At 42.7% G+C, this 115,054-nt stretch overlaps 18 protein-coding genes and 1 long non-coding RNA gene across 22 annotated transcripts; 10 read left to right on the top strand and 9 right to left on the bottom strand.

Annotated features, from left to right (window-relative positions):
- Window positions 1–6,581: 6,581 nt before the first annotated feature.
- Window positions 6,582–7,614, bottom strand: LOC125769730 (uncharacterized). The gene is made up of 2 exons (XR_007419096.1): window positions 6,958–7,614; window positions 6,582–6,898 (listed from the first exon to the last, which is right to left on the bottom strand). It is a non-coding gene; the product is annotated as an uncharacterized LOC125769730 (long non-coding RNA).
- A 17,271-nt stretch (window positions 7,615–24,885) lies between these two features.
- Window positions 24,886–31,943, top strand: LOC125769695 (histone H3). The gene is made up of 8 exons (XM_049438504.1): window positions 24,886–25,576; window positions 25,648–25,804; window positions 25,963–26,120; window positions 29,277–29,904; window positions 30,063–30,148; window positions 31,167–31,252; window positions 31,323–31,384; window positions 31,463–31,943. The coding sequence occupies exon 8, from the start codon at window positions 31,533–31,535 to the stop codon at window positions 31,941–31,943; it is 411 nt and encodes a 136-aa protein (XP_049294461.1). The 5' UTR covers window positions 24,886–25,576; window positions 25,648–25,804; window positions 25,963–26,120; window positions 29,277–29,904; window positions 30,063–30,148; window positions 31,167–31,252; window positions 31,323–31,384; window positions 31,463–31,532.
- Window positions 31,944–32,494: 551 nt separating this feature from the next.
- On the bottom strand, window positions 32,495–32,990 carry LOC125769703 (histone H2B). The gene has a single exon (XM_049438511.1). It carries the CDS (start codon window positions 32,979–32,981, stop codon window positions 32,607–32,609), a length of 375 nt encoding a protein of 124 aa, XP_049294468.1. The 5' UTR covers window positions 32,982–32,990; the 3' UTR covers window positions 32,495–32,606.
- A 7,272-nt stretch (window positions 32,991–40,262) lies between these two features.
- On the top strand, window positions 40,263–46,933 carry LOC125769481 (uncharacterized). The gene is made up of 4 exons (XM_049438214.1): window positions 40,263–40,668; window positions 41,820–41,863; window positions 41,922–42,336; window positions 46,420–46,933. The coding sequence occupies exons 1-4, from the start codon at window positions 40,264–40,266 to the stop codon at window positions 46,894–46,896; spliced, it is 1,341 nt and encodes a 446-aa protein (XP_049294171.1). The 5' UTR covers window position 40,263; the 3' UTR covers window positions 46,897–46,933.
- Window positions 40,644–41,715, bottom strand: LOC125769705 (histone H2B). Its single transcript, XM_049438512.1, has one exon. The coding sequence runs from the start codon at window positions 41,713–41,715 to the stop codon at window positions 41,341–41,343; it is 375 nt and encodes a 124-aa protein (XP_049294469.1). The 3' UTR covers window positions 40,644–41,340.
- Window positions 41,960–42,467, top strand: LOC125769700 (histone H2A). The gene has a single exon (XM_049438508.1). It carries the CDS (start codon window positions 41,968–41,970, stop codon window positions 42,340–42,342), a length of 375 nt encoding a protein of 124 aa, XP_049294465.1. The 5' UTR covers window positions 41,960–41,967; the 3' UTR covers window positions 42,343–42,467.
- LOC125769710 (histone H4) lies at window positions 42,800–46,436 on the bottom strand. Its single transcript, XM_049438520.1, has one exon. The coding sequence runs from the start codon at window positions 46,216–46,218 to the stop codon at window positions 45,907–45,909; it is 312 nt and encodes a 103-aa protein (XP_049294477.1). The 5' UTR covers window positions 46,219–46,436; the 3' UTR covers window positions 42,800–45,906.
- Window positions 42,800–79,679, bottom strand: LOC125769708 (histone H4). Of its 4 annotated transcripts, none has more exons than XM_049438518.1 (2): window positions 74,596–79,679; window positions 42,800–43,179 (listed from the first exon to the last, which is right to left on the bottom strand). In XM_049438518.1, exon 1 carries the CDS (start codon window positions 79,590–79,592, stop codon window positions 79,281–79,283), a length of 312 nt encoding a protein of 103 aa, XP_049294475.1. In that variant the 5' UTR covers window positions 79,593–79,679; the 3' UTR covers window positions 42,800–43,179; window positions 74,596–79,280. The 4 variants fall into 4 exon arrangements, with proteins under 4 accessions (XP_049294475.1, XP_049294474.1, XP_049294472.1 ...); XM_049438517.1 differs by having other exon boundaries at window positions 42,800–45,564; window positions 78,939–79,679; XM_049438515.1 differs by lacking the exon at window positions 42,800–43,179 and adding an exon at window positions 62,060–62,439.
- On the bottom strand, window positions 46,933–48,144 carry LOC125769707 (histone H2B-like). Its single transcript, XM_049438514.1, has one exon. The coding sequence runs from the start codon at window positions 47,935–47,937 to the stop codon at window positions 47,563–47,565; it is 375 nt and encodes a 124-aa protein (XP_049294471.1). The 5' UTR covers window positions 47,938–48,144; the 3' UTR covers window positions 46,933–47,562.
- LOC125769637 (uncharacterized) lies at window positions 48,161–53,654 on the top strand. The gene is made up of 2 exons (XM_049438440.1): window positions 48,161–49,328; window positions 52,874–53,654. The coding sequence occupies exons 1-2, from the start codon at window positions 48,589–48,591 to the stop codon at window positions 52,926–52,928; spliced, it is 795 nt and encodes a 264-aa protein (XP_049294397.1). The 5' UTR covers window positions 48,161–48,588; the 3' UTR covers window positions 52,929–53,654.
- On the top strand, window positions 53,822–61,936 carry LOC125769715 (histone H2A-like). Its single transcript, XM_049438524.1, has 2 exons — window positions 53,822–54,073; window positions 61,422–61,936. Exons 1-2 carry the CDS (start codon window positions 53,865–53,867, stop codon window positions 61,600–61,602), a joined length of 390 nt encoding a protein of 129 aa, XP_049294481.1. The 5' UTR covers window positions 53,822–53,864; the 3' UTR covers window positions 61,603–61,936.
- Window positions 62,060–65,950, bottom strand: LOC125769709 (histone H4). Its single transcript, XM_049438519.1, has one exon. It carries the CDS (start codon window positions 65,730–65,732, stop codon window positions 65,421–65,423), a length of 312 nt encoding a protein of 103 aa, XP_049294476.1. The 5' UTR covers window positions 65,733–65,950; the 3' UTR covers window positions 62,060–65,420.
- On the top strand, window positions 65,931–80,270 carry LOC125769480 (uncharacterized). Its single transcript, XM_049438212.1, has 3 exons — window positions 65,931–66,402; window positions 73,358–73,734; window positions 79,794–80,270. Exons 1-3 carry the CDS (start codon window positions 66,000–66,002, stop codon window positions 80,268–80,270), a joined length of 1,257 nt encoding a protein of 418 aa, XP_049294169.1. The 5' UTR covers window positions 65,931–65,999.
- Window positions 66,422–67,452, bottom strand: LOC125769706 (histone H2B). Its single transcript, XM_049438513.1, has one exon. The coding sequence runs from the start codon at window positions 67,450–67,452 to the stop codon at window positions 67,078–67,080; it is 375 nt and encodes a 124-aa protein (XP_049294470.1). The 3' UTR covers window positions 66,422–67,077.
- On the top strand, window positions 68,631–73,188 carry LOC125769697 (uncharacterized). The gene is made up of 2 exons (XM_049438505.1): window positions 68,631–68,823; window positions 72,368–73,188. The coding sequence occupies exons 1-2, from the start codon at window positions 68,755–68,757 to the stop codon at window positions 72,704–72,706; spliced, it is 408 nt and encodes a 135-aa protein (XP_049294462.1). The 5' UTR covers window positions 68,631–68,754; the 3' UTR covers window positions 72,707–73,188.
- On the top strand, window positions 73,292–93,394 carry LOC125769699 (histone H2A). The gene is made up of 2 exons (XM_049438507.1): window positions 73,292–73,871; window positions 93,310–93,394. The coding sequence occupies exon 1, from the start codon at window positions 73,366–73,368 to the stop codon at window positions 73,738–73,740; it is 375 nt and encodes a 124-aa protein (XP_049294464.1). The 5' UTR covers window positions 73,292–73,365; the 3' UTR covers window positions 73,741–73,871; window positions 93,310–93,394.
- Window positions 80,820–81,366, bottom strand: LOC125769701 (histone H2B). Its single transcript, XM_049438509.1, has one exon. It carries the CDS (start codon window positions 81,309–81,311, stop codon window positions 80,937–80,939), a length of 375 nt encoding a protein of 124 aa, XP_049294466.1. The 5' UTR covers window positions 81,312–81,366; the 3' UTR covers window positions 80,820–80,936.
- LOC125769636 (uncharacterized) lies at window positions 87,383–88,922 on the top strand. Its single transcript, XM_049438439.1, has one exon. It carries the CDS (start codon window positions 87,594–87,596, stop codon window positions 88,899–88,901), a length of 1,308 nt encoding a protein of 435 aa, XP_049294396.1. The 5' UTR covers window positions 87,383–87,593; the 3' UTR covers window positions 88,902–88,922.
- LOC125769702 (histone H2A) lies at window positions 92,754–93,291 on the top strand. The gene has a single exon (XM_049438510.1). It carries the CDS (start codon window positions 92,804–92,806, stop codon window positions 93,176–93,178), a length of 375 nt encoding a protein of 124 aa, XP_049294467.1. The 5' UTR covers window positions 92,754–92,803; the 3' UTR covers window positions 93,179–93,291.
- Window positions 93,395–115,054: the final 21,660 nt, after the last annotated feature.

Raw genomic sequence — 115,054 nt, 5'->3', positions numbered from 1 at the left:
ATAGGAAATCGCGTGCAATTGATATAAAATGTCAGATTGGCGAGGCGGATTGAATGCTGGGTATATACTTGTCGGTTCAAGAGTTGAAAAATGTAAACAAACATTTTAAAAATATTTTTTACAGGGAAACACACATGATAAGCTGCGGAGAGCCCACTTTTGGAAATCGCGCAAGCGAATATGAAAGTGCGGAAGGTTGATACGGAAACACCCAATATTTTAGCAAATCGCCCAATATAGATACGAAATCGCGTGCAATTGATATAAAATGTCAGATTGGCGAGGCGGTTTGAATGCTGGGTATATATTGGTCGGTTCAAGAGTTGAAAAATGTAAACAAACATTTAAAAAAATATTTTTTAATTATATTACGTAGTTTGTGGTACGGTGGCGGTGGCCGGCGTACCTTTCCGAGATCGTCCTTTAAGCGTGCGCATGCTGACATTAAATCCAACTTCGCGCGCCACGCCATAAAATTGTGTGGCGTACATTTTCCGATCCTCGATGGTCGTCGGTGCGTTACGCCGCTCTTGGTGCTGTTTGGTATTTTTTGACAATACCGTAAACTGTCGTTAGTTTTATATTCAGCATTTGGCTAATGGCAGCATGAGTTGCTGCATTTTCATACGCCGTTACCACGCGCTCTCTATCTTCGTTGCTCGTAGTCTTTCGACGTCGAAGTGCTTGCACTGCCCCGTTTGCACTTTGAGCTAGTTCAGAGCTTTGGCTAGAGCTCATGTTTGCTTATATAAAATTAAAAATTGCCGATTTTAGTTACAGTTAGTTTGCCTCAGTCCCTTGCTCGATTGTAACTTACTTTACTTTTACACGGTACGTTCTTGAAGCAAAAATTCATCGGCAAAGAAATTACTCCTTTCGTACTCAGGCGCCTGCAAGACATGAAAAGGCACGGAAATTTTAAACTTTTACACTATTTTAAATGAACTATTGAACTATTTTAAACGTATACATACCTTCAGGGGCATGATTGTATACACCAAAAACTAACGTACGTTATGCTATTTTGTAAATATCCACAAAGCACACAAAATTTGCCAAAGATTAATCCGTAAAACTGTAGACGCTTCGCTTGTAGACCAATATGAAATATTTTCTATATCCCAACGAATTTTAGCCCTCTCAACAGAACAGTTTTGAACACGGGTGTATATAGGCACTGGTTGAAATCTTCAATTTGAATTTTAGCATGTTTTTGAAATACAGTTTACAGTTATAGTTCGCAATTTCAGTTTGAGTGAGATAATATTATAATAATATTATTAAACAATAATTTTGATTCGATTTTCGAAAGCACAAACTACTTAATTTAACTAAAAATTATTTTAAAAATATTTGTTTACATTTTTCAACTCTCGAACCGACAAGTATATACGCAGCATTCAATCCGCCTCGCCAATCTGACATTTTATATCAATTGCACGCGATTTCGTATCTATATTGGGCGATTTGCTAACATATTGGGTGTTTCCGTATCAACCTTCCGCACTTTCATATTCGCTTGCGCGATTTCCAAAAGTGGGCTCTCCGCAGCTTATCATGTGTGTTTCCCTGTAATTATATTACGTAGTTTGTGGTACGGTGGCGGTGGCCGGCGTACCTTTCCGAGATCGTTCTTTAAGCGTGCGCATGCTGACATTAAATCCAACTTCGCGAGCCACGCCATAAAATTGTGTGGCGTACATTTTCCGATCCTCGATGGTCGTCGGTGCGTTACGCCGCTCCGGTATTAGCTTCACCATCTTCAAGGGGTAGTTGAAGCCTTTTATTTCCCTTGCTAGGGTGGTAGTGGAAACTCGCACACCGTGTTCCTGCAACAATTTTTGTGCGAGTAATTTTAGCGTCACCGTACAATCGTCATTGATCCAGCATTGAATATCGCTTATGGCTTGCTGCGATAATATTTTGTGCCCATTGCCACCACGTTTCTTGGCTTCGACCTGAAATGCTGTTTGGTATTTTTTGACAATACCGTAAACTGTCGTTAGTTTTATATTCAGCATTTGGCTAATGGCAGCATGAGTTGCTCCATTTTCATACGTTGTTACCACGCGCTCTATCTTCGTTGCTCGTAGTCTTTCGACGTCGAAGTGCTTGCACTGCCCCGTTCGCACTTTGAGCTAGTTCAGAGCTTTGGCTAGAGCTCATGTTTGCTTATATAAAATTAAAAATTGCCGATTTTAGTTACAGTTAGTTTGCCTCAGTCCTTTGCTCGATTGTAACTTACTTTATTCTTACACGGTACGGTCTTGAAGCAAAAATTCATCGGCAAAGAAATTACTCCTTTTGTACTCAAGCGCCTGCAAGACATGAAAAGGCACGGAAATTTTAAACTTTGACACTATTTTAAATGAACTATTGAACTATTTTAAACGTATACATACCTTCAGGGGCATGATTGTATACACCAAAAACTAACGTACGTTATGCTATTTTGTAAATATCCACAAAGCACACAAAATTTGCCAAAGATTAATCCGTAAAACTGTAGACGCTTCGCTTGTAGACCAATATGAAATATTTTCTATATCCCAACGAATTTTAGCCTTCTCAACAGAACAGTTTTGTACACGGGTGTATATAGGCACTGGTTTAAATCTCCAATTTGAATTTTAGCATGTTTTTGAAATACAGTTTACAGTTATAGTTCGCAATTTCAGTTTGAGCGAGATAATATTATAATTATATTATTAAACAATAATTTTGATACGATTTTCGAATGCACCAATTACGTAATATAATTAAAAAATATTTTTAAAATGTTTGTTTACATTTTTCAACTCTTGAACCGACAAGTATATAACCAGCATTCAATCCGCCTCGCCAATCTGACATTTTATATCAATTGCACGCGATTTCCTATCTATATTGGGCGATTTGCTAACATGTTGGGTGTTTCCGTATCAACCTTCCCTACTTTCATATCCGCTTGCCCGATTTCCAAAAGTGGGCTCTCCGCAGCTTATCATGTGTGTTTCCCTGTAATGTAGTTTTCCACAACACTATCCAAAGGAGAATAGCCTTGAGTATCTGATTTCACTGATTTTACAGGCGTTTTCTTTAATTTCCTTTCAGTTGATTTCGCATTGGTCGTAGCACCATCACCCTCCAGGAATTTTGCGTCCCGGCTGATTGTGATTTTATTCGTTTCTGTATCCACGAAACGATATCCTTTGTGCTCATCAGAATATCCAATAAAAATCAACTTTCTCGCCTTACTGTCAAACTTTCCTCTGTTGACACTTGGAATGTGTACGTATGCTGGACAACCATACACCTTAAGATATCCTAATTCTGGCTTCCTTCCAAACCACTTCTCGCACGGGGTCGTACTTATAGAACGCGTAGGTAATCTGTTCTGTAAGTATGCTGCTGTCATAACCGCTTCACCCCAGTACCATTTGTCAAGCTCTGCGCCAAGGAGCATCGAGGTTGCCATTTCCTCTAGAGAGCGATTCTTCCTCTCTGCCACACCGTTCTGTTGCGGTGAATGAGCTGTTGTGTATTGTGCCTTTATGCCTTGCTTTGCGTAGAAAATACGTAAATTGTCGTTGACGTACTCGCCTCCACCATCGGATCGTATTATTCTCGGCTTCCGAGCAAAGAGATTTTCCACAAAACGCACATACTCTTTGATTTTCTCTGCAGCGTCAGACTTCCTCTCTTTTCCCTCCTGGCGTTGTTGTCCGCATCGGACCACATAGATCTGTGTGTATTAAATCCAACACCTTTGCCGATTTTATTTCCGATGCCTTTGGAAATGGATTTCTCGCTGATTTACCCTTGATGCAAATTTCACAGGATTCCTGAACACCGCAGTCCACGATTTTCATTCCGGTAGCCAGTTTCTCGTTCAATATTTTCGGGATGACGCATAAATCGCGATGACCAAATCGACGATGCCACGTGTGCTTGCAATTTGTATTGTGTGTCTTTTTCTCGGCCATTTTGGACACTTCAACTAACCTCAACCCATACAAGCAATCACTGCGTTCACATCTAAGCATTAGCTTATTGTTCGTATCATTGACCTCACACCCATTCGATTTGAAAGCCACTGTGTATCCACTGGCAACCATTTTGTCCACTGAAATGAGCCCTGTTGCCAACGTCGGAACATATAAGACGTCTTTTAACGTAATGTTCATGACGCCGCCATTTGCACCAACACAACGCACCATTCCATAACCAATACCGCTTGCTTCGGTAATGTTCCCATCGGCCAAAGCGACGCTAGGACCCTTTTGTTGAACAAGCTTTTCGAAGAATTTCTTATCACTGGTCATGTGGCAACTCGCACCACTATCGATCAGCCACCCATTTGTCTGATATGAACCAGACAAGAAACACATACTGTTACACTCCGCGCGGGAGCCATTTTGTTTTTGTTCCTTGAAACGACAGTTTCTTTTCAAATGACCCGGCTTACCGCACTTGTAACACACTGTTTTGTGGCTTTGTTTCACGTATCCCTTCATGGCCTTCAGTTCGCTGGTGTTCCCTGATCGATCTTTCCTTCGCTCACTTTCGTCGAGCAACTTCGACTTAACGACTTCCACCGTTAATTCGGAATCCGGGCGACTCTCCAATGCAGTCACCAGCCCACCATATGATTCCGGCAGGCTCCGGTGAATCATTGCGACTCGTAGCTCTGGCTGAAGCACCAGACCCGCTATTGTGAGTTTGTCAAATAAACTCTCGAGATCCATCAAATGTTTATCCATATCGCCACCCTCGATCAGCTTCATGTCACAGATTTTACTTAGAACCGACACTCGCGACGTTGCAGTCGTCTTCTCGTGAAACGAACGCAATTTGTCCCAAAACTCTTTTGCCAAAGCTATGTCTTTTACCAAATTCACTTGGTTATCCTCGATGCAAAGCCCCATCGTGGCACGCGCCTTGCAGTCATCCTTGACCCATTTCTCCGGTGGTGACTCCGGTTTTGGATCAGCGATCACATACCATGTTTCTTCACGAATGAGAAGCATTTCCATTCGAAACTTCCAGGTGCTGTAGTTCGAATTGTTCAATTTTGCAAACGAGAGTTTGCCGGGTTCCGCCATTTTGTTTCACACACTATGCCGTACAACACACAAAAACCGACGCGCACGTTCCTGTAGCAAAACTAGCCTTTCTTCACTGTACAATCGAACTTTCCCAGGATAATTATATCCGTGCTGGGCCCATAACCTGCTGGAGTGGGGAATACGCAGTATAAGCGTTGCTGGGATTTCGGATTATGTACACTACACTGAAGAGAATCACATGTGCTCTGTATGCTTGTACGTCTATTGGCGGACTTAAATTGTAATTAGTTAGTTTACAAGGTTGGGCAATGGTTGCCTCCCTGCACCGCAAATGTCACACCTATCTCGTCGAACTATGGGCTATTGAGGGGTAATAATTGCCTATCTTCAACATATTTAACATGAGGTGCCGTGCTAAGTGTTTGTTAACATGTAAACATTTAACATGCATGCATGCAGCATGCATGCCTCCAAATGGCCGCAGACAATACTCTTTCATGGCAAACGCTTGATCCCCTAGAAAGTAGAATGGCACTTCGATCTTGTAGGGAACTTGTAGAATTTCCGGATCGGGAATATTTAACTCCTTGCGATCCAGTTTTGGGTATATAGGACTGTTTGCTAAAACACCGCCATCCGATATTCTCCCCTGGCAACCGACGTCAGCGAAAAGAAAGTTGTAATTTGAGTCCGCTATTGCTAACAACACAATACTAAAATTGTGTTTGTAATTGTAAAACTGGCTTCCGGAATTCGCTGGTGCTTTTAAAGGGACATGTTTACCGTCGATGACACCATTGACATGCGGGAAATTCCATTGTTCTTCGAATCCCTTTAAAATCTTCAACCATTCTGATTTATTGGAAGGCAGCTGAAAAGATATAACATCAAAATCATAAATGTTATGTTAAAATCTGTTGTAAAACACCATCGTTATCATTTAATGTAATATGTTATTATTTCTATCATTGCAGGCGAATCTGGAAGGCGAATCACCGGCTCCATCTACATCGGCCATGCTGCCGGGACGAACTCTCCAGCCGAAGCGGAAGCGGACGCAAACGAGTCGTTCCGAGCAGATTGCGGAGTGCTTGGGAGCCCTGAAACGTTTAACGAACACTACTCCTCGTCCAATGACAAAGGCCAGAGCTCTGGGCAACTTTGTAGAGGCGCGAGTCGCTGCCTACGAACAAAGTAACCCAGCGTTCTGTGACCGGCTCATTGAAGCTGTTACAGCTACGTTGAACGAGGAAGTAGCGATATTCAACGCCCCTGGCTCCTGCGACCATGACCACGTGTGATCCGGACCACGTATGTGAAGACCACTCCCCATCTTATGACCTATCCTCCTTGTTCACAGTGTGAACAGAAAATCATGACAAAAACCTATTGTCACAGCTTATCGGCTCTTATCAGAGCCACCAGATATATACAAAAAGATATTTTTGAGACCTTTGAAAACACTACACAATGTAAGAGGTCCTTGAATGATCTTTTTTTCTTTTTAGACGACGACGACAACAACGCATTTGTTAAGGCTGAGGTGTAATTTAGCAGGATCAAATGTGTTAGTCTCCCACTATGAAGTTACAACTGAGATACTTATTTTGCATTGGAACATCAAACACGGAATAATCAGTTCAGCATGCTGAGGGATCATTCGGATTAATACTGCTATGTGAAAAACGCGTGCTGTTCCCACATTACACTAATTATGACTTAGTTAATAAGAACGTAATTACATTATTGATAATATGGAAAATATACAATACCTTCACATATTCCTTTACCTCGTGTATTATATGTTCACAAATTTCCTGCACGGTCCGGGATACAGATGGACTTGAGACCTGAAGTTAATCATTAGTTAATAAAAGAGTATATAAGTTAATTGCTTAAAATAACTTACCCTAAACATAAAGGATAGCGATTCATATGAGTCCCCAGAGGCCAAAAAGCGAAGCGCGATGGCAAGCCGTTACTTAGCAGTTATTGCTTTACGCATTGTTGTATCTACTCTGCATATTTTTGGACCGATTAAAGACAAACATGAAGGAACTCCTCCCGATTGAGTCGCAGAAAATCGTTCATCCGGTTGTTGGCACCTTCTCCATCGATTGCCTTTAACAATCGGTTCCACACATCTTCCCTTTCCAAAAAGAAATCCGTAACCCAGATCCGGCAGTTTTCTGATCGCGATTCTTCCTCCTCCTCCTGCTCTTCTATCAGTAGTAGAGCTGTACTCTGTTGGTTTGGTTGGTGTTGGCCTGTGTTGGTTTTTAGCTACATAAGAATGTTTCATTCCCGATTTAATTGTGCTGAATTTACTAAACTTTATTTTACTAATAATTTATAACACAAATATTGATAATTTAAAATTAAAAAATAAACAAATTGAACATTCCCAGCGGTCAAGCTTTCATGCGTTTCACCTCGTTTCATCCCCTTTCAACCCTCGTTGGCCTATCTTTTGCGTGTCAACACAAGCTATCTCTGTTTTATCGTTCGTCAAACATGTTCTTGTCTCGCTCTTTTCACACATTGCCGAAATTCGACGTGCTCCGCGTTGTGTATGTACACCAAGGCTATTTAAAAAGACCAGGTGGTGGAATGTAGAGCATTTTGACATTCAAGAAGACGTAAAACAAGAAAACATCGTTTGACAAGGGTGGGGGCGTTTGACAGCATACCAAATACCTAAGCAAAGATACACCGACTGTTTAAATTGCAAAGCTATTTTCATTTTAGGTAAAAATGTTGAAGGGATAAGGTGGCTGGAGGGTACGTTCGATATGGTTGATCTTGTTAAAGTTATTCTTGAAAGCTCCAAACATGTATACCTATAAATGCCATATACAGCATAAAAAAGAAAACGCATATCACATCTTCAGGTATAGCGTAACACCCCATCTGGAAAAGAAGCTTTCTACTGCACCCCCTGTGCATGCATCAATTAAAGTAAAATAAGTTTACATCTAATCCGAAACGTAGCAAGGACTGATTATCCGACTACATGGTAAAAATAAGTGTAATAAGTTAGAAATGGCTGGCTGGCCTTAGAGGACGTTAAGGCAAAAAGAGAGATAGAGAGAAGTTAAAATCCATGTTTAAATATTTGCATGCTTCAAACAAATTTTACATCGATAAAATAATAACAATTTCGTACCAATGATTTGAGTAATATGTATATTTTACCATCATTATTTTGTTATGCATTATGACACATTGACTATACACATAAAACCAGTGTTGTAAACCTAAGACCCCCACCCGCTTATGTCAAAATATCTGAAGAAGAATTTTGGCAAAACTCGCTAATATTCGACCTGGTCTCCTAAAGGGACCTTGATGTACACGCCGAGCTTATGGAATATCTTTGTGTCAAAACCATTTTGACAGCACCGTCATTCTTTGGCCGTCATATTTTGTTATACTTTCGAAGTGCAAGGTTTGGTTAGTTTATTGCATAGTGTAGTATCGTGCCAGGTCGTTCTGCTCCCGTCGATAGTCGAACATCGAATCCCCGTTGCCTTCCCTAAGCGGTCTGCTCCTGCGCCTCTTCATGTGTGTGTGCGGCAACCCAATTAACAATTCCATACAGGGAAACACACATGATAAGCTGCGGAGAGCCCACTTTTGGAAATCGGGCAAGCGAATATGAAAGTAGGGAAGGTTGATACGGAAACACCCAATATGTTAGCAAATCGCCCAATATAGATACGAAATCGCGTGCAATTGATATACAGGGAAACACACATGATAAGCTGCGGAGAGCCCACTTTTGGAAATCGGGCAAGCGGATATGAAAGTAGGGAAGGTTGATACGGAAACACCCAATATGTTAGCAAATCGCCCAATATAGATAGGAAATCGCGTGCAATTGATATAAAATGTCAGATTGGCGAGGCGGATTGAATGCTGGGTATATACTTGTCGGTTCGAGAGTTGAAAAATGTAAACAAATATTTTTAAAATAATTTTTAATTATATTACGTAGTTTGTGGTACGGTGGCGGTGGCCGGCGTACCTTTCCAAGATCGTCCTTTAAGCGTGCGCATGCTGACATTAAATCCAACTTCGCGCGCCACGCCATAAAATTGTGTGGCGTACATTTTCCGATCCTCGATGGTCGTCGGTGCGTTACGCCGCTCCGGTATTAGCTTCACCATCTTCAAGGGGTAGTTGAAGCCTTTTATTTCCCTCGCTAGGGTGGTAGTGGAAACTCGCACACCGTGTTCCTGCAACAATTTTTGTGCGAGTGATTTTAGCGTCAGCGTACAATCGTCATTCATCCAGCATTGAATATCGCTTATGGCTTGCTGCGATAATATTTTCTGCCCGTTGCCACCACGTTTCTTGGCTTTGATCTGAAATGCTGTTTGGTATTTTTTGACAATACCGTAAACTGTCGTTAGTTTTATATTCAGCATTTGGCTATTGGCAGCATGAGTTGCTCCATTTTCATACGTTGTTACCACGCGCTCTATCTTCGTTGCTCGTAGTCTTTCGACGTCGAAGTGCTTGCACTGCCCCGTTCGCACTTTGAGCTAGTTCAGAGCTTTGGCTAGAGCACATGTTTGCTTATATAAAATTAAAAATTGCCGATTTTAGTTACAGTTAGTTTGCCTCAGTCCTTTGCTCGATTGTAACTTACTTTATTCTTACACGGTACGGTCTTGAAGCAAAAATTCATCGGCAAAGAAATTACTCCTTTTGTACTCAAGCGCCTGCAAGACATGAAAAGGCACGGAAATTTTAAACTTTGACACTATTTTAAATGAACTATTGAACTATTTTAAACGTATACATACCTTCAGGGGCATGATTGTATACACCAAAAACTAACGTACGTTATGCTATTTTGTAAATATCCACAAAGCACACAAAATTTGCCAAAGATTAATCCGTAAACTTGTAGACGCTTCGCTTGTAGACCAATATGAAATATTTTCTATATCCCAACGAATTTTAGCCTTCTCAACAGAACAGTTTTGAACACGGGTGTATATAGGCACTGGTTTAAATCTCCAATTTGAATTTTAGCATGTTTTTGAAATACAGTTTACAGTTATAGTTCGCAATTTCAGTTTGAGCGAGATAATATTATAATTATATTATTAAACAATAATTTTGATACGATTTTCGAATGCACCAACTACTTAATTTAATTAAAAATTATTTTAAAAATATTTGTTTACATTTTTCAACTCTCCGACTTTATACTTGCAACTTTATATCAATTGCACGTGATTTCGTATCTATATTGGGCGATTTGCTAACATATTGGGTGTTTCCGTATCAACCTTCCCTACTTTCATATTCGCTTGCCCGATTTCCAAAAGTGGGCTCTCCGCAGCTTATCATGTGTGTTTCCCTGTAAGGTCGATTGCCAAAGGTGTATAAATAAAGTCATATGTTACAATCCCCCCTTTAATATAATTTTTAATCTGTGGATAATTCTATTGATAAAATTCCATGAAGCACTTAATATAAATCTTTTCTTCCTTAATTCGTTATTACTTCGTTATAGGTCAGGTATTATTATGAAAACGTTTTTTTTTTTTTTTTTTTTTTTGTTAACGGGTAGGGAACCTTCAAAAGGTACCCACCTCGAAGGGCGGCTTGCGGCTACAAACCAATCCCTCCGAGATGGGTTATGTGGGATTCATCGTGACGCTGGGCCCGTGAAGCGGACCCGGCAGCCGATGCGACCCTAACTAAACCACTCCTCGACCTGATCCGAACCCTGCCGATGCGCTTGATGTGCGTAGTACTCCATGCAGGAACGTTTGTGCGATGCACCCATCCTGTTGACGCGCTGCTGCTTTCCAATGCTGCCACTGCGTCATCCGTCCTAGTTGTCTCTGCTGCTGCTGCTGCTTCGTGCCTTCCTTCCGCTGCTGCTGCTTGATTCCGCCCGTCCGTAGCCGCTGCTTCCGGTGGGGTCTAGCTCCTGCTGCTGCTCTGGTTACTCGTTGCTGCTGCTGCTGCTTCCGTTGTCGTCATCCTTTGGTGCGGTCCCGTTTGTTCCGTGTTCCGCCGTCGTTGTTGTCGTCTCCGTCTGGCCGTAGGTGGACTTTCCTCATTCCATCTCACTTGGAGGTTTCTGAAGATGGTCCTTGCGGCGGTCCGGACTGCTTCCCATGTGTTGCTGTTGGCACACATTTCCGCTGCAAGATTTTGTATCGTCAAGCGGGTGTGGCTCTGCTGCTGCATCTCGTGTTGGGATCGAGCAAACCGTGGACAGTGGAACATTACGTGGTCGACATCTTCCACTTGGTGTTCACACACCGGGCAGTTTGGCGAGCCGTCGAGGATGCCTTTTTCGACGAAGTAGCTCCGGAGAAACCCATGCCCTGTAAAGAGTTGAGAGAGATAGAAATCAATTTCTCCGTGCTTGCGATTTACCCAGGACATAATGTCCGGGATAATTCTCCTCGTCTTCATCCCCGGCGATCTCGGCTGCCCCGCTCCGGCTGTCCATTGTTGTTGCCAGCGTCCCATGGTCTCTTCCCTTTGCCGCTTTCGTATGTCTGGTCCTGGACTTCCCCTCGCTACCTTTTCGTCGTGGCAGCGGATGTCCTCCTCTAGGAGAAGGACTAACGGGATAGTGCTTGCGACCACGCAAGCGGCATCGTAGGAGACCGTTTGGAAGGCACTGGCCACTCGAAGAACTCCTGTGCGGTGCGTCCTCTGAACCGTGGTCCGGTGAACGTCCTTCTGAAGAAGCGTCCGTCCCCACGATGGTGCCGCGTAACGGACAATGCTATTCCAAACGTTAACCAAGGGTCTCCTTCTGCTGCTTTTTGGGCCACACTTATTCGGCATCAGAGCGGTCAAGACATTCGTGATACGTGATGCCTTGCTGCAAACCTTCTCCAAATGCCGACCGTGGTGCTGTTTGCGGCAGAGCTCGACCCCCAGGTACTTGAGCGATTCCGTGGATACGATCGTGTGTCCCCCCGCACGTAGTTGACCTACCTGCGGGTTGTGATGAGTGCAGAAGATCATGTAGCCGGTCTTTTGATGGGCCAGCTTCAATCCCACTCCATCCATCCAACGCTCGATCATCTCCAGATTCCTCGTAGCAAGGTTGCTGATTTCCTGCGGGTCCCTCCCTATAAGGGTGAACGCCACATCATCAGCAAACCCTATAATGTCCGCACGCTTTCCGAACAGCTCCAAACGAAGAAGGTCATCGTACATAACATTCCACAGTGTTGGTCCTAGAACCGAGCCCTGCGGGACACCTGCCGATACTGGTAACGAGACCATTCCTTCATCCGTTTCGTAGTGGAGCGTGCGATTCGTGAAGTAGTTCCGCAGCAACGCCTGGAGGTACGGTGGCGTGTTCCTTCGCTGCAGAGCTGCTCCGATCGCTGTCCAGTTGGCCGTGTTGAAGGCGTTCTTCACGTCGATTGTCACCATCGCACACAGTCGATCGCCCCTGCGCTTCTTGTCGAGCGCAACCCTTCCGTTGGCAATCACCCTGTTGATGGCATCCATGGTTGAGCGTCCTTTCCTGAATCCGTATTGGGCATCAGCGAGACCGCCCGTTGCATCCAGATGCTCCGTAAGTCTGCGCTGTATGAGTCGCTCCAATACTTTTCCCAGAACACTCAGCAGGCAGATTGGCCGGTACGACGATGATTCTCCGGGTGGTTTCCCGGCCTTCGAGAACAGCACTAGCCGTTGACTCTTCCATTCGACGGGGAAGTGGCCGGAATCGATGTAATGCTGGAACGTTCTCATGAAGACGCGTGGAAACGCCGTCATCGCCGCAATCAAGGCCACGTTCGGAATGTTGTCGTCTCCTGGGGCACGCTGGGGATTGAGCGATTTTGCAATGCTCACCAGCTCACCCTCGGTAACGGCATCCCGTGCCGTGTCCTCGTCCGTCAATCCTGTTGCCGTGGGCCATTCCATGGGCGGTTGCACCGGAAAAAGTTCGCCGACGATGTGCTGCAGCTTGGCTGGATCCCGTTCCATCGGTACTCGGGCTCCTTGCCACATCTGCCTCCGGATTTTGTAGCCTGGCCCGAATCCGAATCCGTGGGGCCCCAGCTGTTCCGGAAGTTGATCGCCCTGCTCCTTCTTGCTCCGCTTGACCGCTTGCTCCAGTGCTGCTCTCGCTGCTGTGTACGCCGGACGGCGATCCTGTCGCTGCTCTTCCGTTCGGGCTCGCCTGAGTCTTCTCCGCATCTCGATGTAAGTGCGACGTAACTGAGAAATCTCGTTATTCCACCAGTACACCGATCTTCGTCCTCCCCGTGCTGCTGGCAATCTCGGCATCGTCGCGTCGCAGGCAGTTGACATTACCTGCGTCAACTCGTCCGCCAAGAGGGTGCGATTGTAGATGTCCAGTGACCCCAGAATTTCAACGAACAAGTCCTTGTTGAAATACCGGGTTGCCCATCTGCTCTCCGAAGCCTGCTGTGCACTGCGTCCCAGGTTACGCTACGTCGTCATCCTCCCGACCGCAAACTTGATAGTATTGTGGTCACTTGGATTTTCGTCGCAGACTCGCCAGTTATTTTCCCCCAGAAGAGACGAGCTGCAGAAGGAAACGTCGATAATGGAACTACGGCCACTGTTGTTGCTCCAGGTTGGCCGGTTGCCCCGGTTCAACAAGACTAGCTCAAGTGATGCCATAGCATCCATCACCACTGCTCCCCTATGAACTCGTTCTCCATCGTTGTGTCTGCGTTCCATCCCCCACGCTCCTGACCAGGCGTTGACGTCCCCGCCGATCACGGTGTCCCGATTCCGCGGAATCACCGACGCAATTTCGGTCCATTTGCGTCGATAATCCTCCACTGACAAATCGGACCCCACAGGAGGTAGATACACGGAGCAGAAAACGATACCACGCATTTCGACCACGACGAAGTAATCCCGCCGATTCTCGATTATGCGTTGGATAGGGTATCTTCCTGCCGATACTGCTGCAACTCTGCCCGTCGGATCCGCGACCCAGTTACCGTTGTTCTCCGGAATCCGGTATGGATCGGCGATCAACACTATGTCGCAGCCTTCGTTCCGAGCAGTCTGCATCAGCATGTCCTGGGCCAGCTGGCTGTGATTAAGGTTCTGTTGAAGGACATTAATCATGACGAGGTCGGTTTTTTACCCCTTCTCCTACTTGGCGGCAGTTGCGCTGTCCGAACGAGTGCCCGGTTGCTTCCGGGCCCTTGCAGACGAGGCACTTCCGTTCCTTGGTGCACGGTCCTGCGTGCTTAGTCTCCGCACATCGATGACACTTGCTTGACCGATCCTTCCCACGGCAGTGAGTGGCAATGTGGCCAAACTCGTAGCACCGATAGCATTGGCGCTTCACCTCAACCTTCTTGAACCGGCAGCACTGGCTGAATCCGATAACATGCTGTTTTAGTAGCACGTCGTCCGTTACTGCCACCTCTGGGCATCCGAAAAATGCGACCAGCGTTCCGTAATTGGATTTAACGGTACTGATCTGGTCCGCGTAGATCGTGACTCCCAGGGCTGTGCTTAGGTCCGTTGCGATTTCCTCATTGGTGCAGCTTGGTGGAATGTTCGTGCAGGTGAGGCGAGTTGTGGGGGTCCGTGGTCGGGCTTTCGCTTTGCCCTCCAGTGCTTCGGACACTTTCCGCCACATCTCAAGCGTCTCGTCGTGGCTCTTGCAGGACAATTCCAGAAGAATATTCCCCTGGAAATTCATCCTTACACGCTCCACTTTCTGCCGATCATCCCCCAGCTTTTCCTTGAGGATGCGCATCATCTCGTCCTGTGTTGTGTTGTTCGTTGTTTCCAACTCCAACGCATCTGGGACGCGATGCGCACGCTGCTTCGGTTGTTTTGGTTGTTGCTGATGCTCCGGCTGCTGCCGCTGCTGCTGCTGGTTCGCGTCAAGCGCCGCTGCTTCCTGCTTCCGCTGCTTCCTCCGTGCCCGTCGCTTGGCCTGTTTGCTCAGAACTTTTGTCCATTCGGGCGCCGGTTCTTGAGACTTGTCCTGGTCCTGTCTGTTGTCCGTAGTCTTGTTCTTGGTTTGTCTGCGCTTGCGTTTCTTTGTCTTTTTGGCTGTTTGTGTGACTGTGTGTTTGTCTGTTATGTTGCTTGTCTCATCGTTTGAAAGGGTCAAGGGTGTGTCCGTGGTCGTGGGGATGTCTGTTTCAGAGTTTTGTGTGGTTTCGGTCTTTTTGTTTGTTTGTGTTTTGGTGTTTGTGTCTTTTGGTGTTTTTGTCATTTTGTTTGTGTGGGTCGAGGGGTTGTTTGTTTGGGTGTCCTGTGTGTTTGTTGGTTTGTCTGTTTGTGTGGTGTCTTTGCTGTTTGGGTTGTCTGATGTGTGGTTTATCTGTGTTTGTGCCAGTGTTTGTTTTATTATGAAAACGTTAATGCGATACATAGTCCCGATGCCTCAATGGTGGTTGTATTAACCGTTTGGATGGACCTGATTCAGATGCTGTCTTATCCGATTTTTGTCCCGAATCCGGGATGATCTCAGTAAGAGAACTCGAACGCATTAATTTGCCTGGAGAATCATGATCTATCTTTTTAAGATGAGCTGAACTTCTTCTATATTCCTTGCCTGTTTCCTTTGATTGAATGATCGTATCAGTACCTTTTTTATGGCGAACAATAAATTCTTCATTGCTGAATTCCGTATCTAATTTGTTCAATCTTCGCATTCTTTTTGCCAAAACATGATCACCTTCTCCTATTGAGCCCTCCTGCGCGTTCCGCCTTTTATCAGCATATTGCTTCCCTTTCTCTTTTACCAATATGTCTCTATCTCTCACTTCCGGGTCTTCCTGGAATGATGACACTGAAGGCAATTTACTTTTAATTCGCCGTCCAAACATTATTTCCGCCGGAGATTTTCCTGTTGTCGGATGTTTGGTTGCATGGTATGTCAGTAGGTACATGTACAGTTCTTTTCGCCAATCGCGTCCGAGTTCTTGTGATATTCGCAATCGTTTCAAAATCGGACGGTTTTGCCTTTCGACCTCTCCGTTCGATTGAGGCCAATAGGGAATGGTTTTCCTAGTAGATAATATTGCAAACGCTCCACGCCCCAAACAATGCCTAATGCTTCTTTCTCTGTTTGACAGTAACGATGCTCTGTGTCGGTTAACGCTTTGGATGCAAAGCTGATAATTCGATGTCAGTCGGTCTCGTCAAACTGGAGCATAGCACCTAAACCATGCGGACTAGCGACCGTGACTATTGCGGTTCGGTCCTCGACTTTATAAAATCCCAAATTCTCAATTTTTTTCATAGCTTCCTTTATGGCACTAAATGCCTTTGCTTGTTCCTTTGTCCACTCAAATGTTGTATCCTTATGCAATAATCGGCGTAATGGTTCATCAAAAGTAGCTAACATTGACACAAACTTATTCAAGTAATTTGCCAAATCGAGAAAACTACGGACTTCCACTTCAGATCGTGGCTCCCAAAATAATAAAATAGTTTCAACTTTGCTTCTTGCCGGCATAATTCCAGGTTCCCCAAGACTGTGTCCTAAAACATCTAATTCCGTTACCCGAAATGGACATTTCTCCCAATTTAATTTTTAGGAATTCCCGGGGAGGAACCCTATTTTTATTATAACTTCCTTCCTTGGCCGGTTGGCTGGCCTCACTCCCTTGGCCGGTTGGCGGGTCTTCCCTCTTGGGCCGGTTGGCTGGTCTTCCTTCTTGGGCCGGTTGGCTGTCTTCCTTCTTGGGCCGGTTGGCTGTCTTCCTTCTTGGGCCGTTTGGCTGGTCTTCCTTCTCGGGCCGGTTGGCTGGTCTTCCTTCTTGGGCCGGTTGGCTGTTCTTCCTTCAGGTCAGGACGAAAAACTGTCTCTGGTACGGGCATGCCACCGTTTTTATATCCTGCTGAGCGTGGTCCAAACCATTTCTTATTTTTCTTCTTTTTCCTATCCGTCGGTTGGTTTCCAGCCCGAGAACAAGGATCTCATTGTTCTCTGCCGGAGAACAAGGATTTGATTGTTCTCGCCCCGAATGGAAACTTTTCGTCCTTTTGTTGTTTCGTCCTAGGTGGCGCTTTGTTATTTGTTCGTGTCCTAGGTGGCGCTGTGTTTTATGTTCGTGTCCTAGGTGGCGCTGTGTTATTTGTTTGTGTCCTGGCTAATTAGGACGCTTTGGTCGCCACAAATTCAACTCCACGACTATTCAATCGACTCAACACCTCATTCAACCATTCATCATCCTCTTGCAGATATTTGCCTTCAACAAGTACATCATCAAGATACCAAACTGTCCCTTCACAACCAGATAGAATCTCATTCATTGCCTTCTGAAACAGCTCTGGAGCTGTTACCAAACCAAATGGCAGCCGTTTAAACCGATACAAACCACGTCGAGTTATAAAAGTTGTTTGACTTCCATTTGACTTCCCTGCTACAACCAATGGCGACACCCAAGTTGTTGGTCCTGTTTTTATCTCGATTATATCCCGTTTCAGCATTCCATCCAACTTTCGATCAACTGATTCTTCCAATGGTAAGGGAATACGTCGCATCGGCTGATATACTGGGATGACCTGCGGGTTCATCCTGATCTTTGCTGTTATGCCTTTCATTTTTGGAAACGGTTTTCCTTTTACTCTGTTTATGTCCAACCCAACTTTCAAAATACCCAGCTGTTTAGCCGTCATGTCACCCAATAGACAACGTTGTCCTCCTTCTACAACAAAGAACTCGGCCTGAGTTCGTTTGCCCGCTACTGCGATTTCCGCAGCAAAAGTGCCTAAAATAACAAGTGGATTTTGGCTTCCGTATGCTCGCAAGATCTTCGAGCTTCCTTTCGTTGATGAAACCACCGCAACATTTGCTGTTTTTAATTTCTCCCACACTTCGCCTGGGATCAAGTTAGCATCTGCACCGGAATCAACCAACATCTCTAAGGAGACTCCTCCAAGTAAGCATTTAATTACGTTCGATTCATTTCCAGAATAGTACGCATAATATGCTTTCGTCTCATTTGATTCCATTTTCGGTTGTTTTGCCTCTGACGATTCATCGATTGTTCTTATTTAACGCTTCATCGGGCCCTTTTCCGTGGACTTTCGGCACATTTGCTCAAAATGACCGATCTTCTTACAGTTTCTACATTCTTTCCCACGAGCAGGGCAGTTGAAGGATGCCGCAAAGTGATTATGAAATCGGCAAATCGTTCGCCTGGTATTTGTTTGATCATTCGTAAGTTCCGTCTTTCCGTTGTGGTTTGATTCTGCGTCCCGAAAAATTCATCTAGTTTCTCGACTGCATGGTCGTACCACCGGGTTTCTAGTACTACTAATGACACGTGCTCATGGTCTTTCAGGTTTCTAAATACCCGCTGCAGTGCCGGTCCTCCGAAGTGTAACAACTTTGCCTTCTTCTCCGCTTGATATGTTACCTTGTATGCCGCGAAGTAACATTCAACGGCTTCCTTCCAACTTTTCCATTCTGTTGCTAACTTCGCCGTTTCAATGTTGTCGCACTGGAACAGTGGCACTGGTCGTACTTCTTGCATCTACAATGCAAGAAAATAGCAACAACAAAAAAAAACACAATAAAACATTTTTCCACAACAGGGAAAAAACCAACTAAAAGGTGTCCAGACCAGTGTTCAACTCAACATGCAACAAACAAGCAAAATTGATCAAATCAATTTTCTATTCTCTTCTCGATGAACCACCTATCGTGTTACCATTAACACATTCGAGGCTTCTGACAATCCTCGCTACCTTTCCCGATGGCACGTTTAGTGTCCTCCGATAATATCGTTCCGATATACAAGGAAAATTATATGTAATTCTCGCACTCCATCCGGAGGAATCCATTGATTTCTGCCAAACTCCTTTGTACAACCCCGGAGAATTCTAAACAATACTCGCGCTTCTTCTGGAGAAATCCACTGATTTCCGCCATCTCCTTTGCACAACCCAGGAGAATTCTAAACAATTCTCGCATTCTTCTGGAGAAATCCACTGATTTCTGCCAACCTCCATTTTATAACCCCGGAAAATTCTAAACAATTCTCGCGCTTCTTCTGGAGAAATCCACAGATTTCTGCCAACCTCCATTTTATAAACCCGGAGAATTCTAAACAATTCTCGCGCTTCTTCTGGAAAATTCATTAATTTCCGCCATGTGATCGTTCTGGGAAAACTCGAATCGTTTTCGCCACTCTTCATATTTTCTATGTTCATGTGTTAATATCTACACGTTTTCCAAAAAAAAACGCTGCTAACTTTCCACCTTTCACGTTGAGCCATTTCAGCCAACAATCTATATACATGCACAATCCGGCTCATACTAGCCATTTCACCACGGTTTCCGAGAACTTCACGCGTGCTACCGATACCGACGCTTCTCATAACCTCACTCTTTATTACACTTGTTGCTTAATGTACAAAGTTATCCACTGTCTGATCACAATTTTTTTACTATTCTATTCGCTTATTTGACAAAATACATTATACGTTCCACTTAACAGGGGAAAAAACTCTGTATTTCCATCACCTTTTCGAGTCGAATCCAAAATCCTCGTCGCCAATTGTAGTATCGTGCCAGGTCGTTCTGCTCCCGTCGATAGTCGAACATCGAATCGCGTCGCCTTCCTTAAGCGGTGTGCTCCTGCGCCTCTTTCATGTGTGTGTGCAACCCAATTAACAATTACATAAGGTCGATTGCCAAAGGTGTATACATAAAGTCACATGCTACACATAGAATAGGGAGATAAAATGGTCATATAAGGTTAAAAATGGCTTCGAATCGAAAGAGCACGTGTTTTTCAAGTGACTGGATAGTTTAGTTAGGGATGTGGAGTTGAAAAAACACTTGGAAATAGTGATGATACTTGACCAGCGTGCCTCCGGAACAAAGTGGTGCTGAAACTGTTTGATGGCTGCTGAGAGTCTGGTAAGGCGTTTAATGCAACGAATTATATCAATTACATGTTATTTACATTACGCTTTTACAATTTCAGGTACATCCGAAACAATTTATTGCCGCGGACTGCAGAAGTGTACAAAGTGCCATACAGAGAGGGCAAACTTTTCCATCACATAAGTACGTACTTAGAAATATTACAGAAAACTTATTGAAATAACTGTTAATTTAAACTATTTTCTGTTTACAGACCAACACATTTGCCCACATTTTCCAGCAAGTGAAGTGTAAGCGAGAAATTTGTGAATAAAAAATAAAATAATTAAACAAAAAAACATTACATGTTTTGTCCTTTTTAATTGATGACAACTTTCCTCTATGCATAGCCAATAACGCACCCATTACTACGCGGCTACTGCGCTACACACTAACACATGCGCAAAAAAGCTCTTCGTTAAGCGGGCTTCTTAGTGGCTTCATATTGTCCTTAAGAAGCCACCAAGAAGGCCGCTTAACGAAGATGTTGCCCTCGGGTACTGTCGCAAATGGAAGTTAAAAATTGACGAAACTAAAACAGAAGCCATATTTTTTGCACGAAATTTGAGTCGTCGTAAGCTTCCAACCCAAGATTTAACATTGAGTAATGTAGCAGTACAGTGGCGCAATAAAATAAAATACCTTGGCCAATTATTAGACAAACGTTAGATTTTCAAACGTTATAGAAAAGGCAGAAAAACTTATTCAAGTATTATACCCATTTCTGACTTCCCAGGAGCATGTGATAAACGGCGCCGGTCCACACGGCAGGACCGGGTTCAAATCCCATCCGAATCGTCCTCCCGTAACAAGGACTGCTGACTATCCGGCTACGTGGTCAAAACAAGTCTAGTAAGCCAGAAATGGCCGGCGTAACCTGCAAGGTCGTTAAAGCCAAGAAGAGAAAGAGAGACCGATTTCTGAACACGAAATCCAAACGTAATTTGAAAAAATAAAATATTAATCTACTAGTGCTTTATGAGGCCAGCACACTTAAAAAGTCGGCTAAAGTTTGAAATAAGGATCCTCTCCCCCCTCTTACGGTCACTCATCTGCGTGTCAATTTTTCTTACAGGGTGGTTTGGAGACTATGCAATGTGGCCTGAATTTGATTTCTTTTTCTAATTACAAATACATTGTAAGGCTAAAGTCTGAAACAAGACCCCCCCCCCCACTCACGGGCACTCATTTTTTTCTCATTTCACTCAATTGTAAGGAGGTTTTCGCATAGTGAAAAGTGATTTATTCATCGAGGAACCAAGTTCCATACGCTGTTTGTGAAACCGTAAAATTTTCCTCATTTTTGGCCCAACTTTGCCCCATAGCTCCGCCGGTATCCAAGATATCGCCAAACTTTCTTCTGGCCATGGCTAGATGGCACTTGTGGCTAGATTTCGTTCATGCACCACTAATCGCTACCATGTCTGTGGCCGGAGCTATTCGCGAAAGCTCCAACGGATCGCCAATCTTTGACCTGTGGTCGATAGATGGCACCAATTGCTACATTTTCTTCTTCGACGGCCATGCCCTCAGGTGTCTGTGTCTCGAAACATAATTAAAAAACACGCAACCGATTTCGAACCACCCTGCACGAAAAAAAGTCACTCAAATGAGTGCCCGTGAGTGGGGGGGTCGTGTTTCAGACTTTAGCCAAAAAATCAAATTCAGGCCACATTGCATAGTCTCCGAACCACCCTGTACAAAAAATTGACACGCAGATGAGTGACCGTGAGTGGGGGGGGGGTCTTGTTTTTATTGTGATTGCGCGAGGAAAGTAGGCGACTATTACCGATAGCTGGCAACGATAAACTAAACTTCTTTATTGAGTTCAAGTTTTATATATACATGGAATCAATTGTCACATTGACACATTACAAGGTTTATATATAGAAGGTAGTAATGAATTGATATTCCAATAGTTTTAAACTTTAGCCCATTGTAAGGGGGTTTTCACATAGTGAAAAGTGATTTATTAATCGAGGAACCAAGTTCCATACTCTGTTTGTGAAACCGTAAATTTTTCATAATAAAAAGAAACACGCAACCGTCACAAACACGATTGTGAACCACCCTGCACGAAAAAAGTCACTCACGTGAGTGAGCGTGAGAGGGGGGTCCTTATTCACTTCCCTGCGAGCAAGGTAACTCATTTTCGGTTGGTTTTAGCATGCCGCCTGTGTTACTCCTACACGAAAAAATTCTGGTGCTCCCTCTTCTAGTCCTTTGCCTTTGAAACGAACCGTGCACACACACAAGCACACAGTTAGTGATGCCGTCGATCGTGTTCAGTTTGTGTTATCGTTTTGCAGCGAAAGACGCGTGCCGAGAAGCCTTCGATAAAATAATTGATATTTGCTGAATATATTGATAAAAGGTATGCTAATGTGTTTAATTTGGCAATGCTGGGTAAAATCTTACTAATTACGATTTTCTTTCCAGTTTCACAGTTTCATTTCAACCAGTAAGGAAGAGAAAAACATTTAGCCGGCGTCGTTGATGCATCGAAGCTACGTTGAAAAATCACAGCGCGAAGGTGGCTTTAGTCGCTCTAACATAGCGCGCAGCTTTAATGCTGGAACAGGATCGCTGCGATGGAAGTGCGAGATGGAAATAATTTGAGCTCGGCTCGGTCGATGGCGGCCTATACGTACAACCAAAGGACCCATGTTTTTACACGGGTTCCTCAGCCATTTCTCCCAGTTTTTCATACTTCTACATAACCCTCGCCTGTAAATCTCTCAAAAAATCTCTCTCTTTGTCTGCCGGGTCTGGCGGGCGGGAACGAAAGCGAAACGCAAAATCGCGGGAGAACGCACCATGCTTTTTGAAGGGGCTCATGAAAATGGTCGCTCATCCGCCGACAGAGGACTTCCTCCAGGCGGATGAACGCCATCACTGAGTTCACCCAAAATTCACCAACACTATCTCAAAAAATAGGCTCTGATTGTTACCCGGGGTGTGCTAGTAGTGTGCTAGCACCGTGCTGGCACTGTGCTAGCACTGTGCTAGCAGTGTTCTAGGTGTGCACTGTGCTAGGTTTGTGCACAGCACACCTTAGTGTGCTTTCGTGTGCGCAAAGCACACCAAAATGTAATACTTTACCCAACACTAGTCTCAAAGTACCATGGAGTGGAGGTTTCAGAATTTAGTACTAGAGTCTGCGTAAACTCTCGGGAAGTTTTATCGCAAGGAAATTTTGTATAAATTACAATTTTTTTTGCTCGGTTAGATCAAACCGTATCAAGACTTATTTGATCACGTAGCTTCAGTCCATGTCAGTAAACTACAATTACCAATAGTGAATCTTTTACTAAACCGGGACGTTTATGTATGACTTTTTAATCACGATTTACATAAGTTTGACTTCGCTACGAATTCTAATCTTTCTGAAATTGTATCACTGTTGAATTTATTGCAATCACGCACCATATCCAGCATGTTTTCGTTTTCGTAGCATGGTCTTTCATTTCGAAGTGTGCGAACTCGTTTGCTTGAATCTTCCGTTTGAATGTTCTATGTCTTTCATACTGTTTTCATCAAACTTTGCCGCTTCCGACGCATCCGCCATAATCTCATCGATGAAGTTCGCTTTTAAGCCGTCACCTTAACTAACCGTCACCAAGCATTCTTTTAGTCTGTAAATTATATAATTAATCCAAATTCTCTGTGAGTAAATGCATGCTTCAGTTGTATCTTTGTAACTATTGTACAAACAGAACACAAAACAAAGGCCAATTTACGAGTTTCCCATTACTCGCTTGTGTTGCGTCACTGTCGCATACAGTCAAGTGTGCTAACGCAACATTGACACAGAGAGCCGCGTACCCAAAACTGCACGCGGGTTTACTAGGAGAGCTCGGCGTAAGCACCGCCCACCAATTCTGAGTTCAGCGAGAGTCCACGCCTAGGGGGAATCATGACGTCATCGATCATCCGAGCCCAGCATCCAAAGGCGCACGCAGCTTAGTATACGGATCGTCTCCCACTGCAGGTGTATTGGTGTAACGCAGCGGATACAAACAACATGAGATAGAACACTCCCCCGCAGGATCGAATCACGTGATTAGGATAAATTTTGTGGCATTTGTATGACCATATTAGGCCATGAAATCATAATCCGACGATTTCAAACGCGTGACTGGGAAGCGGAATTAGTATATAAGAAGATAAAAATCTAGAATAAAATCAGTAGTTGATCAGTAATCGTCTGAGTCGTTACTTTCAATCCGAAAAATTGGTTTTACTAACTGCGGTATAGAGGACCACTAACGGGTTAGTATTCGATTAGTGCTAATTTCGTAAAACGGTTGAGTCGTGTAGGGCCTAAGGTGAGGAAAGGGCTAACCTTCGCGAGGTCTGCACCTAGGAGGGTCCACCCCTTAACAGCTTGGAAGATTTTTTGGCATAAACTTTCTGGCTTGCACCTGACTCCGAGTTAGTGATTTGCAATTTTTGCGTACATTCGGTTTTTCTCGTGCTTCGTATTTCTCTTCGTCGGAGAAGTCACTATTCTCGTTGACAACACATTCTCTCGATAATAGTATTGCTATCAAACCTTTGCGTTCGAATTCGAACCGTATCTCGGCTATCTCTCTTTTCTGTGCCAATTGTATCTCACGCATTAGCCCCTCATGCTGCAACTGTAACGCGCGCTGAGTTACGAGCGACTGCTCGTTTACGCCCTGACGCCTGAGCAACTTGAGCCTTCGATTCCGGCACTTGGGATGTCCACGGCGGGGACTTCGCGCTCGTTCCTCTGCTTGGTCAACCATTGACGAGACGCTGCGGCCTTTTCTTTTCGCCGTCTCACTATCTTGTAGTGATGAGAATTCCGTTCCGAACCTACTAGGTTGGTTCCGTTCCTTGAATAGAAAGAAATAAATACGGCCTCAGTTATGAAAAAAAAATTATTCAAAATTTCCGTTGTAGTAGGTTCGGCGAACCTACCAGGTTCATTCCGTCCCTTATTGAAAAGAAATTGGTTCCGTTCCGTTCCTAAAAAAAGGAACTTTCTCATTACTACTATCTTGGGTTTGTTCCTTACCTTCCATGGTTTGTATTTCCTAAAATCTTTGATTAAATTGTCATTTTGTTGTCGTCATACCACAATACGTAGTACCACTGAACAATTGTTATATAAGGCTTTTGGGACACAATCAACAAACGGCCATCACCATCAGGAGCGGATGGATTCATATGCAGAACAACCGTTCTTTTATGTAAATATGTTAAATACGGCGCGAAAAGGCTTTTTGCTCGCTCTCCTCACTAAGCTGAATTAAACCAGAGTCCACCAAACGGTAACTATTTCACACGAAAGAAAACGCGAAAAATATTCCGAAATTTCCCGCGAGTGAACAACGGCTGATATGTGATTTTTTTTTCTTGCAGGTATTTCAACAGTGGACAGTCAAATCCACAGGACGAACGAACTATCATGAACAGTGCGTCGGACAGATCAGAGAATAGAAGATTGTGTAAGTATATCTAGTATCACTGAACAATTGTTTTACAAGGCTGATATGTGATTATTTTCTTGTTTCTTACAGGTATTTCAACAGTAGACAGTCAAATCCACAGGACGAACGAACCACCATGAACAGTGCGTCGGACAGATCGGAGAGTAGAAGACTATGTAAGTATATCTAGTTCCACTGAACAATTGCTGTACATGGCTGATATGTGATTATTTTCTTTTTTTACAAGTATTTCAACAGTGGACAGTCAAATCCACAGGACGAACGAACCACCATGAACAGTGCGTCGGACAGATCAGAGAATAGAAGATTGTGTAAGTATATCTAGTATCACTGAACAATTGTTTTACAAGGCTGATATGTGATTATTTTCTTGTTTCTTACAGGTATTTCAACAGTGGACAGTCGAATCCACAGGACGAACGAACAATCATGAACAGTGCGTCGGACAGATCGGAGAGTAGAAGACTATGTAAGTATATCTAGTATCACTGAACAATTGTTTTACAAGGCTGGTATGTGATTATTTTCTTATTTCTTACAGGTATTTCAACAGTGGACAGTCAAATCCACAGGACGAACGAACCACCATGAACAGTGCGTCGGACAGATCGGAGAGTAGAAGACTATGTAAGTATATCTAGTATCACTGAACAATTGCTATACAAGACTGATATGTGATTATTTTCTTGTTTCTTACAGGTATTTCAACAGTAGACAGTCAAATCCACAGGACGAACGAACCACCATGAACAGTGCGTCGGACAGATCAGAGAATAGAAGATTGTGTAAGTATATCTAGTATCACTGAACAATTGTTTTACAAGGCTGATATGTGATTATTTTCTTGTTTCTTACAGGTATTTCAACAGTGGACAGTCAAATCCACAGGACGAACGAACCACCATGAACAGTGCGTCGGACAGATCGGAGAGTAGAAGATTGTGTAAGTATATCTAGTATCACTGAACAATTGTTTTACAAGGCTGATATGTGATTATTTTCTTGTTTCTTACAGGTATTTCAACAGTGGACAGTCAAATCCACAGGACGAACGAACCACCATGAACAGTGCGTCGGACAGATAGGAGAGTAGAAGACTATGTAAGTATATCTAGTATCACTGAACAATTGTTTTACAAGGCTGGTATGTGATTATTTTCTTGTTTCTTACAGGTATTTCAACAGTGGACAGTCAAATCCACAGGACGAATGAACCACCATGAACAGTGCGTCGGACAGATCAGAGAATAGAAGATTGTGTAAGTATATCTAGTATCACTGAACAATTGTTTTACAAGGCTGATATGTGATTATTTTCTTGTTTCTTACAGGTATTTCAACAGTGGACAGTCGAATCCACAGGACGAACGAACAATCATGAACAGTGCGTCGAACAGATCGGAGAGTAGAAGACTATGTAAGTATATCTAGTATCACTGAACAATTGTTTTACAAGGCTGGTATGTGATTATTTTCTTGTTTCTTACAGGTATTTCAACAGTGGACAGTCGAATCCACAGGACGAACGAACAATCATGAACAGTGCGTCGAACAGATCGGAGAGTAGAAGACTATGTAAGTATATCTAGTATCACTGAACAATTGTTTTACAAGGCTGGTATGTGATTATTTTCTTGTTTCTTACAGGTATTTCAACAGTGGACAGTCAAATCCACAGGACGAATGAACCACCATGAACAGTGCGTCGGACAGATCAGAGAATAGAAGATTGTGTAAGTATATCTAGTATCACTGAACAATTGTTTTACAAGGCTGATATGTGATTATTTTCTTGTTTCTTACAGGTATTTCAACAGTGGACAGTCAAATCCACAGGACGAACGAACCACCATGAACAGTGCGTCGGACAGATAGGAGAGTAGAAGACTATGTATGTATATCTAGTATCACTGAACAATTGCTGTACATGGCTGACATGTGATTATTTTCTTTTTTTACAAGTATTTCAACAGTGGACAGTCAAATCCACAGGACGAACGAACCACCATGAACAGTGCGTCGGACAGATGAGAGAATAGAAGATTGTGTAAGTATATCTAGTATCACTGAACAATTGTTTTACAAGGCTTATATGTGATTATTTTCTTGTTTCTTACAGGTATTTCAACAGTGGACAGTCGAATCCACAGGACGAACGAACAATCATGAACAGTGCGTCGAACAGATCGGAGAGTAGAAGACTATGTAAGTATATCTAGTATCACTGAACAATTGTTTTACAAGGCTGGTATGTGATTATTTTCTTGTTTCTTACAGGTATTTCAACAGTGGACAGTCAAATCCACAGGACGAACGAACCACCATGAACAGTGCGTCGGACAGATCGGAGAGTAGAAGATTGTGTAAGTATATCTAGTATCACTGAACAATTGTTTTACAAGGCTGATATGTGATTATTTTCTTGTTTCTTACAGGTATTTCAACAGTGGACAGTCAAATCCACAGGACGAACGAACCACCATGAACAGTGCGTCGGACAGATAGGAGAGTAGAAGACTATGTATGTATATCTAGTATCACTGAACAATTGTTTTACAAGGCTGGTATGTGATTATTTTCTTGTTTCTTACAGGTATTTCAACAGTGGACAGTCAAATCCACAGGACGAATGAACCACCATGAACAGTGCGTCGGACAGATCAGAGAATAGAAGATTGTGTAAGTATATCTAGTATCACTGAACAATTGTTTTACAAGGCTGATATGTGATTATTTTCTTGTTTCTTACAGGTATTTCAACAGTGGACAGTCGAATCCACAGGACGAACGAACAATCATGAACAGTGCGTCGAACAGATCGGAGAGTAGAAGACTATGTAAGTATATCTAGTATCACTGAACAATTGTTTTACAAGGCTGGTATGTGATTATTTTCTTGTTTCTTACAGGTATTTCAACAGTGGACAGTCGAATCCACAGGACGAACGAACAATCATGAACAGTGCGTCGAACAGATCGGAGAGTAGAAGACTATGTAAGTATATCTAGTATCACTGAACAATTGTTTTACAAGGCTGGTATGTGATTATTTTCTTGTTTCTTACAGGTATTTCAACAGTGGACAGTCAAATCCACAGGACGAATGAACCACCATGAACAGTGCGTCGGACAGATCAGAGAATAGAAGATTGTGTAAGTATATCTAGTATCACTGAACAATTGTTTTACAAGGCTGATATGTGATTATTTTCTTGTTTCTTACAGGTATTTCAACAGTGGACAGTCAAATCCACAGGACGAACGAACCACCATGAACAGTGCGTCGGACAGATAGGAGAGTAGAAGACTATGTATGTATATCTAGTATCACTGAACAATTGCTGTACATGGCTGACATGTGATTATTTTCTTTTTTTACAAGTATTTCAACAGTGGACAGTCAAATCCACAGGACGAACGAACCACCATGAACAGTGCGTCGGACAGATGAGAGAATAGAAGATTGTGTAAGTATATCTAGTATCACTGAACAATTGTTTTACAAGGCTTATATGTGATTATTTTCTTGTTTCTTACAGGTATTTCAACAGTGGACAGTCGAATCCACAGGACGAACGAACAATCATGAACAGTGCGTCGAACAGATCGGAGAGTAGAAGACTATGTAAGTATATCTAGTATCACTGAACAATTGTTTTACAAGGCTGGTATGTGATTATTTTCTTGTTTCTTACAGGTATTTCAACAGTGGACAGTCAAATCCACAGGACGAATGAACCACCATGAACAGTGCGTCGGACAGATCAGAGAATAGAAGATTGTGTAAGTATATCTAGTATCACTGAACAATTGTTTTACAAGGCTGATATGTGATTATTTTCTTGTTTCTTACAGGTATTTCAACAGTGGACAGTCAAATCCACAGGACGAACGAACCACCATGAACAGTGCGTCGGACAGATAGGAGAGTAGAAGACTATGTATGTATATCTAGTATCACTGAACAATTGCTGTACATGGCTGACATGTGATTATTTTCTTTTTTTACAAGTATTTCAACAGTGGACAGTCAAATCCACAGGACGAACGAACCACCATGAACAGTGCGTCGGACAGATAGGAGAGTAGAAGACTATGTATGTATATCTAGTATCACTGAACAATTGCTGTACATGGCTGACATGTGATTATTTTCTTTTTTTACAAGTATTTCAACAGTGGACAGTCAAATCCACAGGACGAACGAACCACCATGAACAGTGCGTCGGACAGATGAGAGAATAGAAGATTGTGTAAGTATATCTAGTATCACTGAACAATTGTTTTACAAGGCTTATATGTGATTATTTTCTTGTTTCTTACAGGTATTTCAACAGTGGACAGTCGAATCCACAGGACGAACGAACAATCATGAACAGTGCGTCGAACAGATCGGAGAGTAGAAGACTATGTAAGTATATCTAGTATCACTGAACAATTGTTTTACAAGGCTGATATGTGATTATTTTCTTGTTTCTTACAGGTATTTCAACAGTGGACAGTCAAATCCACAGGACGAACGAACCACCATGAACAGTGCGTCGGACAGATAGGAGAGTAGAAGACTATGTAAGTATATCTAGTATCACTGAACAATTGTTTTACAAGGCTGGTATGTGATTATTTTCTTGTTTCTTACAGGTATTTCAACAGTGGACAGTCAAATCCACAGGACGAATGAACCACCATGAACAGTGCGTCGGACAGATCAGAGAATAGAAGATTGTGTAAGTATATCTAGTATCACTGAACAATTGTTTTACAAGGCTGATATGTGATTATTTTCTTGTTTCTTACAGGTATTTCAACAGTGGACAGTCGAATCCACAGGACGAACGAACAATCATGAACAGTGCGTCGAACAGATCGGAGAGTAGAAGACTATGTAAGTATATCTAGTATCACTGAACAATTGTTTTACAAGGCTGGTATGTGATTATTTTCTTGTTTCTTACAGGTATTTCAACAGTGGACAGTCGAATCCACAGGACGAATGAACCACCATGAACAGTGCGTCGGACAGATCAGAGAATAGAAGATTGTGTAAGTATATCTAGTATCACTGAACAATTGTTTTACAAGGCTGATATGTGATTATTTTCTTGTTTCTTACAGGTATTTCAACAGTGGACAGTCAAATCCACAGGACGAACGAACCACCATGAACAGTGCGTCGGACAGATAGGAGAGTAGAAGACTATGTATGTATATCTAGTATCACTGAACAATTGCTGTACATGGCTGACATGTGATTATTTTCTTTTTTTACAAGTATTTCAACAGTGGACAGTCAAATCCACAGGACGAACGAACCACCATGAACAGTGCGTCGGACAGATCAGAGAATAGAAGATTGTGTAAGTATATCTAGTATCACTGAACAATTGTTTTACAAGGCTGATATGTGATTATTTTCTTGTTTCTTACAGGTATTTCAACAGTGGACAGTCAAATCCACAGGACGAACGAACCACCATGAACAGTGCGTCAGACAGATCGGAGAGTAGAAGACTATGTATGTATATCTAGTATCACTGAACAATTGCTGTACATGGCTGACATGTGATTATTTTCTTGTTTCTTACAGGTATTTCAACAGTGGACAGTCAAATCCACAGGACGAACGAACCACCATGAACAGTGCGTCGGACAGATCAGAGAGTAGAAGATTGTGTAAGTATATCTAGTATCACTGAACAATTGTTTTACAAGGCTGATATGTGATTATTTTCTTGTTTCTTACAGGAATTTCAACAGTAGACAGTCAAATCCACAGGATGAACGAACCACCATGAACAGTGCGTCGGACAGATCGGAGAGTAGAAGACTATGTAAGTATATCTAGTATCACTGAACAATTGTTTTACAAGGCTGACATGTGATTATTTTCTTTTTATACAGGCATTACAGCAGTAAAAAGACCAAACGAAGTACATCGGATTGACCGGAGAAGCGTAGACTATGTAAGTATACCAAGTTCCACTGATCAATTGGTATACCAGGCAAGGATAGATTATAAAAAGGGAGATTTGGTTTTTCAGCTACCTGATTCTGAAGCATACTATCAACGCAGCCAGACGTCTTTACACGTTCCACTACCCAACCAGTGAAATGGCCCGTACCAAGCAAACTGCCCGTAAGTCGACCGGAGGTAAGGCCCCTCGCAAGCAGCTGGCCACCAAGGCTGCTCGCAAGAGTGCTCCGGCCACCGGAGGAGTGAAGAAGCCGCATCGTTACCGTCCGGGAACCGTAGCCCTGCGCGAGATCCGTCGCTACCAGAAATCGACCGAGCTGCTGATCCGCAAGCTGCCCTTCCAGCGCCTGGTTCGTGAAATTGCCCAGGACTTCAAGACCGATCTGCGCTTCCAGAGCTCGGCCGTGATGGCCCTGCAGGAGGCCAGCGAGGCGTATCTGGTCGGCCTGTTCGAAGACACCAATCTGTGCGCAATTCATGCAAAGCGCGTCACCATCATGCCGAAAGACATCCAGCTGGCTCGCCGCATCCGTGGAGAGCGTGCTTAAATCTCGCCAGTTCCCATCGTTCATCGAGGGGCATTATCCACTCAAACGGTCCTTCTCAGGACCACCACCAATATTGATCAAAAAGATATTTCGCAAACTTTCTGCATTTACAAAAAAACGGTTCGTATGTTGGAAGAATGAGCGTTTGTGATCTCAGCGATTTGGGAGTGCGATGACGCGCATTTGGGAGTGTGAAATCGAATGCCTGTGTCATCTGTGTGTGAGTGAATGGGTATGAATGGCTTGTTTGTATTACTGTGAAACTTTCGTTTGCTGTTGTCGAATGGTGGGTGATTCGGTGCCTTTTTTAAGGCTATCGGTTAAGCCCGTAAAGGGCAGCATGCATAATAACGCGGTTGGCGTTCAGTTTAGAACATTCATGAGAGCTTTGAGCCCGATGCTCTCCGCTGCGTACAGCGGTACTTTCGAGCAGTGTTCGTGATGCTTTTAACAAGTTAAAATTTAAGTTTAAATTGGCACAGACTCGGACTGAATGAACGCTTCGTAAAGGAAGGCTTATTTGATGTTTTACACGAATTTGCTATTAACAGAGAGACGCACTACTATAGAAAGGTTTAAACAGAAACATTCTTTTGAACAGATGCGTGTTGTGGTCCTGAAAAGGACCGGTTTGGGGTTCGGGTAGAATTGAACTCGGTCGAATTACTTCGAGCTGGTGTACTTGGTGACGGCCTTCGTGCCTTCGGACACGGCGTGCTTGGCCAGCTCACCAGGCAAGAGCAGACGGACGGCCGTTTGGATTTCGCGGGACGTGATCGTCGAACGCTTGTTGTAGTGCGCCAAACGGGAGGCTTCGGCAGCGATGCGCTCGAAAATGTCGTTCACGAAGCTGTTCATGATGCTCATCGCCTTGGAAGAAATTCCGGTGTCCGGATGGACTTGCTTCAACACCTTGTAGATGTAGATAGCATAGCTCTCCTTGCGGGTCTTCCTTTTCTTCTTCTTGTCCGACTTGGAGATGTTTTTCTGGGCTTTGCCAGACTTTTTCGCGGCTTTTCCACTGGTTTTCGGGGCCATTTCACGATGGTATTGTTTGCAACTACCGGACGAGTGGAAGCTGGGTGTCATACACCCAGTGTACAAAAAGGGCGACAGACTGGACTGTGCTAACTTCCGAGCCATCACAGTCCTGAATGCTGCCTACAAGATCCTGTCCCGAATACTCTTCTGCAGACTTGCGCCCCTTGCCACAGATTTCGTCGGAAGCTACCAAGCTGGATTTGTTGGAGGCAAATCGACCACCGACCAAATCTTTACTCTACGGCAGATCCTCCAGAAGTGCCGAGAGCATCAGATCCCCACGCACCACCTGTTCATTGACTTTAAGGCGGCCTACGATACCATAGATCGGACCGAACTATGGAACACCATGCAGCAGTACGGATTCCCTGGGAAGCTGGTACGGCTGTTGAAGGCCACGATGGATGGGGTGCAGTGCAAGGTGAGAGTATCGAACATGCTGTCGGAATCGTTCGAATCTCACCGGGGTCTAAGGCAAGGGGACGGACTCTCCTGTTTGCTGTTTAACATCGCTCTGGAAGGTGTCATGCGAAGCGCGGGCTTCGACATCCGGGGCACGATTTTCACCCGTTCTCTCCAATTCCTCGGCTTCGCGGATGACATCGACATCATCGGACGGACATCTGCGGCGGTGTGCGACGCGTACACCCGACTGAAACGCGAGGCCGACAGAATTGGATTGAGGATCAATGCGACGAAGACAAAGTACCTGCTTGCCGGAGGCTCTGACCGTGATAGAGCCCGACTCGGGAGCAGAGTATCAGTTGACGGCGACGATCTCGAGGTGGTAGAGGAGTTCTGCTACCTTGGTACGATCGTAACTTCGGACAACAACATGAGCAGCGAAATCCGAAGGCGCATTGTTCAGGGAAATCGTGCCTACTACGGGCTCCACAAACTCCTGCGATCCAGAAGGCTCCAGCAACACACGAAATGCACGATATATCGCACACTGATACGTCCGGTAGTCCTCTACGGGTACGAGTCCTGGACTCTGCTAACGGAGGATGCCAATGCACTCGCTATTTTCGAACGGCGGGTGCTAAGGACTATCTTTGGCGGTGTGTGCGAGCAGGGCGTGTGGAGAAGGAGAATGAACCACGAGCTAGCTGAGCTGTTTGGCGGTGCAGATATCCTGACGGTGGTCAAAGCCGGAAGGATACGATGGCTGGGGCACGTGATGAGGATGCCGGACTCATGCCCCACCAGGAAGGTGCTCGTCAACGATCCGTTCGGCACGAGGCGGAGAGGAGCACAGCGAGCTCGTTGGCTGGATCAGGTGGAGTTAAACCTGTCGGAGATCGGATGCAGCCGTGGATGGAGGACTGCAGCACTGGACCGAGTTTCCTGGAAACGGATTGGCGACCAGGCCATGTCTACGCGACGTGCTCGACCATGAGCAGGCCAGAAAAGAAGAAAAAAAGAAGATTGTTTGCAGCGATGTACACAGTTGGAGGGTGAAAAAATTTATGAATAGAACTTCCAGGGGTTCGTTCGCTTATATTCCGGTTTTCGTATCAGGCTCGTGTTTTCGAGTTGAGCACGCACATACAGCATAACGCGGAGTATAAAAACTCGAGTTCTGCTCGGAATTTGCTCAGAGGCATCACAGCATTCTTGGTTGAAAGATCGAAGCGTGCGGACGTCTATCTCTCAAGCTCTTCATAACTGTTACCAAAGGATTGGTTAAACAGAATATTAAGAAAAAGTTCACAGCAGAGTGCTTTGTGTGGCAACACACCATCCCTCAACGTGTTAAAATTTTTCAACGTTTTTTCGAGGCTGCTTACGTGTGATCGCGTGTGTGATTTTGCTGCGCTGTGTGAGTGTGTGGTGCGGACCGCCGTCTGCTCGGTGCAGTAACGGCGCTGAGTTGCTTCTAAAAATAGCAACCAATCACCGACAACAGAGTCGACTCTGGTGCGCGTTTGGTGTCATCTAGACGTTTCGTCTGGGAGCTCCGGCGAGTACTTTTTATATTATTTTTCTATTTTTGTTAGGAATTTAAGGTTTTTAGGCTTGTAGCTATTAGATATAATTTTCTTCCTTAAAAATAAGTACATCTGGCCCGCATCATGGCGGGATCAGGTAATCCGTGGGGAAATAACCCCCCACCCCAAACGACAGCTCGAGAGAGAAGAACTCCTGCATGGTTAGATCCTGATAAAGGGGAATTATTGTTTTTGGTTCTCAGTGCCAACGAAGGATTCAATCTTCCGAAGAATCCTTTTATCATAGAAAAAAGTCTAACAAGTTTTGCCGGAAACATCGAACCATGCAGCTACATCGAAAAAGGGACAAAGCTATTAGTAAAAACAAGAAATCAGAAACAATTTGAGAAGCTGCAATTACTGGACAAATTGATCGACGATACGAAGATTACCATCGCTCCACACCCGTATCTGAACAGCGTTCAGTGCGTGATTGTCTGTGATCAACTTGAAGGTCTAAGCGACGAAGAAATTTTAAATGAACTCAAAGTTCAGAAAGTGGTTAACGTCCGGCGCTTTACACGAAAAGTCAATGGTGAAGTGAAACCAACCAATGCCTTTTTACTAAAAATTGAAAAATTGAAAGTACCTACCGAAATACGGGTTGGATGTCTGAACATCAAGACACGTCCATTCTACCCGCGTCCACTCCTATGTTACAACTGCTTTGTACTTGGACACTCGAAAAACAGATGCAAAGCTACAACAAGCTGCCTCAATTGCGGAGGTAGTGAGCATGGCAATTGTTCTATGGAAGCCAAATGTAAGAACTGCAACGGTAACCACAATTCCTTGCATCGACAATGTCCAGCATTCTTAAAAGAGCAGGACATAATCAGAATCAAAATCGACAATGGTATAACGTACAAAGAAGCTGCCACCGAATACAGCAACAAAACATCGGTTAACACACGACTAGTAGCTCTTCAAACAGAAAGCGAAAAGGACGTGATTATCGCTCAACTGCAAAAAACAATCGCTAGCATGGAAAAGAAAATCGAAGTATTAACCAACGCAACACAAGCACTGGTACAACAACGAAACCTTCTACACAACACGCTAAAGGTGCAAACCAAGGAAATGGAAGACAGCTCGACCGTTCACAGCGATTCTACACCAATTTCATCAGACGACGACGAATCAGGAAAATCAGACGACTCAATGAAAAGTACCAACACAACAGATACAATTACGAAAACACCGATTAAGCGTAAAGCTCAATTATCATCATCATCACACGACGAAGAAAAGGAAAACGATAACAAAAACACACCTCGCAACGAACCAAAATCCTGCAACATTTCGGCAACAAAACAGAAGAAAAAGACGAAAAACGAAACACAACATAGCACCGGATAAACTCTCGGATTACTCACAACAATTCCCTATGTATAACACTGCTTTAGTATTCCATCCAACCCAATCCTTTCCGTGGATCCTATCCATCCTTCATATCGCTACAATCTCCACACATCCTCACTAAACACCATAGGGAATAACTCCAACAAACCTTTTTTACCTTTTTGTATTTCATGGAATATGAGAGGAATGCAACAGAATCTTAACAACTTACAATTTTTAATTAACAAATATGATCCACCAATTATTGCAATACAGGAAGTTAACAAACCCCCTTCAATGAACAAATCACCATTTAACCGCTACAATTGGTCTTTTAAAACTTTTTCTACCATTCAACATAACTTAGCAATAGGTACACTTAAAAACAAAATAATAGATACACCACCAGATTTTCCAATTCTCGTTACCACAATCCAAGTTCCAACTCAACTAACAATAATGTGCATTTATAGACCAAAAAAATACCCAGACATTGATTTCTTCAACACATTAAATAGTATAACTAACTCACTCAACCATCCAATAATTTTAATTGGCGATTTTAATTCTCAAAACAAGCTTTGGGGAGGACACTCGGACTACCCAGGATCCAAACACTTTATTGAATTTTGTATCCTTCACGATTTAACCATCATCCACAATACCATAACCACCAGAATTAACCCTGCCACGATAATAGACCACTCAGGCACGATAATAGACCACTGCGCCACAACATCCTCACTCCTAACTAACGTTCAACTCCATATCCCCTTTGACACACACGGAAGCGATCACAGACCCCTCATCATCAATAGTAATTTCGACTTTCCTAGAATACAGCAAAGACCCAGATGGAAATACGACGAAGCCAACTGGGAAATATACCAGCTTGAAATCTGCAAAATACTCGACTCGGACTCATCACCCACAGAAGACAAAATCATCTCAGCCATTAACAAAGCAGCCACAATAGCCATACCCAAAACCAAAGGAACTCCCGGAAAACGATCCGTACCATGGTGGAACACAACAGTCGCCAAAGCCATTAAAAACAGAAGAACTGCACTTAGAAAGCTCCGTCAAGCAAATAGAGATAACAACATTGCCGAAATCCCGCAACTTGCTGAAAAATACCAAATTTCCCATAGACTAGCCAGAGAAGAAATAAAAACAGCAAAGAAAAACACTTGGAACAAATTCATAACAGATCTCAACCCAACCATCTCCGACGCTGAAATGTGGAAAAGGGTAAAATTACTAACAGGCAAAAGGCAATACCAGACACACATAACAATTAAGCAGGGAAACGACATCATTCAGCCCGACCAAACACCTGAAGCCTTTGCAGTGTACTTCGAAGAGATTTCCTCCACAGCTAACTTCCCCACCAGATTCCAGACTCATAAAAGCAATACAGAATCCATTCCACTCAATTACAACATACAGGACAATTCCGCTTACAATAGACCCTTCAACATCAGTGAACTTGACTGGGCCCTAAATCGCTGCAAGGGAAAATCGGCAGGACCAGACAACATTGGCTATCCTCTACTGAAGAATCTTCCATATCAAGGCAAACTTTACCTCCTAAAAATCTACAACCATATTTGGAACACAGGCAATATACCGGACCACTGGAAACACAGTTTAACCATTCCGATACCAAAACCTAATAAATGTAAACACTCAATAGACAGTTACAGACCGATCTCTTTGCTCAACTGCATAGGAAAGATTCTGGAACGAATGGTCAATCGTCGCTTGGTTCAAGAAATAGAAAACAGGAAATTATTCAGTACACAACAACACGGCTTCAGGAACGGTCTAGGCACCGAAACATACTTTGCATGCCTAGAAGAACAACTTTCAAAGATTCACACCTGTAATCACCACATGGACATTGCTGTTATCGATCTAGCAAAAGCATTCGACAGAACATGGAAATACAGCATTTTGAAACAACTAACCAGATGGAGCTTTGGAGGAAATCTCTTCACTTACATTCAAAGCTTCCTTGCTAACCGGACATTTCAAGTGTCCATAGGCACAAAAACCTCTTCGTACAGAACACTAGAAAACGGAGTCCCCCAAGGAGCTATTCTCTCTCCAACCCTTTTTCTAATTAGCATCGAAACACTTCTTCTATCGGTACCTACCAACATCACACCACACCTATATGCAGATGACATCATCCTTATTTCCAGCAACACATCCCTTCATACAAGCAAAAAACAACTCCAAGAGGGTCTAAATAAGCTTTGCCAATGGTCGAGATGGACGGGATACGAGATCTCCCACTCCAAATGCAGAACTCTTCATATATGCAAACATCATCACAACACACCAAAGCCACCTGTAATTAACAAACAACCAATACCATATTCCAAATCAGCTCCCATACTAGGCATCACATTCGACAAAAATCTCAGCTTTGCACAACAAATTTCCAAAACCAAAACCATAGCCAAATCTAAAATCAACCTTTTCAATATGCTTACCTCCGGAAAACATAAAGCCTCAAGACAAATTTTATTCAATATCATCAACCGCTGGTTTTTACCAAAAATACTTTATGGAATAGAAATAGTATCACTTCAAGAAGACAAGTTCCTCAAACATATAACACCATCATACAACACGGCAATACGTACATCCTCCGGTGCATTCAAATCCAGCCCGATAGTCTCGATCCTGTGCGAAAGTGGACTTCTTCCCCTCAAAAATATCATCATTTACAAAATCGCAGCTGCAACAACTCGCCTCTTAGAAAAAGGCTCCACCACTACTGTATTCATAGAACGAGCAAAAAACAGAATACAAACACTAACAGGAATATCCATACCAAAAGTAGCTAAGTTAAAACACCTGAACGATCGTCCATGGTACCAGCAACCTCCCCTCATAGACTGGCACTTTAAACAAAAGCTCAAAGCAGGATGCAACAGTACAGTTGCAAAAATGGAATTCAACAAAAGAATACAGACCAAGTATCAAAATTACAACCACATATACACCGACGGATCCGTCCACAATACTACAGCTGGATGCGGAATTAAAACTCCAACAGAAAGAGTTGCTATCAAACTACCGGACCATACTTCAATCTTCACAGCAGAAGCAATAGCCATCCAAACAGCCCTTGAAAAACATATAAAAACACACCAATCCAATATTATTTTCACTGACAGCGCAAGCATACTTTCAGCTATAGAAAAAGGAGCCTGTCGAGATCCATTCATTCAAGATATAAGCAGTACAATAGCCGAATACAAATTGAACAACACATACATCACCCTATGCTGGATACCAGGACACTCAGGAATCACAGGAAACGAAATTGCTGACACACTAGCTAACGCAGGAAGAGTAAAACCCACCAATGACATGACAGTGACCTCTCTAACTAAACGGGACATAAATAAACTGTTACAATCAGAAATCAGACAATCATGGGAAAAGGATTGGAATAACCTACAAGACAACTTCCTCAGGAAAATAAAAAACTCAACTCATCCCTGGCAAGACACCGATAACAATAGCGAGCAAAGAATACTTACAAGGCTCAGGATTGGCCACACAAATCTTACACATAATTACCTCTTCAACAAAAACCCGCCACCACTCTGCAGCTTCTGTGGAGTCACAATTACAGTTTCCCATCTTCTCACCAATTGTAACGGATATTCATCTCACCATAAACAATGCAACTTAGACAGCAACATCGACATCATATTATCACCAGACCCAACAAATCAAAAGAAAGTCTTACATTTTATACGAATATCCGGACTCTTTAAAGAATTATAAAGGATTTTACGAAAGAGACGAAAGAATTCCTAAGGAATCAAAGTCTCTCTAAAACATTCAAACAACAACAACATATTCTGAAGCATACTTTCAACGCAGCCAGACGTCTTTACACGTTCCACTACCCAACCAGTGAAATGGCCCGTACCAAGCAAACTGCCCGTAAGTCGACCGGAGGTAAGGCCCCTCGCAAGCAGCTGGCCACCAAGGCTGCTCGCAAGAGTGCTCCGGCCACCGGAGGAGTGAAGAAGCCGCATCGTTACCGTCCGGGAACCGTAGCCCTGCGCGAGATCCGTCGCTACCAGAAATCGACCGAGCTGCTGATCCGCAAGCTGCCCTTCCAGCGCCTGGTTCGTGAAATTGCCCAGGACTTCAAGACCGATCTGCGCTTCCAGAGCTCGGCCGTGATGGCCCTGCAGGAGGCCAGCGAGGCGTATCTGGTCGGCCTGTTCGAGGACACCAATCTGTGCGCAATTCATGCAAAGCGCGTCACCATCATGCCGAAAGACATCCAGCTGGCTCGCCGCATCCGTGGAGAGCGTGCCTAAATCTCGCCAGTTCCCATCGTTCATCGAGGGGCATTATCCACTCAAACGGTCCTTCTCAGGACCACCACCAATATTGATCAAAAAGATATTTCGCAAACCTTCTGCATTTACAAAAAAAAAACGGTTCGTATGTTGGAAGAATGAGCGTTTGGGATCTCATCGATTTGGGAGTGCGATGACGCGCATTTGGGAGTGTGAAATCGAATGCCTGTGTCATCTGTGTGTGAGTGAATGGGTATGAATGGCTTGTTTGTATTACTGTGAAACTTTCGTTTGCTGTTGTCGAATGGTGGGTGATTCGGTGCCTTTTTGAAGCCTATCGATTAAGCCCGTAAAGGGCAGCATGCATAATAACGCGGTTGGCGTTCAGTTTAGAACATTCATGAGAGCTTTGAGCCCGATGCTCTCCGCTGCGTACAGCGGTACTTTCGAGCAGTGTTCGTGATGCTTTTAACAAGTTAAAATTTAAGTTTAAATTGGCACAGACTCGGACTGAATGAACGCTTCGTAAAGGAAGGCTTATTTGATGTTTTACACGAATTTGCTATTAACAGAGAGACGCACTACTATAGAAAGGTTTAAACAGAAACATTCTTTTGAACAGATGCGTGTTGTGGTCCTGAAAAGGACCGGTTTGGGGTTCGGGTAGAATTGAACTCGGTCGAATTACTTCGAGCTGGTGTACTTGGTGACGGCCTTCGTGCCTTCGGACACGGCGTGCTTGGCCAGCTCACCAGGCAAGAGCAGACGGACGGCCGTTTGGATTTCGCGGGACGTGATCGTCGAACGCTTGTTGTAGTGAGCCAAACGGGAGGCTTCGGCAGCGATGCGCTCGAAAATGTCGTTCACGAAGCTGTTCATGATGCTCATCGCCTTGGAAGAAATTCCGGTGTCCGGATGGACTTGCTTCAACACCTTGTAGATGTAGATAGCATAGCTCTCCTTGCGGGTCTTCCTTTTCTTCTTCTTGTCCGACTTGGAGATGTTTTTCTGGGCTTTGCCAGACTTTTTCGCGGCTTTTCCACTGGTTTTCGGGGCCATTTCACGACGGTATTGACGCAGCGATGTTCACAGTTTGAGGGTGAAAAAATGTATGAATAGAACTTCCAGGGGTTCGTTCGCTTATATTCCGGTTTTCGTATCAGGCTCGTGTTTTCGAGTTGAGCGCGCAGATACAGCATAACGCGGAGTATAAAAACTCGAGTTCGGCTCGGAATTTGCTCACAAACATAACGTTCTCACAACAGTGAAGATCGTAGCGAACGCACTCTCTTACGCACCCAAGCTATCAACATGTCTGGCCGTGGCAAAGGAGGAAAAGTTAAGGGAAAGGCAAAGTCCCGCTCGAACCGTGCCGGTCTGCAGTTCCCAGTTGGCCGTATCCATCGTCTGCTACGCAAAGGCAACTATGCCGAGCGCGTCGGTGCTGGTGCACCAGTGTATTTGGCTGCCGTAATGGAATATTTGGCCGCTGAAGTGCTCGAGTTGGCAGGAAACGCTGCCCGAGACAACAAGAAAACGCGCATCATCCCGCGTCATCTGCAGCTGGCCATCCGCAACGATGAGGAATTGAACAAGCTGCTGTCCGGCGTCACCATTGCTCAGGGTGGTGTGTTGCCGAACATCCAAGCCGTGCTGCTGCCGAAGAAGACCGAGAAGAAGGCCTAAGCCTATCGCGAAACCAGCTTTATTCCATCTTCCGCCAAAAACCGTCCTTTTCAGGGCGACAAATCATTTCGCTAAAGATTTCATTTGACCATTTCTGCTGAGCCCACTGCCAACGCATTCTCATTCCGCAGGTAAATCCAATAAAGTGAGAAATGCAGGAAAATCCTTAACGCGCACTCCAAAGTCAAAGGAGTTCAAAGACTCTAGCAGCGGCAAATCGTAGTGAAAAATGTTCATATTTTAAACCTGTGCCGTATGTGAACTCCCACATTATTGTAAGGAGCAATGGATGAAACTTTAAAAATAGAGTCGTCTACCTGGTTTTTTACCTGAGACGAATCTATGAGCAAGAGATAATTTACATCGATCGTAAGGGAATATGGATACCTGCCTTATGCAGGTAGCATCCATGGCCTTGAACCGATGTTTTTTTAAATGGATTTTTTTAATACAAATCACAAACCGTTATTCTGGAATGCACCGAGCCCATTGCATTCCAATGTATGCGAAACCATCTCAAAACGCATTCGTCATCAGCAGCAGCAACAGCATCATAAACAATCCATACGAAAGAAACATTATTTACTCTTACCTGTTTCAGTACGCGGCATGCACTTCTCTCCTTTCGGTTGCTCCCTCGATGAACCAATTTTACTGTTATTCGGGTTTTTTTTCCGAACGATGCTCACTGATCACGATAGAAACGCAAACTTGAACTTTCATTACGATCCTTTTGATAATATTGTGTGTACACGTAATCATGCACAAAAACTTTTCTTCCGAATCAATGCTCACTATTTTGCTCACTACTCACATTCCAATTGCACTGAACTTTCACTCGATCACGATTTCGGATCGCTGTCCCTGCCCACCGCCGATGCCCGGTTTCGTACCGCTGCAGCCGCTCCATATTATAATAAAAAGAAGCAGCAGCAGCAGCAACAACAACTATTTAAATATAGGAGCGCATTTTTTTCTTCCCGGCCGACGGGATCCACTGCACGCACTCCTCGCCCCCTTTTCTGGTGAACGCACCGGAAACGCACCGAAAACGCACTTTTTCCACGCACTTCCAGGCCACTCACGCACAATTCAGGGACACTAAAATCGCTGTCCCTGTCCACCGCCGATGCCCGGTTTCGTACCGCTGCAGCCGCTCCATATTATAATAAAAAGAAGCAGCAGCAGCAGCAACAACAACTATTTAAATATAGGAGCGCAATTTTTTTCTTCCCGGCCGACGGGATTCACTGCACGCACTCCTCGCTCCCTCTTTCGGTGAACGCACCGGAAACGCACTGTTCAGGGACACTAAAATAGTAGGAAAAAATATGATCCTACACGCATTTCGTGCCACAGTGAAAAAATCACGGTAAGCAACGCAAAAAGTGTGGGCGGCGCAGTTTAAGCTTTTCACTGCACACTACACACACCACTTCACTGTGAATTACTAAAACGCACACACACACACAAACACGGACTAGTGAGCTCCACTAAACGCGAAAGAACCGGACCGATCGACTGTACGAAGTAGACTGAGCTGCGTTCGGTTCCTTGCATAATGAAATACTAATATTGGAGTGAGAGTCGGGTCAAAGTCGTGTCAGAGTTCGTGTCCTCTCTCTCGGTATTTAGTATCCCGAACACACATACCTAGATAAAATGATTGCCAGACTACTAGAAACGTTTTACCTAACGAATTTTGCCACTCTTCTAATGTTTTATGCTTTTGCGTGTGCAAATAGCAATGTTCAAACCGTGCAAGGAACAAAACATATTTGTTGTATATATGAGCAAATTAAGTTACATGCGCATGATTATTAAATAAAAAAACGCGACAAAATTTAATAAATTTTGAAAGGGTTAAAGCGAAAATCTTTCCGAAATCGTGTGTGGTAGCCTTAAGAAAGACTGATTTTATGTTACACTTTATGTTTAGCGTAAGAAACAGGAACGAATTTGTAAAGTTTTGAAATCGGGGGGGCACAAATTTTAACATGCCTTAAAACGGACACCCAAGCGCGGACGAAATGTGCCTTCCATTGTCCTTCTCTCCAGCTACGAAATTAGTGCGAATTTTCACTAAGGAATTGCATCTCGCTCTAACTTACGCGCTCTCTTTCGTTGCGTTGGTGTGTGAGTACACTTGCACTTAACGGTATTTCTCATCGGGTGAAATTATATTTGCTTGAACAAATTAAGTTACATGCGCATGATTATGCCATAAGAAAAAATACACGATAAATTTTAATAAATTTTGAAAGGTCAAAACCGAAAATCTTTTCGAAATCGTGTATTTTACCCTTAAGAAAGACTGATTTTATGTTACGCTTTATGTTTAGCGTAAGAAACAGGAACGAATTTGCAAAGTTTTGAAATCGGGGGGGCACAAATTTTAACATGCCTTAAAACGGACACCGAGCCACGGACGAAATGTGCCTTCCATTGTTCTTCTTTCCAGCTAAGAAATTAGTGCGAATTTTCACTAAGGAATTGCATCTCGCTCTAACTTACGTGTGTGAGGATACTCGCACTTAACGGTATTTTCAGCGGGGGAATTTTAATTTTCGGATAGCTATGTGCTGGTGGAAAATAAGTTAAATGCGCATGATTTTTAGGTATGAGAAAAAACAATGATCGATTTTAATACTCCTTAGGAGGGCAAAAGCGAATATCTTTCCGATATCGTGTGTGTTAGTCTTAGAAAAGACTGATTTGATGGAATGTTTCATGTTTCATGAAAAATAAACCGAATATGATAAGTTCAGTTTGATCAGTTACCACTTTAAAGCGAATTTTTCTTAACCGTGTTCCTTCTCGCTCCAGCTCACGCTCTTTTTTTAATGTGACAAGGCCAAAAAAGAGAGGTACCATTTTTAGATAATTTTCGGATTTGGTAAATCATGTAAAACACACAAATATGTTGAAATATCTTTCGTAAGTCTTGAAAAAGACTGGATTTGTGAAATGCTTCGTGCTTCATCTTAACAAACGCCGATTTTTGAAAGTGTTGCAAACGGAATAGAGACAAATTTCCCCGTTTTACACACTTCAGACATTCTCAATCCGTAGCGCGTACATACAGACACACACTCATGCACACGGCTGAACCGACCATTTCAGGACTGGAACGCGGTGGAGAATCGACGCGATGCTCATCGGCTTCTTCTTTTTGGCTTAACGAACTTCTACGTGACGCCCGCTGGAGGAAAAAACATGTACCTTATTTCCTTGCTGGTGAGAACCCATGGAGCTATAATTCGGTTTACAGCTTTCGGTGAGTTTATTTATTATTTAGAAACAAACGAGATTTCACCGTATTGTCTGCCTTCGGCTGCATGTTCTTCGTAATGCGTGATGTATGTACACCACGCGAATCAAGGCGCTTGACTAACGCTTTGGTGGATGATGTCAATCAGGTAAAAATGTTTCTCAATACCTCAAATGAATCTTACGCACTTACATTCGAAACCATAAGAAAAAGAATTTTGACGCAAAGGATGTGTGGTCCTGATAAGGACCGTTGAGATGAGGGCAAAATCTGCGTTGGCTGGTGGGTGCGGCTTAACCTCCGAAACCGTACAGCGTGCGACCCTGACGCTTCAGCGCGTACACTACATCCATCGCGGTGACGGTCTTGCGCTTGGCGTGTTCGGTATAGGTGACCGCATCGCGGATAACATTTTCCAAGAACACTTTCAGCACGCCACGCGTTTCTTCGTAGATGAGGCCAGAGATACGCTTCACTCCTCCACGGCGGGCCAGACGACGGATGGCCGGCTTGGTGATGCCCTGGATGTTATCACGCAGCACTTTGCGATGACGCTTGGCTCCTCCTTTACCCAGACCTTTGCCTCCTTTTCCCCGTCCAGTCATTTTCGATGTCAAGCGCTAACCGACCGTACTGTTCAGAAGTTCACGATTTATAACAGGGCTACGCACAATTTTCCACTCTTTTATATCATTTAGCTGAGCGCACGCACATGCACATACGCGTTTCCATACACGAGCGCTGTGCGAATGTGAGTGTGCAGGCGAAGCTAGGTTATAAAAAGGGAGATTTTGTTGTTCAGCTAGCTTATTCTGAAGCATACTTTCAACGCAGCCAGACGTCTTTACACGTTCCACTACCCAACCAGTGAAATGGCCCGTACCAAGCAAACTGCCCGTAAGTCGACCGGAGGTAAGGCCCCTCGCAAGCAGCTGGCCACCAAGGCTGCTCGCAAGAGTGCTCCGGCCACCGGAGGAGTGAAGAAGCCGCATCGTTACCGTCCGGGAACCGTAGCCCTGCGCGAGATCCGTCGCTACCAGAAATCGACCGAGCTGCTGATCCGCAAGCTGCCCTTCCAGCGCCTGGTTCGTGAAATTGCCCAGGACTTCAAGACCGATCTGCGCTTCCAGAGCTCGGCCGTGATGGCCCTGCAGGAGGCCAGCGAGGCGTATCTGGTCGGCCTGTTCGAGGACACCAATCTGTGCGCAATTCATGCAAAGCGCGTCACCATCATGCCGAAAGACATCCAGCTGGCTCGCCGCATCCGTGGAGAGCGTGCCTAAATCTCGCCAGTTCCCATCGTTCATCGAGGGGCATTATCCACTCAAACGGTCCTTCTCAGGACCACCACCAATATTGATCAAAAAGATATTTCGCAAACCTTCTGCATTTACAAAAAAAAAACGGTTCGTATGTTGGAAGAATGAGCGTTTGGGATCTCATCGATTTGGGAGTGCGATGACGCGCATTTGGGAGTGTGAAATCGAATGCCTGTGTCATCTGTGTGTGAGTGAATGGGTATGAATGGCTTGTTTGTATTACTGTGAAACTTTCGTTTGCTGTTGTCGAATGGTGGGTGATTCGGTGCCTTTTTGAAGCCTATCGATTAAGCCCGTAAAGGGCAGCATGCATAATAACGCGGTTGGCGTTCAGTTTAGAACATTCATGAGAGCTTTGAGCCCGATGCTCTCCGCTGCGTACAGCGGTACTTTCGAGCAGTGTTCGTGATGCTTTTAACAAGTTTAAATTTAAGTTTAAATTGGCACAGACTAGGACTGAATTAACGCTTCGTAAAGGAAGGCTTATTTGATGTTTTACACGAATTTGCTATTAACAGAGAGACGCACTACTATAGAAAGGTTTAAACAGAAACATTCTTTTGAACAGATGCGTGTTGTGGTCCTGAAAAGGACCGGTTTGGGGTTCGGGTAGAATTGAACTCGGTCGAATTACTTCGAGCTGGTGTACTTGGTGACGGCCTTCGTGCCTTCGGACACGGCGTGCTTGGCCAGCTCACCAGGCAAGAGCAGACGGACGGCCGTTTGGATTTCGCGGGACGTGATCGTCGAACGCTTGTTGTAGTGAGCCAAACGGGAGGCTTCGGCAGCGATGCGCTCGAAAATGTCGTTCACGAAGCTGTTCATGATGCTCATCGCCTTGGAAGAAATTCCGGTGTCCGGTTGGACTTGCTTCAACACCTTGTAGATGTAGATAGCATAGCTCTCCTTGCGGGTCTTCCTTTTCTTCTTCTTGTCCGACTTGGAGATGTTTTTCTGGGCTTTGCCAGACTTTTTCGCGGCTTTTCCACTGGTTTTCGGGGCCATTTCACGACGGTATTGACGCAGCGATGTTCACAGTTTGAGGGTGAAAAAATGTATGAATAGAACTTCCAGGGGTTCGTTCGCTTATATTCCGGTTTTCGTATCAGGCTCGTGTTTTCGAGTTGAGCGCGCAGATACAGCATAACGCGGAGTATAAAAACTCGAGTTCGGCTCGGAATTTGCTCACAAACATAACGTTCTCACAAACATAACGTTTCATTTTCATAAACATAACTTTGACCTGGTCGGACGTGTTTTTCAAGTGCTCCTACCCGAAAACTGTGTTTGTGAGATTAGTGCTGGATTTGTGTGTGCTACCTAGTCGTGCTGCTATCTCGTGTGCTGGGCAGTGTTGTTACCCTGCGTACCCCTGTTACACTTTCACCTGGTGATCTTGTACCCGGGGGTAAAAGTGCTCGTGGATTCTGTGCCGTGGTGTGCCATAAAAACAGTTTTAAGCGTAGTTTAGTCTAAGCCGATTTCATAACTTTTGTGTCCTGTGCTAAAGAAATCGTTTTTTCTCGGATAATTAAACCGTTTAATTAAGAGTTCTTTGTAGTGTGGGTGATTTACTTTTTTCGCGCCGTGCATTACCGGAAAATTTGATAGTGGTTGTCCACATTTTTGATTATTTTTTCTGGGCCCGGCATTAATATGTCAGGCCCATTTTCCCTTGAGAGGGATTATCCACCTCTCGGTGGTCCCTCTCGGAATAAAAGGCCCGTTCCCGAGTGGATGGACAAAAGTAACGAAAATGGTGATATGAAATTCCTTGTTCTCCAAACCACCGACGACTCTCCCCTCCCTAAGAACCCTTTTATTGTCGGTAAATCTATTTCCTCTCTTGCTGGTGAGCTTTCCGAGCCCGGCAAAATTATTGACAACGGCAAAAAACTCCTCCTGAAAACACGTAGTGCCCGCCAATTCCAAACCCTCCTATCCCTCACCAAACTCATTGACGGAACCAGTGTCAGTGTTACCCCGCATGCAACCCTGAATAGTGTTCAGTGTGTCATTTTCTCCCCGGACCTTAAAGAAGTGAGTGACGATATTATCCTTAACGAGTTAAAAGAACAACGTGTAGTGTCAGTTCGCCGATTCACGCGTAAAATAAACAATGAAATAGTGCCGACCAATATCTTCCTGCTCCGCATTAACGCCACCACCATCCCTGCAACCATCCGCCTTGGTGCGCTACAAGTTTCCACCCGACCGTATTACCCGAAACCAATGATGTGCTACAACTGTACCCAATATGGTCACACCAAAATGAGCTGCAAGGTAGCGCAAAATTGTTCCAACTGCGGTACACCAGCCCACGGAGAATGCATCGTCGATCCCGTGTGTTTGAACTGCAAAGGACCCCACAACGCCTTCTCCCGTTCCTGTCCACGGTATTTACAAGAAGAAGCGATCGTTAAATATAAAGTAGATAACCATTGCTCGTTCGCTGAAGCTCGTAGATGTGTATCCTCCCCAGTAGTTCCTTCCCCTGTACAACAACGACTCACATTCGCACAACAAACAACAACTAACGAAAAAGACTCGATTATTAACGCCCTCCAAGCCGAAAATAAACAACAACAAGCACTAATCGCAACCTTGAACACTAACCTACAAAATCTTACTAACCAACTAATCGCACAACAAAAACAAATGAATAACATTATGAAACAAATGAACAAAACTAACAAAAAACAAAGTAGCCAAACTGAATCGGAAACCGACGCGACCCTGACCGACTCTGACGACTCGACATCTACCACCTCCACCACCTCCATCACCCGCAAGCGAGCCCGCGGGAACAAGGGCTCTCTCTCCTCGGAAGAGGAAACCCCCATCTCCCCCTCCAACCTTTCCCCTCCTTCTCCTCATCACCCCAACCCCACCTCTGTCCTGTCCGACTCACCCGCTCCCTCGCCTAGAACCAAAAAGAAAAAGAAACCCAGTTAATCCCCTTTTCCTTTCCACCGTTTAATCGCTTCTTTTAATTCAACCCCCACGTTTTAATCCCTTCCCCATCTTTTTTCGGGTGATCCGATAAACCACAATAACAGTACTAACCAAACTCCCATTTTTGCACTATCCTGGAACATTAGAAGCATGAAGTCTAACAATGACGAACTTAAACTCCTCATAGTTAAACATAACCCAAGCATAATTACACTACAAGAAACCCAAACCATTCCATCTTTATCTTACACTCCATTCGATAGATATAATTGGTTTTTTAACATTCACCCTACTACTTCACAACATAATGTATGTTTAGGCGTACTTAAACATATCTCCTCTAAAAGAATTGACCTAACCACCACCATTCCATCAGTAGCAGTACAAATAGCTTCCCCGCTAAAAGCTACCATAGTTTCGATATATTTATCTCCCTCACTCAACCTACCTCCTATACAAACCAATCTTCCTGCTCTACTCTCTTACCTCTCCCAACCACTGATTCTCCTGGGCGATCTTAACGCCCAACATAGCTCATGGGGTTGTCCTCTAACAAATTCCCGTGGCAACCTCTTAGATGGACTATTTACTAACATAGATGTACAAGTTCTCCACAATCAAACCCCAACCCGTGTTTCCCCTTCCTCCGGCAGTAGTTCCATACTAGATTACTGTGCGGTGTCATCTTCTATGGCCCCACAATTCCATGTTGACGTAGACATCGACACACACAATAGCGACCATTACCCACTTTTTATCAGGAGTACTTTTCGCTCTCAGCCTTCCCTTGTTCGACCTCGTTGGAAGTACGAGGAGGCGGATTGGGAAAGGTATCAAACCGAAATACGCTTCAATCTTCCACTTGACGAAACCCCTCCCATTTCCCACTTTGTAAAAACCATAGAAATAGCAGCCTCGCTTAGCATCCCTCGTACTAAAGGTAATGGATCCTCCCGTAGAAATGTCCCCTGGTGGAATGAGACAGTTGCGCGGGCCATTAAAGCACGTCGCACTGCCTTGCGCCGTTTCCGCCGAGCCAGCCTAATCCCTGATAACTTTTTTACTCCCGTCCTTGCACAACGGTATCGGGAAGCCAATCGCCTCGCCAAAAAAGCCATCCGAACAGCTAAAGAGAGTAGTTGGAATCAGTTTATTACTGACATCATCCCTCTCCTAACCTGTAAGGAGCTTTGGCGGCGGGTGAGTGTGCTCTCGGGCCGTAACAAACGCTCCTACACACCTATCACTCTTATACAACCCTCCGATCCCACCACCACAATTCCACCTGCTGAAGTACCTGAAGCATTTGCTAAACACTTTGCAAATGTCTCTGCTACAGAAAACTTTTCACCACAATTCCGCAAACACAAACTCACAACAGAACAAATTCCACTTCCTCAAATAGATGCAACTAACCATAAATACAATAGAACTTTTTCCTTAGAAGAACTTAACTGGGCACTTAGAAAATGTCAGGGGAAATCTTCCGGCCCTGACAACATAGGATATCCGTTACTTAAAAACCTTCCCCCATTAGCTAAATTAAAACTCCTTAACATTTACAATAGTATCTGGTCCACCGGGAATATCCCGGCGGACTGGAAATGTAGCCTTACTGTACCAATACCCAAACCCAAAAAATCCAATAATGAAATAGACAATTACCGTCCAATCTCGCTCCTTAACTGTACAGCTAAGGTGCTTGAAAGAATGGTAAACCGTAGACTGGCACAAGAATTAGAAGACCGCAACCTTATTAGCACTAACCAGCATGCGTTCCGGTGGGGTAGAGGTACGGAAACGTACTTTGCCAGACTGGACGATATCTTAGAAACAGCCACAAGTAGAGACCATCACATAGACCTAGCAATAATAGACCTTAGCAAAGCATTTGACCGTACCTGGCGTCATGCCATCCTTGAACAGCTGTCCCGCTGGGGCTTTGGTGGACTTCTAACCAAGTTCATTGAAAGCTTCCTTACGGACCGCACATTTAGAGTATTAATAGGAACTGATCTATCCAACCCCTACACACTGGAGAATGGTGTTCCGCAAGGTGCCATTCTCTCTCCCACCCTCTTCCTTATTAGCATGGAATCCCTTTTTTGCTCTATTCCTACAGAAATCCAAGCTTTTCTCTACGCCGACGATATCATCCTGGCCTCCTCGTCTCGTTCTACTCACGGATCTCGTAAACTCCTGCAAGCAGGAGTGGACAAGATTCGGCAGTGGGCAAGATGGACGGGTTATGAGATATCACACACCAAATCCAAAATCCTTCACATATGTAAACACACTCCCTGTACATCCCGTAGACCAATCAAATTTAATAACACACCTATACCCGACACACGGACAGCCGACATACTCGGCGTAACCTTCGATAGACGTCTTTCTTTCATTACTCACTCCAACAGGATTAAGAAGGAAGCAAACAGCCGACTCAATCTGTTCCGGATGCTCGGAACTGGGAAAGCTCGGGCTTCCCGCTCTATCCTGAATCGCATCATCAACGCCTGGCTCCTACCTAAGCTACTCTACGGCATCGAGATTGTTTCCCGCGAGCGAGCAAACTTCGAGAAGAGAATAGCACCCCTGTACCACTTATCCATCCGCTACTCCACTGGTGCCTTCTGCACCAGCCCGACCAAATCCCTCCTGTGTGAAAGCGGCCTCCTTCCGCTGCAGCACATCATCACCAACAAACTCGTTGCAGCTGCAGCTCGTATCCTTGAGAAAGGCATCGACGCAACTGCACTCATCGCCAGAGCCAATACCGAATTACAGACACTCACCAACCACCAACTTCCGCGGATTATGAATTCCACCCGCCAGGGTATTCGTCCCTGGTATCAACGTTCACCTGCAATAGACTGGGAACTCAAACGCTCGCTCCGGGGAACCGGAAAAAGCACCCACATCGCGAATAGCACTTTCACTCATTTAATACAGTCTAAATACAAACATTTTCACCATATCTTTACAGACGGCTCCGTTCATCTGGACTCAGCTGGCTGTGGGATCCATTCCAATTCAGATAACTGCGCCATTAAACTACCTAACCACACTTCAATTTTCTCCGCCGAAGCAACAGCAATCCTATTAGCCGCCGACGAAGGACTTCGGACCGACCGACCGAACGTCATTTTTTCCGACAGTGCCAGTGTCCTGGCCGCACTGGAACACGGCACCTCCAAAGATCCCTACATCCAGCTCCTTGACGCCATTCCTGCATCCCCGACAATCGTTTTCTGCTGGATCCCTGGTCATTCCGGAATTCGTGGAAACGAGAAAGCCGATCGTCTGGCCAACCGAGGTCGACTAAATCAAGATACCACACACAACATCCTCTCCCGCCGAGATGCCATTCGCTTCACCAACACCATAGTTTCTCAACACTGGAACTGCACCTGGAACAACGTAGACCCCTCCACAAACCTTCGTTCCATCAAGCAAACTACCGCTTCATGGGACGACACCGATTCCAGCCATCATCAACGAATCCTGTCCCGCCTTCGAATAGGTCACACGCGCCTGACCCACTCCTACATCCTCGACAAATCCAGTCCTCCACTCTGCAGTTATTGCGGCGTTGACATCACCGTCCGCCACATCCTCACCGATTGCCACGGATACACGACACACCGAGCCACCTGCCAACTAGACACCGACTTCACCACAATTCTATCACCTGACAAAGTACAAGAGAAACGCCTTATTCGATTTTTACGCATCAGCCAACTTTATAAAGAAATCTAATCAACAGCTTTAATATGTATCTAGCCACCGCAATAGTTCCGTGCAATAGTTTATTATTAGCTTTAACCCACTTTTTGTAACCAGTAGAGAGGTGAATGTAGTCCTAGGGACTCAAAACCTCTATAATAAAAAAAAAAAAAAAAAAAAAACAAACATAACGTTCTCACAACAGTGAAGATCGTAGCGAACGCACTCTCTTACGCATCCAAGCTATCAACATGTCTGGCCGTGGCAAAGGAGGAAAAGTTAAGGGAAAGGCAAAGTCCCGCTCGAACCGTGCCGGTCTGCAGTTCCCAGTTGGCCGTATCCATCGTCTGCTACGCAAAGGCAACTATGCCGAGCGCGTCGGTGCTGGTGCACCAGTGTATTTGGCTGCCGTAATGGAATATTTGGCCGCTGAAGTGCTCGAGTTGGCAGGAAACGCTGTGTAATATAATAAAATGTTTATTCTTTCAATTCAATACTTATCGGACTTCTGATTAACACTTCACTTCTACTTTACTTGTTTTAGACTGTAATTTACTTTACTTACACTGTAAAGTTTCTTTCTTGATCGTTGGAGTCATCGAGGCCTTACCTTGGGTAGGGGGACTCTCGATGCTCTTGAAATAATAACACGAAGAATTTGGTTTGGAATCCCAGTTTTGAATCTGATCCTTGACAACTGTCAACTCACGATCGATCTCTGGAGACTGACCGCGTTCTAACAATTTTGGTTTATTTTATACTCTGAGTTGTGTAGGTGTACATGGTTTTTACATAACGGCTTATGTATCGAATGTTTCTATTTCTGTGTTTCTATTTGCTTGTACTAATTCGTAATGCATTTCTGTAATTTTCGGTTGATGCGCATTAGCCTATAAATCATGCGTCGAGTTGGTCTTTGCGAAGGCGGGTACGGAATGGAAACTTAGGTATCCTTTTCAAGTGCAATTCACATCGTGAGAAAGTATTGCATATGCAACGTAATGAATGGTCTTCTTATATGTCAACTTTCAGGTACTTGAAAGGGACAAAACAGATGTGTTTAGAAAGGACGTAAAACCCTAGCCATGTGTTTTATGTCAAGTGTCAGAATGAGAATAGAAGAAAATAGGAAAGGACCAACGCGATTTTGTTAACCGATTCTATACTTTGAATTTTTATGTGTTATTTGAGATTTCCAATATGTTGGTTATTTTAATGTTTAGCAGATATGCTACACCTTCCCCGTTTAGGAGAATAATATTATGAATGAGTGTGTGTAGCGAATGATTAATATTATTCTTGAGAAAAGAGAAAAAAAATACTGTTTAGCATTTATGCTACACCTCCTTTCTTTTTGAATAATGTTAGATAAGAAATCGTGACATTATTCATTTAAATGGTTTTACTCTGTTTTTGTGAACTGTAGTTATTTTGTTTGTTGCGTTATGTTGTATAACACAGTTTGGTTCCTGAATTTCTATTACTGTAAATGGTCCTATATAAAGTGGATCTAACTTTTTCCTGTTTTCGTTTGTCAAGAATATTTGATCACCTATTTGTATATTAATTGGATTGGTATTTTTATTTAATATTTGTTGACGTTTAATTTTTGAATTAATTAAATTTTGTTTCGCAATGTTATTTGATTTTTGTATTTTGAATTTCATTTCATTATAATATTGTTCGATGTTGTAAACTGGGTCTGGTTTAGTCTTATATATGTCTTGTGGTAGGTTTGCTTTTCTTCCAAACACTAATTCATATGGTGTGAAGTTTGTGTCTGTATGATCTGTTGTATTATACACAAATTCGTAGAATTTTGTCCACTCGTCCCAGTCATTGTGGTGTTCGTTTGTATAGCTTCGTAAGTATTCATTTAAGCTTCTATGGTTTCGTTCTAATGATCCTATAGTTTGTGGGTGATAAGCTGTACTAAAAGTTTGTTTTATTTTTAAAATTTCTGCTATTTTATGTAATATTTCATTATTGTATTCTAGTCCTTGATCAGATTTTAGTTCAATGAATGTTCCAAATGTTAATATAAAGTTTTCTATTAATGCTTTTGCTATTGTGTTAGCTTCTTTATTGTATATTGGTATTATTACTACATATTTTGTTAAATCGCATTGAATTGTTATTGCGTATCTATTATTTTTGTTAGTTTTTGGAAGTGGTCCTACAGTGTCAATTGATATGATGTCGAATGGTTTTGAAGGAGTTGTTGTCACAACTGTTTCTTCTTTTGTATGTCTTGTCGTTTTGTTCGTGATGCATGCTTTACATTTTTGTACAAATTTGCGGATATCCGTCTTCATGTGTTTCCAGTTATATTTTTCCTTTAACTTGCCATATAGTCTATATTGGCCTATGTGTCCTCCCGAAGGGGTCACATGATAATCTGCGATTATCTTTAGTTGCTCATCCTGCGATTCTATCCACCTGGGTGGAGTATATACGACAATTTCACTATCGGATATAGCTTTATTTGCTATTTCTTTGATTGTCTGCAGGGAATAATACTTGAATATGCTATCATTTGTTGATAGAGCTAGCTTGTTTCTGTTATATTTCTTTGCGATTAGGCATACTTGATGCAGCGCAAACTCTAGTGTTTGGCTTGACTTCGCATGTTCATTTAGTGGAATATTTGTCATTCCTAGCGCTTTATTATAATTGTGGTTATATACCACGAGCTCAATAGTTTTGTTTGTTACGGCCGATTTTATTTTAAGAAGTTTTTTCACTTCTGAAGCTTTATTTGCTTCCCAGACTGTGGGGTGATCAATCCCAGTCTGTTTTTCTTGTTTCTTTTGCAATACTTGGTTTCTTGTCATTGCTCTTGTATTTACCATAAGTATTGTTTCCGTTTTTAGTTTCGGTACTGATGCTTTTAGTTTATCTGAGCTAATCACTATTCGTGACAATGCATCAGCGGTTACATTTGCTTTTCCAGCTAGGAATTCAATGTCAAAATCGAATTCTTCCAAATCTAGTCTCATCCTTGTGAGTTTAGAAGTTGGGTTTTTCATACCGAACAGATAGACTAAAGGTCTATGATCTGTTCGTACTAAGAATTTTCTGCCATATACATAAGGTTTGAAATAGTCAATCGCCCAATGTATTGCTGTTAATTCTTTTTCGATTATTGGCTTGTTCTTTTCACCTGGAGTGAAACTTTTGCTGGCAAATGCTATTGGGTGGTCATTACCATCTGTTATTTGTGATAATACTGCTCCACAAGCCATATCTGAAGCATCTGTGGTTATTATAAATTGCTTTGTAAAATCCGGAAATTTTAATATGGTTGGTGATAGCAGATTTTGTTTTAACGTTTCGAATGCATTTTGACATTCTTTTGTCCATTCGAATTTTACATTCTTTTTAATTAAATTATTCAACGGTTTTGCTATTTTAGCAAAATCTTTTATGAATTTTCTATAATAATTGCAAAATGCCACAAACCGTCGAGATTCGTCTGCATTTGTTGGTATTGGGAATTTCTTTATTGATTCATATTTTGAATCATCTGGATAAATTCCTTTATCAGTAATTTTATGCCCTAAATATGTTACTTCTGTTTTGAAAAAATGACATTTTTCCGGGTTTAGTTTAAGATTATATTTTCTTAACCTATTAAAGACTTTTTTCATGTTACTGATATGATGCTGTGCACTGCATCCAGTAACAATTATATCGTCTATATATACAAATGCTAGTTCAGGTGTTAAACCTGCCATAGCAATAGCCATCATTCTTTGAAAGCTATTGGGACTAATATTTAGTCCAAAAGGCATCCGTTTATATTGATAATGCCCTGTAGAAGTAGAAAATGCAGTATATTTCCTTGAATTTTGTTCAAGCGGGATTTGATGAAAACCTGCCATTAAATCCAATGTACTGAAATATTTTGCTCTCCCTAATTGGTCTAGAATTGTATCAATTCTTGGTAATGGGAATTTGTCGGGTAGTATTTTCTTGTTTAGTTGTCTAAAGTCAACTACTAATCTCCATTTCTTTGTGCTATCTGTTGATTTTTTCGGTACCAATAATATTGGTGAATTATAAGATGACACTGATGGTTCAATTATATCATTTTCAATCATTTTCTCTACTTGGTTTTTAATTTCTTCAGTTTGTGAGTGAATTTGTTTGTAATTGGGTATGTAAGTAGGTATGTTATCTTTTAATTCTATATTTTGTGTATAAAAATTATTTGTCGTAACATGATCGTTTTCTAAACAAAATAAATCATTATATTCTGCAATAATTTGTTTCAATTTTTCCTGATCTGAAAGAGTGCCGTTTTCGATATTAATTTTGCTTAAGAGATTGTCGATTCTTTGTTTGTTTTCGTTTTGTTTTGTATTGTGTTTTAGTACCTCATAGTCTCTTAATAATTCAATTTTTGGATAAAAATCATTATGTTTTATGATTTCTGTTGTTTCATTTGTGTTGATAAATTTTAATACTTGATTGTTTTTGTTTAATATGGTGTTACCACAAAATACTCCTGGTTTGATTTCTTGAGCTAAAACAATTGAATCTTCTGTGATTTCACATAGTTTTACTTTTCGTATTACCTCGCTTCGTGCGGGTAAGATGATTCCATCTATATCTCCATCTTCCAACGGATGATATACTTCTATGCCATTGTGAACTAGGTAAAGTGATTCCATTCGGTATAATATATCGCAATTATAAGTTTTGAAGAAATCTCTTCCTAATATTCCATCTACATGTAAATCTATTTCGTTTGAGACTAAGTGAAATTTATGGTTAATAGTGGTGTTGTTGAAGTAAATTTGAGAATATGTTGAACCTAGTGTACTAATTGGATTGTTAGCAATTCCTCTTAATGTAATTAAATTGTTAGTATTGATGTTAGTATTTTGTTTTATTTTACATGCTTTAATTAAAGATACAGAAGCGCCTGTATCAACTAATAATGTGCAATATTCATTGTCTGTAATTTGTAATTTAATTTTTACATAGTCTGCACCTGAAAGGTTTATTGTGTATATGTGTCGTTTTGAGTTGTTGTTTGGTCTAAAAAATTGCTTTCCTGATCATTTGTTGTTGTAGCTAGACGAACATTTCTGTTGCCAATAGCTCTCCATGTCGGATTTCTATTTACCATTCTAGGTCTTTCATTTCTGTAAGAGTTGTTCTGTTGGGTATAATTGTTGTTATTTCTTTGAGGATATTCTCGTAAATTTCTGTTTTGATATCCTTGATTATTATTGTATTGTCCAGTGGTCCTGAAGGGTGGGTTTCTGGGTGGGTTATGTGCTTGATAATTGTAGTTGCGGTTGTAATTTGGTCTTTGGTAATTGTTTTTGTAATTGTTGTTATTATGTCTGTGTATTGTTAAGATTTGAGTGTCGGTCGTGTTATCATTTTCGACAACTTTTTGAGTGGCTTCCGCTATATTATTAAATTTGCCAGCTTTTAATAGTGTTTTCGTTTCCCTGTTGTTGACCTTTTCTATGATTGTGTCTATTCCTAGTTTTACAATCATGTCATTTGCTACTTTTTCTGGTATCTGCTGTTCCAAGTAAATTACTTTTAGTTTTGCCGTTAAGAGTTCTACTTCCTGGCAAAGTGATTTAGTATTTTTCGCTTTTATAGCCTTGAGTTCTGATGTAATTTTGTTAGCATCAACTCTTTCCTGACATCTGCCTTTTATATTGTCAATTAGATCTTTAACGGATGTTATATTATTTGGCAGTCCGGCCCTAGCTTTACCTGTTAGTTTTGATTTTAAGAATTTTACTAACATTTGCTCCTGATCTGGTGTGGTTATTTCTTTTAATATTTGGACTGAATCTTCAAAAGCGTTATAATGTTCAGCCGAACCATCGTATGTGGATACTAAACAATTTGCAGTTTTAAAATCGAATACAGCCATTTTTGCTATTTCTTGAATTCTATGGTGTTTTGTTGATGTTTTTGTTTCTTCTAACTTGAGCTTTTTATTATTTTCCAGATGGGTATTAATTGCCTGTACTATAGTATTGTAGCTTGAATTGTAACTTTCTTCAATTTCAATTATGTGTGCCTCTGCGAATTTTTGCGTTTTAATAATTTGATCTAAATTTTCACGTATTTTTAAAAGATCTCTCTGGTAGTATTCTAGTACGTGATCTCTAATTGGTTTATCTATGTTAACTATGTTTTGTATTTGTTTTAGTTTACCTAATTCAAATGATATTTTTACATTGGGTTCCATCTCATGCTTGAAATAAATTTAACCTGTATTCTGCGACGCTGGTACTTGTAGTCTCTTCAGGTTGGGAACTCCTGTTCCTTTGGATCCCGCCGGTCAAAGATATGAACCGTGGTCTCGCCTTCCTTGTTGTTTTTTTTCACTTATTGTTCTTTGTTTTTTTTTTTTTACTTGTTCATTATTTATTTCGCTTTTTTCACTTTTTCACTTGTTGTTTTTTTTTATCTTTATTTTTTGTTTTTTTTCTGCTCTTATTTTCACTTGCACTTTCATTTATTTTAGATGATAAAACTGTTATCATGTCTTATAGTTTTTTGTTTTTTTTTTTTGTGTTCTTACTCTTCCACTTCACCTTTAAACCATCTGAGGCTCTGGATGTGCTCACTTTCACTATTTAAGAAATCCATCCACCGTGTTAAAACTTGACGTAAACCACTGATCATTACTGAATTGTTTATGTTCGCGCTTCTAAATGTTATAGCTTCGCGCACCAGCTCGTGAATTCTTTCCTCATAAATTGCTGCTACTGTTGGTTACGGGAACTCAATTATGAACCGAATTATTTTCGTCCATTAAACGCAAAGTTGTATTTTGCACTGCCATTAACTTTGGATTACTTTGTATAATTCGTATGCTGTTTCGCATAGCCGAGAATACGCGTTTTTCTTATTATTGCTTTTTTGTGATAATTCACATTTTATTTAAAACACTTTTTTTTCAAAATAATCACGTGTGTTTACTGTCACCGAATTTTAGCACAACACTTTTCTTCTTGAGTCTACTGGTTTTCACTTTTCACGTTCACTTATTTTCCTCTCAAAGATTGCCGATTGAGGTCACGGTCGCCATGTAATATACAAGTTTAGTTCTCTTTTACCACTTAGCGGACTTCGACTTTACACTGTAATTTACTTTACTTACACTGTAAAGTTTCTTTCTTGATCGTTGGAGTCATCGAGGCCTTACCTTGGGTAGGGGGACTCTCGATGCTCTTGAAATAATAACACGAAGAATTTGGTTTGGAATCCCAGTTTTGAATCTGATCCTTGACAACTGTCAACTCACGATCGATCTCTGGAGACTGACCGCGTTCTAACAATTTTGGTTTATTTTATACTCTGAGTTGTGTAGGTGTACATGGTTTTTACATAACGGCTTATGTATCGAATGTTTCTATTTCTGTGTTTCTATTTGCTTGTACTAATTCCTAATGCATTTCTGTAATTTTCGGTTGATGCGCATTAGCCTATAAATCATGCGTCGAGTTGGTCTTTGCGAAGGCGGGTACGGAATGGAAACTTAGGTATCCTTTTCAAGTGCAATTCACATCGTGAGAAAGTATTGCATATGCAACGTAATGAATGGTCTTCTTATATGTCAACTTTCAGGTACTTGAAAGGGACAAAACAGATGTGTTTAGAAAGGACGTAAAACCCTAGCCATGTGTTTTATGTCAAGTGTCAGAATGAGAATAGAAGAAAATAGGAAAGGACCAACGCGATTTTGTTAACCGATTCTATACTTTGAATTTTTATGTGTTATTTGAGATTTCCAATATGTTGGTTATTTTAATGTTTAGCAGATATGCTACAGCTGCCCGAGACAACAAGAAAACGCGCATCATCCCGCGTCATCTGCAGCTGGCCATCCGCAACGATGAGGAATTGAACAAGCTGCTGTCCGGCGTCACCATTGCTCAGGGTGGTGTGTTGCCGAACATCCAAGCCGTGCTGCTGCCGAAGAAGACCGAGAAGAAGGCCTAAGCCTATCGCGAAACCAGCTTTATTCCATCTTCCGCCAAAAACCGTCCTTTTCAGGGCGACAAATCATTTCGCTAAAGATTTCATTTGACCATTTCTGCTGAGCCCACTGCCAACGCATTCTCATTCCGCAGGTAAATCCAATAAAGTGAGAAATGCAGGAAAATCCTTAACGCGCACTCCAAAGTCAAAGGAGTTCAAAGACTCTAGCAGCGGCAAATCGTAGTGAAAAATGTTCATATTTTAAACCTGTGCCGTATGTGAACTCCCACATTATTGTAAGGAGCAATGGATGAAACTTTAAAAATAGAGTCGTCTACCTGGTTTTTTACCTGAGACGAATCTATGAGCAAGAGATAATTTACATCGATCGTAAGGGAATATGGATACCTGCCTTATGCAGGTAGCATCCATGGCCTTGAACCGATGTTTTTTTAAATGGATTTTTTTAATACAAATCACAAACCGTTATTCTGGAATGCACCGAGCCCATTGCATTCCAATGTATGCGAAACCATCTCAAAACGCATTCGTCATCAGCAGCAGCAACAGCATCATAAACAATCCATACGAAAGAAACATTATTTACTCTTACCTGTTTCAGTACGCGGCATGCACTTCTCTCCTTTCGGTTGCTCCCTCGATGAACCAATTTTACTGTTATTCGGGTTTTTTTTCCGAAGGATGCTCACTGATCACGATAGAAACGCAAACTTGAACTTTCATTACGATCCTTTTGATAATATTGTGTGTACACGTAATCATGCACAAAAACTTTTCTTCCGAATCAATGTTTACTATTTTGCTCACTACTCACATTCCAATTGCACTGAAGTTTCACTCGATCACGATTTCGGATCGCTGTCCCTGTTCACCGTCGATGCCCGGTTTCGTACCGCTGCAGCCGCTCCATATTATAATAAAAAGAAGCAGCAGCAGCAGCAACAACAACTATTTAAATATAGGAGCGCATTTTTTTCTTCCCGGCCGACGGGATTCACTGCACGCACTCCTCGCCCCCTCTCCCGGTTAACGCACCGGAAACGCACCGAAAACGCACTTATTCCACGCACTTCCAGGCCACTCACGCACAATTCAGGGACACTAAAATCGCTGTCCCTGTCCACCGCCGATGCCTGGTTTCGTACCGCTGCAGCCGCTCCATATTATTATAAAAAGAAGCAGCAGCAGCAGCAACAACAACTATTTAAATATAGGAGCGCAATTTTTTTCTTCCCGGCCGACGGGATTCACTGCACGCACTCCTCGCCCCCTCTCCCGGTTAACGCACCGGAAACGCACCGAAAACGCACTTATTCCACGCACTTCCAGGCCACTCACGCACAATTCAGGGACACTAAAATCGCTGTCCCTGTCCACCGCCGATGCCTGGTTTCGTACCGCTGCAGCCGCTCCATATTATTATAAAAAGAAGCAGCAGCAGCAGCAACAACAACTATTTAAATATAGGAGCGCAATTTTTTTCTTCCCGGCCGACGGGATTCACTGCACGCACTCCTCGCTCCCTCTTTCGGTGAACGCACCGGAAACGCACTGTTCAGGGACACTAAAATAGTAGGAAAAAATATGATCCTACACGCATTTCGTGCCACAGTGAAAAAATCACGGTAAGCAACGCAAAAAGTGTGGGCGGCGCAGTTTAAGCTTTTCACTGCACACTACACACACCACTTCACTGTGAATTACTAAAACGCACACACACACACAAACACGGACTAGTGAGCTCCACTAAACGCGAAAGAACCGGACCGATCGACTGTACGAAGTAGACTGAGCTGCGTTCGGTTCCTTGCATAATGAAATACTAATATTGGAGTGAGAGTCGGGTCAAAGTCGTGTCAGAGTTCGTGTCCTCTCTCTCGGTATTTAGTATCCCGAACACACATACCTAGATAAAATGATTGCCAGACTACTAGAAACGTTTTACCTAACGAATTTTGCCACTCTTCTAATGTTTTATGCTTTTGCGTGTGCAAATAGCAATGTTCAAACCGTGCAAGGAACAAAACATATTTGTTGTATATATGAGCAAATTAAGTTACATGCGCATGATTATTAAATAAAAAAACGCGACAAAATTTAATAAATTTTGAAAGGGTTAAAGCGAAAATCTTTCCGAAATCGTGTGTGGTAGCCTTAAGAAAGACTGATTTTATGTTACACTTTATGTTTAGCGTAAGAAACAGGAACGAATTTGTAAAGTTTTGAAATCGGGGGGGCACAAATTTTAACATGCCTTAAAACGGACACCCAAGCGCGGACGAAATGTGCCTTCCATTGTCCTTCTCTCCAGCTACGAAATTAGTGCGAATTTTCACTAAGGAATTGCATCTCGCTCTAACTTACGCGCTCTCTTTCGTTGCGTTGGTGTGTGAGTACACTTGCACTTAACGGTATTTCTCATCGGGTGAAATTATATTTGCTTGAACAAATTAAGTTACATGCGCATGATTATGCCATAAGAAAAAATACACGATAAATTTTAATAAATTTTGAAAGGTCAAAACCGAAAATCTTTTCGAAATCGTGTATTTTACCCTTAAGAAAGACTGATTTTATGTTACGCTTTATGTTTAGCGTAAGAAACAGGAACGAATTTGCAAAGTTTTGAAATCGGGGGGGGCACAAATTTTAACATGCTTTAAAACGGACACCGAGCCACGGACGAAATGTGCCTTCCATTGTTCTTCTTTCCAGCTAAGAAATTAGTGCGAATTTTCACTAAGGAATTGCATCTCGCTCTAACTTACGTGTGTGAGGATACTCGCACTTAACGGTATTTTCAGCGGGGGAATTTTAATTTTCGGATAGCTATGTGCTGGTGGAAAATAAGTTAAATGCGCATGATTTTTAGGTATGAGAAAAAACAATGATCGATTTTAATACTCCTTAGGAGGGCAAAAGCGAATATCTTTCCGATATCGTGTGTGTTAGTCTTAGAAAAGACTGATTTGATGGAATGTTTCATGTTTCATGAAAAATAAACCGAATATGATAAGTTCAGTTTGATCAGTTACCACTTTAAAGCGAATTTTTCTTAACCGTGTTCCTTCTCGCTCCAGCTCACGCTCTTTTTTTAATGTGACAAGGCCAAAAAAGAGAGGTACCATTTTTAGATAATTTTCGGATTTGGTAAATCATGTAAAACACACAAATATGTTGAAATATCTTTCGTAAGTCTTGAAAAATACTGGATTTGTGAAATGCTTCGTGCTTCATCTTAACAAACGCCGATTTTTGAAAGTGTTGCAAACGGAATAGAGACAAATTTCCCCGTTTTACACACTTCAGACATTCTCAATCCGTAGCGCGTACATACAGACACACACTCATGCACACGGCTGAACCGACCATTTCAGGACTGGAACGCGGTGGAGAATCGACGCGATGCTCATCGGCTTCTTCTTTTTGGCTCAACGAACTTCTACGTGACGCCCGCTGGAGGAAAAAACATGTACCTTATTTCCTTGCTGGTGAGAACCCATGGAGCTATAATTCGGTTTACAGCTTTCGGTGAGTTTATTTATTATTTAGAAACAAACGAGATTTCACCGTATTGTCTGCCTTCGGCTGCATGTTCTTCGTAATGCGTGATGTATGTACACCACGCGAATCAAGGCGCTTGACTAACGCTTTGGTGGATGATGTCAATCAGGTAAAAATGTTTCTCAATACCTCAAATGAATCTTACGCACTTACATTCGAAACCATAAGAAAAAGAATTTTGACGCAAAGGATGTGTGGTCCTGATAAGGACCGTTGAGATGAGGGCAAAATCTGCGTTGGCTGGTGGGTGCGGCTTAACCTCCGAAACCGTACAGCGTGCGACCCTGACGCTTCAGCGCGTACACTACATCCATCGCGGTGACGGTCTTGCGCTTGGCGTGTTCGGTATAGGTGACCGCATCGCGGATAACATTTTCCAAGAACACTTTCAGCACGCCACGCGTTTCTTCGTAGATGAGGCCAGAGATACGCTTCACTCCTCCACGGCGGGCCAGACGACGGATGGCCGGCTTGGTGATGCCCTGGATGTTATCACGCAGCACTTTGCGATGACGCTTGGCTCCTCCTTTACCCAGACCTTTGCCTCCTTTTCCTCGTCCAGTCATTTTCGATGTCAAGCGCTAACCGACCGTACTGTTCAGAAGTTCACGATTTATAACAGGGCTACGCACAATTTTCCACTCTTTTATATCATTTAGCTGAGCGCACGCACATGCACATACGCGTTTCCATACACGAGCGCTGTGCGAATGTGAGTGTGCAGGCGAAGCTAGGTTATAAAAAGGGAGATTTTGTTGTTCAGCTAGCTTATTCTGAAGCATACTTTCAACGCAGCCAGACGTCTTTACACGTTCCACTACCCAACCAGTGAAATGGCCCGTACCAAGCAAACTGCCCGTAAGTCGACCGGAGGTAAGGCCCCTCGCAAGCAGCTGGCCACCAAGGCTGCTCGCAAGAGTGCTCCGGCCACCGGAGGAGTGAAGAAGCCGCATCGTTACCGTCCGGGAACCGTAGCCCTGCGCGAGATCCGTCGCTACCAGAAATCGACCGAGCTGCTGATCCGCAAGCTGCCCTTCCAGCGCCTGGTTCGTGAAATTGCCCAGGACTTCAAGACCGATCTGCGCTTCCAGAGCTCGGCCGTGATGGCCCTGCAGGAGGCCAGCGAGGCGTATCTGGTCGGCCTGTTCGAGGACACCAATCTGTGCGCAATTCATGCAAAGCGCGTCACCATCATGCCGAAAGACATCCAGCTGGCTCGCCGCATCCGTGGAGAGCGTGCCTAAATCTCGCCAGTTCCCATCGTTCATCGAGGGGCATTATCCACTCAAACGGTCCTTCTCAGGACCACCACCAATATTGATCAAAAAGATATTTCGCAAACCTTCTGCATTTACAAAAAAAAAAACGGTTCGTATGTTGGAAGAATGAGCGTTTGGGATCTCATCGATTTGGGAGTGCGATGACGCGCATTTGGGAGTGTGAAATCGAATGCCTGTGTCATCTGTGTGTGAGTGAATGGGTATGAATGGCTTGTTTGTATTACTGTGAAACTTTCGTTTGCTGTTGTCGAATGGTGGGTGATTCGGTGCCTTTTTGAAGCCTATCGATTAAGCCCGTAAAGGGCAGCATGCATAATAACGCGGTTGGCGTTCAGTTTAGAACATTCATGAGAGCTTTGAGCCCGATGCTCTCCGCTGCGTACAGCGGTACTTTCGAGCAGTGTTCGTGATGCTTTTAACAAGTTTAAATTTAAGTTTAAATTGGCACAGACTAGGACTGAATTAACGCTTCGTAAAGGAAGGCTTATTTGATGTTTTACACGAATTTGCTATTAACAGAGAGACGCACTACTATAGAAAGGTTTAAACAGAAACATTCTTTTGAACAGATGCGTGTTGTGGTCCTGAAAAGGACCGGTTTGGGGTTCGGGTAGAATTGAACTCGGTCGAATTACTTCGAGCTGGTGTACTTGGTGACGGCCTTCGTGCCTTCGGACACGGCGTGCTTGGCCAGCTCACCAGGCAAGAGCAGACGGACGGCCGTTTGGATTTCGCGGGACGTGATCGTCGAACGCTTGTTGTAGTGAGCCAAACGGGAGGCTTCGGCAGCGATGCGCTCGAAAATGTCGTTCACGAAGCTGTTCATGATGCTCATCGCCTTGGAAGAAATTCCGGTGTCCGGATGGACTTGCTTCAACACCTTGTAGATGTAGATAGCATAGCTCTCCTTGCGGGTCTTCCTTTTCTTCTTCTTGTCCGACTTGGAGATGTTTTTCTGGGCTTTGCCAGACTTTTTCGCGGCTTTTCCACTGGTTTTCGGGGCCATTTCACGACGGTATTGACGCAGCGATGTTCACAGTTTGAGGGTGAAAAAATGTATGAATAGAACTTCCAGGGGTTCGTTCGCTTATATTCCGGTTTTCGTATCAGGCTCGTGTTTTCGAGTTGAGCGCGCAGATACAGCATAACGCGGAGTATAAAAACTCGAGTTCGGCTCGGAATTTGCTCACAAACATAACGTTCTTTCATAAACATAACTTTGACCTGGTCGGACGTGTTTTTCAAGTGCTCCTACCCGAAAACTGTGTTTGTGAGATTAGTGCTGGATTTGTGTGTGCTACCTAGTCGTGCTGCTATCTCGTGTGCTGGGCAGTGTTGTTACCCTGCGTACCCCTGTTACACTTTCACCTGGTGATCTTGTACCCGGGGGTAAAAGTGCTCGTGGATTCTGTGCCGTGGTGTGCCATAAAAACAGTTTTAAGCGTAGTTTAGTTTAAGCCGATTTCATAACTTTTGTGTCCTGTGCTAAAGAAATCGTTTTTTCTCGGATAATTAAACCGTTTGATTAAGAGTTCTTTGTAGTGTGGGTGATTTACTTTTTTCGCGCCGTGCATTACCGGAAAATTTGATAGTGGTTGTCCACATTTTTGATTATTTTTTCTGGGCCCGGCATTAATATGTCAGGCCCATTTTCCCTTGAGAGGGATTATCCACCTCTCGGTGGTCCCTCTCGGAATAAAAGGCCCGTTCCCGAGTGGATGGACAAAAGCAACGAAAATGGTGATATGAAATTCCTTGTTCTCCAAACCACCGACGACTCTCCCCTCCCTAAGAACCCTTTTATTGTCGGTAAATCTATTTCCTCTCTTGCTGGTGAGCTTTCCGAGCCCGGCAAAATTATTGACAACGGCAAAAAACTGCTCCTGAAAACACGTAGTGCCCGCCAATTCCAAACCCTCCTATCCCTCACCAAACTCATTGACGGAACCAGTGTCAGTGTTACCCCGCATGCAACCCTGAATAGTGTTCAGTGTGTCATTTTCTCCCCGGACCTTAAAGAAGTGAGTGACGATATTATCCTTAACGAGTTAAAAGAACAACGTGTAGTGTCAGTTCGCCGATTCACGCGTAAAATAAACAATGAAATAGTGCCGACCAATATCTTCCTGCTCCGCATTAACGCCACCACCATCCCTGCAACCATCCGCCTTGGTGCGCTACAAGTTTCCACCCGCCCGTATTACCCGAAACCAATGATGTGCTACAACTGTACCCAATATGGTCACACCAAAATGAGCTGCAAGGTAGCGCAAAATTGTTCCAACTGCGGTACACCAGCCCACGGAGAATGCATCGTCGATCCCGTGTGTTTGAACTGCAAAGGACCCCACAACGCCTTCTCCCGTTCCTGTCCACGGTATTTACAAGAAGAAGCGATCGTTAAATATAAAGTAGATAACCATTGCTCGTTCGCTGAAGCTCGTAGATGTGTATCCTCCCCAGTAGTTCCTTCCCCTGTACAACAACGACTCACATTCGCACAACAAACAACAACTAACGAAAAAGACTCGATCATTAACGCCCTCCAAGCAGAAAATAAACAACAACAAGCACTAATCGCAACTTTGAACACTAACCTACAAAATCTTACTAACCAACTAATCGCACAACAAAAACAAATGAATAACATTATGAAACAAATGAACAAAACTAACAAAAAACAAAGTAGCGTAACTGAATCTGAAACCGACGCGACCCTGACCGACTCTGACGATTCGACATCTACCACCTCCACCACCTCCATCACCCGCAAGCGAGCCCGCGGGAACAAGGGCTCTCTTCCCTCGGAAGAGGAAACCCCCATCTCCCCCACCAACCTTTCCCCTCCTTCTCCTCATCACCCCAACCCCACCTCTGTCCCGTCCGACTCACCCGCTCCCTCGCCTAGAACCAAAAAGAAAAAGAAACCTAGTTAATCCTCTTTTCCTTTCCACCGTTTAATCGCTTCTTTTAATTCAACCCCCACGTTTTAATCCCTTCCCCATTTTTTTCGGGTGATCCGATAAACCACAATAGCAGTACTAACCTAACTCCCATTTTTGCACTATCCTGGAACATTAGAAGCATGAAGTCTAACATTGACGAACTTAAACTCCTCATAGTTAAACATAACCCAAGCATAATTACACTACAAGAAACCCAAACCATTCCATCTTTATCTTACACTCCATTCGATAGATATAATTGGTTTTTTAACATTCACCCTACTACTTCACAACATAATGTATGTTTAGGCGTACTTAAACATATCTCCTCTAAAAGAATTGACCTAACCACCACCATTCCATCAGTAGCAGTACAAATAGCTTCCCCGCTAAAAGCTACCATAGTTTCGATATATTTATCTCCCTCACTCAACCTACCTCCTATACAAACCAATCTTCCTGCTCTACTCTCTTACCTCTCCCAACCACTGATTCTCCTGGGCGATCTTAACGCCCAACATAGCTCATGGGGTTGTCCTCTAACAAATTCCCGTGGCAACCTCTTAGATGGACTATTTACTAACATAGATGTACAAGTTCTCCACAATCGAACCCCAACCCGTGTTTCCCCTTCCTCCGGCAGTAGTTCCATACTAGATTACTGTGCGGTGTCATCTTCTATGGCCCCACAATTCCATGTTGACGTAGACATCGACACACACAATAGCGACCATTACCCACTTTTTATCAGGAGTACTTTTCGCTCTCAGCCTTCCCTTGTTCGACCTCGTTGGAAGTACGAGGAGGCGGATTGGGAAAGGTATCAAACCGAAATACGCTTCAATCTTCCACTTGACGAAACCCCTCCCATTTCCCACTTTGTAAAAACCATAGAAATAGCAGCCTCGCTTAGCATCCCTCGTACTAAAGGTAATGGATCCTCCCGTAGAAATGTCCCCTGGTGGAATGAGACAGTTGCGCGGGCCATTAAAGCACGTCGCACTGCCTTGCGCCGTTTCCGCCGAGCCAGCCTAATCCCTGATAACTTTTTTACTCCCGTCCTTGCAGAACGGTATCGGGAAGCCAATCGCCTCGCCAAAAAAGCCATCCGAACAGCTAAAGAGAGTAGTTGGAATCAGTTTATTACTGACATCAACCCTCTCCTAACCTGTAAGGAGCTTTGGCGGCGGGTGAGTGTGCTCTCGGGCCGTAACAAACGCTCCTACACACCTATCACTCTTATACAACCCTCCGATCCCACCACCACAATTCCACCTGCTGAAGTACCTGAAGCATTTGCTAAACACTTTGCAAATGTCTCTGCTACAGAAAACTTTTCACCACAATTCCGCAAACACAAACTCACCACAGAACAAATTCCACTTCCTCAAATAGATGCAACTAACCATAAATACAATAGAACTTTTTCCTTAGAAGAACTTAACTGGGCACTTAGAAAATGTCAGGGGAAATCTTCCGGCCCTGACAACATAGGATATCCGTTACTTAAAAACCTTCCCCCATTAGCTAAATTAAAACTCCTTAACATTTACAATAGTATCTGGTCCACCGGGAATATCCCGGCGGACTGGAAATGTAGCCTTACTGTACCAATACCCAAACCCAAAAAATCCAAAAATGAAATAGACAATTACCGTCCAATCTCGCTCCTTAACTGTACAGCTAAGGTGCTTGAAAGAATGGTAAACCGTAGACTGGCACAAGAATTAGAAGACCGCAACCTCATTAGCACTAACCAGCATGCGTTCCGGTGGGGTAGAGGTACGGAAACGTACTTTGCCAGACTGGACGATATCTTAGAAACAGCCACAAGTAGAGACCATCACATAGACCTAGCAATAATAGACCTTAGCAAAGCTTTTGACCGTACCTGGCGTCATGCCATCCTTGAACAGCTGTCCCGCTGGGGCTTTGGTGGATTTCTAACCAAGTTCATTGAAAGCTTCCTTACGGACCGCACATTTAGAGTATTAATAGGAACTGATCTATCCAACCCCTACACACTGGAGAATGGTGTTCCGCAAGGTGCCATTCTCTCTCCCACCCTCTTCCTTATTAGCATGGAATCCCTTTTTTGCTCTATTCCTACAGAAATCCAAGCTTTTCTCTACGCCGACGATATCATCCTGGCCTCCTCGTCTCGTTCTACTCACGGATCTCGTAAACTCCTGCAAGCAGGAGTGGACAAGATTCGGCAGTGGGCAAGATGGACGGGTTATGAGATATCACACACCAAATCCAAAATCCTTCACATATGTAAACACACTCCCTGTACATCCCGTAGACCAATCAAATTTAATAACACACCTATACCCGACACACGGACAGCCGACATACTCGGCGTAACCTTCGATAGACGTCTTTCTTTTATCACTCATTCCAACAGGATTAAGAAGGAAGCAAACAGCCGACTCAATCTGTTCCGGATGCTCGGAACTGGGAAAGCTCGGGCTTCCCGCTCAATCCTGAATCGCATCATCAACGCCTGGCTCCTACCTAAGCTACTCTACGGCATCGAGATTGTTTCCCGCGAGCGAGCAAACTTCGAGAAGAGAATAGCACCCCTGTACCACTTATCCATCCGCTACTCCACTGGTGCCTTCTGCACCAGCCCGACCAAATCCCTCCTGTGTGAAAGCGGCCTCCTTCCGCTGCAGCACATCATCACCAACAAACTCGTTGCAGCTGCAGCTCGTATCCTTGAGAAAGGCATCGACGCAACTGCACTCATCGCCAGAGCCAATACCGAATTACAGACACTCACCAACCACCAACTTCCGCGGATTATGAATTCCACCCGCCAGAGTATTCGTCCCTGGTATCAACGTTCACCTGCAATAGACTGGGAACTCAAACGCTCGCTCCGGGGAACCGGAAAAAGCACCCACATCGCGAATAGCACATTCACTCATTTAATACAGTCTAAATACAAACATTTTCACCATATCTTTACAGACGGCTCCGTTCATCTGGACTCAGCTGGCTGTGGGATCCATTCCAATTCAGATAACTGCGCCATTAAACTACCTAACCACACTTCAATTTTCTCCGCCGAAGCAACAGCAATCCTATTGGCCGCCGACGAAGGACTACGGACCGACCGACCGAACGTCATTTTTTCCGACAGTGCCAGTGTCCTGGCCGCACTGGAACACGGCACCTCCAAAGATCCCTACATCCAGCTCCTTGACGCCATTCCTGCATCCCCGACAATCGTTTTCTGCTGGATCCCTGGTCATTCCGGAATTCGTGGAAACGAGAAAGCCGATCGTCTGGCCAACCGAGGTCGACTAAATCAAGATACAACACACAACATCCTCTCCCGCCGAGATGCCATTCGCTTCACCAACACCATAGTCTCTCAACACTGGAACTGCACCTGGAACAACGTAGACCCCTCCACAAACCTTCGTTCCATCAAGCAAACTACCGCTTCATGGGACGATACCGATTCCAGCCATCATCAACGAATCCTGTCCCGCCTTCGGATAGGCCACACCCGCCTGACCCACTCCTACATCCTCGACAAATCCAGTCCTCCACTCTGCAGTTATTGCGGCGTTGATATCACCGTCCGCCACATCCTCACCGATTGCCACGGATACACGACACACCGAGCCACCTGCCAACTAGACACCGACTTCACCACAATTCTATCGCCTGACAAAGTACAAGAGAAACGCCTCATTCGATTTTTACGCATCAGCCACCTTTATAAAGAAATTTAATCAATAGCTTTAATATGTATTCAGCCACAACCGCAATAGTTCCGTTCCATAGATTATTATTAGCTTTGAACCACTTCTTGTAAACAGTAGAGAGGTGAATGTAGTCCTAGGGACTCAAAACCTCTATAATCAAAATAAAAAAAAAAAAAAAAAAAACAAACATAACGTTCTCACAACAGGGAAGATCGTAGCGAACGCACTCTCTTACGCACCCAAGCTATCAACATGTCTGGCCGTGGCAAAGGAGGAAAAGTTAAGGGAAAGGCAAAGTCCCGCTCGAACCGTGCCGGTCTGCAGTTCCCAGTTGGCCGTATCCATCGTCTGCTACGCAAAGGCAACTATGCCGAGCGCGTCGGTGCTGGTGCACCAGTGTATTTGGCTGCCGTAATGGAATATTTGGCCGCTGAAGTGCTCGAGTTGGCAGGAAACGCTGCCCGAGACAACAAGAAAACGCGCATCATCCCGCGTCATCTGCAGCTGGCCATCCGCAACGATGAGGAATTGAACAAGCTGTTGTCCGGCGTCACCATTGCTCAGGGTGGTGTGTTGCCGAACATCCAAGCCGTGCTGCTGCCGAAGAAGACCGAGAAGAAGGCCTAAGCCTATCGCGAAATCAGCTTCTTTCAATCTTCCGCCAAAAACCGTCCTTTTCAGGGCGACAAATCATTTCGCTAAAGATTTCATTTGACCATTTCTGCTGAGCCCACTGCCAACGCATTCTCATACCGCAGGTAAATCCAATAAAGTGAGAAATGCAGGAAAATCCTTAACACGCACTCCAAAGTCAAAAGAGTTCAAAGACTCTAGCAGCGGCAAATCGTAGTGAAAAATGTTCATATTTTAAACCTGTGCCGTATGTGAACTCCCACATTATTGTAAGGAGCAATGGATGAAACGTTAAAAATAGAGTCGTCTACCTGTTTTTTCACCTGGGACGAACCTATGAGCAAGAGATAATTTACATCGATCGTAAGGGAATATGGATACCTGCCTTATGTAGGTAGCATCCATGGCCTTGAACCGATGTTTTTTTAAATGATTTTTTTTAATACAATTCGTAAACCGTTATTCTGGAATGCACCGAGCCCATTGCATTCCAATGTATGCGAAACCATCTCAAAACACATTCGTCATCAACAGCAGCAGCAACAGCATCAGAAACAATCCATACGAAAGAAACATTATTTACTCTTACCTGTTTCAGTACGCGGCATGCACTTCTCTCCTTTCGGTTGCTCCCTCGATGAACCAATTTTACTGTTATTCGGGTTTTTTTTCCGAACGATGCTCACTGATCACGATAGAAACGCAAACTTGAACTTTCACCACGATCCTTTTGACAATCTTGTGTATACACGAACTCATGCACTTTCCTTCCGAATCCATGCAGCTCGATCACTAAACTTCACTCACTAGTTTGTTCACTACTCACATTCCAATTGCACTGAAGTTTACCTCGATCACGATTTCGGATCGCTGTCCCTGTCCACCGTCGATGCCCGGTTTCGTACCGCTGCAGCCGCTCCATATTATAATAAAAAGAAGCAGCAGCAGCAGCAACAACAACTATTTAAATATAGGAGCGCATTTTTTTCTTCCCGGCCGACGGGATTCACTGCACGCACTCCTCGCTCGCTCTTTCGGTGAACGCACCGGAAACGCACTTTTTCCACGCATTTTCAGTCCAGCCACGCACAATTCAGGGACACTAAAATCACTGTCCCTGTCCACCACCGATGCCCGGTTTCGTACCGCTGCAGCCGCTCCATATTATAATAAAAAGAAGCAGCAGCAGCAGCAACAACAACTACTTTAATATAGGAGCGCATTTTTTTCTTCCCGGCCGACGGGATTCACTGCACGCACTCCTCGCCCCCTCTCCCGGTTAACGCACCGGAAACGCACTTATTCCACGCACTTCCAGGCCACTCACGCACAATTCAGGGACACTAAAATCGCTGTCCCTGTCCACCGCCGATGCCCGGTTTCGTACCGCTGCAGCCGCTCCATATTATAATAAAAAGAAGCAGCAGCAGCAGCAACAACAACTATTTAAATATAGGAGCGCATTTTTTTCTTCCCGGCCGACGGGATTCACTGCACGCACTCCTCGCTCGCTCTTTCGGTGAACGCACCGGAAACGCACTTTTTCCACGCATTTTCAGTCCAGCCACGCACAATTCAGGGACACTAAAATCACTGTCCCTGTCCACCACCGATGCCCGGTTTCGTACCGCTGCAGCCGCTCCATATTATAATAAAAAGAAGCAGCAGCAGCAGCAACAACAACTATTTAAATATAGGAGCGCATTTTTTTCTTCCCGGCCGACGGGATTCACTGCACGCACTCCTCGCCCCCTCTCCCGGTTAACGCACCGGAAACGCACTTTTTCCACGCATTTTCAGTCCAGCCACGCACAATTCAGGGACACTAAAATCACTGTCCCTGTCCACCACCGATGCCCGGTTTCGTACCGCTGCAGCCGCTCCATATTATAATAAAAAGAAGCAGCAGCAGCAGCAACAACAACTATTTAAATATAGGAGCGCATTTTTTTCTTCCCGGCCGACGGGATTCACTGCACGCACTCCTCGCTCGCTCTTTCGGTGAACGCACCGGAAACGCACTTTTTCCACGCATTTTCAGTCCAGCCACGCACAATTCAGGGACACTAAAATCACTGTCCCTGTCCACCGTCGATGCCCGGTTTCGTACCGCTGCAGCCGCTCCATATTACAATAAAAAGAAGCAGCAGCAGCAGCAACAACAACTATTTAAATATAGGAGCGCATTTTTTTCTTCCCGGCCGACGGGATTCACTGCACGCACTCCTCGCCCCCTCTCCCGGTTAACGCACCGGAAACGCACTTATTCCACGCACTTCCAGGCCACTCACGCACAATTCAGGGACACTAAAATCGCTGTCCCTGTCCACCGCCGATGCCCGGTTTCGTACCGCTGCAGCCGCTCCATATTATAATAAAAAGAAGCAGCAGCAGCAGCAACAACAACTATTTAAATATAGGAGCGCATTTTTTTCTTCCCGGCCGACGGGATTCACTGCACGCACTCCTCGCCCCCTCTCCCGGTTAACGCACCGGAAACGCACTTATTCCACGCACTTCCAGGCCACTCACGCACAATTCAGGGACACTAAAATCGCTGTCCCTGTCCACCGCCGATGCCCGGTTTCGTACCGCTGCAGCCGCTCCATATTATAATAAAAAGAAGCAGCAGCAGCAGCAACAACAACTACTTTAATATAGGAGCGCATTTTTTTCTTCCCGGCCGACGGGATTCAATGCACGCACTCCTCGCCCCCTTTTTCTGGGGAACGCATCGGAAACGCACCGGAAACGTACTTTCAGTCCACTCACATTTCTTTTCTTCCCGGCCGACGGGATTCACTACACGCACTCCTCGCCCCCTCTCCCGGTGAACGCACCGGAAACGCACTTTCTACACACGCTCTGTTCAGGGACACTAAAATAGTAGGAAAAAATATGATCCTACACGCATTTCATGCCACAGTGAAAAAAATCACGGTAAGCGACGCCAAAAGTGTGGGCGGCGCAGTTTAAGCTTTTCACTGCACACTACACACACCACTTCACTGTAAATTACTAAAACGCACACGCACACACACACACACGGACTAGTGAGCTCCACTAAACGCGGAAGAACCGGACCGATCGACTGTACGAAGTAGACTGAACTCCGTTCGGTTCCTTGCATAATGAAATACTAATATTGGAGTGAGAGTCGTGTCAGAGTTCGTGTCCTCTCTCTCTCGGTATTAAGTATCCCGAACACACATACCTAGATAAAATGATTGCCAGACTACTAGAAACGTTTTACCTAACGAATTTTGCCACTCTTTTAATGTTTTATGCTTTTGCGTGTGCAAATATCAATGTTCAAACCGTGCAAGGAACAAAACATATTTGTTGTATATATGAGCAAATTAAGTTACATGCGCATGATTATTCGATAAGAAAAAAAACACGATAAATTTTAATAAATTTTGAAAGGTCAAAACCGAAAATCTTTCCGAAATCGTTTGTGGTAGCCTTAAGAAAGACTGATTTTATGTTACGCTTTATGTTTAGCGTAAGAAACAGCAACGAATTTGCAAAGTTTTGAAATCGGGAGGGCACAAATTTTAACATGCCTTAAAACGGACACCCAAGCGCGGACGAAATGTGCCTTCCATTGTCCTTCTCTCCAGCTACGAAATTAGTGCGAATTTTCACTAAGGAATTGCATCTCGCTCTAACTTACGCGCTCTCTTTCGTTGCGTTGGTGTGTGAGTACACTTGCACTTAACGGTATTTCTCATCGGGTGAAATTATATTTGCTTGAACAAATTAAGTTACATGCGCATGATTATGCCATAAGAAAAAATACACGATAAATTTTAATAAATTTTGAAAGGTCAAAACCGAAAATCTTTTCGAAATCGTGTATTTTACCCTTAAGAAAGACAGATTTTATGTTATGCTTTATGTTTAGAGGAAGAAACAGGAACAAATTTGCAAAGTTTTGAAATCGGTAGGGCACAAATTTTAACATGCCTTAAAACGGATACCGAGCCACGGACGAAATGTGCCTTCTATTGTCCTTCTTTCCAGCTAAGAAATTAGTGCGAATTTTCACTAAGGAATTGCATCTCGCTCTAACTTACGCGCTCTCTTTCGTTGCGTTGGTGTGTGAGTACACTTGCACTTAACGGTATTTCTCATCGGGTGAAATTATATTTGCTTGAACAAATTAAGTTACATGCGCATGATTATGCCATAAGAAAAAATACACGATAAATTTTAATAAATTTTGAAAGGTCAAAACCGAAAATCTTTTCGAAATCGTGTATTTTACCCTTAAGAAAGACAGATTTTATGTTATGCTTTATGTTTAGAGGAAGAAACAGGAACAAATTTGCAAAGTTTTGAAATCGGTAGGGCACAAATTTTAACATGCCTTAAAACGGATACCGAGCCACGGACGAAATGTGCCTTCTATTGTCCTTCTTTCCAGCTAAGAAATTAGTGCGAATTTTCACTAAGGAATTGCATCTCGCTCTAACTTACGCGTGTGAGGATACTCGCACTTAACGGTATTTTTCAGCGGGTGAATTTTAATTTTCGGATAACTATTTGCTGGTGGAAAATAAGTTACATGCGCATGGTTTTTAGATATGAGAAAATCAATGATCGATTTTAATACTCTTTAGGAGGGCAAAAGCGAAAATCTTTCCGATATCGTGTGTGTTAGTCCTAGAAAAGACTGATTTGATGGAATGTTTCATGTTTCATGAAAAATAAACCGAATATGATAAGTTCAGTTTGATCAGTTACCACTTTCAAGCGAATTTTTCTTAACCGTGTTGCTTCTCGCTCCAGCTCACGCTCTTTTTTTAATGTGACAAGGCCAAGAAAGAGAGATACCATTTTTAGATAATTTTCGGATTTGGTAAATTATGTAAAACACACAAATATGTTGAAATATCTTTCGTAAGTCTTGAAAAAGACTGGATTTGTGAAATGCTTCGTGCTTCATCTTAACAAACGCCGATTTTTGAAAGTGTTGCAAACGGAATAGAGACAAATTTCACCGTTTTTACACACTTCAGACATTCTCAATCCGTAGCGCGTACATACAGACACACACTCATGCACACGGCGGAACCGACCATTTCAGGACTGGAACGCGGTGGAGAATCGACGCGATGCTCATCGGCTTCTTCTTTTTGGCTTAACGAACTTCTACGTGACGCCTGCTGGAGGAAAAAAACATGTACCTTGTTTCCTTGCTGGTGAGAACCCATGGAGCTATAATTCGGTTTACAGCTTTCGGTGAGTTTATTTATTATTTAGAAACAAACGAGATTTCACCGTATTGTCTGCCTTCGACTGCATGTTCTTCGTAATGCGTGATGTATGTACACCACGCGAATCAAAGCGCTTGACTAACGCTTTGGTGGATGATGTCAATCAGGTAAAAATGTTTCTCAATACCTCAAATGAATCTTACGCACTTACATTCGAAACCATAAGAAAAAGAATTTTGACGCAAAGGATGTGTGGTCCTGATAAGGACCGTTGAGATGAGGGCAAAATCTGCGTTGGCTGGTGGGTGCGGCTTAACCTCCGAAACCGTACAGCGTGCGACCCTGACGCTTCAGCGCGTACACTACATCCATCGCGGTGACGGTCTTGCGCTTGGCGTGTTCGGTATAGGTGACCGCATCGCGGATAACATTTTCCAAGAACACTTTCAGCACGCCACGCGTTTCTTCGTAGATGAGGCCAGAGATACGCTTCACTCCTCCACGGCGGGCCAGACGACGGATGGCCGGCTTGGTGATGCCCTGGATGTTATCACGCAGCACTTTGCGATGACGCTTGGCTCCTCCTTTACCCAGACCTTTGCCTCCTTTTCCTCGTCCAGTCATTTTCGATGTCAAGCACTAACCGACCGTACTGTTCAGAAGTTCACGATTTACAACAGGGCTACGCACAATTTTCCACTCTTTTATATCATTTAGCTGAGCGCACGCACATGCACATACGCGTTTCCATACACGAGCGCTGTGCGAATGTGAGTGTGCAGGCGAAGCTAGGTTATAAAAAGGGAGATTTGGTTATTCAGCTAGCTTATTCTGAAGCATACTATCAACGCAGCCAGACGTCTTTACACGTTCCACTACCCAACCAGTGAAATGGCCCGTACCAAGCAAACTGCCCGTAAGTCGACCGGAGGTAAGGCCCCTCGCAAGCAGCTGGCCACCAAGGCTGCTCGCAAGAGTGCTCCGGCCACCGGAGGAGTGAAGAAGCCGCATCGTTACCGTCCGGGAACCGTAGCCCTGCGCGAGATCCGTCGCTACCAGAAATCGACCGAGCTGCTGATCCGCAAGCTGCCCTTCCAGCGCCTGGTTCGTGAAATTGCCCAGGACTTCAAGACCGATCTGCGCTTCCAGAGCTCGGCCGTGATGGCCCTGCAGGAGGCCAGCGAGGCGTATCTGGTCGGCCTGTTCGAGGACACCAATCTGTGCGCAATTCATGCAAAGCGCGTCACCATCATGCCGAAAGACATCCAGCTGGCTCGCCGCATCCGTGGAGAGCGTGCTTAAATCTCGCCAGTTCCCATCGTTCATCGAGGGGCATTATCCACTCAAACGGTCCTTCTCAGGACCACCACCAATATTGATCAAAAAGATATTTCGCAAACCTTCTGCATTTACAAAAAAAAAACGGTTTGTATGTTGGAAGAATGAGCGTTTGGGATCTCATCGATTTGGGTGTGCGATGACGCGCATTTGGGAGTGTGAAATCGAATGCCTGTGTCATCTGTGTGTGAGTGAATGGGTATGAATGGCTTGTTTGTATTACTGTGAAACTTTCGTTTGCTGTTGTCGAATGGTGGGTGATTCGGTGCCTTTTTGAAGCCTATCGATTAAGCCCGTAAAGGGCAGCATGCATAATAACGCGGTTGGCGTTCAGTTTAGAACATTCATGAGAGCTTTGAGCCCGATGCTCTCCGCTGCGTACAGCGGTACTTTCGAGCAGTGTTCGTGATGCTTTTAACAAGTTAAAATTTAAGTTTAAATTGGCACAGACTCGGACTGAATGAACGCTTCGTAAAGGAAGGCTTATTTGACGATTTACACGAATTTGCTATTAGCAGAGAGACGCACTACTATAGAAAGGTTTAAACAGAAACATTCTTTTGAACAGATGCGTGTTGTGGTCCTGAAAAGGACCGGTTTGGGGTTCGGGTAGAATTGAACTCGGTCGAATTACTTCGAGCTGGTGTACTTGGTGACGGCCTTCGTGCCTTCGGACACGGCGTGCTTGGCCAGCTCACCAGGCAAGAGCAGACGGACGGCCGTTTGGATTTCGCGGGACGTGATCGTCGAACGCTTGTTGTAGTGCGCCAAACGGGAGGCTTCGGCAGCGATGCGCTCGAAAATGTCGTTCACGAAGCTGTTCATGATGCTCATCGCCTTGGAAGAAATTCCGGTGTCCGGATGGACTTGCTTCAACACCTTGTAGATGTAGATAGCATAGCTCTCCTTGCGGGTCTTCCTTTTCTTCTTCTTGTCCGACTTGGAGATGTTTTTCTGGGCTTTGCCAGACTTTTTCGCGGCTTTTCCACTGGTTTTCGGGGCCATTTCACGATGGTATTGACGCAGCGATGTTCACAGTTGAAGGGTGAAAAAATTTATGTTGTTGTTGTTTGAATGATTTAGAGAGACTTTGATTCCTTAGGAATTCTTTCGTCTCTTTCGTAAAATCCTTTATAATTCTTTAAAGAGTCCGGATATTCGTATAAAATGTAAGACTTTCTTTTGATTTGTTGGGTCTGGTGATAATATGATGTCGATGTTGCTGTCTAAGTTGCATTGTTTATGGTGAGATGAATATCCGTTACAATTGGTGAGAAGATGGGAAACTGTAATTGTGACTCCACAGAAGCTGCAGAGTGGTGGCGGGTTTTTGTTGAAGAGGTAATTGTGTGTAAGATTTGTGTGGCCAATCCTGAGCCTTGTAAGTATTCTTTGCTCGCTATTGTTATCGGTGTCTTGCCAGGGATGAGTTGAGTTTTTTATTTTCCTGAGGAAGTTGTCTTGTAGGTTATTCCAATCCTTTTCCCATGATTGTCTGATTTCTGATTGTAACAGTTTATTTATGTCCCGTTTAGTTAGAGAGGTCACTGTCATGTCATTGGTGGGTTTTACTCGTCCTGCGTTAGCTAGTGTGTCAGCAATTTCGTTTCCTGTGATTCCTGAGTGTCCTGGTATCCAGCATAGGGTGATGTATGTGTTGTTCAATTTGTATTCGGCTATTGTACTGCTTATATCTTGAATGAATGGATCTCGACAGGCTCCTTTTTCTATAGCTGAAAGTATGCTTGCGCTGTCAGTGAAAATAATATTGGATTGGTGTGTTTTTATATGTTTTTCAAGGGCTGTTTGGATGGCTATTGCTTCTGCTGTGAAGATTGAAGTATGGTCCGGTAGTTTGATAGCAACTCTTTCTGTTGGAGTTTTAATTCCGCATCCAGCTGTAGTATTGTGGACGGATCCGTCGGTGTATATGTGGTTGTAATTTTGATACTTGGTCTGTATTCTTTTGTTGAATTCCATTTTTGCAACTGTACTGTTGCATCCTGCTTTGAGCTTTTGTTTAAAGTGCCAGTCTATGAGGGGAGGTTGCTGGTACCATGGACGATCGTTCAGGTGTTTTAACTTGGCTACTTTTGGTATGGATATTCCTGTTAGTGTTTGTATTCTGTTTTTTGCTCGTTCTATGAATACAGTAGTGGTGGAGCCTTTTTCTAAGAGGCGAGTTGCTGCAGCTGCGATTTTGTAAATGATGATATTTTTGAGGGGAAGAAGTCCACTTTCGCACAGGATCGAGACTATCGGGCTGGATTTGAATGCACCGGAGGATGTACGTATTGCCGTGTTGTATGATGGTGTTATATGTTTGAGGAACTTGTCTTCTTGAAGTGATACTATTTCTATTCCATAAAGTATTTTTGGTAAAAACCAGCGGTTGATGATATTGAATAAAATTTGTCTTGAGGCTTTATGTTTTCCGGAGGTAAGCATATTGAAAAGGTTGATTTTAGATTTGGCTATGGTTTTGGTTTTGGAAATTTGTTGTGCAAAGCTGAGATTTTTGTCGAATGTGATGCCTAGTATGGGAGCTGATTTGGAATATGGTATTGGTTGTTTGTTAATTACAGGTGGCTTTGGTGTGTTGTGATGATGTTTGCATATATGAAGAGTTCTGCATTTGGAGTGGGAGATCTCGTATCCCGTCCATCTCGACCATTGGCAAAGCTTATTTAGACCCTCTTGGAGTTGTTTTTTGCTTGTATGAAGGGATGTGTTGCTGGAAATAAGGATGATGTCATCTGCATATAGGAGTGGTGTGATGTTGGTAGGTATCGATAGAAGAAGTGTTTCGATGCTAATTAGAAAAAGGGTTGGAGAGAGAATAGCTCCTTGGGGGACTCCGTTTTCTAGTGTTCTGTACGAAGAGGTTTTTGTGCCTATAGACACTTGAAATGTCCGGTTAGCAAGGAAGCTTTGAATGTAAGTGAAGAGATTTCCTCCAAAGCTCCATCTGGTTAGTTGTTCCAAAATGCTGTATTTCCATGTTCTGTCGAATGCTTTTGCTAGATCGATAACAGCAATGTCCATGTGGTGATTACAGGTGTGAATCTTTGAAAGTTGTTCTTCTAGGCATGCAAAGTATGTTTCGGTGCCTAGACCGTTCCTGAAGCCGTGTTGTTGTGTACTGAATAATTTCCTGTTTTCTATTTCTTGAACCAAGCGACGATTGACCATTCGTTCGAGAATCTTTCCTATGCAGTTGAGCAAAGAGATCGGTCTGTAACTGTCTATTGAGTGTTTACATTTATTAGGTTTTGGTATCGGAATGGTTAAACTGTGTTTCCAGTGGTCCGATATATTGCCTGTGTTCCAAATATGGTTGTAGATTTTTAGGAGGTAAAGTTTGCCTTGATATGGAAGATTCTTCAGTAGAGGATAGCCAATGTTGTCTGGTCCTGCCGATTTTCCCTTGCAGCGATTTAGGGCCCAGTCAAGTTCACTGATGTTGAAGGGTCTATTGTAAGCGGAATTGTCCTGTATGTTGTAATTGAGTGGAATGGATTCTGTATTGCTTTTATGAGTCTGGAATCTGGTGGGGAAGTTAGCTGTGGAGGAAATCTCTTCGAAGTACACTGCAAAGGCTTCAGGTGTTTGGTCGGGCTGAATGATGTCGTTTCCCTGCTTTATTGTGATCTGTGTCTGGTATTGCCTTTTGCCTGTTAGTAATTTTACTCTTTTCCACATTTCAGCGTCGGAGATGGTTGGGTTGAGATCTGTTATGAATTTGTTCCAAGTGTTTTTCTTTGCTGTTTTTATTTCTTCTCTGGCTAGTCTATGGGAAATTTGGTATTTTTCAGCAAGTTGCGGGATTTCGGCAATGTTGTTATCTCTATTTGCTTGACGGAGCTTTCTAAGTGCAGTTCTTCTGTTTTTAATGGCTTTGGCGACTGTTGTGTTCCACCATGGTACGGATCGTTTTCCGGGAGTTCCTTTGGTTTTGGGTATGGCTATTGTGGCTGCTTTGTTAATGGCTGAGATGATTTTGTCTTCTGTGGGTGATGAGTCCGAGTCGAGTATTTTGCAGATTTCAAGCTGGTATATTTCCCAGTTGGCTTCGTCGTATTTCCATCTGGGTCTTTGCTGTATTCTAGGAAAGTCGAAATTACTATTGATGATGAGGGGTCTGTGATCGCTTCCGTGTGTGTCAAAGGGGATATGGAGTTGAACGTTAGTTAGGAGTGAGGATGTTGTGGCGCAGTGGTCTATTATCGTGCCTGAACCGGTGGCAGGGTTAATTCTGGTGGTTATGGTATTGTGGATGATGGTTAAATCGTGAAGGATACAAAATTCAATAAAGTATTTGGATCCTGGGTAGTCCGAGTGTCCTCCCCAAAGCTTGTTTTGAGAATTAAAATCGCCAATTAAAATTATTGGATGGTTGAGTGAGTTAGTTATACTATTTAATGTGTTGAAGAAATCAATGTCTGGGTATTTTTTTGGTCTATAAATGCACATTATTGTTAGTTGAGTTGGAACTTGGATTGTGGTAACGAGAATTGGAAAATCTGGTGGTGTATCTATTATTTTGAACGGGATGTTTTTAAGTGTACCTATTGCTAAGTTATGTTGAATGGTAGAAAATGTTTTAAAAGACCAATTGTAGCGGTTAAATGGTGATTTGTTCATTGAAGGGGGTTTGTTAACTTCCTGTATTGCAATAATTGGTGGATCATATTTGTTAATTAAAAGTTGTAAGTTGTTAAGATTCTGTTGCATTCCTCTCATATTCCATGAAATACAAAAAGGTAAAAAAGGTTTGTTGGAGTTATTCCCTATGGTGTTTAGTGAGGATGTGTGGAGATTGTAGCGATATGAAGGATGGATAGGATCCACGGAAAGGATTGGGTTGGATGGAATACTAAAGCAGTGTTATACATAGGGAATTGTTGTGAGTAATCCGAGAGTTTATCCGGTGCTATGTTGTGTTTCGTTTTTCGTCTTTTTCTTCTGTTTTGTTGCCGAAATGTTGCAGGATTTTGGTTCGTTGCGAGGCGTGTTTTTGTTATCGTTTTCCTTTTCTTCGTCGTGTGATGATGATGATAATTGAGCTTTACGCTTAATCGGTGTTTTCGTAATTGTATCTGTTGTGTTGGTACTTTTCATTGAGTCGTCTGATTTTCCTGATTCGTCGTCGTCTGATGAAATTGGTGTAGAATCGCTGTGAACGGTCGAGCTGTCTTCCATTTCCTTGGTTTGCACCTTTAGCGTGTTGTGTAGAAGGTTTCGTTGTTGTACCAGTGCTTGTGTTGCGTTGGTTAATACTTCGATTTTCTTTTCCATGCTAGCGATTGTTTTTTGCAGTTGAGCTATAATCGCGTCCTTTTCGCTTTCTGTTTGAAGAGCTACTAGTCGTGTGTTAACCGATGTTTTGTTGCTGTATTCGGTGGCAGCTTCTTTGTACGTTATACCATTGTCGATTTTGATTCTGATTATGTCCTGCTCTTTTAAGAATGCTGGACATTGTCGATGCAAGGAATTGTGGTTACCGTTGCAGTTCTTACATTTGGCTTCCATAGAACAATTGCCATGCTCACTACCTCCACAATTGAGGCAGCTTGTTGTAGCTTTGCATCTGTTTTTCGAGTGTCCAAGTACAAAGCAGTTGTAACATAGGAGTGGACGCGGGTAGAATGGACGTGTCTTGATGTTCAGACATCCAACCCGTATTTCGGTAGGTACTTTCAAGCTTTCAATTTTTAGTAAAAAGGCATTGGTTGGTTTCACTTCACCATTGACTTTTCGTGTAAAGCGCCGGACGTTAACCACTTTCTGAACTTTGAGTTCATTTAAAATTTCTTCGTCGCTTAGACCTTCAAGTTGATCACAGACAATCACGCACTGAACGCTGTTCAGATACGGGTGTGGAGCGATGGTAATCTTCGTATCGTCGATCAATTTGTCCAGTAATTGCAGCTTCTCAAATTGTTTCTGATTTCTTGTTTTTACTAATAGCTTTGTCCCTTTTTCGATGTAGCTGCATGGTTCGATGTTTCCGGCAAAACTTGTTAGACTTTTTTCTATGATAAAAGGATTCTTCGGAAGATTGAATCCTTCGTTGGCACTGAGAACCAAAAACAATAATTCCCCTTTATCAGGATCTAACCATGCAGGAGTTCTTCTCTCTCGAGCTGTCGTTTGGGGTGGGGGGTTATTTCCCCACGGATTACCTGGTCCCGCCATGATGCGGGCCAGATGTACTTATTTTTAAGGAAGAAAATTATATCTAATAGCTACAAGCCTAAAAACCTTAAATTCCTAAAAAAAAAAATAGAAAAATAATATAAAAAGTACTCGCCGGAGCTCCCAGACGAAACGTCTAGACGACACCAAACGCGCACCAGAGTCGACTCTGTTGTCGGTGATTGGTTGCTATTTTTAGAAGCAACTCAGCGCCGTTACTGCACCGAGCAGACGGCGGTCCGCACCACACACTCACACAGCGCAGCAAAATCACACACGCGATCACACGTAAGCAGCCTCGAAAAAACGTTGAAAAATTTTTAACACGTTGAGGGATGGTGTGTTGCCACACAAAGCACTCTGCTGTGAACTTTTTCTTAGTATTCTGTTTAACCAATCCTTTGGTAACAGTTATGAAGAGCTCGAGAGACACGTCCGCACGCTTCGATCTTTCAACCAAGAATGGTGAAAAAATTTATGAATAGAACTTCCAGGGGTTCGTTCGCTTATATTCCGGTTTTCGTATCAGGCTCGTGTTTTCGAGTTGAGCGCGCAGATACAGCATAACGCGGAGTATAAAAACTCGAGTTCGGCTCGGAATTTGCTCACAAACATAACGTTCCACAAACATAACGTTCTAGATCGAAGCGTGCGGACGTGTATCTCTCGAGCTCTTCATAACTGTTACCAAAGGATTGGTTAAACAGAATACTAAGAAAAAGTTCACAGCAGAGTGCTTTGTGTGGCAACACACCATCCCTCAACGTGTTAAAAATTTTTCAACGTTTTTTCGAGGCTGCTTACGTGTGATCGCGTGTGTGATTTTGCTGCGCTGTGTGAGTGTGTGGTGCGGACCACCGTCTGCTCGGTGCAGTAACGGCGCTGAGTTGCTTCTAAAAATAGCAACCAATCACCGACAACAGAGTCGACTCTGGTGCGCGTTTGGTGTCGTCTAGACGTTTCGCCTGGGAGCTCCGGCGAGTACTTTTTATATTATTTTTCTATTTTTTTTAGGAATCTAAGGTTTTTAGGCTTGTAGCTATTAGATATAATTTTCTTCCTTAAAAATAAGTACATCTGGCCCGCATCATGGCGGGACCAGGTAATCCGTGGGGAAATAACCCCCCACCCCAAACGACAGCTCGAGAGAGAAGAACTCCTGCATGGTTAGATCCTGATAAAGGGGAATTATTGTTTTTGGTTCTCAGTGCCAACGAAGGATTCAATCTTCCGAAGAATCCTTTTATCATAGAAAAAAGTCTAACAAGTTTTGCCGGAAACATCGAACCATGCAGCTACATCGAAAAAGGGACAAAGCTATTAGTAAAAACAAGAAATCAGAAACAATTTGAGAAGCTGCAATTACTGGACAAATTGATCGACGATACGAAGATTACCATCGCTCCACACCCGTATCTGAACAGCGTTCAGTGCGTGATTGTCTGTGATCAACTTGAAGGTCTAAGCGACGAAGAAATTTTAAATGAACTCAAAGTTCAGAAAGTGGTTAACGTACGGCGCTTTACACGAAAAGTCAATGGTGAAGTGAAACCAACCAATGCCTTTTTACTAAAAATTGAAAGCTTGAAAGTACCTACCGAAATACGGGTTGGATGTCTGAACATCAAGACACGTCCATTCTACCCGCGTCCACTCCTATGTTACAACTGCTTTGTACTTGGACACTCGAAAAACAGATGCAAAGCTACAACAAGCTGCCTCAATTGCGGAGGTAGTGAGCATGGCAATTGTTCTATGGAAGCCAAATGTAAGAACTGCAACGGTAACCACAATTCCTTGCATCGACAATGTCCAGCATTCTTAAAAGAGCAGGACATAATCAGAATCAAAATCGACAATGGTATAACGTACAAAGAAGCTGCCACCGAATACAGCAACAAAACATCGGTTAACACACGACTAGTAGCTCTTCAAACAGAAAGCGAAAAGGACGCGATTATCGCTCAACTGCAAAAAACAATCGCTAGCATGGAAAAGAAAATCGAAGTATTAACCAACGCAACACAAGCACTGGTACAACAACGAAACCTTCTACACAACACGCTAAAGGTGCAAACCAAGGAAATGGAAGACAGCTCGACCGTTCACAGCGATTCCACACCAATTTCATCAGACGACGACGAATCAGGAAAATCAGACGACTCAATGAAAAGTACCAACACAACAGATACAATTACGAAAACACCGATTAAGCGTAAAGCTCAATTATCATCATCATCACACGACGAAGAAAAGGAAAACGATAACAAAAACACACCTCGCAACGAACCAAAATCCTGCAACATTTCGGCAACAAAACAGAAGAAAAAGACGAAAAACGAAACACAACATAGCACCGGAACTCTCGGATTACTCACAACAATTCCCTATGTATAACACTGCTTTAGTATTCCATCCAACCCAATCCTTTCCGTGGATCCTATCCATCCTTCATATCGCTACAATCTCCACACATCCTCACTAAACACCATAGGGAATAACTCCAACAAACCTTTTTTACCTTTTTGTATTTCATGGAATATGAGAGGAATGCAACAGAACCTTAACAACTTACAACTTTTAATTAACAAATATGATCCACCAATTATTGCAATACAGGAAGTTAACAAACCCCCTTCAATGAACAAATCACCATTTAACCGCTACAATTGGTCTTTTAAAACTTTTTCTACCATTCAACATAACTTAGCAATAGGTACACTTAAAAACATCCCGTTCAAAATAATAGATACACCACCAGATTTTCCAATTCTCGTTACCACAATCCAAGTTCCAACTCAACTAACAATAATGTGCATTTATAGACCAAAAAAATACCCAGACATTGATTTCTTCAACACATTAAATAGTATAACTAACTCACTCAACCATCCAATAATTTTAATTGGCGATTTTAATTCTCAAAACAAGCTTTGGGGAGGACACTCGGACTACCCAGGATCCAAACACTTTATTGAATTTTGTATCCTTCACGATTTAACCATCATCCACAATACCATAACCACCAGAATTAACCCTGCCACCGGTTCAGGCACGATAATAGACCACTGCGCCACAACATCCTCACTCTTAACTAACGTTCAACTCCATATCCCCTTTGACACACACGGAAGCGATCACAGACCCCTCATCATCAATAGTAATTTCAACTTTCCTAGAATACAGCAAAGACCCAGATGGAAATACGACGAAGCCAACTGGGAAATATACCAGCTTGAAATCTGCAAAATACTCGACTCGGACTCATCACCCACAGAAGACAAAATCATCTCAGCCATTAACAAAGCAGCCACAATAGCCATACCCAAAACCAAAGGAACTCCCGGAAAACGATCCGTACCATGGTGGAACACAACAGTCGCCAAAGCCATTAAAAACAGAAGAACTGCACTTAGAAAGCTCCGTCAAGCAAATAGAGATAACAACATTGCCGAAATCCCGCAACTTGCTGAAAAATACCAAATTTCCCATAGACTAGCCAGAGAAGAAATAAAAACAGCAAAGAAAAACACTTGGAACAAATTCATAACAGATCTCAACCCAACCATCTCCGACGCTGAAATGTGGAAAAGAGTAAAATTACTAACAGGCAAAAGGCAATACCAGACACAGATCACAATAAAGCAGGGAAACGACATCATTCAGCCCGACCAAACACCTGAAGCCTTTGCAGTGTACTTCGAAGAGATTTCCTCCACAGCTAACTTCCCCACCAGATTCCAGACTCATAAAAGCAATACAGAATCCATTCCACTCAATTACAACATACAGGACAATTCCGCTTACAATAGACCCTTCAACATCAGTGAACTTGACTGGGCCCTAAATCGCTGCAAGGGAAAATCGGCAGGACCAGACAACATTGGCTATCCTCTACTGAAGAATCTTCCATATCAAGGCAAACTTTACCTCCTAAAAATCTACAACCATATTTGGAACACAGGCAATATACCGGACCACTGGAAACACAGTTTAACCATTCCGATACCAAAACCTAATAAATGTAAACACTCAATAGACAGTTACAGACCGATCTCTTTGCTCAACTGCATAGGAAAGATTCTCGAACGAATGGTCAATCGTCGCTTGGTTCAAGAAATAGAAAACAGGAAATTATTCAGTACACAACAACACGGCTTCAGGAACGGTCTAGGCACCGAAACATACTTTGCATGCCTAGAAGAACAACTTTCAAAGATTCACACCTGTAATCACCACATGGACATTGCTGTTATCGATCTAGCAAAAGCATTCGACAGAACATGGAAATACAGCATTTTGGAACAACTAACCAGATGGAGCTTTGGAGGAAATCTCTTCACGTACATTCAAAGCTTCCTTGCTAACCGGACATTTCAAGTGTCCATAGGCACAAAAACCTCTTCGTACAGAACACTAGAAAACGGAGTCCCACAAGGAGCTATTCTCTCTCCAACCCTTTTTCTAATTAGCATCGAAACACTTCTTCTATCGATACCTACCAACATCACACCACTCCTATATGCAGATGACATCATCCTTATTTCCAGCAACACATCCCTTCATACAAGCAAAAAACAACTCCAAGAGGGTCTAAATAAGCTTTGCCAATGGTCGAGATGGACGGGATACGAGATCTCCCACTCCAAATGCAGAACTCTTCATATATGCAAACATCATCACAACACACCAAAGCCACCTGTAATTAACAAACAACCAATACCATATTCCAAATCAGCTCCCATACTAGGCATCACATTCGACAAAAATCTCAGCTTTGCACAACAAATTTCCAAAACCAAAACCATAGCCAAATCTAAAATCAACCTTTTCAATATGCTTACCTCCGGAAAACATAAAGCCTCAAGACAAATTTTATTCAATATCATCAACCGCTGGTTTTTACCAAAAATACTTTATGGAATAGAAATAGTATCACTTCAAGAAGACAAGTTCCTCAAACATATAACACCATCATACAACACGGCAATACGTACATCCTCCGGTGCATTCAAATCCAGCCCGATAGTCTCGATCCTGTGCGAAAGTGGACTTCTTCCCCTCAAAAATATCATCATTTACAAAATCGCAGCTGCAGCAACTCGCCTCTTAGAAAAAGGCTCCACCACTACTGTATTCATAGAACGAGCAAAAAACAGAATACAAACACTAACAGGAATATCCATACCAAAAGTAGCTAAGTTAAAACACCTGAACGATCGTCCATGGTACCAGCAACCTCCCCTCATAGACTGGCACTTTAAACAAAAGCTCAAAGCAGGATGCAACAGTACAGTTGCAAAAATGGAATTCAACAAAAGAATACAGACCAAGTATCAAAATTACAACCACATATACACCGACGGATCCGTCCACAATACTACAGCTGGATGCGGAATTAAAACTCCAACAGAGAGAGTTGCTATCAAACTACCGGACCATACTTCAATCTTCACAGCAGAAGCAATAGCCATCCAAACAGCCCTTGAAAAACATATAAAAACACACCAATCCAATATTATTTTCACTGACAGCGCAAGCATACTATCAGCTATAGAAAAAGGAGCCTGTCGAGATCCATTCATTCAAGATATAAGCAGTACAATAGCCGATTACAAATTGAACAACACATACATCACCCTATGCTGGATACCAGGACACTCAGGAATCACAGGAAACGAAATTGCTGACACACTAGCTAACACAGGACGAATAAAACCCACCAATGACATGACAGTGACCTCTCTAACTAAAAGGAACATAAATAAACTGTTACAATCAGAAATCAGACAATCATGGGAAAAGGATTGGAATAACCTACAAGACAACTTCCTCAGGAAAATAAAAAACTCAACTCATCCCTGGCAAGACACCGATAACAATAGCGAGCAAAGAATACTTACAAGGCTCAGGATTGGCCACACAAATCTTACACACAATTACCTCTTCAACAAAAACCCGCCACCACTCTGCAGCTTCTGTGGAGTCACAATTACAGTTTCCCATCTTCTCACCAATTGTAACGGATATTCATCTCACCATAAACAATGCAACTTAGACAGCAACATCGACATCATATTATCACCAGACCCAACAAATCAAAAGAAAGTCTTACATTTTATACGAATATCCGGACTCTTTAAAGAATTATAAAGGATTTTACGAAAGAGACGAAAGAATTCCTTAGGAATCAAAGTCTCTCTAAAACATTCAAACAACAACAACAACAACAAACATAACGTTCTCACAACAGTGAAGATCGTAGCGAACGCACTCTCTTACGCACCCAAGCTATCAACATGTCTGGCCGTGGCAAAGGAGGAAAAGTTAAGGGAAAGGCAAAGTCCCGCTCGAACCGTGCCGGTCTGCAGTTCCCAGTTGGCCGTATCCATCGTCTGCTACGCAAAGGCAACTATGCCGAGCGCGTCGGTGCTGGTGCACCAGTGTATTTGGCTGCCGTGATGGAATATTTGGCCGCTGAAGTGCTCGAGTTGGCAGGAAACGCTGCCCGAGACAACAAGAAAACGCGCATCATCCCGCGTCATCTGCAGCTGGCCATCCGCAACGATGAGGAATTGAACAAGCTGCTGTCCGGCGTCACCATTGCTCAGGGTGGTGTGTTGCCGAACATCCAAGCCGTGCTGCTGCCGAAGAAGACCGAGAAGAAGGCCTAAGCCTATCGCGAAACCAGCTTTATTCCATCTTCCGTCAAAAACCGTCCTTTTCAGAGCGACAAATCATTTCGCTAAAGATTTCATTTGACCATTTCTGCTGAACCCACTGCCAACGCATTCTCATACCGCAGGTAAATCCAATAAAGTGAGAAATGCAGGAAAATCCTTAACGCGCACTCCAAAGTCAAAAGAGTTCAAAGACTCTAGCAGCGGCAAATCGTAGTGAAAAATGTTCATATTTTAAACCTGTGCCGTATGTGAACTCCCACATTATTGTAAGGAGCAATGGATGAAACTTTAAAAATAGAGTCGTCTACCTGCTTTTTCACCTGGGACGAATATATCAGCAAGAGATAATTTACATCGATCGTAAGGGAATATGGATACCTGCCTTATGCAGGTAGCATCCATGGCCTTGAACCGATGTTTTTTTAAATGATTTTTTTTAATACAATTCGTAAACCGTTATTCTGGAATGCACCGAGCCCATTGCATTCCAATGTATGCGAAACAATCTCAAAACGCATTCGTCATCAACAGCAGCAGCAACAGCATCAGAAACAATCCATACGAAAGAAACATTATTTACTCTTACCTGTTTCAGTACGCGGCATGCACTTCTCTCCTTTCGGTTGCTCCCTCGATGAACCAATTTTACTGTTATTCGGGTTTTTTTTCCGAACGATGCTCACTGATCACGATAGAAACGCAAACTTGAACTTTCATTACGATCCTTTTGATAATATTGTGTGTACACGTAATCATGCACAAAAACTTTTCTTCCGAATCAATGCTTACTATTTTGCTCACTACTCACATTCCAATTGCACTGAAGTTTCACTCGATCACGATTTCGTCCCCGTCCACCGTCCCGGTTTCGTACCGCTGCAGCCGCTCCATATTATTATAAAAAAGAAGCAGCAGCAGCAGCACCAACAACAACTATTTTAATATAGGAGCGCATTTTTTTCTTCCCGGCCGACGGGATTCACTGCACGCACTCCTCGCCCCCTCTCCCGGTGAACGCACCGGAAACGCACTTTTTCCACGCACTTTCAGTCCACTCACGCACTATTTAGGGACACTAAAATCACTGTCCCTGTCCACCGTCGATGCACGGTTTCGTACCGCTGCAGCCGCTCCATATTATAATAAAAAGAAGCAGCAGCAGCAGCAACAACAACTATTTAAATATAGGAGCGCATTTTTTTCTTCCCGGCCGACGGGATTCACTGCACGCACTCCTCGCTCCCTCTTCCGATGAACGCACCGGAAATGCACTTTTTCCACGCACTTCCAGGCCACTCACGCACAATTCAGGGACACTAAAATCACTGTCCCAGTCCACCGTCGATGCACGGTTTCGTACCGCTGCAGCCGCTCCATATTATAATAAAAAGAAGCAGCAGCAGCAGCAACAACAACTATTTAAATATAGGAGCGCATTTTTTTCTTCCCGGCCGACGGGATTCACTGCACGCACTCCTCGCTCCCTCTTTCGGTGAACGCACCGGAAACGCACCGGAAACGCACTTTTTCCTCGCACTTTCGATCCACCCACGCACAATTCAGGGACACTAAAATCACTGTCCCTGTTCACCGTCGATGCACGGTTTCGTACCGCTGCAGCCGCTCCATATTATTATAAATAAGAAGGAGCAGCAGCAGCAACAACAACTATTTAAATATAGGAGCGCAATTTTTTCTTCCCGACCGACGGGATTCACTGCACGCACTCCTCGCCCCCTCTCCCGGTGAACGCACCGGAAACGCACCGGAAACGCACTTTTTCCTCGCACTTTCGATCCACCCACGCACAATTCAGGGACACTAAAATCACTGTCCCTGTCCACCGCCGATGCCCGGTTTCGTACCCAGGGTGGCCACTCAAATCAGGATTTTGGATTCCCGGTTTTTTCCCGGTTTTCTCCCGGTTCTTTCCAAGTTTTTCCCGGTTTTTGGCGGTTCGCTACACTTAGTTTCCCGGTTGTTAATAAACATTGCGCGGTAGTTTAATGCCGAAGTTCTTTATCATATAACATTTAACCCAATTCCATGAAAATGGCTACTTGGGTAGACCGATTTTGATTGCTCTTTTCTCCTTAGGGCTCCAGAAATTAGGTTCATGTGTGTAAACCACAATCGGGTTTCTCTGCAACTTTAGAGGCCTGTAATTTGTTCATACGTGATTCAATTTCGATGCGTTAATCTAATAAAATTTAAATAAAATCTTCTAGTTTCAAGTTAGTATTAGCAGTTTACATGTTTTGGTATTTCAAAGTTGACATAATTTTAAAATAAATGGTAATTTGGGAATTATGGGCATTTGAGGAAGTTTAATCAAAACTAAACACAATAGGTATAACATTAGGATCCTAAAAATGTCAAATGAAAGTAAATGTTTCACGTGATGCTAATTTGTCAAGGTGGGGCTAAATGGACAGAGCTATGGGGCTAAATGAACCGAGTTATTTCGCAAAATGTGCATTAGTACTCATGTAACATAAAAGGACTAGCGAAACACTATGAAAATATAATAAGTAAGACCGATAGGACTTTTGATTTAGTTCGTAAAATCACTAACGAATTCAATGATCCTGTTTGTATAAAAACTCTGTTTGTTAGTCTAGTCCGTCCTTTCCTTAAGTTTGGATCTATTGTAGGGCACTAATGTTCCGAACTATGCCTCAAAAGAATCGAAAAAATCTTAAAATACATGTGTAGGTTTGACATAAAGATACTGACTTGCACTAGGACTGGAAACATTAGAAAATCACCGCGAAAATGCCAAAAATCATATTTGTTGCAAATTTATTAGAGAGAAAAACAGAAGCACCACAAAAAACATGTACCTGTAAGTACATGGACGGTCAGGCCGTTTTGTTTGAATAAAAAAAACTGTTGAAATTGTACAATTTGACGATTAATTCGGTATTACATGAAAGCAAATTTTCCCGGTTTTCCGGAGAAATTCCCGGTGTTTTCCCGGTTTAAAAAAATTCCCGGCTAATTTCCGGTTTTCCCGATTTTCCGGTTGAGTGGCCACCCTGTTTAGAGTACGTGGCCCTCGAAAGAATAAAAAAACCGACTATATATACAGATAGTAAATCGGCCTGTACCATAATCAAACAAGCTAGAGAAGACAAATACACAGATGAAATCATAAGAGGTATCATAAATAACTGTGAATACTTAGAGGCCACCATACAATGGATTCCTAGCCACGTAAATATCGAGGGCTATGAAATTGCAGACGAGTTAGCCAAGAAAGGCACTAAAAGTAACCTAATAATCAACAATCTGATACGATTCAAAGATGCCTTAGCAAAACTACAAGAAAAAACGATACAGGAAACGGACAGATGGTACACAGACATGTGTACAAGCAAAGGAAAAAAATTCGAGAGATACCAGACAAAAATAGAAAATAAGATGTGGCATCACAAAATGAAAATATCGCCAAAAGATATAAAAACAGTTAATAGACTGATTTCAGGACATGACTACAGCAACTATTGGCTACACAAATTTAAATTGGTAAAAGACGGAATATGCAGAACTTGTAACAGCCCAGACACTGGTCGACATAGAATTTTCCACTGCATTAGGCTTCGATCAGAGAGAAGTAAAGACAAACTACCATAAGAGGAAAACTTCATTAACAGTTGGAAAGCCAAACAAATAGGAGCAATCAAAAAAGTACTAGCATTTATACAAGCAAACAAAATTAAATTATAAAGAAAATAGTACAGAACAGCAAAAAAAAAAAAACAAAACAACAAAGAACAGAAGCGGCAATTATAAACAAATCTGCAACAACCCCGAACTCGCCAGACGTTTAAAAAAAACAAAACTAAACAACATCAACGTCAAACCCCCAAAAAATATTACCGGAACATCTCAGACAGTCTCATCCAAACAGTGACCGGAGAAACATCTCTTTATACTCACAGTGAGGGTGACACACAGTAAAGACAAGTGACAATACAAGTGACAATACAAACACACGCATACGAAACACACAGGTTTGATATATAGTATTAAACCACACGACGAAGACAGGAGAGACAAAAAAGGAAAAAACGTAGGGAAGATGGGGGTCGATGCCCCCGGAGGGAGTAGGATCTTCGGATCCTACTACGGAATCCTAGGAGAGGATTCCATCAAGACGAAGAGGAGAAAAAAACACCATGGTCACAAAGGTGAAAGAATAGCTTTGGAGGAATCGTATGAACCTGAAGAAATTTTCATGAAGGTCCAAAGTGCCACCCCAGGGAAAAGCTTAGCTACGTACAATCCGTTTCTTTTCGACAAAGCAACAGAAATGGCGTTAGGGCACAAACCCTTACAAACAACACCATTAAGAGATGGTACACTGCTGGTAAAAGTGCAAAACAGGAGCGATGCCGAGAATTTAAAAAAACTGAAACTAAATTGGGGAACAATTGCAATTGATATCCTGGTGGAGGAACACAAAACACTGAATACGTGCAAAGGTTTAGTTAGATGTGATGCATTTACATTCATGAATGAAACAGAACTATTGGAAGGCCTCAAACCCCAGAAAGTTACCGAAGTATATATATTCAAACGAAAAAATCAAAAAGGTGAAATGATAAATACGAGAACAGCGGTACTAACTTTCAACAAAACAAAAACCCCGAGAAACATAGAAGTAGGGTATTTCAAAGAAAAAGTAGAGCTTTACATTCCTTTGCCGATGAGATGCATGAAGTGTATGCGCTTTGGCCATGTACAGAAAAGATGCACTAGAGAAAAAGTATGTGCAAAATGTAGCGATAAATACCACGAAAATTGCACAAACCCGTTAAAATGTGTCGAATGCGGTGACAACCATGCAACGCTCGATAAAAACTGTCCAGTGTACATCGATGAATACGAAATCAAGCGCATCCAAACGGAAAACAGAATAACCCTTAGGGAGGCAAGACAAATTCGTCGAGAGGCAGTACCGGCAATACCTAGAAAATACACTAAAGATCTCTTCTCAAAAATAGTAGCTACAAATAATGAAAATAGAAATAACGAACCTAGAATCACAGTAAATGTGATGGAAAAAAGCTCAGCACAAAATATAGGAAATGAACAGATAACACAAACACAATCACAAGAAGAAACAGCACAAACAAATGAAACAAATGAAATTACAATAAATATAACAGAAAATTACAAAGAAAAAATCGAAACAAACGAAGGAAAAGATGAAAATAACAAAGTAAACGAATCCACAAATGAACAATTTAGAAAAAGAGCCAGGATAGACACTGTGATACTAAGCGAAAATGAAAAATACTACAGTGACTCAGAAGCGTATTTAAGCGACTCAGAGCAGGATAAAATCCTGCAAAAAGTATAAAATAAAAAAAAAAAAAAAAAAAAAATTATTACATAGACAATGGAAACACTTAAACTGATACAAGCAAATATTCAGTCATACCAAAAGAACAAGGAGGAGATAAAAAATTTCATAAATAAAAAAGGCATACACGGTTTATGTCTACAAGAAACCTGGACGAAAGAGAATAAACCCATCAAAATGCCAGGTTTTAATATAATCCAAACTGATAGAGCAGATGGCTATGGAGGCAGCTGCATTATGATAAAGAAGGGAATCAAATTTCAATCACTAAAAACGGCAAGGCCATCAGAACATATACAAACAACGTCCATTAGATTGCTGGAAAACAATCTAGTTCTAATATCTATATATATTGCACCACAAACAAGCCATACAGAGCTACAAACTACGATTAACCAAATTATATACAACACCAAAGACTTCAAAAAAGTAATAGTCATGGGAGATTTTAATGCACACCACACATACTGGGGGGATGATAAGACTGACAAAAAAGGGGAGACAATTTTAGCCGAATTCCAAAGTTCAAATATGATAATTCTACCCAACGATACATACACATGCACTCCCATCGACACTCACAAAAGACAAACAGCTATAGACCTCACAATTACATCAAAAGATATATTTCTGAACACAAAGAAACAAATCCTAGAAGAACATATTGGAGGTAGCAACCATAAAATCATAGAAATAACTTTAGAATTAAATAAAAATACACAAGCAACACACACAATCAATAAGAAGAAAATATACGAACAAATACAAAAAATAGACCACACCAAAATACACACAATAAAACAATGCATGAATAAATTGAAACAGATAATAGCAAACAATAAATACAAAATCAAGCATAAACTTAAGTCATGGTGGAACAAACACCTACAAGCTGCATACTCCCAAAAACTTAGAGCCAGAAAAGAATTTAATAAAACCCGTACAATAGAAAAGGCCATTGAATATAGAAAAAGAACGGCAATCTTCATACGCAACATAAAAAAATACAAAAGGGAGCAGTTTCAGAACACCCTAGACACAATAACCAAAGAAACAAATACAAAGGAATTGTGGAACCTGATTCATAACATAAATAATAACACAAATAACATACAAAGCAAAGAATCAAATATAATTCACAACAATGAAGAAAAGGCCAAGCAATTCTTAAAAGCTAACTTCATAAGCAATAAAAACTCAAAATACAAAATACAAACAAACTACGATAATACAATAAATACAAACCTAATAAACGAAAAAATCTGGACAGAAATCCTTCAAAACAGAAAAAATACAGCTCCAGGGGTTGACAAAATCACCTATGAAATGCTACGTAAAATAAACCATCAAACCCTCAAAAACATTATAGAAGACGCTAACAACATGTGGAGGAAAGGAAGAATACATAAAGATCTAAAAAAAATAAAGATAATTGCCATACCAAAGCCAAAAAAAGACACATCAAACATAGATAACTACAGACCAATCTCCCTTATACCAACGCCCACAAAAATATTAAATTCAGCAGTACTAATGCAGCTTAACAAACACCTCGAAATAAAACAAATACTCCCACAACACTCTTTCGGCTTCAGGAAAAAGAGAACTATAAATCAATGTATAAATTTTCTGACAAATGAAATAGCCAAATATAAGAGACAAAAAAATTTAAGTGGTGCCATATTCCTAGATCTAGAAAAGGCGTATAACAAAGTGCAAACAAAAACATTAATTACAAAGCTAGTTGAAGCAAACACTCCGATACAAATTGTCATGTGGATAAACGCATTCTTAAAAAACCGTACTCTAGAAATAGAAAGTCAAAAAACAATCAAAATGCTTATCACAGATGGATTACCGCAAGGAGACGTTCTATCACCAACACTGTTCAATGTATATACCAAAGACCTTCATAAAAATATAGAAAATAATGACATAAAACTTCTCCAGTATGCGGATGACTTCGTAATAATAGGGAAGGGAAAAACCAAAGACGAACTCCAAAGAAACCTACAAACAGCACTGAACACATTTCAAAGGGAAATAGATACTCTAAAACTTCCGATTAACATCAGCAAAACCAAATTCATAATTTTCGAAAAAAACATACCAAATTTTTGCCTAAACATCCATAATACACCAATAGAAGAAACAAACACATACAGATATCTTGGAAATATAATAGATAAACGACGCAAGTTTGATAAACAAATTGAGAATCTAAAAAATAAAGCAACGAATAGAATGAATATCTTAAAAATACTTTGCTCCAAAGATAATAACCTGGATCCACAGAAAGCTCTCATTATATACCGTGCAACAATTAGAAGCATTTTTGAAACAGGATCTTCCTTCATCAAAAATAGCAACAAAACAAACCGGAAAAAAATGCAAACCCTCATAAATCAAGCCCTAAGAAAAGTCACAGGCTGCACAAAAACTACCCCTATAAATACACTTTATGCAATTGCAGCAGAAAATCCTTTCGAAATCAGAAGCTCCTTCATAGCTAGGAAGGATGTAGCAAAAGACATAGTGTTCTCCCAACCAACGAGGCAACAACTGCAAGACTCTTTAAATGCAACGAGGAGCAAAACATATCAAGAAAAAATATATGAAAAAGACCATGACATCTTAAAAAACATATCCTTGGGCAAAACAAATGATTTAAAAGGGACTAATAGCATTGATACAAGTCTTGCAGAGATAATAGGAACAAAGGCAAACAAAGACAAAGCAACCACAAAAAAATTAACAATTGAAAAAATGAAACAAATACATACAAACGAAAACACAATTTTCACAGATGGCAGCCTGAAAAATAATAAAGCAGGAATAGGTATCTATATTAAAAACAATTTTCAGCATATCTACCGAGACTTCAGAATAAAAAATAACGCCTCAATTACGACCATAGAACTAGTTGCAATAGGAAAGGCACTAGAAATAGCAGAAGAAAATAATCTAAAAGATGCGGTTTTATACACCGATAGCTTAACCTCATGTAAAATCTTAAAAAAAGCGAAGAATGAACTGATAATAGAAGAAATTAACTATAACATATTAAAAATATGTGAAAAGTCAAATATAAAAATCACTTGGATTCCGTCACACATCGGAATAGCAGGGAATGAGGTCGCAGACGAATTAGCAAATAAGGGAACCATCTGTGATATTATTTTAGAAAATAAGATAAGGTATACAGACGCAATAGACATATACAGAAAACAAATGACAGAGGAATCAAAAGACTGGTATAAAAAGACAACACTTACAAAAGGAAAAACATACGTCGCTTTTCAGAAGGAATTTCCCAAAGAAATCTGGCATAAGAACAAAGCTCTAAACGGAAAACAAATAAGGATAGCCAACAGGATTATATCGGGGCACGATTACTCTGATCACTGGCTCGCTATTATGAAAATAAAAGAAAATGGAATATGTACCTCATGCCTAGTACCTAACAACGGGTGGCACATGATATTTGATTGTAGAAAATTTCAAGACAACAATAGACCAACACTAATGGAACTTCAAAAAAATTGGACAGAAACATCAGGCGATACAATTAAAAAAATCATTAAGTACATACAATCAAAAAACATAGAAATATAATAGTTTGGATAGAAGTGGATAGGAGGAGGGACCTTATCCGTCTTTTTGTAAGGAAAAGACAGGAATAAGAAAGAAATCCCCATCTACATCTATCAAATCGAAAACAGGAAGAGGAAAAAAGAAAAACAAAGTTAATTACCGGAAAACTAAGCATAACACAGACAAACAATATATGACACGACAGTACGAAACTATCTGATTTTTGCAGGGCAAAAAACAGAATAGATGCAGGAAAACAACCAAAGACACATTCAGAGACAAGACACACGACATACAAGACAAACGAAAACTACAAGCTGTGATACCTAAACCCTGTGATATAGACGAGATGACAACCGAGCAACTGTGAGACGAAAAGAGAAATAAGCCGAAAGGCTTCCTCTTGTAACGATAGTCAAGCCTCTGATTATGTTCGGGGAACCCAACATAGGAGGAAAATCACTATCACCTTTAAAGAAGAAGAAGAAGAAGAAGAACATCTCAGAAGAAAAATAGGGACATATGACCATTAGTTGTCGGTCCACACACCTAGAGGTGCTTGTATATACAAATTCGCGAAGTAGCGCAGGAGGGCCCAGGAAGCTGGACTTTTGTGCCGTATCGTGAAACACCTCGACAAAAGAAGAAGAAGAAGAAGTTAACGCGAGGCAAAACACGATGCGATACAGCTGCAGAAAGAATTATTCCATTCGTTCAACATGAACGGAATTCCGGCTGGGAAAGTAAACACCGTAACCGTAAGTGCGTAATCTGCACACTGAACGTGAACTATGCAACGGAACACGTCTGTAGCTCATCACACTAAAGCCACATTGCATACGTAGAAAGGTTTCGACAGTACCCGTTACATCTATCATTTGTTGTAAAAACAGATTGCAATGCGATCACAGATACATACACGAAGCGCTAGATAAGCGCAAGGATAGCAAGATATTTCTTAAAATTACAAGAATATAATTTCTGGATCGAACACAGAGTAGGGAATAGCATGGTGCATTTAGACCCCGTCAGTCGCCCGGCAGTTGAACATGCCGAAATGGAAACTACAGTAGAGGAAAAATGAAGAGAAAGGTAGGTGATTGTAAGTAGGTATTACCAGTCAGAGTGCGATGGAGAGTAGTACGAGCGTACCACGACGATACTCGTCATTTTGGAGTTGAGCGAATGTTGGAAAAAACGAGGAAAAGGTTTTGGCTTCCAAAGATGAGGAGGAATGTACAGGGTTACATAGAAGCATAGCCGAAGGGTGCGTATAACAGAAATCAGGACCACCAAAAGGAATCTGCACTCGATAACCAAGCAGCCAATTCTGTTTCACGCGGTGCACATGGACCATTTGGAACTATTTGTGAAATCAGCAAAAGTAAATCAGTACTTGCTCCGGCTGACTTGTGGGTACTCCAAGTTCGTAATATTACAGGCAGTAAGCTCAACAAAGACAGCACCAGGGATACGGTTTTTAGAAGAAGTGGCTCCGATTTTTTGAGACGCCCGGCATTACAGTCATTACAGATAGAGGGACAGCTTTTACATCGAAAAATCGAAGAATATTGCGAAGCAATTGCCAATCACCACGTGACAGTAGCAGTAGATACACCTCGAGCAAATGGGCAGCTATAGCGATACAACAGAACTCCACTGCTTATTTTATCATCAGCTTGACTCTAATTATGAGGAAAATTGGTATCAACATTAGAATTTGCACCAACATGTTTTAAACTATCTATTGTGATTGTGAACGATTGATTGCATCGAAAGAACGGACACCATCCATCATAGGCAAACCGAACAGTAAAACCACGAATCAATCCCGAACCGTGTATACATTAAAGGAAACGGTTTCACAATAATGATTATTGTAATTGTAAACAATAATGAAAACGAGAAAAATAAAAAAAGCGAAACATGCACTACTCACATGCGTAATCGTTCATCGGTAATGTTCCCGCGAGATTATTTTCATTGAATGAAGCCTAAAATGAAATGTATTGCATTAAGGTTACGAAAACATTCTGTTCAATCCACAAAACGTGGAACCAACTTACATTCATTCAATGCTATCCTTTCATCAATTTGCAGCGATGGGAAAACCATCTTCGAACTACATTGCTTCGAATGAAGCTCTTGATTTTCACTACACCGTTTTGTAGAGAAGCGGACTTTGTACATCTTTTTTCTTCTCGAACCATAAGGCTTGACTTCGCACTATACCACAAGCACCATATCACTACTTGCACTGTACGAAACATAAATTTTCCATCACTAGATGGTTACTTTATTCTCTCTCTTTGTTGACACACACGCACTACAGCCAAGCGTTTGGCTTCTTCGGAATCAGACGTTTCATTTTGATAAAGTGCTGCCAAACAAATATTGACATTAACATGACGTTCAACGATAAATCGGAATGTTCGAAAACCGATACACGGTTAAGTGGCAACTACACGTAAATTTCGTTTTTTAGTTAACTATTCTCTTGATTACAATATTTGGCTAAAGTCTGAAACACGACCCCCCCCACTCACGGGCACTCATTTGAGTGACTTTTTTTCGTGCAGGGTGGTTCGAAATCGGTTGCGTGTTTTTTAATTATGTTTCGAGACACAGACACCTGAGGGCATGGCCGTCGAAGAAGAAAATGTAGCAATTGGTGCCATCTATCGACCACAGGTCAAAGATTGGCGATCCGTTGGAGCTTTCGCGAATAGCTCCGGCCACAGACATGGTAGCGATTAGTGGTGCATGGACGAAATGTAGCCACAAGTGCCATCTAGCCATGGCCAGAAGAAAGTTTGGCGATATCTTGGATACCGGCGGAGCTATGGGGCAAAGTTGGGCCAAAAATGAGGAAAATTTTACGGTTTCACAAACAGCGTATGGAACTTGGTTCCTCGATGAATAAATCACTTTTAACTATGCGAAAACGTCCTTACAATTTAATAGTAATTGTAAAAAAAATCAAATTCAGGCCACATTGCATAGTCTTCGAACCACCTTGTACGAAAAATTGACACGCAGATGAGTGACCTTGAATGGGGGGGTCGTGTTTCAGACTTTAGCCCTTTAGCCCTTGTTTCAGACTGTAGCCAAATATTGTAATCAAGAGAATAGTTAACTAAAAAACGAAATTTACGTGTAGTTGCCACTTAATCGGGTATCGGTTTTCGAACATTCCGATTTATCGTTGAACGTCATGTTAATGTCAATATTTGTTTGGCAGCACTTTATCAAAATGAAACGTCTGATTCCGAAGAAGCCAAACGCTTGGCTGTAGTGCGTGTGTGTCAACAAAGAGAGAGAATAAAGTAACCATCTAGTGATGGAAAATTTATGTTTCGTACAGTGCAAGTAGTGATATGGTGCTTGTGGTATAGTGCGAAGTCAAGCCTTATGGTTCGAGAAGAAAAAAGATGTACAAAGTCCGCTTCTCTACAAAACGGTGTAGTGAAAATCAAGAGCTTCATTCGAAGCAATGTAGTTCGAAGATGGTTTTCCCATCGCTGCCAATTGATGAAAGGATAGCATTGAATGAATGTAAGTTGGTTCCACGTTTTGTGGAGTGAACAGAATGTTTTCGTAACCTTAATGCAACACATTTCATTTTAGGCTTCATTCAATGAAAATAAACTCGCGGGAACATTACCGATGAACGATTACGCATGTGAGTAGTGCATGTTACGCTTTTTTATTTTTCTCGTTTTCATTATTGTTTACAATTACAATAATCATTATTGTGAAACCGTTTCCTTTAATGTATATACGGTTCGGGATTGATTCGTGGTTTTACTATTCGGTTTGCCTATGATGGATGGTGTCCGTTCTTTCGATGCAATCAATCGTTCACAATCACAATAGATAGTTTAAAACATGTTGGTGCAAATTCTAATGTTGATACCAATTCTCCTCATAATTAGAGTCAAGCTGATGATAAAATAAACAGTGGAGTTCTGTTGTATGGCTCTAGCTGCCCATTTGCTCGAGATGTATCTACTGCTACTGTCACGTGGTGATTGGCAATTGCTTCGCAATATTCTTCGATTTTTCGATGTAAAAGTCTCAAAAAATCGGAGCCACTTCTTCTAAAAACCGTATCCCTGGTGCTGTCTTTGTTGAGCTTACTGCCTGTAATATTACGAACTTGGAGTACCCACAAGTCAGCCGGAGCAAGTACTGATTTACTTTTGCTGATTTCACAAAGAGGGGCGGCCCGGTGGTGCATGTGATAAACGGCGCCAGTCCACACGGCCGGACCGGGTTCAAATCCCATCCGGACCGTCCCCCCGTAGCAAGGACTGACTATCCGGCTACGTGGTAAAATAAGTCTAGTAAGCCAGAAATGGCCGGCGTGACCTGTAAGGTCGTTAAGCCAAGAAGAAGAAGATTTCACAAATAGTTCCAAATGGTCCATGTGCACCGCGTGAAACAGAATTGGCTGCTTGGTTATCGGGCGCAGATTCCTTTTGGTGGTCCTGATTTCTGTTATACGCACCCTTCGGGTATGCTTCTATGCCCTGTACATTCCTCCTCATCTTTGGAAGCCAAAACCTTTTCCTCGTTTTTTCCAACATTCGCTCAACTCCAAAATGACGAGTATCGTCGTGGTACGCTCGTACTACTCTCCATCGCACTCTGACTGGTAATACCTACTTACATTCACCTACCTTTCTCTTCATTTTTCCTCTACTGTAGTTTCCATTTCGGCATGTTCAACTGCCCGGCGACTGACGGGGTCTAAATGTTGGCTTATTCGATTGGAGGAACTAGTTATTAGCGAGGTAATTAAAAAAGTGAACCGACACGGATGATGGTTTTCTTCTTCTTCTTGGCTTAACGACCTTACAGGTCACGCCGGCCATTTCTGGCTTACTAGACTTATTTTACCACGTAGCCGAATAGTCAGTCCTTGCTACGGGGGGACGGTCCGAATGGGATTTGAACCCGGTCCGGCCGTGTGGACTGGCGCCGTTTATCACATGCACCACCGGGCCGCCCCATGATGGTTTTACACAGACTAAATTTATACTTTATTTCTATCCTAGTTATGTTAGCGTTAGTGTGTTATTCGCGCATCACCAATACTTCCAACACTCCTCCTCGCGAATTCAGCACGATGTTAATCCAATATTTAATGCAATCATCTTCGTTCTTGTGGGTCCAAGTGGTTTCGTCAGGATGTCTGTGAGCATTTCTTCTGATGGACAATATATGATGTTAGTCATTCCAGAGAGACATATATCCTTTGCATAGTGGTATCTAGTGTCGATATGTTTTGATCTCTTCTTCTTGCAATCTCTATGACAAAATCTATGCAACTGCTATTGTCTTCATATATGGTGGTAGATTTGCGTTGCCTTTCTCCTATTTCCTTCAGATGAGTTCTTAGCCATGTAGCTTCTTGTACTGTCTCTGATAATGCAATGTATTCGGCTTCCATGGTCGACATTGCTATGCAGCTCTGTTTCCGGCTTGTCCAGCATATAGTTGATCCTCCTAATCTGTACAGGTATCCACTGCAAGATTTGCGATCTGCTGTGTCTCCTGCCCAGTCGGCGTCGCAGTATCCGATCAGTTCTAATTCGCTGCCGCTACTACCGAGCTTTAGGCGATAGTCGATTGTCGAAATTAAGTATCGTACTGTCCTTTTTGCTTCCTGCCAATCTATTGCGGTTGGATCTTTAACGTGTCTACTTAGTATTCCGACAGCTGCTGATATATCGGGCCTTGTGTGTGTTGCTAAATACAACAGACATCCAATTAGTTTGTGATACTCGACATTGTCTTTCAATTTTTCGCTATCCTGTCGAATTTTAAAGTAGTTCGTATCCATTGGGTGTTTAGAACCTTTAGCTGCTTCCATTCCAAAACGTTTTATGATGTCTTTGATAAAGTGACTTTGTGATAATGTACAAAATCCGTCTTTATCTTTTTGGATTCGGATTCCAAGAAACCATTTGACGTCTCCAAGCGTAGTTATAGAAAGCCTTTTACGCAATGCTTCTTCGATCTTGGTTATTTCATTGCGATGTTTTGACACTACAAGTATGTCATCTACATAAATGAGTATGAACACTCTTTCTTGATCTTTTGAATGTTTTTCAAACAAACAAGTATCCGCACTCAATTGCTTGAATTCCATTTCGTTGAGAATATTTTTCATAGTTTTATGCCATACGTTTGCAGCCTGTTTGAGACCATACATGCTCTTACGTAATTTGCATACGAGCTCCTCCTGTCCGGGTGATATGAAACCTTCGGGTTGCCGCATGTAGACTGTCTCTTCTAATTCTCCATGTAGGAATGCTGTCTTTATGTCGAAGTGCTTCACTAGTAAGTTTTTGTGTCCGGCTATTACCAATAATGTGCGTAGCGTTGGTAACATCGCTACGGGTGCTGATATTTCTTCGTAATCCCAACCGTACCTTTGGGCAAAACCTTTAGCTACTAGCCTTGCTTTGAATCGATCTATATTACCGTCTGCATTAAGCTTCTTTTTAAAAGTGCATTTTGAGCCGATAATGTTGCATCCTTTTGGAGGGTTTACTAGTTCCCATGTTTCATTTTCTTTCAAGGAATTGTACTCATCTTTAATGGCCTTAATCCATTTATCTTTTTCGTTGCCAGTAACTGCATCTTGATATGTAATTGGCTCGTGACTTGCTACGGATAATCCAACTTCAAAATCTTCATATATGATTGGTAGTTTACCTCTGGTTGATCTTATCGGACGTACGTTGGGCTTCGTTACAGGAATTTCTTCTATTTCTGAATCGTTATTATGAATTAGTGATTCAACGTTTTCTTCTTCGTTGTCATTCGAAGGGAATTCACTTTGAGGAATAGAATTATTGGGATTAGTTTCAACAATTATTTCGTTGTTTATACTGGTGTTTTCCAAAAATGTTACATCTCTGCTAATCATGATACGATCAGTATCTGTATTTACGAATCTGTACGCCTTGTGGCTCTTTGAGTATCCCATAAAGGTCAGTTTCATTGCCTTGGCTTGCATTTTCTTCCGTTTTTCTGCGGGTATCTGTACGTATGATTTGCAGCCGAATATACGAAAGTGTTCGAGAGATGGTTTTGTTTTTCGTAAGGCGACATTCCTATCGATCTGGATGGCAATCGGTTCTGGATGTAAGTTGCGGTCATTATGGCTTCACCTCAGAAGCGTTGATCCAATTCTGCATCCTGTAACATGCAAAGTGCCATTTCTTTCAGGTATCTATTTTTCCTCTCTGCTACTCCATTCTGTTGCGGGGAGTATGGTGCCGTGAATTGACTTACGATACCTTCATTTAATAAGAACTTTTGTAGATTTTTATTCACGTATTCACCTTCGCCGTCAGACCTGATAACACGTGGTTTTCGTGAAAATTGTGTCTTGCAAAATTCGACAAACTCCCGAATCTTTTCCGCAGCTACCGATTTGTATTGGAGTAAATACGTAAATGCCATTCTGCTGAAATCATCGATAAGGCATAAATAATATTTATTTCCACTTGGTGTACTTACGAAAGGGCCGCTTAAGTCGGTGTGCACCAAGTCTAATATTACATTCGTTGACGAATGTGATAGCTTTGGAAATGGAGTTCTTCTCATCTTGCCTTCTAGGCAGTGCGTACATGCATCCTCAATTCCGCAGTTAGTAAGCTTCAGCTTGTTTTCTTTGTGTAGTTTCTCAATATTGGCGAAGTCTCGGTGGCCTAATCTTCTGTCCCATGTGTGCTTGCAGTCTAATGTGTGATTTGGTGTTGTACTTTTAAGTGTCTGTTCGTTCGTTTTTAATCTATAAAGGTTGCCAATGTTTTCTGCCTCGGTTACTGTTTCACCTTTATTTGTTGTTATAATGCAACGTTCACCCGTGAATGTAATATTGAATCCCTTTTTGGTTAAGGTGTTAACTGAGATTAAACCACTTGTTAGTTGCGGTATATATAACACGTTTGTTAGGTTCACTGTACATGTTTCACCATCACTGTTCAAGCATTTGATTTCGCCGCTACCAATGCCAGCCACTTCCGTCCTTTTCCCGTTCGCTAGTATTTGTTGAAGATAGGCAATTATTACCCCTCAATAGCCCATAGTTCGACGAGATAGGTGTGACATTTACGATGCAGGGAGGCAACCATTGCCCAATCTTGTAAACTAATTACAATTACAATTACAGTCCGCTAATAGATGTACAAGCATACAGAGCACATGTGATTCTCTTCAGTGTAGTGTACTTAATCCGAAATCCCAGCAACGCTTATACTGCGTATTCCCCACTCTAACAGGTTATGGGCCCAGCACGGATATAATTATCCCGGGAAAGTTCGATTGTACAGTGAAGAAAGGCTAGTTTTGCTACAGGAACGTGCGCGTCGGTTTTTTGTGTGTTGTACGGCATAGTGTGTGAAACAAAATGGCGGAACCCGGCAAACTATCGTTTGCAAAATTGAACAATTCGAACTACAGCACCTGGAAGTTTCGAATGGAAATGCTTCTCATCCGTGAAGAAACATGGTATGTGATCGCTGATCCAAAACCGGAGTCACCACCGGAGAAATGGGTCAAGGACGACCGCAAGGCGCGTGCCACGATGGGGCTTTGCATCGAGGATAACCAAGTGAATTTGGTAAAAGACATACACACTTAAAAATATTTCACGACTTCGGTTAAATAAACTGCCGAAATTCATCGGCTCTTTCATGTTTTGCTGATATGTCAGCTGAATATTTGCCTTTGCCGAAAATAAGTTCTATTAACAACTGAAATATCAGTTAAATATATATTTTAACCGATACTCGGCAACACTGCTTGCCGAGCACATACGTTAACACAGCTGTCACCGAGTTGATATGTCAAAATAACCGAGATATCGGCTTTATCATTAAGTTAGCCGAGGCTCAGTTTACTATCTGTCATTGAAACAAACAGGTTTTGGAGTAATATTGTGGTGCAAAGTTAAAAGTGAAAAAAATAAGCGAAAATGGATGATCTTCTGAACGTTTTGCAGCAAGATGATGTAAGAATATACTACATTTTTAGTAATTATGTTTGAATGACAAGTTTTTTTCATTTCAGTTTACGGTACCTGATCTAATTGTTTTCTTCGGCCGGGGACAAGTGAAGAGCTTGAACAAATGCACACATACGGTAACAGCACTTTGATCCGGATAAAGTGTTTTATGGTTGTATGGTACCGAAATGTCGATCGACATATAACCATTTTAAGTCATTAAAAAGGCACATAATACAGCAACAAACAATTTTTATGCAAATAAAAGCACTGAAAATCAAAAATGATTGTTTTTATTTTTTGCCGAAATCTCAATTTGCTCTAACCGAAAATCTCGGTTAAACGTAAACGTCAAAACAAACTGTCATTGTTATTTTTTAACCGAGATTTCGGCAACGGAAATTTAACCGAGATCATTGCCGAGATCTCGGTTGTTCAGATCTCGGCAATAATTAACCGAGATTCGGCTAAATTTTTTAAGAGTGTAGCTTTGGCAAAAGAGTTTTGGGACAAATTGCGTTCGTTTCACGAGAAGACGACTGCAACGTCGCGAGTGTCGGTGCTAAGTAAAATCTGTGACATGAAACTGATCGAGGGTGGCGATATGGATAAACATTTGATGGATATCGAGAGTTTATTTGATAAACTCACAATAGCGGGTCTGGTGCTTCAGCCAGAGCTACGAGTCGCAATGATTCACCGGAGCCTGCCGGAATCATATGGTGGGCTGGTGACCGCATTGGAGAGTCGCCCGGATTCCGAATTAACGGTGGAAGTCGTTAAGTCGAAGTTGCTCGACGAAAGTGAGCGAAGAAAAGATCGATCAGGGAACACCAGCGAACTGAAGGCCATGAAGGGATACGTGAAACAAAGCCACAAAACAGTGTGTTACAAGTGCGGTAAGCCGGGTCATCTAAAAAGGAACTGTCGTTTCAATGAACAAAAACAAAATGGCTCCCGCGCGGAGTGTAACAGTATGTGTTTCTTGTCTGGCTCATATCAGACAAATGGGTGGCTGATCGATAGTGGTGCGAGTTGCCACATGACCAGTGATAAGAAATTCTTCGAAAAGCTTGTTCAACAAAAGGGTCCTAGCGTCGCTTTGGCCGATGGGAACATTACCGAAGCAAGCGGTATTGGTTATGGAATGGTGCGTTGTGTTGGTGCAAATGGCGGCGTCATGAACATTACGTTAAAAGACGTCTTATATGTTCCGACGTTGGCAACAGGGCTCATTTCAGTGGACAAAATGGTTGCCAGTGGATACACAGTGATTTTCAAATCGAATGGGTGTGAGGTCAATGATACGAACAATAAGCTAATGCTTAGATGTAAACGCAGTGATTGCTTGTATGGGTTGAGGTTAGTTGAAGTGTCCAAAATGGCCGAGAAAAGGACACACAATACAAATTGCAAGCACACGTGGCATCGTCGATTTGGTCATCGCGATTTATGCGTCATCCCGAAAATATTGAACGAGACACTGGCTACCGGAATGAAAATCGTGGACTGCGGTGTTCAGGAATCCTGTGAAATTTGCATCATGGGTAAATCAGCGAGAAATCCATTTCCAAAGGCATCGGAAATAAAATCGGCAAAGGTGTTGGATTTAATACACACAGATCTATGTGGTCCGATGCGGACAACAACGCCAGGAGGGAAAAGGTACGTCATGACTATGATAGACGATTTTTCACGTTTCACTATCGTTTACTTGCTAGAGAGGAAGTCTGACGCTGCAGAGAAAATCAAAGAGTATGTGCGCTTTGTGGAAAAATCTCTTTGCTCGGAAGCCGAGAATAATACGATCCGATGGTGGAGGCGAGTACGTCAACGACAATTTACGTATTTTCTACGCAAAGCAAGGCATAAAGGCACAATACACAACAGCTCATTCACCGCAACAGAACGGTGTGGCAGAGAGGAAGAATCGCTCTCTAGAGGAAATGGCAACCTCGATGCTCCTTGGCGCAGAGCTTGACAAACGGTACTGGGGTGAAGCGGTTATGACAGCAGCATACTTACAGAACAGATTACCTACGCGTTCTATAAGTACGACCCCGTACGAGAAGTGGTTTGGAAGGAAGCCAGAATTAGGACATCTTAAGGTGTATGGTTGTCCAGCATACGTACACATTCCGAGTGTCAACAGAGGAAAGTTTGACAGTAAGGCGAGAAAGTTGATTTTTATTGGATATTCTGATGAGCACAAAGGATATCGTTTCGTGGATACAGAAACGAATAAAATCACAATCAGCCGGGACGCAAAATTCCTGGAGGGTGATGGTGCTACGACCAATGCGAAATCAACTGAAAGGAAATTAAAGAAAACGCCTGTAAAATCAGTGAAATCAGATACTCAAGGCTATTCTCCTTTGGATAGTGTTGTGGAAAACTACATTACATCGAGCCCAACAAACGAAACCATAGAGGAGGAAGTTGCGGAGGAGGCGAGCGAAGACAGTCTATTTTTCGATACGACTGACGTTGATGAAGCTGAGGATCTGACGGCTTCATTGGAAGTAGACAACACCGATCAACTGGGAGAAGGTGACGTGACGTCATTAAGACGTTCCAGCCGTGTGAATCGCGGTGAACTGCCGAGTAAGCTGAGCGACTTCGTAGTGGGAGTTGCAGCGCACACGGCAGAGGAGCCAACATGCTACAAGGAGGCGATTTCGAGTGCAAATCGTAATTCGTGGAAGCAGGCGATGGACAGCGAGATCCAATCGCACAAGCAGAATCAGACTTGGGAATTAGTTCAGCTTCCCGAAGGGAAACGAGCATTTGGCAGTAAATGGGTCTACAAGCAGAAGCGCAACGAGTCGGACGAGATCGTGCGGTACAAAGCACGGATAGTAGCCCAAGGGTACAACCAACGATATGGAGAGGATTACGATGAAGTTTACGCACCGGTCACGAAGCATACTACTCTCCGCACATTGCTGGTGCTAGCTGGTAAGAAAAATCTTTATTTGCAGCATCTGGACGTACGTACTGCTTATCTCTACGGAGAGATAGATGAAGAGATCTTCATGCGTCAGCCCCACGGATACGAGGTTCCTGGAAAGGAGGAGTTAGTGTGTCAGCTGAGAAAGAGTATATACGGACTGAAACAATCTGCGCGATGCTGGAACGAGAAGCTCTCGGGTGTACTGGGAGAACTGGGGTTCGTTGCAAGTTCTGCCGATCCATGTTTATTCACGCGGGACAGAAACTGTGAAACGGTATATATTATTGTATACGTTGACGATATTCTTGTAGGTTGTGAAAACAAGAAAACTATATACTATAAACTATAAACTATATCAGGAGGAGGAGGAGGACTTGAAAGAACATTTTGAAATTGTTTGTCTCGGTGATAGGGGGCTAGGGCTAGAAGTTCATAAGGAAAACGGTGTTTACAGTATCGGGTTAACTAATTACATCAACAAGCTAGTGAACAGGATAGGACTTAGCGATGCGAAAACTGTAAAAACACCAATGGACCAAGGTTATTTGAAAAATGTAAATGAAAGCGAATTACTAGAAGATAGTACTAAGTACCGATCTGTGGTGGGAGCACTATTGTACGTAGCCGTTTGTGCACGGCCGGATCTTATGACAACAGCTACGATACTGGGAAGGAAGTTTAGTGCCCCAACGGAAAGTGATTGGGTGGCAGCCAAGCGTGCTGTTAGATATCTTAAAGGTACCAAATCTTGGATGTTAAAGCTAGGTAATGAGCACGATAGAATCGACTGCAGTGATTTAGTCGCATTTTCCGATGCGGACTGGGCGGGAGATTCTTCTACGCGAAAATCAACAACTGGTTTCGTGGTATATTTCTCAGGAGGAGCAGTATCCTGGGCAAGTCGTCAGCAGGGCAATGTTACAC

The sequence above is a fragment of the Anopheles funestus genome, chromosome 3RL (genome assembly GCF_943734845.2).
Source record: "Anopheles funestus chromosome 3RL, idAnoFuneDA-416_04, whole genome shotgun sequence".
NCBI lineage: Eukaryota > Metazoa > Arthropoda > Insecta > Diptera > Culicidae > Anopheles > Anopheles funestus.
This window is presented reverse-complemented; position numbering and strand designations above follow the sequence as displayed.

Coding starts and splice junctions, on each gene's coding strand:
- LOC125769695 (XM_049438504.1), top strand. CDS start 31,533: ATGGCCCGTACCAAGCAAACTGCCCGTAAGTCGACCGGAGGTAAGGCC.
- LOC125769703 (XM_049438511.1), bottom strand. CDS start 32,981: ATGGCCCCGAAAACCAGTGGAAAAGCCGCGAAAAAGTCTGGCAAAGCC.
- LOC125769481 (XM_049438214.1), top strand. CDS start 40,264: ATGGCCCGTACCAAGCAAACTGCCCGTAAGTCGACCGGAGGTAAGGCC. Junction 41,864..41,921: donor CAGATACAGCATAACGCGGA/GTATAAAAACTC, acceptor TTCTCACAACAG/TGAAGATCGTAGCGAACGCA. Junction 42,337..46,419: donor CGAAGAAGACCGAGAAGAAG/GCCTAAGCCTAT, acceptor TTGTTCAGCTAG/CTTATTCTGAAGCATACTTT.
- LOC125769705 (XM_049438512.1), bottom strand. CDS start 41,715: ATGGCCCCGAAAACCAGTGGAAAAGCCGCGAAAAAGTCTGGCAAAGCC.
- LOC125769700 (XM_049438508.1), top strand. CDS start 41,968: ATGTCTGGCCGTGGCAAAGGAGGAAAAGTTAAGGGAAAGGCAAAGTCC.
- LOC125769710 (XM_049438520.1), bottom strand. CDS start 46,218: ATGACTGGACGGGGAAAAGGAGGCAAAGGTCTGGGTAAAGGAGGAGCC.
- LOC125769707 (XM_049438514.1), bottom strand. CDS start 47,937: ATGGCCCCGAAAACCAGTGGAAAAGCCGCGAAAAAGTCTGGCAAAGCC.
- LOC125769637 (XM_049438440.1), top strand. CDS start 48,589: ATGTCAGGCCCATTTTCCCTTGAGAGGGATTATCCACCTCTCGGTGGT. Junction 49,329..52,873: donor TTCTCCCGTTCCTGTCCACG/GTATTTACAAGA, acceptor ATATCTTTACAG/ACGGCTCCGTTCATCTGGAC.
- LOC125769715 (XM_049438524.1), top strand. CDS start 53,865: ATGTCTGGCCGTGGCAAAGGAGGAAAAGTTAAGGGAAAGGCAAAGTCC. Junction 54,074..61,421: donor GAGTTGGCAGGAAACGCTGT/GTAATATAATAA, acceptor AATGTTTAGCAG/ATATGCTACAGCTGCCCGAG.
- LOC125769709 (XM_049438519.1), bottom strand. CDS start 65,732: ATGACTGGACGAGGAAAAGGAGGCAAAGGTCTGGGTAAAGGAGGAGCC.
- LOC125769480 (XM_049438212.1), top strand. CDS start 66,000: ATGGCCCGTACCAAGCAAACTGCCCGTAAGTCGACCGGAGGTAAGGCC. Junction 66,403..73,357: donor TCGCCGCATCCGTGGAGAGC/GTGCCTAAATCT, acceptor TACGCACCCAAG/CTATCAACATGTCTGGCCGT. Junction 73,735..79,793: donor CGAAGAAGACCGAGAAGAAG/GCCTAAGCCTAT, acceptor TTATTCAGCTAG/CTTATTCTGAAGCATACTAT.
- LOC125769706 (XM_049438513.1), bottom strand. CDS start 67,452: ATGGCCCCGAAAACCAGTGGAAAAGCCGCGAAAAAGTCTGGCAAAGCC.
- LOC125769697 (XM_049438505.1), top strand. CDS start 68,755: ATGCATCGTCGATCCCGTGTGTTTGAACTGCAAAGGACCCCACAACGC. Junction 68,824..72,367: donor TTCTCCCGTTCCTGTCCACG/GTATTTACAAGA, acceptor ATATCTTTACAG/ACGGCTCCGTTCATCTGGAC.
- LOC125769699 (XM_049438507.1), top strand. CDS start 73,366: ATGTCTGGCCGTGGCAAAGGAGGAAAAGTTAAGGGAAAGGCAAAGTCC.
- LOC125769708 (XM_049438518.1), bottom strand. CDS start 79,592: ATGACTGGACGAGGAAAAGGAGGCAAAGGTCTGGGTAAAGGAGGAGCC.
- LOC125769701 (XM_049438509.1), bottom strand. CDS start 81,311: ATGGCCCCGAAAACCAGTGGAAAAGCCGCGAAAAAGTCTGGCAAAGCC.
- LOC125769636 (XM_049438439.1), top strand. CDS start 87,594: ATGGCGGGACCAGGTAATCCGTGGGGAAATAACCCCCCACCCCAAACG.
- LOC125769702 (XM_049438510.1), top strand. CDS start 92,804: ATGTCTGGCCGTGGCAAAGGAGGAAAAGTTAAGGGAAAGGCAAAGTCC.